This window comes from Cyprinus carpio, chromosome A25, assembly GCF_018340385.1.
Source record: "Cyprinus carpio isolate SPL01 chromosome A25, ASM1834038v1, whole genome shotgun sequence".
Lineage (NCBI taxonomy): Eukaryota > Metazoa > Chordata > Actinopteri > Cypriniformes > Cyprinidae > Cyprinus > Cyprinus carpio.
Window position 1 is genome coordinate 11,942,816 of NC_056596.1, and position 144,179 is coordinate 12,086,994.

Below are 144,179 nucleotides of genomic sequence, written 5' to 3' on the forward strand. Positions count from 1 at the left end.
AATGGAGATGTTTATCACAATGTTCACGTTGCTTTTTTTCCATAAAATGAAAGTAAATGGTGACCATGGGATGTCTCCAATTATTTAGTCCACTTACACTCTTACAATTGACCACAAGCTCACATTCATATGCTTCGACTTTTGAGTGCAATGCTCACATCTTAAAATCCAACCAACAACTGATGAATAGGACCGGCGCTACATTCTGTCCCCCACTTCTTCTTAAATAATTTTTCACTGAAAATCTTTTGTTCCATATGAGTCATACAAATTTGGAACCACTAAAAAATAAACGATGACAAAAAATTAGTTTCAGATGTACTACTTCTTCAAAAGATTCATTAATATATCCAGGTCTGAGAAAACAATACAGCAATTATTGACAGAAGCATTTGAGGTCACTGAAACAACAAAAATGACATCTATAGCTTCTACAGCTCAGCTCACAATGAGACCATATGAGGTGCATAACACTCAGTGCCCTATATCAGTGACTTATGGTCTAATTAGCATTTTCAGGCCTTGACAGGGATGGATTCTTGGGAAAGTACAAAAATATACGGCCCAGGTGAAAGTGTAGAACATGTCCCCTGAGCATAATGATGATATGCAGCCCACGATGGGAAAAAGATGTCAGCCCATCATTGGGTCACTTTCATTCAAAACACTCTTTGGAAACACAACTGGAAAATCTAGGCATGCTCATGTTCCCACTGGAAAAGCTAGCTCATGTTAGCTGCCTTCTAAGGTATCATCCTACTCACCTGCCAATACACAGTTGATTCCCATGGATTTTAGTTTAGCATGTTGCTAACCTTACAATGAGACACTCTAATAATTGCAAACAATACAATAAATATTCAACCTGCTTAAAAACTGTAATATTTTATTCATACTTTTTAGTATTAAATCAAATGTAAGTATATTTATGATTAATAATTTTCCAAATTCTGTCCGCCATCTTGGATTTTTCACTGAGCTAATCACAATGCATTTGATCGCCTTGTGGCATTGCATGAATCTGCAAAGAATTCATGCAATGCTTTGTCCGCCATATTGGTTTTTTATCTAAACATTTTTGCACATAGGATTTAATTTATATACTTTTTTGGGTATTAGGATTACTTGGTTTTAGTGTTTGGGTGTGTATGAAAAGAGTTCATGCAATGTTTTAGAGCAGAGCTACAGAAATAAACTTTATTGGGTGGTTAGGATCTTTAGTTTACGTGTTATCTAGAGCACACAAGTAGGATTGGGCAGCCATATGTCTGGTACTATTCTCTACGGCCACACAAACCTCAAAGAAGCTATCTGTCACTGAGTATTGTATCACACGGCTGGATGGAATGAAACCATTGCCTGTAGTAGACAAGTGGCAGGCTGTTTTGAGACAGTCATGGAGGTGATTTGGTGGGGGGGGGGGATTGTTGCTGATATTTCACTTTCTTTATACACACAATCACATCTCCAATATAAACATGCATATCGCAAAATAACAAAAACTTTGAATTGCAACCACCAAAGAAAGCATAATGAATTTATGAACAGACTGAGAAACCTTTTTTCCCTAAGAAGCATTTAAAGTCAATCGCAGTGAATGTTATTCAGTTGTAAAATTCATTGTGTGCACTTACGCTAATAGGACTGCGTGCACTCAAGAGTTTAATTTATGTTGTAAAGTGGAAGCTTGCTAACGTGTGTACTAACATTGTCTTTTCTACATAAACCACACAAAGTATGCAACATTTCCCCACAATATACCATTTCAGTTCACCCTGTAACCTTTAGCTCATTACGAATTACAGACTAAAGGCATGTCTGTAAAACTAAACAAACCTCAATTAATTACGGCGACCTCAAAAACTGTTAGGAACCTTTAGAAGACTAAAAGTGTTTTCCCTAGAGAGCATAAAACTAATCATTTTCGCAATAATATATTTATGAGAAAACACACACACCTTCAGGGCATGTTTTGTACTTCAAAAATCAAACACAATGTTCTAAACAATGTGACAGAAGTCAGTGAACTCACGGCATTATTACATACAAAATTAACAAATATTCTGTCCATCCAAGGCAGACATTTTCATTTCAGATTTGAGCTCATGAGAAACAGTATCAAGTACTTTTTCTTCTCCGAGGTGTAATCTTAATGTTTGAAAGTTCTAAAATGTAAAATTAACAATTTATTAAGAAACATGTCAGGTGTAACTTAATTTTTTCCTATTAAATTGAAAATATTAAAGTAAAGCATATTTTTTTTGTAACAATTAGAATTTAATTTTCCTGTCCTCCATATTACTTTCTATATGTTATTCTTTAGTAATATTCTGAAAGAAAAAAAAGCTTCTCAGTGATATCATCCTACAGAAAGTGACATAATTTTGGTGGGAAACCAACAGTAGAAACTTACAGTCCCCTGCACTAATATTGGTACCCTTGGTAAATATGAGCAAAGGTGGTTGTGAAAATTAATCTGCATTGTTTTTGAATTGTGAATTTTGTGAAATGTGAATTTTTGAATGAAAGATCAAAAAGATAAACAATGCAGATTTATTTTCACAGCCACCTTTGTTTATATTTACCAAAGGTGCCAATATTAGAGGAAGGCACTGTAAGTACAAGCAGTGGAATTGGTGAATTTGGTGATGTTTTGTGATGCAAAAGTCTTAGTATAACGAAACAGACTTCAGAAAGTAAAAAGAAGCTACCCCTTGATAAAGCGTTAAACAGGCACCTGTAAAAAGGAGCATCATTCAGATGAGACATTAAACTGGCCTCCTGGCATTCTGTTGTCATTAATTCCCCACCTTAAATATGAATTTAACCTCATTGTTTAGGCTGTTAGCGCATTCTGATGGCTGTATTGAGCTTATCAGGATGTGATACCCCTATATTAGAGCAGCTTCATTAAGACGCAGACTACGAATGCAGCTGTTGCGTGCAGTATGCAGAGTCTGGTTCCTCACTAAAGCTAAGCAGGCCAGAGCCTGGTCGGTAAACTGGTGGGAGACCATTTGTGAAAACGTAGCTTGCAGCTGCATGTAGTTTGTAATGAAGTGGGATTTAGACTGTTAAAAGGAGCATCCTTCAGATAAGGTATTAAACTGGCCTCCTGACATTCCACACCTCAGTTACAATTTTGACTTTATTTTCTTTTTGAAGCTGGTAGCACATTCTGATGGCTGGTAGGCCGTTGTGCACAACTAGCTTGCTACTGGCCCTGTATAGTGCTGGAGTTTTAGTCCTATACCAGCCGCCTTGTGGCCAGAATCCGTGCATCGTCTCTGTTTGCGCAGCGTCATTGGCGGAGGGGGTGACTTATTCCCTGACTTGTAGGGTGTGCCCCCACCCAAAGTCTTAAGCTTCGTTTTCGCTCAGCTGGTTTCAGAACACACTGTGTGGGGGTAGTCCGCAAGCGTTGACTGGTGGGCCGTCTCCGCACAAGTGGTTTGGCCATTCGAACCTGCCACCATTTTCAGATCGACTATTTCTTATTCCCTGACTTGTAGGGGTGGTATAGTTTTTTTGTTTGGTGTGTTCCACTTGTCGGCTCTCATCAGGCTCATGTCGGCGGCAGTTTGTCCGATTCAACATGATGAATTGGCGTCGGTGCTGTTGCGACCATCATCGAGAGTGAGAGCTCTGATTGGATATCCAGTTTAACGTACAAGTCAGTGCCCGAGAATTAAAGCGAAAGTGATGAAAACAAGCAAGTAAATGAAGGCGTTACAGACAGAACGCTGATTAAATATTACGAGATCTTTCCCAATCATTTTAATATGCAAATGTTTTCATAAAAACATGAGCAGCTTAAAATTATTAAAGTTATCAACGTTACTGATATTTAAAATGGTAAGCAAGCACTGCTTTGTTTACGTTTTGTACATCTGTGTTTATCTCATATATCTTTGTTTGGGTTTCTTCTTTTGAATGACGAATATATACTATATACTACTATTGATGGCTTCTGATATTCACAGTTAATTCCTCTCACGCATGTGCAGAACGCACGTGTTAGTTTGCCTTCTGCTGTAGTCTGTGCGATGTTTTCGAGCGTAGCTTTTTGGTCCAATGCTGTCGATGCAACATCGTCGGATTTTATCACTGCTAGTTCTTTGAAGTCAACTTGGTGTGTCCCGGCCTTTAGTATAACGAATCGGACTTCAAAATATAAAACGAAACATCCTTCTGATAAAGCAATAGACCGGCACCTGTAAAAAGGAGCGTTGTTCAGATTAGGTATTAAAACTATCAAACTGAATGTCAAACTGATACTGTCATGCATGCAATGTCAAACTTTAGATATTTATTTCCATCCTGTCAAATTCCACCCTATAATAGGTTTCATTCTGTAAATTATCTTGCCATAAATAATTAATAACCTTTAAAGGGGTCATTCCCTTGGTCTTTTGACATATAAGGGGTCATTGTACTATAAAAACATCCTGTAAGTTTCAGAACTCAAAACTTTCTCATTAGACTAAAAACAGCTTATATTGAACCCAATATGGAATGTGGAATGTACCACTTTATGACGTAATAGTGTGGCTAAACCCTGCCCCTGCCCAGTGATTTGTGGATGACGAGATGAAATAACGAGAGAGGCAAATGCAGGTCTAGAAAGAAACCAAATGATAAAGATGCTCCAAAAACAACAAGACACTGTGCAGTGCCATGGAAAAACACAGTCTTTGCATCGCCTTCCTTCTGATCCTAACATTAGGAAAGAATGGATAAGCTTAATTTTTAATGACGTTCCAGACCATGTCAGTAAGAACTTTGTCCTTTGTTCACTTCATTTTACCATGGATTGTTTACAAACAAGGCACAATTCAATGCAGGATTTTCAGAAAGATTGAAACTTAAAGACGATGCTGTGCTGAATATATTGGATCCGACAGTAATGTCGCACCACACAAGTGTCAGTAACTGTTTTTATAACATGGTTACTATTACTTTGTTATTACAGATCGTTTGATATGTACTGAGTATTTATAACTGAGTATTTATATACTGTCAACACAGGACAGAAATTAGCCTATTACTTCTAAATTATGTTTTTTGTTGTAAAAATCTTGATTACATTATAAGTGGAACTCAGAGAACAGTACAAAATAATAAAAAGGCAGTTTATGACCCCTTTAAGTGCGTGAGTATCACAACAGCATATTTCTTTATTTCTTAAATAACCCGTTTTTAAAATATACATTTTTAAATTACAACTATACAACTATTCAAAATTCACAGAGCTCAAGTGGTGCTGCTTTAATGAATGACCCACAGCTATTCCTGAATGAAGAATGGCTCTCAAGGTTAGAAAAAAAAAATGTATGCATCAGATTCTGCAGAGCTGCTCAAACTTCATGGTTCTCTTGTTTCTGTTTTTAAAATGTTTAGTTTTGCTAAACTGCAATAACAGAAATATCTGTAAACTTTGGTGAAATCTGACCCTGAAATCAGTAGATCTGACCCTAAGGAGACATGCTGATGCATTTAAAATTCAGCGCAGTCCACTAATGGAGTCAGCAAAGGTGATGTGATATAAAGAGATTTTGTTCAGAAACTTCGGAAAGATATTGAGAGTCATGTAACCACAACAGGAAAGGTTATTCTGAAATAAAGACAAATGCAAAATCTCAGTTTTGTTTTGATGGGAGCCTGTACAGCAAAGGTTGAGCAGTATTGCATGGAAAGATTAACAACAGAGCTCGCCCAGAGCCCACTCAGTGGCCTTGGCTCCGGAAGTATTTTTCCACGGATGTGCTGTTTTCGTTCAAATCAAAGCGTAAATACATGTAGAAAACATATCCTTGTTGCAGCTGACACAGAATAGCGTACACATTTTGCGTTCAGCGGATATTCTCCAGAATGGTGCGACGGTGATGCGGAGAGACACAGAGGAGACAAATTGTTGAATAAAGTCATTATTTTTGTTTTCCTCGCATTCAAAAAGTGTTCTCATCATTTCATAACATTACAGTTTAACCACTGATGGCAGATGGACTATTCTGACGATGTCTTTCATACTTTTCTGAACCTTGACAGTGTAATTTACTTGGCAGTCTATGGGACAGTCACAAGCCTCCCGGTTTTCATCCAAAATATCTTAAATTGTGTTCCGAAGACAAACTAAGCTTTTTTACGGGTTTGGAATGGCATGGGGATAAGTGATTGATGAAAAAAATTTCATTTTGGGGTGGAGTAAACCTTTAATATCAGAGCTCACATTAGGTCTGTTTTTAAAGGTTTATACTATATAGTAGTTTATAGTTCTCTTTCTTTACACTGTTCCTAGTACAATTTGCACAAAATTCATAAAAAAACCATCCCTTATATTATATACTTTGGCTTTTGTGATAGCAACTGTTAATAAATTTGACAATGTGATTTCTAGTCTTTTTAGAGATCATTAGTTCTGCTACAGTCCATTTTAAAGAGTGCCTTTTTAATAGAAAAAATATTAAAAATGTCTTTCTTTCTGAGCTTATGGCTGTTCAATCCAAATATTGATGATACATAACTATGTTTTGTTTGTTTGTTGTCTGCACTATTTCATAAAATGATGCCAGAACACTCTGTAAGTGGCAAATTGAAATAGCAAGTTGTCTATAATGTCTATACTTTCCGTAATTATGAACCTGAAAAAAGGCAGCACAGCAGCTTATTACTGCTGAATAAAGCACATTACTTCATCCTTATTGAGAGTATAGATCTGAATAAATTAAAAGGAAAGGTTGCTTAGGAAGAAAGGAAAAGTTGTACAAATGAGATATTCAGTTTATTCTGTGTCTAGGTCAATGCCAGGCAAATTGATCCCTTAGAAAGTCTGCAGATTTAAAAAAAAAAAAAAGGCTTTACCCACGCTTCACTCTCAGGCTTGAAAGAATACGATTCTGTTATCAATTTGCCTCCCTCATCGCATGTGAATCAATTAGGGATGGCACAGTAAAAAAAAAAAAAAAACAGACTTAATGACAACAGGTTACATTTCTGAGATGAGGGCAGGGCTTCTGCTTTTCTGCTGTTTTCATTTATTCTCTACCTCCTATGGCACATTCCCCAGGAAATTCAATGGATTCTCTGATGCACCTCTAAATTCTAAGACATAATACGAATTCTTACCTGTATATGATTATAACATGAAAAATGATTGACACTTTCTGTATTGCAGTCAATTTCAACTGGTGGGCGGTGATGAATGAATGAATGAATGAATGTAATTGTTGGATCAATAATTAATTAATTACTTAATTAATTAATTAATATATATATATATATAAAATGTGTAACAAATCTGTTCTTATAGGGTCATAGGCAGCAAAATCAAAATAATTAAATGCAGAAACTATTTTCTTTTAGATATGAAATTTCTTTTATGTTAATTTTATTTTAGTTACAAAGAAAAAGCAAGTAACATGCTGAATTAAATGTGAAATTTTGAAGTAGGAAAACTGAAATAGTACTTTCTTATACAATACGTGTTAGGTCTTACTCATTGTCATAATCATACTTTAGATTTAATACTGTCACATGGAATTGATGTTGAGGGCATTGAAATTCTGCAGCAGAGTGATGATATCTCATTATCTAGTCTCATGTATACTTCATTAGCTAAAGCTGTAAATTCAACTCCTTGTTACAAATATGGTACAGCCATCACTTCTACAACAAAAAAGACTTTGTAACAACAGAAGCTTTGTAAATAATCTTCCCAATTTGTCTCAAGTCATCAGCAATATCCAATAGCTAAGAAAATCTTGATGGTGTAACAGAAACTATTTGGTACAGTCTTTATAGCAGAAGATTTTGAATTTCTTTTCTATCAGTATATTGAGGAAGTGCTTTAAAGTGGTATGATTTGTAGTGGGCTTAATGTGAGATGGATTATAGTTGGCAGCCTGGAAAATGGAGCACATTTCATTTTGCATGGAGGGAAAGTACTTCTACATACAGAATAGCCTTAAAAATTGCTAGATTTGCTTACTTTTAATCTCTTTTAGAAAAAACAACAACACCAGGTATTTATTCAATACAGTGGCTAAATTAACAAAAAATAAAGCATCAGCAGGCACAGACATTTCCCAACATCACAGTAGTAATGACTATGAACTACTTCTTTTATGAACTTCTGTCATCAATTCGTAGCAGTGAATGAAGTAGTATCATATCATTCAAAAGTGCATCATCCTACATCACTGCAGAAGTATCGACCCAGTGTTTACAAAGTGAACATGCAAAGAAGGTCAAACTCCCTTCACAAAAAAATGGTAAAACATCGATGTAAGACGATTTTGAAGTCCCAATTAGCACTCTGTCGAATAGCAGCGGTGCGAGAGGAGAGCTGACGAGAGGACAATCCTGCCAGGATAGGTGGAGCCAGAATTGTTCATTTTTGTTTTTATGTTTTATGTCATAATGGAGGAGATGGTGATGTACCTCAGGCTTAGCCAAGACCGAGGCCAGGTAAGTTACACTAGTTTGCTACATCCTTTTTTTCAGATTACAACTTTAAATGCAGGTATTGGCTTAGTGCTTACCTGAATAATGAAATTATACATATGAAAAACTACAAAATACACACACACACACACCACTTCAAATGTCTTGACTATGGTGAGCCTTTGATATAGTTAGCAAAATTTAGTTAATATTCTGACAAAATTTTGATACTTTCATTTTCAAAATAATAAGAGGTGGACTGTAAAAGAAGTACATTCGTTGAGTATTCTCGAACAAATATGAAGTACTACGTTTTCTTTTTCTTTCTTTTTTTCTCACAGGACAGCAGCACTGCAAAAATATGGTCTTTTACAACATGATGCATTGTTGTAAATTAAACTACCCATGAGTATATTTAGTAGGCAACTTTAAATGTAATAACCTTGAACATATTCAAAAGTAAAATGCAACATACACAGTAGTGCAGCAGTAATATTAACGCAAAACCTTCCTGACTTATTCTTTTTTTTTTCTTTCAGAACAATGCTCTATACTTTTAATTTTACTCTCAATACCTTAAATATATTAGAGTATGCAAGATAATACTATTTACTTAAAGGGTAATTCACCCAAAAATGAAAATTCTGTAATCATTTACTCACCATCAAGTTATTCCAGGTTTGGAATTTTCATTTTTGGGTGAACTATCCCTTTAGCTAAGGTTATAAATATGACTAGTAGCTTTTCCCCAATATGGTATTAGTAGTTACTTAAAGTAGTTTACTAAAGTATCTCAATATTTCTTTTACTAATTACGTTGTCATAGCTCTAAACAAGTTCTCTTTTCCTTCTTTCCCTATATCAGACCAGACCCCTGTACTGCATGATAGAGCTGAATGTGCCAGTGCTGGACAGGTTTTTTAATGACTGTGACACAGCCCGGTTTTTGGCTGAGCAGGGAGGCCCTGACAGTGGTACATCATACAGAGTGGTCTCAGAGTGTTTGACATGTGCCTCGTTCCATTGTCCACCGCATTATTCTCCGAGTCACTAAGGAGTACTTTCTGTAATGTATAGCACAATTTGTTTTAATGTGTTAAACTATTTATTTACAGGACAAAAAATTAAACGTATAGAAGAATGTTTTGTGAAAAAACATTATAAGCTGCATTAAAAAAAAGCAATGTACATAATTACTTCTCTTTTATTTCAATTATTTATGTGAATATGCAAAACACAAAACAAAATGTACAGAAAGTACTCAGGCTCATTTACAAATAAATTAAACTTCAAAAATGAATTATGTATACAACTTATTAATTTCATTTTGAACTTACATCACAAAAATAAACTGCAGAAATTAGGTTGTTTCATTGACAGAGTGACATTAAAAGGGGTGGGGGGGTGTTGAGAAATTTACTGTACCCATTTTTTCCACTGTTTTCTCTTGTCCAATAGAGAATACTTCCACTCACTCCCTCACCTGTCCCAGGACACTTGCAATCATAAGGCAGAGCAAATAAACCATGCCTGTTAACAACATAAGAACAATGAATTTCATCAAAAAACTGTCTATTAACTTGCTTACTTTGTATTTTTTAAGTCTTTCCCCAGCAGGCTCATTTTCACATTGTAGTGAATAAAAGCTGTTAAATACTTAAAAAAACTGTTTGAATTCTTCATAAAACATTTTAGTTGCCATTTTTAGTGCTGTATTGATGTTCCTCCCACAGGTGTAAGTTGTCTATCACCATCTCTATTCACAGTACAAATATTGATCACTGTCAAGACAGTCAATTTTCTTCATTTTACTCTTGTACTCCAGCCAGTCGCACTGTGTTTGTCAAAGGGAAGGATGCCATCCACCAAGCTGTGCACTGTGGAAACAGCTGAAGTGACAGAAATATTTATCAGCCTGTTTATTTTGGTTATCAATGCTTTTTTGCCCCATATCTCATTAGTCTTAAATAGCAACTGAGAGGCAGTAATTAGTGGGGGAAAGCTCTAAGAAGAGATAATTGGGTTTAGTAGACATAGTTACAAGGAAGTAGTTTAGTTGCAGGAATCTTCTGTCTGTCAGAGAGCCAATTAACGCCATCCAACTGGATCCGAAACATCCTTTGTAGAAACTGCTGCAAAGTCAGTGCATAAATGAGTTGCATTCATGTTTGGAAATACATAGAGGGAGGCATAGTGGACGTGAAAGTTTATTTTGATGGAAGTGCAAGAAATTATGTGACAGTTAATGCTTTTTAAAATGCTGTGTGCAACACTTACTAGTCATGCTCCTCTTCTCCTAGGGTAAGGAAAGTTGGACTGTCTTGAACTGCTTACATAATAAATTGGGCTTTAAGGTTCAAGGAAGGCTTTACAGTATGGCAATAAATAACACATTTTGTATTGCCCTGGGAAAAAAAGGACATTTGCTATTTTTGGAACATAGTACACCTGCTCAGATTCAGCTCATAAATTACATCAACTTGCCAGCTTGGCAGTTTTATTTGCTAGACTCACCTGGAAATGTCTAGACTCACCTGAACAAAAAATACATGTATGACAAATATTCTTTATCCAATTACATAGTTTTACAAACTGTAGAATTAATTTAATAAAATAATATTCTAATTTTGTTATCATTTACAGACCTCATATCTTTCCAAACCCATATAACTAACTACTGCAGAACATAATTTTTTACAGAATGTCGATGTTGCTCTTTTACAATAAAAGCAGTGACCACTGTCTAGCTTAAATAATAAATAAATAACATATTGTGAAACACAATATAATAAAGTCTGCTGAAACAATATGTTATGGGAGAAAAAAAAGTTAGACATAAAAGACAATGCTGTTTTATGTTATTTACATTACATCAAGATGTGCCAAATTTGAATATGCACATATGCAAATGAGATTTTAGAGGCTTTTTGATGTCTCTAATGCCTAATGAAAATTAATTGATAAAATCGGTCATAAGAGAAAATTTAAACAATCAACACTGAATTTCATTACTGATTACTGACAGGGTGCAACAGAAAAATTAAGCACAATAATGTTGACTAAAATATTTTTATGAAATATTTGTTGTACGTTAAAGGGGTCATATGACGTTGCTAAAAAAGAACATTATTTTGTGTATTTGTTGTAATGAAATGTTTTTATGCGTTTTAAGGTTCAAAAAAACATTATTTTCCACATACTGTACATTATATTTTCTCCTCTATGCCCAGCCTTCTGAAATGTGTAGATTTTTATTCATTCTGAAGCGAGGTGTATACTGATTGGCCAGCTATCTAGTGTGTTGTGATTGGCCAAAAACCTAAAGCGTGTGACTGAAATGTTACACCCCTGACCATACTGTGATGCCATGTCCCAGTGCGACGAGACAAAAACAATAAAACCCATTACAAACGAAGCATTTGTTGCAGCCAGTGGGTACATAATTACTGATTATAATGACTTATACTCTTTTTACACGTTGCATCGTGCCGCGTAAACATGTCTGAATTTGTGATCGGAGAAACGACAACAAGCCTACTCTACACTGCTCAAAACTCACATTTGAATCATCAGTGGCAAATCCTTTAAATATAAAAACGTACTTACAGGCTGTGAGTCAGCATTATTTGTCAGAACATCGGTATTGTAGGCTACTCTCCCAGGAAACAGTCCTCGTCCTCTGTAAAATGCGTTGCACACATCTGAATATTTGGTTTGAACTGTTCTGGAACAGTGTTGTAAATAGAACTTAACCACTGATTTCTAGATGTGTCCTCCTTTGGAAGACCAAACAAAGTAGTTTTGTTTTCACAACGAAACACACAGCGTCTCTGTTTAAATGAGGCCTTTTAGGAGGGCGTGGATGAGTCTTAACTTTTATAAAGAATATCTCTTTGGGTTTAAGACCTTAGTCTTTGCATCTATAAGGGTCGTATCTATGCACAAACAGCTTGTAACACTCCACAGAGAAAGGAAAACATGGAATCGCATCATATGACCCCTTTAAATTTAACTTTTAAATAATTAATTTAATAATTGACAGATAATCAATATATTATTGATTATCAAAAATAATCATTAGTTACAGCCCTACACTCTTAAAATTAAAGGTTCTTTATTGCCATTGATAGTTCCATGAAGAATGTTTAACATCCATGGAATCTTTCCAATGTGCAAAAGATTCTTTATAGTAGAAAAATGGTTCTCAAACTGTTTAAAACGTTTTCACACTAAGAAAATAACTTTTCACTGAAAGGTTCTTTGGGAACCAAAGATGGTTCTTCTGTCGCATCGCTATGAAAACCCCCTTTTAGAACCGTAATTTTTAAAAGTGTACTGTGAATTACATCCAAACACCCAAGAACCCTCCACATTTCAAAAACATTCCTTTATTATAAATAAATTATTTGTATAAAAAATTTAATTGGCATGCTTCAACCATGGCATTTGCACACTCACAACCCGATGTTACAGACCAGAGTAGCCAATACAAGAGACAAACGCATTTTCCAATGCAGGTCTGACACTGTGGGACAAGAATGAAAAATTTTCACAACCACAAAATACTTACAATTAGAATAACACGTAACATGTTCGACTCCAATATTAGTTCTGTTTCTTTTAACTCAGTATTTTTTTCTCTTACCCTTTTGCCAGGGTCCCGTTTATTGGCTGCCCACGTAAATGCCAGCTTTTGTCTCCTTTTTCTGGATGGCTGCCTAGGCTTTCTTATAAAATATCCAGGAAAAAAAAGTCCAAGAGTCCATCCTCTTGTCCACAAACAACACTGATGTCTCATGCTTGGATTTCAGTCATTGGATCCTGTTTTGTCGGAGCCAGCCAGATCCATGCCAAACCATTTTCTGGATGTGCACTCATATGGCATGATTGGTGTAGCTGACGTAGGTTGTTTTTGTGGATGGTGCTGAAAAAGCAAATAGCCGGTTAAAAAAGACAGCTGTGTATCATAAACAAGAAAACACAATATCACTGCAAGAGATGAGATAATTGTGGTGTGCTGAGTTAATTCGGTTAGATTCTGAGTAACCATCAGAATGAAATTTTCACTTAATTTCATGGATTGAAAATTATTTTTCTCTTGCTTTCATTTATGAGTTTTAATTTTTTGTTGGGTTTGTTATAACATTCTTTTGTCATGTCTTTATCTTGTGGCTTTTTTGCAGAAAAGGTCTGGGATGTGACGTCATTCTCGAGAAGTCATTCTAAAAATATGATTTATGGCAATTAAATAAAATTAAAATGAACACTTATTTCAGACATTAACTCAATTTTTACTAAAAGAAAATATGCACCTGTAACTTCTGCCACGTTCACCCTCTTGTTGTCACAAATCCATATGAATTTCTTTTTTCAAAAGAATAATTTTTAAAGAATATCTCAGCCACTCTTGACAATATTTTTAAAAAGTGAATGAGAACTATGGCTGTCAGGCTTTAAAATGATTTTTTAAAAAGCACAATTTGTACAAATGGCCCATATGACTCAATCAAGTCTTCTGACAGCTTTGTGTGACAAAAACTTTATGGACAAATTGATCTTTTGAATCTTTTTCAATGCATTGTTTGAACCAGTTCATGAAACCACTCTGAATTATTCAGTTATTTCATTCTGAATCAGTTTTTTAATTCAACTCACTGATTTGGTCACAGCAGATAGCAGCTTACTAAAGAGGAAGATTAATTTCTGTTAATGTAAAAAGCTGTCATATTACTAGGACTTTACTAGTAATATGGACAACTTTAATGGTGCATTTTTTAAGCTTCAAATCTCTGGTTCCCATTCAATGAAACTGCATGAAATGAGAGCACATTATTCAAAATTTCTCCTTTGTGTTTCATACAAGAAAGAAAGTTCAGGGTTTTTGAACAATATCAGGTTGATTTTGGGTTGATTTTTGGTCATTTTTGGGTGAACTATTTGTCAGCCAATAATAATCTCTTATTCACCCAAAAATGAAAATCCTGTCATCGTTTACTTACCCTGAAGTTGTTCCAAACCAAACAGCTGATGGTAGACACTGATTTAGACAGTATTTATTTATTTATTTATTTATTTATTTGTCAACTGTTTGTTTACCCACATTCTTCAAAATATCTTCTTGTGTTCAGCAGAAGAAAGAAATTGAAACAGGTTTGGAATTTCTTCAGGGTGAATGAATGATAACAGAATTTTCATTTTTGTGGGCGAAATCCAGTGACCAACAGAAAGCTGTTCATAGTTCATAAGTTCATACATTGTGACACTATCAACAACAAACAATGGACATTTTTTTTTGCCTGCAAAATTTTGCTAATGTGACTTACACTTCATAAATTGGTAGCAGCATATATACTAGTAAATTAGAATGTCGTGGAAAAGTTCATTTATTTCAGTAATTCAACTCAAATTGTGAAACTTGTGTATTAAATAAATTCAGTGCACACAGACTGAAGTAGTTTCAGGTCTTTTGGTTCGTTTTAATTGTGATGATATTGGCTCACATTTAACAAAAACACACCAAATCACTATCTCAACAAATTAGAATACTTCATAAGACCGATTAAAAAAAAAAAAACCAAAAAAAAAAAAAAAAAAAATTTTAGTGAATTGTTGGCCTTCTGGAAAGTATGTTCATTTACTGTACTGTATATGTACTCAATACTTGGTAGGGGCTCCTTTTGCTTTAATTACTGCCTCAATTCGGCGTGGCATGGAGGTGATCAGTTTGTGGCACTGCTGAGGTGGTATGGAAGCCCAGGTTTCTTTGACAGTGGCCTTCAGCTCATCTGCATTTTTTGGTCTCTTGTTTCTCATTTTCCTCTTGACAATACCCCATAGATTCTCTATGGGGTTCAACAAAGCTTCCATCAAGAAAAAAATAGTTCAAGCAAGAGTACAGCGCCAACTGCTGTTACCCAGATGAGCCTGTGTTATTAGCTTTTACAGGTTGTTATCCAGGGATAATATACCTCGGAATGTCACGACTGACCAATCAGAATCAAGTATTCCACAGAGCCGTGTAATAAAATTTTATATGAGATGTGAACCAAGCCATAAATGTTCCATCTAGTGTTAGCGTCAGACAACACAGCAACATAGCTAATGAATTCTGAAACTCAAGTGAATGAATCCTTATCTGCTCCATTTCCTCACAATAAAAAGCTTCAGATGACAAGATAAATACCAAAGAGAGTAAGCAATTAAAACATTGTATTGTAGAACAATTAAAGTTATCAGTTCATTAGCACAAAGATCATGCACAGCTTAGCCACCATTAAAGGAATAGTTCACCCAAAAATGACATATCTGGTCAAAATGCTAAATATACATGTGGGTCAATGACATATAAGAAAAATAATAAAAATAAAATTGTGATGAGTGGGGTGGGGCCGAGAGCCGTGGGAACGGAGCGAGGCCGGTGGAGTGATTGGGAAATGAGCGACACCTGCTCCACTCACCGGTCTCGAGTCCCACGGAGGAGATTGGAAGGATATAAAAGAGGAGCGACGACAGTGAAGGACGAGAGAGGACCAGGCCTGGGTTTTATTTTGGGTTTGGTTTTTGTTTTTGTTTGTGCGCGGCAGTCGCCCGTGAGGGGCTGTGGCGCTGTTTTGTGTTTATTTTGTGATTAAAGTTTTATTTGAGTGTTTGCCGGTTCCTGCCTCCTTCTTCCCGTGATTATGGAGTTTTTATATTTTTACAAAAATCTACTTTAAAATTAAACTTGCATTAATGTTGGTTTTTAAAATTGTTTAAATGACTCTAAAATATAGTGCAACCATCTAAGTAATAACATATTTAGAGCTTGAATACTAGTGTGTACATATTTTCATGAATATTTCTTGTAAATAAAATATTTTAAAATTAAAAGTATATTTACAAATTTGTTGAATTATTCATTCAGAAATATAAAAGTTTTTAGGGAAGTGCACCATTAGTACATTAGTAAGTACATAAATATATGATTGATCTAATTAAAATTGCATTTATACTTTACATTGTAATTTTGTATTTTAAATTAAAAATATATAATTTATATAAATAAATGTATGTATGTATATCTGAGACAGTGGTTCTCAAATGATTTCTTAAAATAAACAAAGAAAACTAAAAAACTATTTGAATAACCAGGGTTCCCACAATCCTGGACAAGTCATGTAATTTTACTAAATCTTAAAACTCATGCCAAGCTATAAAAATATTTTACATGGTAGAAATTATGAGTGAAAACGACTACTTATTGATTTATTTATTAAGAAAAAAATCCTTATCCAGTCAACTATGAAAGATTAAAGTCATTCATTAAAGTGGAAACCTTGAAGAACATTCAGCTCATCTGGAATCCTGAAATTTAATTTCCATAAACTAGGAGTGTTAGATCTTTCAACATCTTGTGGACAATGAAGGCCCGGAGTCAAAGAAAACCACTCATAATAAAATATTAAGCAAACTACTAAAGCTTCTCTTCTATAAATAATTTTTTATTTTATTTTTTATGAGGTTTCCCCCCCCCATCATTATGACTTCTTTATGGGTTTTATAACCCTGAATTCTGACTTCATCTGCATCACATCGTTGACCCACATGCCACATTAACATTAACAGTGCATGATAGAGAAGACGTCTGTACTCACTACTATTGTCCACACTCTCACAGAGTTCGGTTTTCACCTCTCCATTGGGCCGTTCACTGGCCAACTGGCTGAGCTTGTTTGTCATGGTGGCAGCGGTGACGATGGCCTTGAAGCTGCGCTTGCATTTGGGCACGTTCTGTTCCGGGTGCAAGATAATGATGTAGACTTTGGGCATGTAGAGCATCCCCAGAGATACAGATGCACTCAGGCTCAGAGAGACGGTCAGTGTGGCCGTCTGAATGTACATCTGGAGAAGAGAAGAGGGTGATATCAGTGGTTAGAGTATGAGTAAAATACTGAACAAAACAGCGCTGCCCTATAGCAGAAAAAATGTTCTAATGTAACACACACATATTTTCTTTCTTATAAATGTCCCCGAGCTAGATCTTCCTTCAGTGTAAGTCTATGAGAACTTTGTTTTATTATCCACCAGATTAAAATAAGTTGTTAAATGGCACTGGCAAACCTGTTCTCAACAAGCCAGATAATTTATCATTCATGTTTGAAGCACTTGCACGAAAAGAGTTCTGCAACAAGTTTGGTTTAGGGATTTGTTCTATGCTAATGTAGCTAGGTACCTAGATAACAAGTGATGAATTATTGCTAATATTATTATGTTAGTAGATTATTAAGTTAGAATGTACCTCAAGATCAGGTCTGACTCCATTTTGGTGCACTCCAGTCAAATCTGATTTCAATAATGCTAATGTTTACAAATTCACAAAACTTGAACCTAGGATGCAACCACATGCCCCGAGCAAGACTATTTAAAATGTTGACTCATCCTTGCCCAGGTCTGAGAGTTTGATAAATGACAAATACTGCTTTCCTTACCTTGGGTGCGAGTGATCAGTGAGCTAACGAGCAGTAAATGATAACATATGCCTGCTGTGGGTGAAGCAGATGATAAAGCTCTTCATGTTTATATTAAGAGAAATGAGATGCTGAGAATAAATGAGTGCAGGATTTTAGGTCAGGGAAGGAGAATCTAGAGCACCACAGGAGGTGGTTACTACTGCTTATATGAGACTGAAATCAAATTAACTGTATTGCTTAGTACTGACATGGGCAAAGAGGTAAACACACCAGCAGAGGATTTCATGTACTGCCTCTCTGAGACAACAGAGTGCTGCCATCCTGTCAAGGAAATTTGACTGCACACAATGCTCACTGAATCTCCCTTTGAGTTGTAATTTAATTCAACTCTTTTGTGAAAGTCTCCATACTGCCAGACAGAAGGAGTGACACTCACTGAAAAATAAATCAAAGAACATACTGTAGCAGCTGCAGCAAAGGAATTAATGCATTTCAATTAAAGCAAGCAAAGTAGTTGTATATCCTTTAGCATTGCTTCTAAAGTGAAGTGACATGTGGCCAAGTATGGTGACCCATACTCAGAATTTGTGCTCTGCATTTAACCCATCCAAGTGCACACACACAGTAGTGAACACACACACAGCGCCAGAGGAGCAGGAAGGGTGGAAGTCATGGTACTGACGGTGCAAGAGAGCGCTGGTTATTCACTCCCCCCACCTACAATTCCTGCCAGTACTGAGAGTCGAACTCTCTAACCATTAGGTCTGAGTCTCTAACCATTAGGTCATGACTGCCCCCAGAATCTAGAATGATTATGTATTTTAGCTTGACCCTCTGCTGAAAAAAAAACAAACAAACTAGGCAAGTCTGATGGCTGGTTTTAAAGGGGTTTTGGCAACTTTTTTAGATTTTCAGATGGGGAGACTATCTTGACGACCAGCTAAATCTGCTGAACACCAGCCAGACCAGCTTGGCCAAGCTGTGTGATCATCCTGAACCAGCTAAGACCAGCAAAGTAACTTCGGTTTAAGATGGCCTTTTCAACAGTGTCATCCATGTAAAATATTGTCTGATTTAAGCTAAAGAAGCTGATTTTTTTGGGAACTAGCTGCCTGATGATGTTGTTTAAATGGCTGCTGAATGACTTGCTTTCAAAAAGACTTTGGTATTTTTTCATGTGATGTCAAATGTCATATAACTATGGAGCCCCCTAAGGGGACATTGTGATGGAAAGAATATGAGACTGGTGTAAAAATTATATTTTAATGCTTTTGACTTCACTTGCAAAAGTATTGCATTCCCCCAAGAAATGTTGTTTCATCGCAAAAGCATCATCTCTGCTCATATTATTTCCATCAAAAAAGGTTTGTGAGCAAAATGCAAAGTTTCTCAGAGGGACGCAAAGGTTTTGCAAGAGAACCCAAAGATACGGTGGAATGAAAACATGTTGTAAGAGAACCCAAAATTTTTTGGGGTAGCGCAAAGGTTTGTGAAGAGAACACAAAGGTTATCGGAGAAATGGAAAAGTTCTTAGAGGAGCAACATTTTCTGGAGAGAACACTCAAAAGCATTGAAATATAATTTTTCCTTCTATCTCATTATTTTCTCATTACTATGTCCCTTTAGGGGCTCCATATACTGTATATCACATCATACAGCGTGGCAGAAACAAACTGAGAAGATTCTAGAAGTTGAAAATGGTTTAGTTAAACATTTCCCTCTCTTTGCGTTTTCAATTAGCCATTAGCAAGCTAACAGCTTGGCCTACCATTTTAGCATAGTGCTAGCTGCTTAAAAAAGCACCAATGATTAGTCTACTCTTTCTTAAGCCCAAAGAATTCTTCAGCTTTGTAGTAAAGCTTAGCTACAGTCAGTCGCATAGCCTTATTATGAGCAAAACCCCCTCACACAGTGTCTTATCAATGTAGGCATCTGCTGTTGTTGCCATCTCCAGTAGTTTGTTGTTGTTGTTCCATCTCATCCATTTCATTTTTGACTAAGAATCAACAATTGCTTTGCAATACTTTCCATGTCAGTGCACCACAAGGAAGAAACACTTTATCAAAGCATTCCTCATTTTGTATGTTGGTGTTGATAAAAACACTTGCCAAATGAATAAATGTAAATTTATTTTAGCTACACTCATTACTAACAGGTGCAAAGCAATGCAGTCTCTAAAGAAAAACATTAAATCAGAGTGAATGCTGCTTAATTTTATATCTGCCGCAAAATTAGCACAAATACATCAAGAATATACTGCATATCCTTATAGTGTACTGTATTCTGAAAAGCACTTGTGTGTGTTTATATATTTTTATGTGCCTATTGTAATTCACAGCGTCAGTCAGTCGCACCAAAACAGCAGGAGTAAAAAAAGACAACACACTCTCAAAAACACATAGGAAGATGTAAACTCCATTTAACTAAAGATCTTTGGGGAGCTTAAGTGGTTTAAAAATCAATGCCACAGCATGTGAGCGGTGAACGAATAAACACAACCAACTATATATAAACTGGAACTCATTCAAAATGTCTGTAAAACTGCAAATGACTCATCTAACTCTAATTACCCCCGGCAGGCATCCTTTCCTCATCTTTTCATCTGTTCCCCTCTATTCAACTGCACCGCAATGCAAAGTGAGGGTACTGACAGAAAAACCAATTGGTATAGTTCCTTTACTCACTCCAGGACGTTTAACACAAGCAAACCCAATGCTAATATACGATCAGTTCCCATCCATAAGGAAATGCACAAGTATGCTGAAGAAATGGGACTGTTAATGCAGAAAATAAGCAGAAACGAGGAGACGCGCACAAGGTTCAAATTACACGCCATGCAGCTCTAAAGAAAGTTTTCTGAGTTTTAATGAGCACAGAGTGAGGAGATGTGAATAAGAAAGACATGCCTCAATAAAATACTCATATCTGTGTCCTCATATTGCGGTTGCTCATTGCAATAATCTTTTTTACATCAGTGAGGGCGTAAGAAATAAGCCTGGGAGAGATAAGGGAAACGGGAAATACGCTCTGCGGATTTCTTTCCATTTGGACTCTCTTGTCATGCAGAGGAATGAAAAACGGTCTGATTTAAAGGAAACAATTTCCCCTTTTACATAACTTTTAATTTAATACCACCCCGAGGGAAAGCCATTTACCACAACATTTTTTTTCATAGTGTTTGTTTCTCAAAATGAATGCTAGAGTGCTTTTATGTTAGATTCTGCAGTTCTGCTAATCCCTCGTGTATGCGACCTCGCTGAGTAAAAATAGCCTATCATAACTCACTTATGCTAATCTGACTGAGATATGCTATCTAGCAGATGATAATTAAACGCTGGAAAAGCTGAGAGAGAGATTTTGACATTTTGTACTATATAAAGGCTTAAAACTTGATATTTTGCTTATCTAAAACATTATGTAAAATCAGACTAAACAATGGTGGAACAATGACGTCACTTTGTAGGCAAAACCCCAGTTCCATCATCCCAGAGTCAATGGGTTTTTTGAATGGGAGTTTGATTAAATCCCCTAAAATATGATATGTGGTTAACACAAGCTCAAAATACTTTAATATTTTATTCTACGGCATAAAACACACCAGTTACACCCCACTCATGATTTTTTAAACTGTTACGCTTCTTGAAAATATGGTTGCTAACAAGTTGCTAAATGGGACTACAGGTGCTGTCTGAGACATTAAACGTCATCACGCTAAACAGTTGATCAATTTATAGTACTTTTCAATTATAGTATAATTAGTACAATTAATTGTATAATAACCAATTAATAGTTTCCTGCATTTTCTATTGTTGTTCGACAAGACTCTGGGTTCGTACGATAAGATAAATTTTACGATTATATTACGATTATTCCATATAAACACCACATTTACCAGCTTTTCATGGTCACGGTGAAAGTGAAACTTTAATAATGCATAGTGCTTAAAGCCATGTTAAAATGAAATGTTTATGCCCACATGAAGCGGTTAGAAAGCAGAAAGTTTGATGATTTTCTAGAAGCAAGGATAAAATAACATTTTGTGTAACCACCCTAACAAAATGGTAGCTGAAATGTGGTACTTTATTAATTAAAATAAATGTTACCATATCCAAAAACTTGCTCTCTCTGCTGTTATTTAATAGAATAAATGCACTAGAATTTTATTGAATACTACGTTTAATTAAAATATGTGCTTCCTGTGCTTTAGTTATGATCATTTCATTTATTCGCTGCTTACTATCTATTATTAATGATTCATTTCAGTTTTAGTTTTGCTCTAGTTTTGTATTCATTCCAGTTTTTATATGAAAAGATTCATGTAACGTGGATTGAAAATCATCCACAGAGTAAATCCTTTTAACTGGACATGTTTATAAAAATCTGTTTGAAAAATTTGTCGGAAGCGTGGTGGTGGTGAGGTTGAAGACAAGCTACCGTGGCGTAGTTCATTTATAGTCTAAGTTTAGCTTTTTAGTTCTGCCAGTGGTATTTAGGCTTCAAAATCCATAAAAGTTATATTATTTTGTGACGATTATCTTGATGGACAAAACATGTAAGTATCATGAACTATGGCTGAACATGATACGATTATCCAGAAGCCTATGGTAAAATCCTATTGACTTTTTGTCGAGGGAACCAGTGTGATGCTAACAGCCAATTGGCCTACAAAGTGATGTCATAGTACCACCACACTATTAAATGAGTATTATGACAAATGCCTTACATTTGATAGCCAGAAATATGCTGTATGCAAACAGAGACACAAAGGCTTGACAAATGCATTGAGTTACATAGCTGCGATGCTAACAAACCTGTGAAAAACGTGACTAGAAGAATGCTATAGCAACCCATGTGGCTAAGCTTGGTTTGCTGTTTGCAGTGTGCACTTGTATTATGAACTGCGTTTGGACACATTTCCAGAACACACATATATATTTGTGTTTTGACAATGTTGTCGTCTGTGTGTAAAACTTTTAAAAAACACAACAGAAAAAAAAATGTTGCCATTTTTAGTACATTGTTCTAAGAAAGTAACTTTTAAACTAAGCAGCTTTCAGTTGGTCAATGCAGAGAGAAATATTTAACAATTGCATTGTTCTTGCTGGATTTTGCCTGTGAAAATTCACCAAACAGCAGCAGTTGTGACCTCACCTTGATATTTAAGGATTAATTGATATTTTAATTATATTAACATGTAGTCTTTGCATATTCCTACTGTATATAATGGGCTGGTTCTTGCAGCCTATATCACGGGTGACCTTCCCAAAATGTGTGAGGTCGTGAAGTAGGACGAAGGCAAGCATTTGAAGTAGGATATATACAGCATTTGAAGAGGCAAGCATTTGAAGTAAACATATATACAGTATATATATATATATATATATATATTTACGATGCTTAATTATTGTGTTTGGGTCATCAAAAATGGTCTACGTTGAGCCCTGTTCACTTGCACTAGATGGAGAAAAATCTTGTAATGTCTCTCTCCAAAATATGAATTCCTCTTTGGCTGAAGAATGAAAGTCATACACATCTTTAATGGCTTGGGGGATGAGTAAATAATCTGGACAATTTCATTTTGGGTTAACTATTCCCTTATAGAAACCATCTAAATGTTAACAGTGTGAGGTGATTTGTGCATGCAATCCAGATGCATTGAGTCTTGGTCCTCATGTGGATAACCAAGGTTGAATACTGAAATATTGTACGCTCTCTAGTGTCAAGGATAAAAAAAAGCAAATACCTAAAGGTTTAGCACTTGCTGCATGCAAAACACATACTGAGGTGGATTTGAAAGCTAACCCCCTCTAGTCATTTTCAAGAGGTTGGCACAATGGATTACAGACCATTGAGTTGATTGGCAGGTATTTTGTCTGGAAGGGAAACTATCCAAGGGATAATCTTTTGTAAGAGCCTCATGCACGTCACATGCCGTGAACATTTTAAGTGGGAAAATGGCAGTTTGTTCCATGTCAGTGTGCTTAAAATCCCTTTTGCTAATTACTACATTAAATTGCTCCAAGAGCTAATTCTGTGTTCCATGAAAAACTGGATTCGATATCTTGTCAGGCTTTTGACAGGTGTGTTCCATTCAAAAATGTCTCTGCTCAGCAGTAGATTTAGAACATTGCAGCAATGGTGTCAAAAATACAGGTTATTAAAGGTCTATGGTTACTAAATGTTGTAAACACAAACACACAATCACAAAATGAAAGAATGCTAGGAAATGTCCTTTCGGCAGGAAAAATATGATCAAACAAAATATGTAAGGGATAACAAACAGTTGGCCGGTCATTATAACAAAATAAACCCGACAGCAGAGCCAGTCAAACCATTACGCTACACAGGCGACCGCTCAGGACACCATCTCTTGGGATTTATTCACTTTGATGAGAAAGTTGATGAGAAAGTTCAATAGTTGAGATGAGAAAGATTCTCGCTCAGTGCAGTTTTGAGTTTTGAACTGGGGCCGGTGTAAAACGCCTTTACCAAAAGTGTTTTTTCTAGAACTGCAATGGTAAACTGTAAATATATGGAACTATAAAGAATGTATATATACATAAGAATGTATATATATATGTATGTATGTATTTCATGCTGATATATATGCAAATTTTAAATTAAAAACACTTAATTAAAAATATATGTAGTGGGTTATATGTATGTATGTATGTATTTCAATTTTTATTTATGAAAATTTTATTTTAAAAATTTGTATGTATGTATGTATTTCATGCTGATATATATGCAAATTTTAAATTAAAAACATTTATTAATATAAAATCTGTCAAGACTATGGACTTGTCTGTGTGTGTTTTTGCCCCTGTGAACCAGTTTTTGTCTCCCATTGATTGTTGATTTGATCCCAGGTGTGTCTCCTTAGTTCCCTTGTTACCCTGAGTTTAAAAGCCCCAGTCTAATATGTTTATGTTTGTCAGGTCTACTCATAGTCTGCGTGTGTCTTCCAAGCTCCTTGTGTGGATTATGCTCTTCTGATTCCTGTATTAAAGACTGTTAATGTATCACAGCTGAGGGTGAACTGAGTATGGAGCGGTGTTTGTGCCAAAACTGGGAGGGGGATCTAATAGACTGGGAGTCTGAACTCGAGATTGAACTGCTCCCTCTCCTCTCTCCGTCGTCTCCGCTGGTCCTGTCCAGCCCTCCTTCGTCCTTGATTCCCTCGTCCAGCCCTGAGGTGGCTTCTGGTCCTCCAGTGCCTGTTCCTAGAAAGTGCCCTCCAGTGCCTGCTTCTCGAAAATGCCTGCCCTCCCACCCGCTTCAGCCTCCTCCACCGCTGTTGTCCAGCAGCCCCTCGCCCTCAGCCCACCATCATTGTGGTGCGAGCCCCACAGGACTGCCATCCTCCGGCGTCACCCTGGTTGGAGTCTCCTTCACCTCCACCTCCAGCCTCTGAGGCCTGGACTCTGCCTCGGCCAGTAGACCCAGCGGCTCCACCTTGGCTCCTAGCTCCCTTGCCTCCACTGTCAACCCATCAGCTCCACCGGGCTCCTTCCTCCCGCCAGCTCCACCATGGTCCTCAGTCGCTCCGCCGTGGATCTCCAGATCGCCGCCTCTCCTTCCTCCCGCCAGCTCCACCATGGTCCTCAGTCGCTCCGCCGTGGATCGGTCCGTCTCGGGTCCCTCATGGACTCCTCCGTCGGCTCCACTGTGGGTCGACATCATGGCTGTGGCCTGGGTCCAGCTGGACTCCTCCCGCTCCAAGCTCCTCCTGTCTCCTCCCTCCTTCGTCGCCCTCTGTCTGCTGGCCTCCTCCCGGATATCCATTCTCCACAGGAACCTCCTCCCAAGTGTCTCCTTAGTTCCCTCGTTATCCTGAGCTTAAAAGCCCCAGTCTATTGAGTTCATGTTTGTCGGGTCTACTTGTTGTCTACGTGTGTCTTCCAAGCTTCTTGTGTGAATTATTCTCCTGTGATTCCTGGATTTAAAGACTGTAAATGTTTCCCTCATGCTCCTTACTACAGCGTAATGTGACAATCATTATTTTGCAGATAATATTTTAATAATCGAATGTTTTTTTTTTTTAACCAGAACACAAATTTCATTTTCCATAATATAACACTTTCTCACACATTATAAAGGCCGATCATCATATTACATTACAGGGTGAGAAGTCATCATTTATCAACCTGAAGAGGATTTATTTTATGACAATGACCAGCTGACTCCACATTATCTCACTTAATACCTGGCTACTTTCCAAATAAATGAAGAAACAAACATAATATATTTATTTGTTATGTGAGGAAAAAAGAGGCTATGAAGTGATAGCAGACATGAAACGTGCTAAGTAGCAAAACCAAATGCTCAGTCAGTTAAACAGTTTAGTGGTCATCATTCAACAAAACTTGAACCAAAATCAGGTATTTCATATATATATATATATATATATATATATATATATATTTTATATATATCCATGCTAACAGAAAGCAGTTAGGTCCCCAAGTTGAACTCCATCTCCAGATATTATATCTTGAGAAAATCATGTTGTCGAGCTTCAAGATGATTTTTTAATAAGCATGGCTTTCAATCCTCAGTTTTTGCACAAATTGTCCTTCAACATAACACTTGGCATCAATATCTGACAGCAAACCTTTGTAGGCAGAAATCTCAACACGTCACAGATATTAGACATGCAGAAAAGACTGTGTTTTTAATCCTGGCTTCTTTTGCAGGCACTAATGAGCACTGGACAGAAATACGTCCTGGTGCAGAAAGAACAGAGGGTTCAGCCTACAGTCTGCAGACCACCACTGAAGTCATCAACATTATAAGACCCACACTGGCCCGGACCAACAGAGGCAGCATACTCTATTTATGGCCCATTAACAGCAGCAGAACTATTCCTCTGGGTCAACTTTGATCATCTCCATATATCTGATAATGAGCATCTCTTAGATGAGTGCTTGTTTTTGATGCAAAGACCTAAAAGTCTAACAAGCACTGTGTACTGATGGAGCAGCCAATGAGAAGATGATGTAGATGATCCTCATCTGTTCACTTCATCATGTTGCCACAACAATAAGAGAGAGGTATGCGATGATAGATAATGACAATAGCAATATATATTATTATAAAATGCTGTATCCAGATGTACCTGCACTGATTGAGGGATGATTCATATGAACTTTTAATATAACCTAATGACGCTACTGAACAGAAATGAATGTGATGTAACTGAAAACAATAAAATACTGCATTATCTAGCACTAAAGATGCATACATAATGTAATAATTTAACACATACATTATGTGAACCCAATTGATCACGATTAGGCCGGGAACATGAAAAAATATGACTTAAAAGGCCACATAGAGACTCATGAAATGTTTTTTTCATTTGTTCAATTCCATGAAAAAAAAAAAAACATATTCGATAGAGAGAATTGGACTTTCAAAACTCTACATACAAGGACAGTTTAATAATATAATATAATATAATATAATATAATATAATATAATATAATATAATATAAAGTCCAATAAAGTAAAATATCACTGCTTCTCAGCTTGTTACTCAAAAGCTGAACTAATGTCACACTACTGAAAAATGTAGTAAAGTTCATGGCATTGCTATGTTAATAAGTTGCTTTTTTTTTTAAAGAAATTAATACTTTTATTCAGTAAGGATGCATTAATGTTCCAAAAGATTTATATTTAATATTGAAGACATTTGTTTGCATTTTCTATTCATCAAAAAATACCGATTTTATATATTTTTAATATTAAGTGGCATATCTGTTATTATTTAACATTTATAATATCAAGACATATTTTTTGAGTTAATATTTCAGAAGGATCATGTGACACTGAAGACTGGAGTAACATCGCTTTTGAACATTTGTGACTTACCCGCTCTGCAGATTGTGCGGTCCCAAAGAAGATGGGAATGAAGGCCAGCCAGATGATGCAGGTGGTGTACATGGTAAATCCAATGGGCTTGGCCTCATTGAAGGTCTCCGGCACTCCCCTGGTCTTGATTGCGTAAACAGTGCACGTGACCATCAAAAGGATGCTATAGCCCAGTGAGCAGATGAGTGACAGGTCCGAGATGTCACACTTGAGCACCCCGCGTGCGTTTTCAGGGTCCTGCGTACGCTGCTCGCCGTAATCCACAATGGTGTGCGGCGGGTCAGCCACGAACCACACAAACACACCCATTAACTGAACTGAGATGAGGCTGAAGGTAATGACTAGCTGGGAGGCGGGGCTAATGAACCGAGGTGCCGCGACTGACCTCTTGCCCTGCTCAAAGATCCGATGGATGCGGTTGGTCTTGGTGAGTAAGGCAGCATAGCTGAAACACATGCCCAAACCCAGAAAGATCCTGCGGAAGGAGCAAACGGCCAATCCAGGTGCCGCTATCATGGGAAACGTGGTGACGTAGCATAGGAAAATTCCTGTTAGCAGCACGTAACTCATTTCCCTGCCAGAGGCCCGTACGATTGGTGTGTCGTTGTGACGCACGAAAGTCACCACCACAAAGGTCGTGGCAAGAATTCCCAGGATGGCGATGAAGATAGGTGCTACAGCCCAAGGCGAGTGCCACTCCAGCTTTATGATGGGGATTGGCTGGCAGCCTGTGCGGTTTTGATCTGGTCGTTGCTCATATGGGCAAAGCTGGCATGTGAACTCGCTGGCCTGGTAATGGTAGCCCTCGCAGCGCTCGCAGTGCCAGCAGCACAGCACCCCCTTCACAACCTTCTTCCGCTCGCCAGTCTGACAGGGCAGGCTGCATACAGACGCCGGCACAGATGAGTCCCCACTCGCCCACTGCATGGCTTTCATCTGATGACAAACAACGTCAGAATTATTTTGGTAAATGTCAAAAAGTATTTGTTATTTGTAGATTCTGTTTAATTAATTTGTTTGTTAAATTTATTAAAAAAAAAAAACTAAAAAAAAAAACTAATTTAACAAAGGAACATATTATGAAGGTAACATTAATTGTTATTAAAAAGATAAAGATGTTGTAAAATGTTTTGTCAGTAGTGGTGGTGATGTGTTTGACAAATAAAATAAATATTTGTATAATATAATATATTATATAATATAAACTACTGTTCAAAAGCTTGTGGTTGTTATGATTTTTTTTTTTTTTTTTAGAATATTTTCTTATGCTCAAAAATACAGTAAAACAGTAATATTGTGAAATCATATCACATTTTCAAATAATTGTTTTCTATTTGAATATGTTTTCAAATGCAATTTATTCCTGTGAGGCAAAGCTGAAATTTCAGTCTTCAGTGTCACATGATCCTTCAGAAATCATTCTAATATGCTGATTTGATGCTCGAGAAACATTTCTTATTCCTTCATTGATTCATTGATTAGACAGTTCAAAAGAACAACATATAACAATATAATATATATATATATATATATATATATATATATATATATATATATAATATATATATATATATATATATATATACTGTATATGAATGATATATATGTATATCAGTTTTTAACATTGTTAATGTCACTTGTGATCAATTTACTGCATTTGTGCTCAATAATAAAAGTATTATTTCTTTTGATTAAAAAAAATCATACTGACCCCAAACTTTTAAACAGTAGTATAAAAGCTGGAATACACTACATGACTTTTAAAATCTGAATAGATTTGTAAACAATCACATAGGAAAAACTGAGGATCACACACTACTACTTTAAAATCATTTAAAATGTGCACCTTGTTGCTAGGAGATGCGTTACAAATGTAAACAATATGTGTTCAAAAATCGGTTTAAAATATCAAACATGTTTGATATCCTCCTACTAATTACATTCATAGTCTTAAGAGTCTGTGACCATCATACACTACCCGATTTTCTCAATGTAAAAAATCTGCAGACTGACTTCGGCAACTAGCTTTAACTTCTCAAGATTATAAATCAGGGCAAATCTGAGCAACAATCTGAGAAAAAAATGTCTAGTGTATTCCAGCCTTAAATCATCAATGCCAGCATATATAAAATTAATTTCAAGTCTAATTAAAATTAATTCCGATTACAGGTGTTAATTCAACACCACTAACTGTACAATGTAACTGCCATAATCATTATGACAGTCATCTACACAATAATCATCATTATCAAAGCAAGTAACTTTTACAGGCAGCCTCTAACATTTAAGTACACTTGAAAAGAAATGTAGATGAACTCCTTACATTTAAATGCAGCTGATCCGTCCAGTGGCCGATGATTCTGTACTCAGTCGACCTGTTTGTTATCTGATACTGATAGATGTCGTAGCGTCCAGGGGCATCTCCATTTTCATTAAACACAACAAGGGTCTTGGCACTTCCTGTCCAAAAGATGAAATTATGATAATACATTATGATTGTCCTATCATGTGCAAACCTGAATCAGACACTCTAGGCTACATAATCTCCCATGGCCATAAACACATCAGACAATGATTAAGACATAAAAACATTAGTGTTTCTGCATAAAAAAAACCAGTCAAACAACAAGATGAATAATTTACAATCAGTGATAAGCTAAAAATTAAATCAGGGTCATATTCTGAACAAAACAATTTAGTGAATTGCTAACAAAGCATGGGAGGATCTTCTTCATTTGTTATCTGTTATTATACAAAATCATTCCATCATTATAGAGCCCTGGTGAGTTTTCTCAGGCCTACAAGAGTCATCTCAGATGAGCAATTTCAGCGGCATACAGAACAGATCGTGAGGAGGGAGAGTTTGTATCAAATGAGGGTCTCTCGAGATGGGGAATCATGCATTATTAAAACACCTGCATACAGTCAGCTGTAGACTGGGCCTAGAGGATTCCACAGGAAATTCTACTTGCTGCTACGACACCTCGAGCAACAAAATAATCAGATTAGTCATTTAGATTCTCATGCTCTGCACACACAATATATTTTAAGATGCATCTGCGTGTCAGGCAGCGATTCAAAGTGAGTCAATTATTTGACAAGTTTAGAGCAAAAGTGAAGTGAAATGGTATGAAAAAACTGTACATTTTTATTCCAAAAAAAGAGGAAAAAAACTGAATAAACATTTCTTTATCTAATAACAAACTAATATAATCAGATAACAAACACACAACAACAAAGCAAAAAACAAAAGAAAAACACTACACAAAACACCAAAGAAAAACAACACACACACACACACACACACACACACACACACACACACACACACACACACACACACACACACACAAAAGAAAAACAGCAAAAAAAAAAAGTTAAACACACCACCACCACCACCGCAAAAAAACACAACAAAATGAAAAACTAAAACAAAAACACAATACAACAAAACACAAAACAAATGCCACAAAAAACAAAAGCAAAATACAGTAAAATAAAAAACACAATGAAACAAAACAAAATACAACAAAACACATCAACATAAAAAAGAAAACACAATAAAACAAACAAAAACTAAATACAATACAACACAATACACAATAAAACACAAAAAACACCAAACACAAAAAAATCTAAACACGATACAAGAAAACAACACAAATACACACCACATCAAAGCAAAACAGAAGCAAAACAACACAATAAAACAAAACAAGACACAATTTAAGGTAAAAAAAATAATAATAATAATATAAAGCAAGAGTATATGAATTCAGGACAGAGAGATGAATTCATATTTTCTTAATTCAACGTTTAAGAGTTATTAAAAAAAGATGATGACTAACACTAAATGTGTTAATAACAGTTTTAAGGAGACATAGACAAAAGACGGATCACACACTGGCTACGTTTAAATGAAAAAAAGTAATCAGTTTGTAATAGGGATGTTTTATATGTAAGAATGTAATGCGTTTGTAATTGCACCTTAAACAGTCCGACTGAGCTTGATCGGAATGAAATTTCGATTGGATTGAAGGGGGTGGTTTATTCCTCTTCTATTACAGTACGATTGAGAGTGCGTGTAAACACTTGATCAGACTGAACCATGAAACTGAAAGGACTGCGCATGTGCAATGATGCAGAAATAACGTAATGACGTAAGACACGCGGAACAAGAGGCTCTTCCTTTTGAATAAAGTGTTGTATAAATGCATGTCCTGTCATTATAAAACTCTCCATTCACTCAGCAACTGTGAAGTGGAGCAGGACAACCTTGTTTTGGATACTCATCCACAGGCAACCTTAAATGGATAAATATTAATTCTGCTGTTAAAAACAAATAAAGAAACCGTGTAGGAGAGTGAGTTATTAGTGAGAGTTATTATGTGTAAACACAGTGAGAAACTCTATATTTATGCAGTGTGCACGTCAAAAAAACAAAAAAAAAACAATTCCAATTTGAAGCTTGTGACATATAAACATGCGCATCAATCCGATCACTTTATTTATTGTCAAGTAAACACTACAATCAGTCCGATTGAACCAAAAATTGTGCATGTAAACATAGCGACTGTCCCTCAAATAAATTATCTGTGCATTGCTTTTGTTGTAAATTATGTATCCAGAACAAAGTTGGCATAAGCCTCTTCATCTTCATGTAGGACACTGACCATTCTCCAATCAACGACTTGATTGCAGCCTCTCGCTTGTGCAATCCAAACGCCTTGTACAAAGACTGTGACAATACACAAGGAATGATTAAAGGGTGGATGAGATGTTTTGATTAAGCCAAGTCTTGGTTTAATCACAGGTTAGACCTCATTCTCAAGACTTGAAATTAGACAGTGCTAATTCAAAGTGGCCTGTGGAAAGCAGAACATGGAGAGACAACGAGTCGTCCTACTGTAATTTATGTGCGTCTGTAGGCACAAGTTTCGACTTGATCTCGGCATTACTTTTCACAGTACATGCATTGCAAATATAATCCGCAGTGGAGTGAATCACTCCTGGACACTGCCTGAAGATGTATCTCATTATAACACACCGTGGATAATATTCAGCATCAACAATGAATCAGCTCAAGTGTGCTGTATTTAAAAAGAACAAAGGCGAACAAAATGAGTTCATATGAGCATTCGGCACAGAAGATCAAAACTGTGAATCATGATGGAATATGTGATGAATCGACAACTCCATAAACCCCTGGAGTCCCAGGCTCGATTATTAGGGCCAGACACACAATTCCCATTTGTTAGATGTGGGCTACTTTTGAACCGTTTCGTCTTAATTAATCTCCTGTGAGGGAAACGCCTTCAACAACCTCGTGGACTCAGGGGAGATTCATACTAATAGCTATTTGATGAAGCTCATGTTCAAGTGGTGTGTTTGCCAGCTCTCTTACGGGAAGTGCTAACCTAATCAACAGAAGTTGAATGCTCGAGACGCTCACGCCATTGAAACACAGCCCGAGTAAATGGTAAATAAGACAGTTTTTGCTCTAAGGAGGACATTCAGTCATGTGGAGAGCATGAAAGATCATCTCTGTGGGGTGCATCTCCAATAACGTCCACCAGGCATGGACTGCAGCCAACTGCGTCACCACATTTGTAAAAACAGTTGCCACTAGCATTGCTTTTTTGCCAAAAGTGAAGACATCTGAACACTATGCTGGTTCACTGAATTAAAGTGTTTTCTCCGTCTTCCGAGAGGTCTATGCTAATGTGATTTGAACTACCTGAGGCTGGGGGTAGGGGGTGGTGGGGGAGACTTTGAGGAGACTTAGATCTTTCAGACCCAAGTGAAAAAATAGTATATGGGATAACATGAGGTTCAGTAAATAATTACAGAATAAGTATTTCTGGGTGAACTACTTCTTTACCAAATGACGCAAGAGGTTGCTATTAACACAGTGTAGCCTATAACATTGGAAAAAATTACATTGAATTAAACATTAAAATACAATCCTCACTTAATAAATACATATGGAATACATAATACAGGAATACATATGATACACATAATATAATATGTTACTATATTAACGTGCTGTATATACTTGACAAAATACTATTTCATCATGTGACAGTCAAGTAATTTGAGCCTACGTTAAAGCAAACTAAACATTCTCTTACTTTATCCATGCTCTACTTCCACATTTGACAGCTTTTTACTCCATTGGTTCATTCAGGAGATAAACTTTTTAGAGACTCCATCCGTGAGTTCTCCATCTCTTCTTTACCCATCTCCTTTTCACCATGTCACGTCACTTACTTGGGATTGGGAAGCTTCGGTCCCTCTGATTCCTTTCTCTCGGAGTTGTTGCGAGATCAAATGATTTCTTCTTTATACGACTTGTATGTAGCGCTAGTTTATGTACTACTCGAACAACATGCTATGTTTTGTTTGTTCGTTACAGTTGTCTAATTTGTAACTAACTGTATTTTGTTTGTAAAAATCTGTCTACTCAACTTATATATTTCTTCCAGTACTTACAGCGGTGATGTAAACATACACAAGTACAATGTAAAAAGAGAGCTGCTGGTGCAGCAGAAGAGTACAATTGAACCAAGAAATTGAACCAAGCGCAGAAACCAATTTCGAGACCACTGCCCTTATAGTGCCCTGATACAGTAGAATCACATCTATCCTCGTATAACTCAATCCCTTGACATCAGATCTAGTTTCATACAGCCGCTGCTTATAATGCAAGACAAACGATGAGGCAAAAATACAAGCGTAGGAATTCACAAGTCTTAAACTCTATATCCAATACAACCTCCCATGCAGGTTAAGCATTACAGCTCCACACACAGCATAAAAACATGCCTGCTCAGTGTTTTTGGATACAGGAATCAGGCCAATGATTATATTCTTGATCTTATGCCAGACTTTGACAGCAGAGCACCTTCATGTCAGACAAATGAAGGAAGTCCATGCCTTGTCAAAATGTTAATTCTTCAATTAATTCAGCTGTCTGATGTGAAGTGGTGATGCCATTTCCCTAGACTGAGATAAAGCATCACATATTAAAGAAAAAATGTTGATACCTACAATCCACTGTTTATTGAACTCATCTCTCTGTATTGATTTTTCCGCTCTTTATAAAGACAATTAGCTGCCGACAAGCTCACAGCAGACGCACACAACGTCCTTTCCCTGTCCTCCATTTATTCAACCATTATACAGCTACTAAATAATCTGTTTTCACTTAGCTGCTGAGAAACTAAGAGGAAATCGATAGTAGAGTTGAAAACACAAATAAAATCTTTCCAGGTCAGCTCTATAATCAATCGCTCGCTATTAAGACACTCTGACTAGCTTGAGAGAGTTCTTATTCTTCCTAAATGTTGAATGTTATCGTAATATACATTTGTTAATTATATAACTTAAAAACAGCATGCATTCACAGCATGTCTGTAATGTTGCAGGACTTGAATTTCCTTCAGTATGGAAATAATTTAAAATAAAATAAATATGTAAAGCAATGTAAATATGGATACAATTAAAGTAGAAAATAAAATAAAAAGACATGGACAAATGTTAAAGGTGAGACTTGAGTTCCCTTTAGTATGTAAAAAAAAAAAAAAATTAAATTAAATTAAATTAAATTAGACATGAACAAATAGGGAATATATATTATAGAATATATAAGAGATTTGAGATTTAAAAAAACAGCAATAATAAACTAATTAAAATAAACTAATTAAAATAAGATAATAAACAAATATGGTATATATTACAAAGGTGTGGCCTGAGTTCTGTTCTCTATGAATAAACACACACACACACACAATACACAATACACACAAAAAAAAAAACACATTGACAAATAAAGAATTCATTAAAAAGACAGGACTTGAGTTTCCTTCAGTATGCATAAAATAACATGAAATAAAATACAAGAAAAGTTATTAGAAAATAATAAACATGGTAAAGCAGACGATGGAAAATGCACTGAAAGTAAAATACTAATAATAAAAAATAAAAGTTAACAATGGAAAACAAAATTATACAAGGAAAAGTCAAATAAAATATGAAATAAAACCAAAAAATAAAAAAATAAAATAAAGAAAAAATTAAATATTGAGAATAAAACAAAATAAATATAAAATAAAGGTTAGCAGAAAAAAAAACATTAACATGAAAAATAATATGAAAATAAAACAAAAAATAAAAAGTTATTAGAAAATAAAAAATAATATGAGAAATAAAATGAGAAATAAAAACAAGTTTACAACAGAAATCAAAAGTTAACAATGAAAAAAAAAAACAGAAAATAATATAAAATGAAAAAATAAAATACAAATAAGTCACTGAAAATAAAACAAAATAAAATATATGAGATAAAATGAAATACAAAAAAAAAAAAAGAACAGGGACAACAGCAACAAGAAAAAATTTAATAAATGACTATATTAATTTATATTATAAAGGGAACTTTTTTAATATATATTGAATTTTATTTCAGATCACTGGCAAATATATATATATATATATATATATATATATATATATATATTACTGTAACCTATATATTATATATATATATATATATATATATATATATTTTTTTTTTTTTTTAAGAACAAATCTAAAAACATTAAGGATTATACCTGCATATATGTTGGCCACTACACCACAATCGTGCAAGACACACAACATACATACAGCCAAACACATACAAGACATTTGGTGCGATCATGACAGACATGTTCATTTTGTAGCTCTGCTCAACACACATATCTAAAAATAAGCATATAAATGAAACCACTGAAGTGCATCTGATTGCAGTTGACTTGACAATTGCCCGCTGGCCACAGTAGCTGTCATAGCTCTGGGATAACGGTTGTGGGGTTGATGCTTGACTCGCCAGATCTGCTGCTTTTATCATTGACTTGATTAGAAATCGTCCTCTTGCTGTCGCCGGGGAAAAAAAAACATCCCTTACTGCCTTGATCAAGCATTCCATACAAGAAAACACAGAATAGAAACGTCAAATGTGCATCAAATGATCCTTAACACACATGATGGTTCATACATGCACAAATACACACACTCATGCATGCGAGACGAACACATACAGCGCTTTGAATGTTAATGAATGCAAAACACAAAAACAGCATTTGAAATGCGTTTTGTCAAACAAATTAAACATTTCGCATTACATTACATTTGACTCACGAATCTGTCTGAACGTAAACATCAACAGTTTAGCATCACATGACTGATCCCAGCCAATAGTATGCACTTGCAGTTACGTCCATCCTAACACAATTGTTTGTGAAGATGCGTAAAACCCTTCAAGCCACGGTTTTACATTCATTACGCTGAGGACCAAACTAGCATGTTTCACACTAAAAGTCATGAAATCCTTTCTGCATTTTTCTTTTTTAATCTTCTTCAGTCACAGTCTTCAGTGTTTTAATGAGGTCTGCCAATGTAATATGTTATTGTTGTTATTTTAATAATGCATTAAAGATAAAATTATTTCTCAAAATTTTGATATGAGATTAATTTTATGTATTAATCAGCATGTGATGTAATTATATCAAGTTATTTGCAGGGCTATTATTGAAAAAAAAAAGAAAAAAAAGAAAACATACTTGAAATAAAACAAATATTAACAGAGATAAAAAAAAAAGTAAAAATTATGTTTCAGCTATAATAATTAATGTTATTTTTTTTCTTGTATACTAAAACAACTAAAATGAACACACACACAAAAAAAATTATTAAACAAAAACTGTTAAAAATAACAGAATATTAATACTAAATAAATATTCTACCCAAATTATGAAAACTTAAAAAAATATATAATAATATATAAGAAATAATATAATAAAATATATTAAAATAGATAATAAAAAACAAATTCAACAATATTAATGAAACCTAAAACAGTGTTATAGTATCTTGATACTAAAATAACAGACTGATATACATGTGTGTGTGTGTGCGTGTGTGCGTGTGTGTGTTAATACTAAATATCAACTTGAATACTAAAACAACTAAAATGAACACACACACAGCTGAAATACTAAATAACTAAAACTAAAACTGAAAACTGAACAACTAAAGCATAAATTTTTTTTTAATAAAATACAATTCAAAATATTAACAAACTATAACAGTATACTATAACAGTATATATATATGGATATATAGAATGATATAAAATAATGATAGATATTATCTGTATAATAATACTGGTAATTTGATTGATGTAATTTAATTAATTGGTTCTATTTTAATCCTTTCTGGTGTTATTAGCAGGAGAATCTCCAGCTAGCAGAGTATAAAAGAGATCCGGTTTGTTGAAATTCCATCTAAACAGTTTGTCAAATGTCTGGGAGTCTTATTTCAAAGACTTCACAGCGTCATAAAATGTACAAATGAATTCAGTACCAAAAGCAAATGTAAAACTGGTCAAACCAGGCTGTTCTTTTATTCATTTTTAGGCACTGAAATGTACATGAAGCAGAATGGAGTAGTATCCATAAATGTTTGACCAAATGACTCAAAAGAAGAAAAAACATCTATAGTGGGAATCATTAAAATCCTGCAGTGAACTGAACTGAGGAAAATTATATTTTTCTTGCCTGCAATGAGTCATTCAAATCCAAAGACTTTTCACAATCCAATCAAATAACAATGGATAAAATCAAGACCCACACCAACAATGCTGCCTCAAGTATGCTTTTTCACATAGAAATGTGTCATATTGCAGACGTAAAATGGATTGTGAATGCTGGTACATGCTGTTTAACTTCACAATATGTGTTATTCACATTTCATTCACATATTAGATTATAACACTGGTGCAAATGCTTTGAAAAGTTAAAGCAAGGAGCAAGACTGTATGAGAAAGCAGAGGAAGTGGGCATGTCACCATCAGCAATACTGCATAAATACCTCTGATCTACATAAAAGAAAAAGGCTAAAAAAATAGAAGGGGTGGATGTGGGGGACGTGGTTATGAAGAAGATCACTCAAAAAATGATCTAGCAAGAAAGGGGAGACCTGTACTGAAGAACTGTTGTTGCACTGCATGAAGCAACAAAATATAGCAGCATAAAACATCCTAAAAAGAGAGGTGTGTGAGTGTGTGTGGATGAGCTGAGGTGAGGAGTTCATGTAAGGGAGACAGGAAGTATCAGAATGCAGAACTGAAGAAGAGGAGAGCGGAGAGACCGTAGGGAAGTGAATCGCACAGAACTAAATGAAGATTCTGTGAACAATTCATTTAGTCATTTCGAGAGAAAAGAATGAACACTGTATGGAAACCAGTTCCTAGAAGCCTGATTTCAAATTATCAGAACAGAAATCATTAAATGTATTTTTAGATTATATATTTAAATTGATCATGTCTAGTAACTTTGCTGTGTTTGATATTTCTCTTAAGTACACATTGTATTCAATTTTTTGTGTCTGTGAATGTCTGTGAATTTACATACTGTACATACCATGAAAAAATATAAATAGATTTTTATCACACACAAAACAATAACATGCTTGAAAATCACAACCGATTGAAAGCAAGACTTGCATCATGTTTATATTATAAAATTCAGTAATTCTTTATTAGTTCTATTTTTTCGGTAGATGAAGACATTCCAGAACCGTTGGAAACACACACCATGAAAATAATTAAATTACAGTATTTTTTTAATGGAACCAGTTGATTCCTAATCCTAAAAATAAATTATTAAGAACTTATTACAATTAAATAAAAGTGATGAACAAAGGTGGCTTTTAAAAAGTTAATAAATCACAGTTATCACGGTTGAAGTTTCAGAATTTTTAATTTCTTTGTTTTTTATTTTATTATGATTTACCTTAACATTTTTAAGTAGCAAAAATAAAAGGTTATTTAAAGAAAATTAATATAAAATAAATAAAAAAATAATACTTAAGAACTATTTAATTTATGTATATGCAATAAGGGCTATGTGATTTCAAAGTTTAACATTTCTGATAAATTATTATCTGATAAATTAGTTTTTTTTATTATTTTATACATTTTATATTATTTATTATTTTTCTTTTATCTTTCAAATTTACTTAAACATTTTTTAAATCAAATCAAAAATAATAATTGGAATGATTAAGAGATTGTACAAACACAAACTTGTACAAACTTGCTTGTTCACACAACAGGAGCAAAGTACAAACATTACTGATTATGAACAAAAGTGGCTTTTAAAAAAATATGCAAATCAATTAAAATATCGGGGTTGAGGTTCAAGTGTGCTTTTCAGCAGTCCAATTAAACCGAGCAGCAGAATAATGTGTTAGAATAGCGGATGTTTCTCACCATTAAAGCTGACATTTCTGATGTATCCCAGCAGCTCTTTGCCATCTATGTTGCTCATGCGGGGACAAAGGCCTGGATATCCCGAACAGAGGTCCCGATGCATGCGGTGCAGCGCGTAGGCCATGGCGTACACCGCATCCATCACAAACTGCACCTTTCCCTCTTGCTCGTAAGTGGAGTCCCTGCCGACCTTCTCCAAGCCTGCAAAAAAGACAAAGACGACATGAGTCCAGTGCAAAACTTTTAAGCTCTCAAATCTGGCCCATACGAGTTTAGAGATCCTGTTTTTCATTTGTTTCCCTAAACATGACCAAGTTTGGAGCAAGATCTTGGCTGACTCTGGGATGAGGCATTCATTTATATGCAAGTTTAATTTATTGGCAAAGCTTTTCAAAGGATTCCCAATGCAATTTCTTCTTTCCAAAACATGCCAAACTAATTCACACAATGCCTCAATGCCTGATGATGAATTCATGCCGTGTTCTGCGATAATTAGTTTATTAGCGCCGGATGGAGTGACCTTTCCACTGAGGTTAGCAAAGAGAAAATGACAAAAACAAACTACAACAACATGAGTGCGAATCCAAAGCAAAGACTTTCGTATAACTTTCCTACAAACCCTGAGTTCGAATACTTTTTACTTAGCTTTAACTCAGTGTTTTCAGTATCACCCACATGCATAATCTGAAAGCCGACCCTGCCGTGACTCTCTATAATATCTAAAGTTAATTTTGGAGTGTTGATACCTCCGTTTACCCACTTATGTTAAATCCTGCGTAAAGCAACAAAGGAGAGCTTTAAAAAAGTAGCAGTAGCAGAGAGCAAGTTAACAAGTCCAAGCGGAGCACTGCTCAATCATTGAACTTGTCGGGCTGGAATTTATTTAGACTCATTTACAGAGAATAAAATACAACGCATCTCTGTGGTGGACTGAATTTACAACTCAACTGAATGGGAAGCTTTTATCTCACCAGAGGGAGCAGTTTCTCATCTTGTTCAAGCAAAGACTGGATTATGAACTTGAAATAAGGCTCTAGACTGCACAAATGAAGCCGACTTTGGCTTCCAAACATGGCTATGAGATCCCAGGGGATTTAAGGCGTTACTGTGCTTGAAAGATCCTGCTTTATAAAACTTTTAGAACAAGATTAAAATAAATAAATAAATAAATAAATAGATGATTAAAATAAAAACAATTTACTAAATCATGTTAACAACCATAGAACTAATCACATTAACAATCACCACACAATTGCAAGTGTGACACTGCTTTTATACAACAGTCCAATAAACAAAAAGTGTAGTTGCAAGTGTCCGAGAAACACACAGCAGTGATGTTCCTAAATTAATCAGTTTTTTTGAACAATTCGGTTGGGCGGATGATTCAGTGACTTGTGTTTGTTCCTCAATAAATCTCTGTTTTTAAATTAATTCAATGATACACTCATAACAACAGTTGTTTGTTAAGTAAATGATTCAGTGATTCACTCATAGAGGCTTGTTTTGTTTCAGAATGAATCAATGTTTTTGAATGAATTGGTTGAAAGAATGAGTTAATGACTCACTCATAATCAGGCACGGACTGGCCATCGGGAAAACCGGGAGAATTCCCGGTGGCCTGGCAACAGATTTGGCCTGCTGCCCTGTTTTTATATATACTGTATATATATATATATATATATATATATATATATATATATATATATATATATATATATATATATATATACAGTATATAATTATATATATATTAATAATTGCCTGTCGAATGTACTAAAACAAATATTTCCGGATTCGCCATTGAATAATAAAAAAAAAAAAATACAATAAATCATGAAATAGTAGTTGTGACTGGCAATGCTATGCTTCTGCTCTCGTGCAAACTTCATTCTCCGCCAAACAGTTTCGCTCATAGTAATAAATGCAAGAGACTTGAGAATAGATGGGAAGCACCCAGGTGGAGCAGTGAGGCAAAACTACTGACCTGTTCAGGATTTCAAGTGCAGATCAGTTTCATCTGTAAATAGACTATTGTAGTTTCATCTTTGTTTACTTAGTTAAGTATTAAACTGTTAGCACCTGTTAGCAGTAGCAATGCATTACTCATCACTCATAACACTGTATGCTAAAGGACATCATTATTATCTGTTGTAATGTTACAGTAGTAATTTAGCAGACAAATATTCACATCGTTTTATAATAGATTTAGAGGGAGCTAGGGCAGACAACACCACAACCATTACAAAAATTAGCAATGGGTAATTTTCGTAAGGTAAAAATATGACTCATTATAATGCAATAACATGTTCGGTATTAGGATTTTACTATAAAGAAAATATGATGCAATTGTTATCGTAATAATTTTGACATTTATCAGAAGACATTAAGAGACTGAAAAGGAAAATGGAAGTGAAGGTGCAGTTCAGGAAAGAACTTTTATTTATTTTGCATGACTCCAGTCTACCTATGTTGATCATTGGCCAGTGTCATGTGAAAACAATGCACCTGTGTTGATCATTGGCCAGTGTCATGTGAAAATATTGAACCTATCAGCAGTCTGGTGTCATGGTATAAAATGGGGAAGTTTTTATCACTTGGGATGCGTTGTCACCCGTAACGCCCCTTTACGGAAGTTGCCATTTATGAATGGGAGAGTATCTGGAGTGCCGTCTCTGCGTTGTGCTGCTGTGCATAGGCTGCCCCTGGCTTTGAGCTCATCAACGCACAACCCAATGCATATCATGGTCACCGACCGTGCATAGTACTGCGTTGTGAACATCTTCCGGTTGAGTGACATGATCAAAGGTTTCACCTCTATATTATGGGATGAGGTGTGCGTCTGTTGACGTAACGCATTGCTGCCTTGCCTGGGCTTATTCCGGTCATCGTTTTATTGGAGTGAACTTTGTGTGTGTTTTATAATTGCAGCCCTGGACATTTAGTCGTGGAAGTGTTAGAGGAAGTGTAAGAGCTGCAGCCCTGGACAATTACTCGCCGAAGAGTTGGAGCTGTTTGTTTCATTCTTTTGATTTGTTTTTTTTTTTGTTTGTTTTGCATGTATTGTATGTAATATAATTTTTTTTAAGGTTTAAATCTATATTGAGTTACAAGGTGAGACTGATTTGAATATTGTCTTTGTGTATTCTTTTTTTCATGCTTGTGAACTGTTGACTTTTTCTTTCTTTATTTGGGGCTGGTTAGTACCAGCTAATCATTAGTGTTTATTGTTTGTCCTTTTTCTTTTTTCCTTGTAAACAGCGTGAGGGGGAAAGTGTATAGAGGAGGGGTTTAGCTGCTGTTTAAAGGTGTTCAAGTTGAGTGCCATGCTTCTTTGAGTTGACCTCACCAGAGTGGGTGTGTGTGGGTATTAAGTGTGGTGTGTGAATTGAAGATCACAGCAGGCCATCTCCCCAGAGGCGTGTCTACGTGGTGGCCGGGGGTGGCACCGACCCCCTCTGAAATTTGCAGAGGCGTGTCTACGTGGTGGCCGGGGGTGGCACCGACCCCCTCTGAAATTTGGTATACTTGTTTTTTAGTAAATTTCTAACTGCATCTGGAAGTGGCGGATCCTGGCATGTGTAGCTGCCTAGGGCTGCTTTCTTCTCCTCTTTATAATTAATTTTAGGTGGTTTCTATAGCATGATATTTGACATATCGAGAGCGCATAATGTTACGTGTTCCATGTACTTCGCGAGCACGAATCTCCACTCACAAGTGGATTTCCTTCACTCACACAAAACTGGATGTGTGCTTTTAAATTATACATTGTTCTTTTATGAATTGGCTCTGCTTTTGCTCAGAGATTACGTGTATGCTCAAACGTTCTTGCATCACCGAAGACTAGAAGTGCTTTTTTTTCTAATTCAGATGAGTAGGCTTATCTCATTAAATGGAAGCAAGCTGATTATGAGTCAGCCTTCTTTAGTTATTTATTTTATTAATAGCGTACTTATTTTAGTTAGGTGCTTAACTTATAAATATGCATTTATTCAATTGTTTTATTAAGTGCATTTGTATTTTGTTGTTTTTGTATATAGTTTTGCAATAAAAGCGTATTAACCAGGTTCCAGAAATAATCACTGAGGTGCTTCTAAAATTAGTGAGGGTGCTCTAGTCTTAATGCCCATTTTCACAATTTTCTCCCGTCTATTGCTTTGGTCATTGTGTCAATCACTGCTACTTCGAGAGTGAATCCCACATAAATATGCAGATGTCATTAACTTTTGCAACGTGTGTGTGGCTGAAAAAACAAAGTTCTACATTTTAAATGGATCATAGACTAGAAAAGATTGCAAAGAGTGCTCATTACCACTAAAAATGCTGTCACTCTTTGTTTAGTGAGTGTATACACGATGTATCTTAACATGCCGCAAACCATTCTTTTTTGTGAATATTGCGCCCTCGATGTTAATGTATTGAATTTTTAAATTTTTTGTATTTGAATAAAGCTTTGTTGTATTTCTTATTTCTTTATATTGAATTTTTGAATTTTTATATTGAAGTAACGAGCCTGTTAGCCCCCTGTTCTGGGGCTGGTAGTTCCCGGTATATACCGGGTGGCGTAGTCGAAAGTTAGTATAATTGTTAGTGCTTCATACAGTTCCCTCCAGTACCTGACGCCTCTCGCTACATATATAAAAATAGGGTTATCATTGTTTCAGAATTTGTTGTGGGAGTATGGGATGGCCTGGATGAGTGTGAAATTTCCCGGCCTGAAATTTTGTCCCAGTGCACTCCTGCTCATAATGACACTCATTTGTCGTCATCTACGGGTGTAACAGTGTAACCTAAAGAAAGAGTCAGTGAAAAATCCTCACCACCTCACCAATTCACAGTTTGACACATACAATATGATATAGACTAATATAATATCAGTGTTGGGGAGTAACTAGTTACATGTAACAGCGTTACGTAATTTAATTACAAAATAAATTTAACTAATCAGTTACAGTTACTGAGAAAAATTTGTAATTAAAGTTACTTATGAAAATGGTAATTACAAAGGGGGTTACTTCTAAATATTTTCTGTAAAAAGCTAGGATATGCTGAATAATATTAATTTGATGCTTCCCTTGTTTTGATGTGCACAATGCCTCCTGCCATTTAAAGACTGTTTAGTAAAGCAGTTCTATTCTGATGCTTTAGATTCTCTTGTTTTACTTTGCAGCACAGCACGTCTGCCAGTTATATCAATCCACATTGCGGACGAAAGCTTTAGGCTAAAACCTGAGTTGTCACCATGGCATATGATAAATATGGATTCCAGTGCCGGAAATTTAAAAATCAAAAATCAGAATGATCTCAAAGCAAAAAGAAGTGCTAAAGTCTGAAAAGTAATAAAATGTAATCAGTTACATTACAAGTACTTTAATGAAGTAACTGAAATAGTTACAGTAGCCTACTTATTACATTCTGAATGGGTAACTTGTTATCTTAAACCTATTACATATCTAAAGTTACCTTCCTAATACTGTATAATACAATATAAAATTATATAATATACAAAGAAAATCACAGAAATAAATTCTGAAACATTTTACAAACATCTCTGCAACTACAGTACGCACAACATCCTAGTTGTGGGAGTTTTGCACAGGTAAGCAACACTATAAAAATCCACAGTGAAACTGAATTTAAATATTGATTTTTTTTAAACCCATACAATTTTAAAAGTGGGCTCTTGGAAGTCAGAATGGCAAATCTTGATGCATACAGTTAAGCCAAGCCATTCTGTGCATAAAACACAGTCCAAACACACATTAGTCTCATAATCAGTCCCAGATCTGAAGGCTGAGTAAGTCTGGAGGCTTGAGAGGGAAGGATCTTTTGTCTAAATGAGTGATGAGTGGCAATGCAGAGGACACAGAGCCCAATCATTAAAACCAGCATCTTAATTAAACTTCATTTACAGGCCCTAATTCAATTTGCCCAGGATGAGACCAATACATATTGCCTTATTGAGCTCTGCCGTGGTTAGATGGGAAAATTAGATAAATGTCAAATTAATTACTGAGATTTTTTTTATCATCAAGAGATTAATAATAATAAAAAAAAAAACAACAACATCAGAGGCCATTTTGGCTTCTGATAGCTTTGAATACATTTCCATTAATAGAGTGACATTATAGCTGCAGTTGTTCGTCATATTTTAAAGCTTCAGAACAGTGATGAAATGTCAGAAATTGACTGACATCTGCTGGGCTAATTTTGTGACTGTGAAATATCCCACAATGCAATGCATTTACACTGACCGTACAATTAAATAACTTATGACTTATAAGTAATGACAAACTTATTTCAAAAACTATTTTGTCAGTTAGAATATTTTTTACACATAATTGGATTGAAAATACAAAATTAGTATTTTAAGGACACATTAAATGGACAAAAGGTGACACTAAAGACATGTATAATGCTACAAAATATTATTTCATACAAATGCTGTTCTTTTGAAAACTTTCTATTCATCAAAAAATCATGAAGAAATATATCACTGTTTATACAATAATATTACATTTCAACATTAATAATAATAAGAAATGTTTCTTTAGCACCAAATTTAATTACTAATTTATATTTGAATTTTTTTCTTAAGCATCATGTGACAATGAAGACTTATCATGCAGAAGTGATAGGAAGGAGGAAGAAAATGTCATTATGGACAACACAGCTTCAGTACAACTGACAAAGACATTATGAGGACGTAACTCCTTACTGCACAGGGGCCATAGCATGACAGAAATCGCCTAATTTACAATCCAATTGACTTTTAGGGTTTTGGGAAATCCTGTCAGTGTCAATCTGTTGAACATTTCACAGTAATGAGGAAGTGGAACTAGAGCTTCTCGTAGCTGGAGCACTTTCATTTATTAGGTCCTCGGTTTCCTTATTAAAAATGACAATTTGAAGTGAATATCAACAAAAGGGCATGTGTTATATGAGCTGCTGTTTATGTTGTTGTCTCAATGGCAGAATAACTGCAGATTCTACTGCACTGGAGTCAGATGCATGATTCCTTTTCCCACACATGTACCTTTTTTCTTCTCCAATTAAAAAGCAATGTAAATCAGGCCACGCACTTGCATAGGATGGTAATATTGCCCCGCTTTTTGACAGGATAGAAAAGGTATGAGGGCAGATGGAAAAGTAGCATGCTAAATCTTAGAGTTTTAATGAAATCTAAGCTTGAAGACATTTATTGAAGACAGCTGTGATGGCTACCTGACTAGACTAAATCATCAGACCTCGCTCTATACAAATGGCACTTATAATTTGCAGCAGCTATGTTTTAATTATCATGCATTCATTTGAAGGTTGGGTAGCTGACTTCCCAAGCTGCAATATTGCTTTCAATTGCATCTGGAAACCCTTTGGCAATTTTCATGAACTAGCTAGTGACAGAAGTTCTGCACAGGCACAAGAAAAATTGTGATCATCTTAAACATTAATCATTACAATGAGAGCCTTTCGTGAAATGATTGTGCTGCATAATGGGAACTTTATGTATTTACCTGTCATTTTGCGACTTCTTACCCACAGTTCCTTAATTGCAGACACAGCCACCCTCTGGATTAACCACATTAGATTGTGCCTTGCTCAAGGGCATGATGGGATATGGAAGTCTTGATTCAAACCTAAATCTTTGGTATTACCTCCAACTCAATTATTTAAACTTAAACTGCTACACAACTTTTAAATAAATCACTTTTCACTGCTTCTCAGATGTTTCTTCTAAGAAAAATACCTGCATCTCCTCTGTATACAAGTTTGAAATCATGAAATATGATTTCAAGCATTTCTCTTCAGATTTATTCAAGATTTATTACCTGAGCTATACTACACAATACTACACTCTTGTCTCATTTGTCTCTTTCTCAGATAAAGGTGATACTATAATTAAACTGAGAACCCAATATGATCTCAAACATTTCTCATGTAATTCTTCCAAGGCCAAATAATCTGAGCTATGCTGTACGTGTTAATTTGTCTCAGTTGTATCTATTCTCTATTCTCCTTGGGAATTTTGGGAGAAACATCTGAGACGAAGGTGATACTCTAATGGTTAAATTATTTAAACCATTACATTTCTTCGACACAGCTTTTAAATATATTGTAAATTAGATGTCTCACTTGTTTCTTCTAGTTCACCTCATATGGCAACTTTATAATCTCACCTAGTGTCCTCTAGAGTGCTCAACAACATCTCAGGCTGTGCTCAGATTTGACAAGATACCAAAGTCTGCAATGAAAAGTCATGAACTCAGCCATTTCTTTTTTAATTCTTCCGAGGCTGAATGATTTGAGCTATGCTGACCACATGAATTTTATTTTAAAAAGTTTATGTTATTTATACTAAGGAATTTTAGGAAAAAAAATTGAGACAAAGTTAACACTCAAATGAAATTATGTTTCATTTGAGTGTTAACTTTGTCTCAAATGTTTCTCCTTAAATCTGAGAACTCCCTACTCACCATCAAACCATCAGGATACTGCTACACAACTTTCAAATAAATCACAAATGGGATGCTTCATTTGTTTCTCCCAGAACAGTGATTCTCAAATCCAGTCCTGGCGGCCCTCCACTCATGTCTCTCGTATTTAACACACCTGATTCAGATAAGCAGCTTGTTAGAATAACATTTCATGCATGAACTGTGTTCCAATTGACCGGGTCCCTACACAGTGTTCACTGCTCCCTACTCCCTGACCAAGAGAAATCTGTTGAAGTTTATTTCACTTCAGAACACTTTTTCAGGGATTTGCACCACGCCACTGCCTGAAGCGTCTTCACACACAGACGAAACTTATTAGAGATTTGTGAAGTGTGACATAATATAAAAAAATATATTTAAATTCACATCTTGCACACTTTAATGCCCATTAAATGGAACATATATGCTCCCTTCGGAGCATGGAATCATGATCTGGAATCATGACAGAATATCCTGTGATGTCCACTTCGCAGGGCACTAACGGTCGAATACAACAAATATCTGGAGTGAAGGGAGATACATATAAAAATGTGCAGAGCCGTGGGGCGCGAGGACTGGAATTGAGAACCGCTGTCCTAGGAAACAGTGGAGAGTAAGTGGAAACTTCTACTCAAGATGTTCTTCTCAGATGTGTCTCCTCAGAGCAAAGATATCTCAGCAACGTCTCTAACTGCTCTTGGATTTGCCCAGCCACCAAAAGTCAGTATCAATATGAGTTCAAACATTTCTCATCAAATTCTTCCAAAACCAAATTATCTGAATTATATCTACATTCATTGTACAGCCCGTATTTTATTTTTCGTAATGAATTTTATGAGAAATATCTGAGGATCAGTTATGTCTCCTGAGCTATAAAAGAGCAACCTCTAAACAATATAGGCTTTGTCACATACTGTATTTGATATACAGTATACATTTTAATCTTTATTACAAGTCTACATTAATCTACATACAGTCTTAAACCCGGCTTCCTTATGTAAAACAGATTATAATTTATTATATTTTTAATTTAGCTACAAAGATGACACAAATGACTAGGGTTTTCTATGTTTTTTTTTTTTCGTACTCATACTGTTTCTTGTCTGTCAAAATAATGAAAGCCTTCATGCATTACAGAAGTACATGGGGCCTGGATTAGCATAAACGCTTTATAAGGTAATGTGCTCTCAAGAGCGGTTCAAAAAGATTCAGTTCATATATGGATGCCTTCCACAGGTAACATCGTTCAGAATCAAAAGTACTTGATTTGACAGCACACTTCAACAATACGGTTCACATTCCTCTCATCGTGCCATGAGCGAAAAAGAACAGAATGAAGAGTTAGCCATTTAATTCTGCCATGACTCACAGAAGACATTTGGCAAAAAGCATGCAATTTTTATACTTCCAAGAAAACACGGACAAAGGTGTACTTTTTGAAATGTCTTCAAGTGCCCTCCACTTAACAGGCATCTTTGGCTTGCTTTCATTCTTCCTGCGGACACCCATTTCGCGCTTGCATAAAAGGGCTTGGAGCTATTAGAGTTGAGGCAAGTGATGAGCACCATAAGTGGAGCTCAGACCCAACACAGACGCTTTGCGTTTAGATGCCTTTTCATAGTGAAAGGCTGTGATGCAGGTGCACGAGAGGGCTGAGAAAAATGTGCTATTATGCAGGCTGCCTACACCAGATGCTCTCATGTGTATCCCAAACATTTCAGGGAATTTACTTGAGAGCGGTTTTCTCTCAGCGTGAGACAAGAGAATGTTAATGGGTCATTCCTTTTAAGCAATAAATTCTCATGACCCCACTTACGTCTTCTATCTATCATCCATTTATCCATCTATCTATCTATCTATCTATCTATCTATCTATCTATCTATCTATCTATCTATCTATCTATCTATCTATCTACTGTATCTATCATCCGTCAATTTTAACTTGGGTCTCCACATGGCTTCGTTTTCCGAAAGTCTCTGTGTCCACTGATGGCAAGAGCACACAGGTAATTCAAAATCATTATCGAAAGTGTTCTCTCCAATGAACTGTCTGACAATGATCACGGTGTCCTCTTATCCTCGCTCAAGTGGAAGTTTGCACTAAACACTAATTATCACACAGTGGTTCTTAACTCAGCGGAGCGTTCGCCACGCACGAACACACACACACACAAAAAAGCTCGCGAATGAACCTAAATGACAGTGCGAGCAAATTACATGGTTTTCCGAACAGGAGAACAATGTTAGTATCAAGGACACCCACCTCATGCTCAGCCATTAGAGACGTACAAACTTCAGATGCAGTCTTTTTCGCCCGTGGAGGTCTTACATTAGCATTCGGCCCAAAAGTTTGTGACTTTGATTGACCTCTGAATCAATTTCCTGAACTTTCCTTAGCGCAGGGCTCCCACTTCATCCGAAAAGGAACATACTGTGAATGTTTTGTTGACACTCCTGTATAATCACTCCTACCGCAGCGGATAAGTTAGTCGTAAAAAGTGGCCCGTTTCATGGCAGGGGTTTCGGTGAGGGGATGTGAGTGCTATTAACTTTGAGATCTGGTCCTGCATATGTAAGTGTGTGCCTACTCAGGGCCCTGTGAGGATCCATTCAGCTGATCGCCTCTTGCTACTTGTACCACTGCTGTGTTATTAGCATCAGAGCACTTGAAAAAGAAAGCATGTGGGTGTAGCTGCTCCTACAATACAAACTCTTTGCACCTACATGCCCTCTGGAGTCTCACCTGCCATTTACAATAAAGCAACAGCTGCACCAAGTCTGCAGAGAGAGCAGCGATCTAATAAAGAGCATTTGTGAAGTTCATAAAACTTTATTGAACTTTGGATGTGAGCGCTAGCAAAATTCCAATCTGGTTTAGGATCCATTAAGGGAAAACAAATGAAAACTGACCAAACAACTTTCAGAATAGGGCTGCAACAAATAATTATTTTGATAATCGATTCATCTATTTATTATTACAACAATTAATCGACTATTTCATTTAATCAGTGGGCTTTGTTCTATTATTCTGCTTTTACAATTACTTAAAATACTGAGTTACACATATTCTAACTAATAAATAAAACAAGGTAATCATAAATGTCAAACAATTATATTACTATAGTACAATTACAATTATTTTTTACAATACAATTAAATATATTTGGCACACAAAATGAGATGACAGAGACAATTTCTCATTCAACCTTTAAATAACTGTATGAAGAAGTAACTTGCTGACTGAATGATGTATCATTGTGCCTAGCATCTCCGTTTGGAAGTCATATATTGAACAAAATAAAGTGCTAAGACATTTTATTTTTGATAAATTATTTTATTCTTAACATTAGCTCTCTTAAAACACCTTATAGTGTAATAGTAATCAAAACAGTCCTAAATTGGATCAAGCTTTAATCTATGCAAACTGACACTGATTATTGTTTAATAATGTTAAGCTGTGTGCTTTAAATCAATCTGTTGTATAAAGCGCTATATAAATAAACATGATGTGACTGGAGTGCTGATTGCAGAGCTGGTGCAAACTTATCCACATTGCTATGATTGAATGCTTTCTTAACTGCTGTTTTCTCACTTCTGTTATGTTTGTTGAGCGTTTATTTTATTATTGAGAGGAAAGCACGCAGCACATATTTACATATTCATTTAAACTCTGATTTCAGCAGTGTCAGGTTGGCTGCGGAGTCTGTGTCTTCTCTTGAATTTCATTCCGGGAGAGCTGAATTACAGTCTTGCGCTACAGCACCAAACTATGATTGGTCATACGAGATCAAACGACTATTCGACAACAAAAATTTTTGTCACCATTTTTTATTGTCGAGGCTGTCCATAATGTTGACTAATCATTTCAGCCCTATTTCAGAATGAATTAATCGAGAATGGAGGATTGAGTCTTTCACTTAAAAGATTTGTTCAAAAGTTTTTGTTTCATAAACAAATAATGATTTTTCCATGACCATAATACCACCACCGTCAGTTGAAACTGAAGTGTCCGTGGTGATGTCAGCAGAGAATAAAAGTTGTTAAACAGCACAATAACAATAAGAACATTTGTTAAAGCTATAGCTTACCCAAAAATGACAATTCTGTCATCATTTACATTAATGACTTAAGTGTTATCAATAACAATTAATTTATAATTGATAACATTAATGATTTCTTAATCATTTAGTATTTTTTGACCATACAATGAAAGTCAACGGTGTCCAAAACAACACTGAGACATTTTTCAAAAAATCTTCCTTTGGGTTTATGACATTATGGTGAGTAAATAATGCAGAATTTTTAACAATCCCTTTAAGAAACTAAATAGGGTCGATTTCGATTTCATGTTGATTTCAGTTAAAAAAAAATCACAGGATGTTCCTTTAAAAAGGCCAATCCCATACAGTTGGTCTGACAAAGGAATTCTAACTAGAAACATCCACACACACAATTTATAGCACACACATCACGTAAGAAGTGAATGTAACAGAATACAAAATCAAAATCCATTAGCTTCCCTGCCAGGTCTGATGCAACATGTAGGACACATTAGATGTATCCCACAACCACAGACATCAATACATGGAGACACGCCTGCCTTACATACACACTGCAACATGTGAAAGCAAACCGTGTGATATCAGCACTTTCACAGGGTTAATTTTATATTCATGGAGCTCTCTTTGCTCTTCACACACACAGGTGAACACTGACCACACGTGTTGCAGAGTCAGCTGTTTGATAAATCCACAGACGAGCTCTGAATAAAGCTGCCTCACTGGTTCCACCAAACCTCAATCTCTGGCTGATCATAAAATCAATTCAGACTGCCGCTGCCTGCCTCAATCCCACAGATAAGTCTTACACACACAGGCCGCTTTCAAACTCAATTCCTTACTAGTCAAAATACTGAGGCAAGCTGAGTCCAGAGATTTTGCTCATTCGCTGTCCTCCAGCAAACCCCATCGCCGCACATTTTGTAAATCCAGTTTCATTTGACTGACATCTTTCTGTGGGATTTAGTCCAAAGTACTTGTTATATGAACAGAATAAAGAAAGATCACTCACTTGACTTTTTCTGTCTGGAGGATGCTGTAGTCAGCAAAATGTACTTCTCAGGACAACGAAATGTTGGATGTGTAATGCTAATTGTAGAGTCCGAGTCAACTGGAACGGGATTAAGTGCACAGTATGTGACTATAAATGTGCTCTGAAATCAGGAAAAGTAGATTTTCTCAAAAAAATTGTATACAGTATTTGCCCATTCAAGAGTCACTGCTATAATGCTAGACTGTTGGTAGTTGCCGGGGCATTATTATGTGGTTGCTATGGTATTCATAATGTTTTATGGTGTGCTGCTATGCGGTTGCTAGGGTATTGTGAGTGTTGTTAGCATGTTGCTATGCATTTACTGGGGTGTTGTATTATTTTATTGCTATGTGGTTGCAAGGGTGTTGGGGATCATTTTTTACTTGCTGCCATGTGGTCACAAGGTGTTTCGGAGTGGTTTGAAAAATGTTGTTATGCAGCTGCTAAAGTGTTACGAGTGGATTTAAGTATGTTGCTATGCATTTACCTAGGTTTGCATGTTGTCATGTGGTCACAAGGTGTTTTACTAGGTTGTTCTGAGTGTTTTTATTAGTTTGGTACATGTGGTTGCTAGTTGTGGGTAATTTTTTAGTATGTTGCTACGCGGTTGTTAAGGCATTTGGTTTTGTTGTTATGTAGCTCTTAAGGTGTTCTAAGTGGATTTTAGTTGGTTTCTATGCTGTTTCTAGGGTGTTGTGTGGTTTTTTTTTAGTATGTTGCAATACAGAATACTAGGGTATTCTGTGTGTTTTTTAGTTTGTTGCTACCATTTACTAGGGTGTTGTGGGTAATTTTTAACTTGTTGACATATGGTTGCTAAGGTGTTCGGAGTGGTTTGAAAAATGTAGGGTGTTGGGTTTTTTTTCAGCATGTTGCTATGTAGAGATATAGGTGTTTTATTTATTTATTTATTTATTTATATGTTGTTGCTAGGGTGTAGTGTGTAATTATTTTTAATGTGTTGCTATGCAGTTGCTAAGGGGTTTGGAGTGAGTTCAAATATGTTACTAAGCAGCTGCTAAGCTACATTCTTATGTTTTTGATGTTATTAGGTTGTTGTGGTTAGTTTTTTTTTTATTGTGTTGATTTGCTGTTGTTTTGTGAATAATTTTTTAGTTGTTTTGAAAAATGTTGCTATGTAGCTGGTTTAATATGTTGCTATCCAGTTACTAGAGTATCAGGGTGTTTTCAGCATGTTGCTATGCAGTTACTAGTGTTTTTTTTTTTTTTTTTTTAGTTTGTTGCTATGCTGTTGCTAGGGTGTTTGGAGTGCTTTGTAAAATGTTGCTATGCAGCTGCTAGGGTGTTCTGAGCAGATTTTAGTAAATTGCTATCCGACTGCTACAGTGTTGGGGGTGTTTTTACTAGGCTGCAATGCAGTTACTAGGGTGTTTTGAGTGATTTTGTGCTAGGGGGTTGCTAAGGTGTCAGGGTGGTTTTCCAAAATGTTATTTGGAGTGGTTTGTAGCATGTTGCTATGTGGCTGCTAAGGTATTTTGAGTTGATTTTAGTTTGCTGCTAACCAGTTGAGTTGATTTCTTCTCCCAGTACAGTTTATTTTCTTTCTGAACTCAGTGAATGGAGAGTTTATGAAGTCTAAATCAGGATATAACTTAAGGGGATGCCATGACAGAGATCCCCTAAAGTGAACTAATGCATTCTCAAGGCAGGAAAGGATCACTGCTCTACTAAATATAACACCATACAGTGTTATATGGCGTTGAGTGCTCAGATTCACAATTGCTTGAGGAGTTGCTAGATGGCTGCTAGGGTGTTCTCGGCTGTTGCTTACTAGCCAAGGTCAAGAGCCTCAAACACCATTTCGGTGTAATTGCTAGAGTGTTCTGGGTGGTTTCTAGCGTGTTCTGTGTTGTTGCTTACTAGCCAAATTCAAGGGCCGAAAACAGCATTTCTATGTTGTTAATTTACCAGTAAAGGCTATGTGTGAAAGTGGCTACATGTATGAGTTACATGCTGATAGATAAAATAAAGTTCCATCCTACATGAATTCTCACTGAATGTTTTGTTCCTCTCCCAAATATGCCACTTAATGTTGTTTTGCAGCATTTGAATACTTAGAAACTGATGTAAAGGTGTATGTGTGTCCTTATGTATGTGTCTTCGGGCATCTTCATTGCTTCTATTCAAATATACATTTCCTCAGCTCCAGCACTGTGTGGCCCCTGACAGCTGGGATCTCTCTGTGTCCATTTTTGTTATGTGACAAAAAAGCATATTTTTGTCATGGCTTAATAGCTCTCCCTCTTCATACTTCTTTAAGGAATAGATGAAGGTAATCAGCATTTCTGCCAGTGCGCTGTTGACAGAGGCATCCATCTGCTGTGAAGCGTAGTCTGAGCATCTCCTTACAGATCATTCAGAAAGAGAGAGCGAGAGAGCAAGAGAGACAGCCATGTGCCGCATCCGTAGCTATGTAATTATTCTCATTATGTCAAATCACCATGCCAGAACAATAACTGTGCTTTCATAAAAGGACTCCAAATCTCCATCTGCTCTATGTAGGTGTACACAAGAGGTACATACAGGAGAGAATCAGAATTAAGTGAGAAGAGGAGACAAGAGCAGAACTGCCATCATGGTGAACCTGCTTAAATGAAGATAAACTGAAGATTTTTTTTTTTTTTTTTTTTTTTTTACGTTATCCTTTACTACTTTAAACGAATATTCCAGGCCTAATACAACTTAAGATCAATCGACAACACTTAACGTCTGCAAATTATTTCAACTTGAGAAAACATGTAGAATACTATTACTGGCACTTACAAATGAAGTGAATGGGGCCAATCAGGGATAGTTAACCCAAAGATGAAAATTCTGTCACCATTCACTCACCATTCATAATGACATCTTTTTTCATTTTTAGGTGAAATATCCCTTTAAAGACTATTTCAGTAGTGTAGGAACAAGATGTAAACCATATGCATGTCAATATTATTTTAATGGAAAGATGATAGAGCACATCACAAAAACAAGTGAATGCTTTCATGTTGACTTATGTTGAAGTACAAGTGCTAGGAAACCAAGCTAAAGATTGTTTTTGCAAGTGAACTGTAACATATCACAGCAGCCATAAATGTAGAGCTGATTAAATAAAGGCTAAGCTTCTGCTTAAACAACCCAACTAGCCTTCAAGTAAATCAATCAGAGCTTGAAAGGACTGTCAGATTGTAAAGACGGAAAGATTTTGACCTTCTATGTGTGTGTGCTAATGTTAGTGTGCGCACGTGTGGATGTCTGTATTAGTCTTCTGTTTATTTAAGGATTTATCAGTTCCTGTCTAAACAGAATCTCTTGTGCCTGATGTCCCCATTGATCTTTTCAACCACAATAAACACTGAATCCTCAAAGAGGTCCAATCCGATGTCAGCGTGATGGACTGCTTTGCCTCCCAGGCAGAGCAGAACTCTTTCAGTAACAGTGTAATTTCTAAACTAGGTAGAGAGACAGTAATGCAAAACCTTCTCATACCAGTGCATTTCTTGGGGCTGCCGGGACGCTTGCCATGCATCCCTAACTTGCATCCGAAATTCTCCTCCCAGAACTCTGCAAACCAAACGTTCCGTCGGTTGTTGGACAAGGAGCGGCTTTTGAAGTATCTGTCAAAGGCTGAAAATAAGTATGAAAGCATTGGAATTGGATTGGAATTGCAAGAGAAACATTCAATTAGAATGTATATTCTAGAGGAACCTTCACCTTCTATGGATGCTCTTTTTGGAAGGATGGTAATAGCACCTTCTGCCACGCTTTCCTGCTGAACGACAGGAGATATCTTAGAGCCCCAGCTGTCCGATCCCACCCACAAGAAGTGACCTGTCTGGTTGTTGCGCTTTGCAGCATCCAAGACACGTCTGAAAGATGAGCAAACAAAACAGGCATCCACATGTGAGGATAAAACCCAGGAACCTAAATATGTTCTTCAAGCAGACCTGATTTGTTCTGAATTTCTGAGGTCAACAGTGTTCTGTTAGAACACTTAGAATTGGAAATTGGTCTGAAGTTATCAGTGTAATAGGCAAGCATCCAAAGGACATCCCGTAATAGGCTTAGAAGGGCAGCGGCTCTCGGGAATGTGGGAACGTGATATGTTCCTGTGCTAAAGGTACAAGAAATTCCATGCCAAAAATTACTGAAAAGTGTATTATGTTAAAATGTGTTCTGCAGGCCTTAGGCAGCACATTATAGAAAAATAGCTGACTTCACCTGTTCTTGAGGTTTTCACCTAAGAGCAATACTTACAGCTCGACTGCATCATCTTCACAGTTTAACTCTGTGAAAGTCCCAGTTAAATACTATCTGTGGTTTGTCCAAAATTGGTAGCTTTTCAGTAGATGCAACTTAAAGAAAAAAATTTAACTTCTTATGGGTTTTAGTGCATTTCCAATATATTTCTTTAACTTCTAGACCACCTAAATGCAAGTATACTTCTAAAAGTTTCCACATATTTTAAATATTCTCTCCCAAGTAAGGACCACATCCACTACTGTTTGGGGTTGACAAGATTTAAAAAAAATATATATGTTTGTAAGAAGTGTCTGATGCTAACCAAGGCTGCATTTATTTGATCAAAAATACAGCAAAACTGTAATATTATTAAATAAGTAGTAAGACATATTAAATAAGGTAGTATATATTATGTTGCAATTGCAGTACAACCAACTAAAAGCCCTACCACTTGGCAAATAGCAAATAAAGGTTAATGTAGCTGTGAGGTAACTAAAGACTATTGTCTGTTTAAAAAAAAGGAAGCAATATGAAAATAAATATCACCTCAAAAACTTGAGTAAGAACATTCTTCTTATTTTTAAATAATCCATATAGATACTAAAAAAGGAGCAAACCAAAAATGAACATTGCTTATAAAACCTGTTCTATTTCCAGCATATTATCAGGACAGATTATCGTTAATATTTATTAAATAAATCAGTGAATAGGAGGAAGGAAAGACATCTATTAATAAAGAGACCTGATGTCATCTTCATTCGCAAACATGACAACGGCACGAGCGTTGGGTGTCTCCAGTAGCCGTAGGATGATCTTGTCGAATTCTCCCGGCCTGGGCTCTCTGGGGATCTTCAGAGATTGAGCAATACACACACCGCCTGAGAGAGAGAAGACCAGGAAGTGACAGGAAAGAGAGAAAATGAGAATAAGAGGAGAAAAAATGAACGACAGAGAGAGTGAGGAAAGGAAAAGAGGAAAGTAAACGTAAAGAAAGAATGGAGTGGCATGAAAAGGAAATTAATTGGATAAAATAAATAAAGGGAAGGAATGAAAGGAAAGGTAAAGTTAAGAAGGAGAATGCAAAAAAAAAGACATTTGATAAGAGGAAATAAAATGGAAGGATGAATGGGATGAGAAAGGATGAAAGGGAAAGAAAATGAAAAGGAAGTGGAAAGGAGATGAAAGGAATAGTAAAAAAGAAAGAAATTGGATGAGAGGAAATTATGTAAAGAGGAATAAAAGGAAAGGAAAAGGAAATGAAAAGGAAGGGAAAGAAAAGGATAATAGAAATTAGATAGGAAAAGAAATTACAGGAATTGGTGGGATGAAAGAAAAGGTGACAAAAGAGACAAAAGAAAGATGAATAGGGATAGGAAAAAGAAGATAATGGGATATTGCAAATGAAGTCGAGTATGAAAGCAGAAGAGAGCAAGAGAGAGAAACAGAAAGGGAAAGAGAAAGAGAAAGACAGGACATGAGAAGGACAGAAAGCATGGAAGTAAAGATGAAAACACTGGGGCGGCAAAGAAAACTTATTCCATTATAAGACAGACAGGGACGCACATAGATTAGATACAGAGGGACCAAAAACAACAAACAGATTCAGTGTTTTTTTCTCAGCGAAGTGAGGAAAGCGTGTTTAGATTCAAATGATATCTGATAGTATCACCTTGCCCAAGGTGCCTGCGGGAACACGGGGTGATGTCAAACACGTCCCGGCTTATTTACTCGGTCTAATGCAATTTAGAAAGCGCATGACTCTGCACTTGAAAACCTACGGCCATAGTGTCATATCCACTGAAACATACAAAATAGCAATTCAGTTTACGCATTCAGAGATGTGGCAAGAAAACTGTGACAAGCCATGTCGTCAAGATCTGATCAGGTCCTCAATACATCTCAGACAGTCAAACAATCACACTAATGGAAGACTATTGCTTGCTGTCTCACACTCCGAAACAAACTATCTGCTCTCAAGGTCAATTTATTTTCTCACCAGCAACATTGTGTTGCCAGGGAAATTGCAGTAAGGAGCATTTGATATGGAGTCAGGTCACTGCACCGCATAAAGTGTGGCTATAATAACCCTCTATCTTGTCTCTAAACCCTCCATTACACCATTAGCACTTCACGGGTTGAGTTAAACACTCTAGTATCCCTCCAAATAGGCGCTCTTGGCACTAAAGTCCATTTAATGAACAGCTGTGGTGGCCCCATCCCGAGAGCAGCTCAAGAAGCCATCATGAAGCCCAATTCACCCAAAGACACCCAGTGATTATGCCGAATGGGTGTCCTTTCAAGGATAAGCGCATCACCATGCTTTCCCTAATGGTGGTTGTTTTCCTTTCTTATCAATTCAGTCATCATCATGTAATTGAGAAGCTGTGCAGCCATAATGTATACTGGCAGGGCATCTTCATGGGGCACACTTCAAGATGTCATGTCTTACTTAAGAATGAGACTTATTAGGGGAAACAAGATATAACCTCACAATCTCACTGAGATTTTTCCCTTGGAAAATAACTTCCATCCACTTTCCAAACCTTAACCTAAGTAGGGTCGAGGGGATGCTGGATCTCAACATCTCGAGCTGTACACTCTCAGAAAAAAAGGAATTTTTTAAAAGGTACTTATATGTATCTTCAAGGTATTAATCTGCACCCATTAGGAGTACATTTTAAAGGTTACTGCCCCAGTGACAGTTTTTGTACCTTTTTTTCTGAGAGCATATGGCCCAAGATGTTGGGATAGGCTCCATCATTCCTGCAACCCTATGTAGGACAAAGTTTTGAAAATGGATGGATGTTATTTTTGCAGAGTGTAGGCAGGCAAAAACCCTGGACAGATGGTCCATTATTTACCTATGCTGCATGTGTTTGGATTGTGGGGGAAACCGGAACACCCAGAGGAAACCTACATCAAGATATGGAGAACATGGAAAGGCCAAACAGAAATGCCACCTGGTTTAGCTGTGGGAGAAACCGGTGCATCCAGGGGGAGAACATGGAAAGGTCACTAGAAAGGCCAACTGGCTTAGAACCAGGGACCTTTTGATTTTAAGGCAACAATGATACCCACTGAACCACTAGCAAAATTGCTGCCATACAGCCCATTTGTATTTCAAATTCTGAATACAATATCCTGAAAACACAGGTCACGGGGGTTTGCCAGAACACTATAGGTCAGTAGGCCCCAAATATGATGGTCCCCTTCCCAAAATATAAAGGCAATGACATAGAAGACCTATTTATACTGTGTGGAAAAAAAGCAGTAGAATTTTATAAAGACAACAATGCCAATTTTACCATTATTATTTAGATGTGATCAAGTGTACCCAAAAGCCTATAATTCCTAAACAAAACCTCAGAACTTTACAAAATTAGGTAAGAAGAAATTATATACAGAAGCATACATTTTTTTGATATTGGGTGATGGGTGGCGCTATAAGAGTTATAAACATTATATTTCTATGGTTAGTTACCTGAATTTTCAAAAAACATTCTTCCTTGATTTAGGTGGTTACTGGAATTGCTAATTAATACATATTATTTTTTACACTGTATTGCACTGTAATGTTTTAAAAACGCTTGAACCCAGATAATTGCTTCATGCAGATTTATTATCATTATTATTATTAACAAAAATTTGCCATTTGTATTTGATAGATCCTTAAATCCCCCTCGAGTCACTCTTAATAATGGACTGAGAATGACTTATCAAAATGGTTTCTTAAAACACTCTAATTGGTCAGCAAACAGATTGCTCCGCCCCAATTTCCCACTATTGGTTGAGTTAATAACGCTACGTTGGCCCTGTCTGCAGACTCAAACAAATGGAACAATGTTTAAAAAAAGCCACACCACAACTACAAAAATATTACTGGAACTACATTAAGAAAAAAAATTTTTCCCCAGAAGATGAGGGATAAAAACACTGACAGCCAATCAGATAATAATCATATAATGTACATTATTGTTTCTCCTCTATGCCCCGCCTTTCTGAAACGTGTCAATTTTTAAAAAAACTCATTGTTCTGAAAGAACGAGGTGTGCTCTGATTGGCCAGCTATCCAGGGCATTGTGATTGGCCGAATACCTCAAGCGTGTGACAGAAATGTTACACCCCTTAACATACTACTATGCCGTCTCCCAGACCAACAGCACGAGACTCAGTCTAGCTGCTCTGCTTGTGCATATCCCATCATCAGGTCACTTTAAGCAGTTCAGTCAATGTACTGTTAGCAGTAACTGAATAACTCAGGATATTGGTTTATTGTGCATCAGAGGGAGTGTAAGACATGTTTATAAACCGAATAACTTAAGTAATTTGTGGATTAGCGTGAACTGAGTGAAGTGACATACAGCCAAGTATGGTGACCCATACTCAGAATTCGTGTTCTGCATTTAACCCATCCAAAGTGCCCAACTTTATAGAAACAGCCATTGTACCACAGACTCATTGCAGGCTACTGGTTCAGGAAATAGTCCCCATCCTCCATAAAAGGCGCTGCAAACATCTGAATATTTGGGTTGGACTGTTCTGGAACAGTGTTGTAAATACAACTTAACCACTGATTTCTAGTTGTGTCCTCTTTTGAAAGGCCAAACAAAGTAGTTTCGCTTTCACAATGAAACACAGAGACTCCACAACATGGCAGCGGCGGCAACAGAGAGAATAAAAGTAACACCTTCTTTCTTTGCGTGAACATTTGGGGGGCGTTATGCAAATCTTCCCACATGGTGACATAGACCTGTGTGAATGAGCCCTTTGGGGTGGGGGGTTGACTCTTAACTTTGTGGGGGAATATTTATTTGGTTTTTTTTATTTAGTCTTTGTTGCTTTACAGATCTTCTTTATGCACCAAGAGCTTGTAACACTCCAAAGAGAAAGGAAAAATTGCAATTGCCTCCATCTTCTCCAACAACTTCTGAATCATCTCTTCAGCATTCCTTCTTCTACAAGTTCCAGACTTTCCTGATCTTCTGTTCAGACTTCAGAACCTTCACCTTCAACGTTCCTCCATTTGTGTGTTCCAGACCAAGGATCTTCTCGGTGCTCAGGAGTTGATCGTTCACCAGTGCTTTGTGTTTAAGACTGTGAAACGGATCCAACTCCTTTCTTCCTACTGCAGCGTGGTCCAGGTCAACAAGTGGAAGACATTGTTGCTCAGACTCAGGCTCAGCACATGACCAGGCGGAACGTAAATATCACTCTTTCCAAACCTCTTTCCAGAGACCATTGACATTAGTGTGTATTGTCAGTATATGATTATCTAATTTGCATTAGATGTTATATAGCTGATGTTAGTTAATAACAAATAATCTATCAGTTTATTTGTTGAATTCAGAATAAGGTGTACCTTACTACCTCAAAAGGAATTGCAGTTTATCTTTCCATAAGATAACGTTTAACATTATTAGTTGTTAGTTACTTTTATCTATCTGTTTGTTAATAAAACACCTTTATTACACTTATGTCTTCCTTGTGTTAATAATGCACTAAGAGGCTCTACAAGTTAACGAGATCTCTAAAATCCTTCAGATTGTTCAGACTACACTGTCCTCCAATTTATGTAATTGTTATCTATTTAATAATCTTCTATGATTGCTCTTTATTGTCAAGGCAAAATTCCTTGACTGGTTCCCCATAAAACAGTGTGACCAAAACTACATATTAATATTGATATTTAAAGCCCAAAGCCATTACATTGATGGTGCTAGTTAGATCTAAAAACCACTGCATTTAGTAGTGCCCCGTACAAGGCTATCTTACATTGAAATCACATTTTTTTGTGCAAGTGATGAGTCAACTAAGTATAGTTCATCTGAGGTTAATAAACAAACACTGCATTATTGTCGCCATGTCGTTCACCTCTGAATCTGCTACACTCCAGGCTTCCTGCCACTCAGAAAATTTTCAGACAGGCCATTACACCAGAATCAGAGCACTCTGAATAGGTCGGTGGCAAGGAAGCTCATTTAAAGCTCCCGGTGTTAAGTCTGCCTGAGGCATTAAGAGATTGCAGTTGCATTAGTCACATCACTGTATGCGGCAGAGGTACCACAATCGCAATCTCAAACAATTTATCAGCACCTGCAGCATCTTGTCTATTGTCAGCAGGCATGTCACTTGCTTGATGAAATAATCAGACAACAACACAATTCATATCTCATATCAGTCAATAGTGGAGTAGCTAATAAAATAGGGTTTAAGATGTCAGTATTTCTTTAAGTCTGTGTTTTAGTTCAAAATAAGAGCTGTGCAGTAACTAAATGACTGAATTTGTTTCATGGATCATAGTAATTAAAAAGGAAAATGGTTGTGCTTCATTTAATGGCAGGGGCTGAGAAGCATTCTGGATGATTAATATTACAATTTTTGATCATTTTCCCATCAAGCTTAAAAGGCAACATAAATGAGCAGACTGTGCCAGCTGTGAGCTCAGTGCTGACTGTGAATTCAGCAGCTGCAGTGTGCATAAACTACAAAAAGTGTATCAATTCAGTGGAAAGACAGAAATGCATGTCATGCTGAAGATGGAGGCAAAATTGTGTCAACGTACAAAAACATGGCTAAAGCTCAAGTTTCTGTGTTCCACAGACAAAAGCAGTTATCCAGTTAAACTTTGGCCTGCAGTAGTTTTTGTACGATTTCATATGATTTTTTTGAATGTTTGAATTTGGTGTTTTAAATTTCTGAAGAATCTCAATCTTTAAATCTAAAGTTAAAAATCATGTCAAGGGTTTGGGCTTGATTTATTTGTTTTTTGCCTGTGAGGTTTGGTCAAAATTACGCTTAATTCATTTTTCTAGCTCCATATTCTCTCAGAGTTCATTTTGTTTAGTTGGTGCACAATTAAATATCCAATATCAAACAACTGAACTATCATTATTGTTATTAGAAATCTGAAATATAACTAGTATGGTACCAATATATTGTGCATCCCTACAGAAAATACTGTATTTTTTCTGTTTTACATAATAAAACCCCTTAAAACAAATTTTAATTAAGTTCTGCTTTCAGACTGACAAATCTGCTAAAGATGAAACTTTTTAATGGGCAAAAGTTTCCCTTCATATCACAAATAACGCAGCTAAAAGACATCAGGCAGCCTTTAAAATATTAATACAATCAATGCCAAGTACATTTTGAAAATAAATCCCACAGACATCACAGCCAATTTTTCTCTTCCACTGTTTTCTGTTCATTTAATACAGCCTTTCAATATTTTGGCAGAAATAAGCCTTGTTCTGCTATCACACGGCAGAACAATCTCACCTTTTTCCTCAGACACGAGTGCAGCCAGCGTCGCACAAAAAGTGCGCTGAGCGTGGGAGCGAGGGCTTTTGTGTTTCACACGCAAACTGTGGCAGCCATTAGTGGTGCTGCTTGTTTAAGCTGACACAAATGCATACCACACTGTATGCGATGAAATGTTTCAAACCGGAATAAAAGCTTCTGTAGGAAGAGATACACTCACATCTGTACAAAACACTGTATGTTATACCAAATGACTACAGTCGAGATAATTAGCAAAGAAAAAAAGTTCTGTGCTAATGTGTGTAAAAGTCAGTTAAAAAGGTTTTTGGCTTTGTCATTGTGCTCTGTTCCTAAATCTTGTGAGCCGCCTCTGTAAGTACCATAAACACACTGTCTCAATAGGTAGGCAATTCGTAAAATATTAATTATTGCGAAGCTGACAAACAACATTTTACATTATTTATTAAAGGAAAATAAATATTTTAAAAGACTTTAAAACGTGTTAAGATCTTAGAAATGAATGTCTTGGTATTCATGTTTGTTTCATGTGTTTTTGAATAACTTATTTTATCTTATTATATTTTCAATACAACTACGTTCAATTACGTTTAAATTGAATCTCTAAAAATGTCCTGTAGTATAAGCACATTCTTGAATACGTTATATATATATATATATATATATATATATATATTATATATATATATACAATTTAATAATTCATAACTATTACGATTTTGGGGTTATTTTGTGCAAAATGTTTTGGTCAAGATTAAGTTTCCGTTTTTTCACAGGTAAAAACTTTCAAATATTTGAATTTGGTATTCTGAAATTCTTTCTATCTGAAAACTTGAATCTGTATATTTAAAACATTAAATAACTAAATAAATAAATAAACCTTTTTAAAATACAAATATAAAAAAAACACCCCAAAAAATGTCAAATGTCTGGAACTCAGAGAAAAAAAAAATTGTAAACTGTTTTATTTTATTTTAACCCCACAAATATCAATAACTTTTTTGGGTCATACCACATGACATTTGACAACCTTGTATCATTCTCTTCTTTATGGTATTAGGATATTAGGACAGTTGTACCACTTTCACACTTGATCAAAAAATTTAAAAAATGAAATAAAATTTAAGAATTATATGTGGAAATGAACATTAAAGGGGCCATTAACTGTTTTATTTTTTATTATTATTATTTTGTGCTGCTCTCTGAGGTCCACTGATAATGTTACAAAGATTTTTACATAAAAAAACATCCTAATTTCGAAGTAATAGACTACAGTATTTTCTGTCCTGTTTTGACTCCCCTCATCAGAACGCTCTGTTTGAACAGGAATGGCAGATTGTAGACTGGGAAGTTAACGCCCAGTGCTATGATTGGCTAACAGTTTGGCTAACGATCTGTAATAGCAAAGCAAGAATGACCATGTAATAAAAACAGCTACTCACACTTGTGTGGTGCAACCAGGGGCGTCATGCACTTATTATTTTTGAGGAGGTACAAGGGAAAGTGGGGGGCAGGGGGATACCATGAAATATCTTGATTCTCAAATATGTGTAGTAAATGCATTTTGAACCTTTATAGATCATGTTAATTGATCTATACCGGGAGATGGGCAAAGTAGATTAATGTTAGTGTAATCTTTTAACTACAGGTGTCATGCCATAAAATATTTTTAATGTGACTGACTTTGTATCGTGAATTAAATAAAAACATTGTAAGTTTCTAATTATAACACTTTCATTGTACAGAAAGACAGCAAAGAACATTTACATTATCAAAGAACATTATCATTGACTTCAATCTAACCAGAGTTACAACACTCTCAAAAACTTGCATTATAATCAATGAAGCTGAAGATTCCTCTTTATTATAAATAACAGCCACCATCTACACCAGCTCATTTTTAAATACTAAAATGGAGCAGTAATTACAGTAAAACTCCATTTCAAACTTTTCCAGAAAGGAAGCTGCAAAGTTAATCGCTGTATAACTTGCAGTGTTGCCTGGGGGAGGCTGCTTCCGTCCTTTGAAGAGAAACTGTGGTGGGTTTGTACTGTAGACAAAGACACATCTCTGCCCGCTCATGTCTAAGATCAACCTTTCCACAGTTAATTGCCGTAGAAAGACACGGTTGGATCGGAGGAGAGGGACTTCCGTGCTATAAATGAATCTCTGCCACATCACACTGCATTATGAAGAGGATGCTGACAGTATTCATTTGTAACAAGTCTGAAAATGCCACAACAATATGGGATGCTGACAGCATTCATTTGTAACAAGCCTGAAAATGCCACAACAATCAGTTCAAAGAAATCTGAAATAACTCTTCGAGGATCTCTGCATCTTACCACTCTGTCTCAATTTGTCTTACAATATTACATTGGTGGACGTGAACTGCTGGTCTATCTGGTTTGAAACAGTAACTTCTGTTGTTGTACATGTTTTAATTTTTTCAACAAAGAGAATGAGAATGTCAATTCATGTGCCGCTTGAACTCTATTTGCAAAAAGATTCAATTATCCTTTATTATGGACCTGTCTGTGTAAACTCTATTTAATCAAGATATAATCAGGATTATGGACCTGTCTGTGTGTTTTGCTCCCTGTGACCCAGTTTTGTCTCCCATTGATTGTATTAATTAGATTTGTGTTGTGTTTAGCTGTTTATTGAGTCATTCCATACACCTGTTTCCCAAATTATCCTGCCTTTAAAAGCCCTAGTCTGTTCAGTTCTTGTTTGTTGGGTCTACTTGTTACATTGATGTGTCTCCTGTATGGATAGTCCCTGTGTTCCATGGATTAAAGCCTGTTTTGTGTACTTGTGCCTCCTGCGTGCTTCCTTAGTAGCATAGTGTGACACATTTGTTTAAGATTGCATACCTCACCTAAAATTCATTTGTCCAGTACCACCTTACTATGTTTTAGTCTTTTGTATATGGTATTTCTTGTTTGTTTTCTATTGTCTTGTTAATTTATTGTGCAATGTCCTTGAGTGTTGAAAGGCGTGTCTAAATAAAATTTATTAACAAACTTTTTAATTTAACTCCAAAGTAAAATAGTAACATGTTTTAAGTAACTGTCACTATGTACATAATGTAAAGTGTTAGTTAATATTAAAAATCCATAAAACTTACGATGAATTGTTCTTCAGGAACAGTATTTCTGTAATTTGACTAACAACTGACTGAGATTAAATAACAGTCACTACTTGTATACTAAATAATAAAAAGTTGATTTATCAGTATTCACATACAGTAGTACATAACATCAAATTGTCATTCAAAGTGTTAAATTAACTACCACCAATAGCATATTAAATAGTAAAATGTTAAATTAACTATCACCAATAATATATTAAATGGTAAAATGCTGGTCAGTATCAATTTTTGACACTTTATGATGAATTGTCCATCATAAGTAGTATTTCTGTAATTTTAGCAAGTGAATGCTTGACACTTTAAATAATAATAAAAAAATAATTTAAATTTAACTATTACTATTAACATATTAAATAATAACATTTTGGTCAATATCAAAATTCATAACATTTTATGATGAACTGTTCTTCAATTGTAATTTTAGTAACTGTAATTTCAGAGATTTAGTATCTCTACTTACATACTAAACTATTAATTAATATTCATATGCACATTATTTTGAATTGCTATTCAAAGTGAATATTTTATACTTCAAAATGTAAAATAACTGCCTCACCCAGCATACTGCATAGTAAAATGTGGATTAGTATATTATATTTAATATTTATAGCACATTACAGTAATGCATATATTCAACACAGATAATAATTCATTAATGGTTGTGTCATTCTGCTATTACTGAACATGCATCCTCGAGCAAACAAGTATGACTGAATCATAAGCTTTCAGATGCCAAACATTAAGATTGAGGATCAGAATAGCCTTATCTGTGTCTGGTGTTCTCCTTTCAGAGCCATGCATGGCTTTCTTTACATTAGGGAAAAACAAGAGGACACAATTTGTTCCCATTACATGTCCCGAAGGACAAGACTGGGTGCGGAGACAATTTTCACCCAGGATGGGGTGTTTGCATAGCATTAGAATGACAGAAAATGCTTTCATGTGGTTAATACACAGCGATCTGCTCTTGACTGGTGTTAATGTCTTATTTTGAAGGCTTTGAGAGTTCGAATATGTAACTAGTGCATTTAATATAATCCATGGTTACAATTCAAACAGATGACACGGACACTTTTTTAAATATCCTACATTACCAACCCAGCGGTTTAAATAGATGCAATAAATATTGATGTTTTAAAGGCGTGTTCGCTCTCGCCTACTGCTCGCACATTTGCATTCAAATTAGATTACCTAACTTCAACAAAAAAATGGTGAAATTTTTAGCTGTAGATAGTGATTTGAAAGAAGCTCTGCTGCTGAACCTATTGCTAGAGTGTTTATATGACAGTACAGAAACAGAAACATATTGAAAAAGAATCAGTTTCTACAAGGTCAGGAGTGGCTGCCTTTAGCCGAATTGAAAATATTTCTCTATACACTGAAAAGATGAATCAAAGTCCATTATAATTGCGTTGGGTTGATGAGCTAAAAATGAAAAGGTTACGTTCTCTATGTAAATACACAGTGGCAAATCTTTTATGCCACAATAAAAAATGTCATTCCTACCAAGGCAAGGACAAGTCACCTATAATCAAGACAATTTTTATTTCAAAGGAACTAACGAAAACAGTGAAAAAAATATACCACGTTTTGAGGGATGTCAATCAATCCAGTTTTTTATTATACTAATTACACGATGTGCTGATTAATAAATCAATCACAATTACTTTATGGATACAAAATATTTTATGTATACTGATAAAATCCCCCCAAATACTTGATTTAGAAATATTTGACTTGTCTTTCAAAAAGATAACCAATAAACATTATTTTCTAATTGTAATTATGCTTATATTTTTTGTGTGTCTACTATGATATCGTACCTTCATTGAACAATCTATAAAGATTAAAAAGAGATTTTTAGCCTTAAAGGTTGATGCATTTAAAGGTTGATGCATTTAATACACATTCAAAAAATAATTTTGTAAGATGTCCAACCGATTGAACTAAAGCAGAGACCATAGGGCCATAAATGTAGCATTGCATTTGCACATTAGCTACATTAATGCAACCTGTACACAGGGTTAGGAGGGTTACTTTTAAAATGTATTCCATTACAGTTACAAATTACTTCATTAAAAAAGTATTCAGTAATGTAATCCAAGTACCACAATATAAAAGTAGTGTAATCTGATTACTTTTGGATTACTTCAAGCTACATAGCTAAATAAGTCAAGAAAGCAATATCAAAGTACTTTTATTTAACTATGACGTTAAAATTAAGACTACTATAGTAAAAACTATTTGAAACTATTAAAAATTGTGTCTTGTTTCACCATCTAGATATTACAGGCCACATATTTATATAAAAGGCTATGCAGACATCTAGTGGCTATACAGTTTAGTATTACAGTTTTATTTACTTTTTTTAATTTATTTTCTTATGCTGTACAACTATGTTATTTCCTTTATCCTCTTTGAAAACAAAATAACTGTGAAATTTCCAGACATAAAAATGGTTTTCACAGCAGTAAGCATCGTAATTAATTTACTGAAGCAGCCTCTCAGTCATCCCGCGTTTGTAATTGTAGACAGGTGTTATTTGAGCGTGCACCAGCAGACGGCTCACATGAGTTAACGTGTGTCTATAGAACCAGGAACTATGCAGCACTAAATATATAGCATTATGTCAAAATACTCATTTGTTTAATTTTAAATTAAACAAATCCTGATAGTATTCCAACTTTTTACAAAATGTAACTGTACTCTTAATACTTTGTTTTTTGATGTAATGGATTACAGTTACTAGATTTTTTTTATCCCGATTATGTAATGCTGTGATTACGTAACCTGCCTGGTACTTCAATGCAACCTGTTTGAGGTTTGTGTTTGGTGTAGAGGTTTTGTGTGGTGTAGAAAAGCATGTTTGTGTGTGTGGAGAATTTTTGATTATGTGAAATATTTATTATACAGTTAAGGCCCTATGATTTCTACAATGTGGAAAATGCAGACAGAATCATGGAATCCAGACATTAAAAATTTTATTTAATAATGCAGAATGTCACAGAATTTTGGATGAACAAATAAAAAGTATGTCAAATCGCAATATAGACTAGTGTTTCTGAATATTAAAGCACAAAAATATTGCTATTGAAATATGAAGTCTACATGCTCTGCATGTCTCAGAGTGACACCGCAGTTTCTTCTACTACACTCTTAGAAATAAAGGTTCCAAAAAGTGGGTTTTCACAGCAATGCCATTGAAGAACCATTTTTTGTTCCTCAAAAACCTTTCTGTGAACAGTTCTTAAAAGAACCATTTTTTCTACAATAGTGTGGAGAACATTTTAATAAAATAAAGAAATGTTTTCCACTATAAAGAACCTTTTGTGAATCGCATAGTTTAGCAAAAGGTGAGTTTCTGTTCTTTCAAACACTCAACTGATGTAATAGAGTGAGTTTAGAGCAATGACATTGTAGTAATCTCATAAATTGTCATGTTTTGTCGCTATGCTAAGCTAACATACTACCTAACCCTAGAAAGCCCCTGTTTCCACCAGTGATTTTGTTTTATATGACTAATTTTGAGAAGTGTGAATGGAAAGTGGTTAGTAAAAGTGTTTTTATGCTTCTTTATGATGATATTCAACTTAATTGGACATTGAAATGCTAAGCCTCTCATGCGAGTCTAGTCTCGTCAGTTAAATCTTTTCTTTTGCTCAAACAATCTGTAATTTGTTGGTTAAAAAGCAAAATCTTATGAACACATTTCTATCAACAGAAAGGCTTTTGATACACTGCAGAATAAGCCAAAGTGTAAGTTGAGGACCATATAGAAGGAGTAATTGGTCTAATTCTCATATTCAGGCAAGACTTGCCACAGCAAGATATTATTGCTCTTTTGTTTGTTTTGATTGCTTCTATTCTCCTCTGTTGCTCTGGATAAAAGCATCTGCTAAATGACTAAATGTAAAATGTAATATAAATCTATGCATAGATTTGCATGATATAACATTGTTGTTATTTTTACCTATTCTTCACTGCATAATATAATATTGTGGTTAAATGTTTTAGATCATTGTTTTAATATCACATATTGTGTCTGTGCATTTGCAGGGTGACCTAACTCTTATTACAAGCCGATACAGTGACACTTGATGTGTGGGGAGGAAGACAGACTGATGGTTTTCATGTTAGATGCAGTTTTGGTTATATCAATACTACCTAGCTCTGTCAGGTTAAAACCTCATCTTGGTCTGTTTGCTAAGTCGTTTTTTCTATATTTTATACCTCCTGGTAATGGAGATCGACTTGTATTACAGAACAGCAGACAGTTGAAGTAGCATTCAGTCATACTTTAGCTTTTATATTTTCAATAGACCAAATATTACTATTCACCAAAGGAATTGTTGAATAAAGTCGTTATTTTTGTTTTCTTCGCTTACAAAAAGTCGATCACTTCATATAACCCAGATTGAACGTCTGATGGCAGATGGAGTATTCTGACAATGGCTTTCATACCTTTTATGGACCTTGACTGTTATTTATATGGCAGTCTATGGGACAGTCACAGGCCTCCCGGTTTTCATCCAAAATATTAAATGAATAAATTGCGTTCCGAAGATGAACGGAGCTTTTACGGGTTTGGAACGACATGGAGGTAAGTGATTGATAACAAAATTTTCATTTTTGGTTGAAATATCCCTTTAAGCAAATGTACTATAAAATAGTAAGATTTACTTAATATTTACTTAATAGTTTGATAAATGCAAGGCATTATTATAAAATAATAAACTTTACTTAATTTAAATAAAAATTCTAAATTAATTATAATTACGTAATATTTACTTAATTAGAGTGCAATGAGGTTTAATTTCTTCATGAATGTTAATTTCAGTAGTAAGTAGATTTGATTTATTTGATTTGTTTATTTATATACTGATTTCACTGAGCCCTACACGATGGCACTTTTGTTTGGTTCCCATTTGGTTTCGTTTCAATAAAAGTCTCCTCGAGGGATCTTGCTGTCTCTTCACTCCCTGCCGTGACATAAAAGATAGTATTTTTGAAACTTAAACCCCTTATAGATGCTTTGAACAGTAAAACTTAAACACTCTGGTGGGTTTCAGGCACCTTAAGTGGCGCTTCTGCATTTGTCTTTATCGGTTGAGCTCATAAAGTGTTTTTGAAGTGTAATTGTCTTTGTGTGACAGGTTGTAATCCTCAGATGGCGCTCTGCTTTTGGGGCAAAGGAAATAGTCCGTGAAGCACATTGCGTTTTCCCTCATGCCACAGCACTGCGGCTGTCAGCCATTAACGAAACCACACAAAGACTTGTCACCTTGATTAAAACTGTCATCTAAGAACAGAAATGCATACTGGAGCCTTATATGCCACTGGAGAGGGGGTTTGTGGAGTTGAATGGAGGCACATTTCATACAGGCAAGGAACATTAGCTCTAGATGCCAGTCACCTGAGGCTGCATTTTGTGTGTCGCCTGACAGAGATGCTTCTCTTGTTTGTCGGCTCTCAACCTGATGATGAAATTTGTGCATGTCTTTCAAGTTCTCTAATTATACATTCAGGTAATACATAAATATGAAGGATTGATCATTAACATGGGTGTAAACATGAAACAATGTTTCCTTCAGAGGCCTATTCAAATCTGAATTGAACAATCAATCATTATATATTGCTTCGTATAATTTTAGGGGGTTCAGAGCTATTTTCCATGTTGCTGTGCAGTTGCTTTTTGCTTAGGGTTTCATGGGTGGTTGCTAACCAGTCTTGTTATTGTTAAATAAACCTAAAACTATTAGAAACAGTTTTTGGAAATTGATTAAAAAAATTAAGATATAAAAATTATGAAAAACTTAAACTTAAAAGAGACACAAACTAATAAAACTGACAAAAGCATGAACAACAAACAAATAAAAGCTATTAAAGCTACTAAAATATATTAATATATAAATAATAGTACATAAATAATATTAAAGTAACTGTTGCTAACTTTTGGGTTAATTACAAATAAAAGTGTCCATGATTTAAAAAAAAAAAAAAAAGGAAAAATCATTTTAAAAATCTAGTAAATCACACATTAAGTTGTTAAAAATATACTCTTTGTATTCATGTTTATTGTGGTTTTATAATATTTTTATACTATTTTCAAGATAAGATTAATTTTAATACTTTTTTTAAAATGCATGTGTATGAACACATTTTATCATTATTTATTATTTATTATTTAAAAAAAAAGCATAAGGTAAACAATTTTTAATTCATAAATTTTAATTCATTTTTAGTTGTTGAGGATTTGATATTTAAATTTTAAGTATTGTTTTATTAATATTTTTTTAATAATGTTTTTATATTTTTTTTTGATTTAGATGTTAATTGTATGTTATGTGTACTCACATCATTTTATGTATAGAATGTTTAGCAAATAAAACTAAATAAAATAAATAGTTTATATAAATAATATAAAATGCATTTAATATAATGCATTAAATAAATAAATTAAAAATATATAAATATTATATAAACATAAGAAATAATATAATTTGCATCTAAATATTGTATGTACAGTATAACAAATAATATATATATTTTTTGCATGTATATAAATAGTATTTAAATGCTTTTTTTACAGAAATATCATGAATAGTTAATTCATAAATATCATTAAATTTTTAGGGAGTCACCCAACAATGAAATATTACATTATTGTAACCTTATTTCCTAAATAAAAAAAAACACGCTCATCATACAAGATGTGTATTCATACCATTGTATGTATGAATGTTAAAATTAATTAATTAAAAAGACAGGACAGAAAAAGACAGTATTTAGTGCAGTACAAGTTTTACAATACATTGTACCGACTTAAAATAAGGTCATCCATTGTGCAAAAACCCCTTTGCCAGAATCAGTTGAGGCTGCACAATTGAACAAACAACAAATATTGATAAAGTAGCATGCCGCTATTAAACTTATATCCAGCATGTCATTATGCTGTGCTGTTCTCAGTGTTTGTTTTATTGTAACTCATTTTTCAATCTTGCTTTAGTTCAACTAAAAACTGGAAGCAGCGACCATTTACCACATGGAAACGATTCCCACCTATCACTGCAAACAAACCCTGACTGTTAAAACAGCTCAATAAGATGATCATCAGTCATACCTGCAATTATTCGCAAGGGAGTGATATATAACACAGAAAGACCACTATCAAATATAGATTAAGAACGGAAAAATTGTTGATGACAAATGGTACTTGCACTTGTACTAGCATTTCAAGGACAAAAATGTATCAGTCGTACAGTATTTCAGCTGTGATATAATTTTTCAATGTGTTTAGTGACAAATAAAGGACAATCCTAAAACACACACACACAAGCACACACCACACACCACACACACAACACACAATATATGAAATTTTTGTTTATGTAACAGATATGCATAATGAAATTTTGAATGAAGCAAAATGCAACCAATATATAATATATATATATATATATATATATAATATATATATATATATTAATTTTTTTTTTTTTTTTAAATATTTAATTTTAATTAAATAACACTAGATTATAAGAATGGTAAAATTTAGCTTAAAATGTAAGCAATAAAATGACTTTTGGGATGAATAAAAACAGCAAAGCCAAAGTCAAATCACCCAGAGTCAGCACCTGACCTCACTGATGCTCTCGTGTCTGAATGAGGGCAAATACTCACAGCCATGTTCCAACATCAAGTGGAAAATCGAGCCAGAAGAGTGTGAGCTCTAATAGCAGAAAACAGAGGACCAATTTCCTATTCCTTCAACTCAATTAGCAGAATTTGGAAATAGCAATGGCAAAATCATGGGCTTGGATACAGATAAAATGTGATAAAAGCATCTGCCAAGTGTATAAATGTAATTCCCATGGCTCTGAAATTAAATGTTCAACAAGCTTATAAGGGTGTAGTGTTTGGGTATCCACATATTGTTTTCCATTTATTTCCATTAGTCTGGTTTTAACCAAAACCAAAACACAACACAACAACACAGCTAAATTAAATATATTAGGGGTGTAACGGTAGTCTGTCATAGGCAATCAATCCAGTAGGGGGTGCACGCAGTAATGCAATGCTAAACGTCACAACAAGAAACAGCAGAAGAAAAGACGATCTACACACCAACCTAAAACAAGAACGGCAAGTTTAGATGGTGTGCAATGGGTCAAAGTACCATCTGCTTGTTATAAAGTTTGGGAAAGTTTCGGGTTCTAGAGATGTAATCCCAAAATGTAATTTGTGTGGAATTTTTATGAAGTCTGTAAAGAGGAGAAAATACTGTACCAGGCAGTACAGTACATATCATTACATATTATTTCCACAATCTAATTTTCCCTTCAGATTTTGCTTAGAATAAATGCTAAGGCTTGAGCGGAACAGAAGTGTGTCAGGCATATTTTCATATCAGACAGATTCACTTAATTCACAATTGAACCTTTGTACACCAGTCCAGGTAACAGAAAGTTATTTGTGCCAACTACTCAGCTTGGGAATGTATTGAATACTCTTATACCTCCTCAAGCCCCTAAATATTTCATAGGACATCTGGAAATGCTTATTCAGTGTAGTTAATTATGAAAGAACAGGTTTATTTGCATGTTTAGATCAGAGTAATCGCATGATAGGTGCTGCTTGTCAGGTTGGCGACATTGTACTTTTCCATGTGCGAAAGAGCCCAGGGGGACACACAACCATTTACCCCTCATGAAAATTCTAATGATAAATCTCATCATTGAGTCATTGATCTCATTTTAGATGCATGAGAGACGACAGGAATGCTGTATTCATGCAAGGTCTAAGCAAAGGCCTTTATTACAGTGAGACAAGCTGAATATAGTGCAAGATTTCATGGCAGTGAGAGATGAAGCTGTAAGCTGTGTGGCACTTGTTTGTTTCCAGAGCCGAGTGATAATGTATCTAGTGTTGGATATTGTGGAAACGGTATTAAATATTACATAGTTACATCCAGCACTATCTCATATGCTTGTGTACACAGTCAAACTGACAGAAAACCACCAGTAGAAGGAGAGAGAGGAAGACAGGCTGTCAGATTTCCACTGCAGGATGTATATTACCATTCACTTCCTTTCTAAAGTAATATTGAAACTTTTCCTCTCAATAATTAACGTCAGGCACAAAGGAAAATAGAAGTTTTGGAAATTCTAAATGACTTTTTGACAGGAAGAAAGCGTGAGAATACATATCTGCCCTTCAGTGGAAATGAATAAAAGTGATATTCATTCTTTGAAATGTTATGATATCAGGTCACTAGAGAAGGGAATTGTAAGTTATTTAACAGATCTGATTGCTCTTAATGATTCCAGTCCTTAATGGTTTCAATACCGATTCTTTTAGTACTTCTGAGGAAGAAATATTTGATAAATCCATTGGCAAATGAAGAGATGAGATAATTCAAATGACTGATTTTCTTCTGTAGAAGACAAAAGATGATATTTCAAAGAATGTTGGTAACCAAATACTTTTGGTGACATTGACTTCCATTGTATGGATGAAAAAAAAATCAAGTTAACACAACTGGTTGCATTATGTTGTTTTAATTTACTTAAAAGAACAAGCTCAAAAGAGTCATTTGTTTAGGAATCAGCTTAACTGCAGTGGACACACTGTATAGTTTTGATTCAAGAACCAGCTCATATGAATGATTCATTCAGGAACGATAATTGTTTTTTTATTTGCTAAAAAGAATGAACTCATAAGATTTTGCGTGTTCCATATAAATAAAAACAGAATAAGAAACACTTTGTTGGGATGAACAAAAGTTCAAATAACTGTTTTCTATCATAGTATATTTTAAAATGTAATGTATTCCTTCGATACAAAGCTAAATTTTCAGCATCATTACTCCAGTCTTCAGTGTCACATGATCCTTCAGAAACCATTCTGACATGCTGATTTTGCTGCTCAAAAAACCTTTCTTATTATCAATGCTGAAACCAAATGTGCTGCCTAATATTTCTGTGGAAACTGCATTTTTTTCTGAATTTCTGATAAACAGAAATTTCAAAAGAACAGCATTTATTTGAAATAAAAATGTTTGTAAGATAAACAGGGGTGCACATAAGTTTTTCAGCTTGGTTCTCATATGAGAACCTGGAGATTTGGTTTGGTCCTCACACGGCGGCATATGGTATGACCCATCAAATATAACAATAAAAAATTAATTAATAATAGTGATAATATTATTGCAATTTATTTTTTTTATTTATTTTTTAAACTAAATAATAAAGTGTGATAATACTATTTTATTTTAAAATGAAAAGGGAGTATTAAATATAAATAGAATTATTTTATAGTAAACTTAAAAAATTAAATGCTAATATTTATTATTATTATTATTTTAATTTGAACCTTAATTATTATTTTTAGTTTGAATTATTTTCATTTTTCATTTTCAAACTTAAAATCAGCAAGCTTCTATTTTGGCAGGTTGTCAGGAAATAAGTAAATGTGCTTCAGGGTTTAGCGCTGCTGATTGTAGAGCGTCAGTGAATGAAATATCACAGTTTTGCATTGTGCTTTGAAAACATTAGCGGGTAGCCTAGATTTACATTTACATTTAGTCATTTAGCTAAAAGATCATAAAGATTTATGCTTTTTTAGTTTGAATAGAAATCTTATACAGTACAGTTCTAAAATGGTAATTGTATTGTGCATTAACAGCTGTCAACCATGTCGGTACGCAAACGCACGCTCTGAACTAATTTAAACAGCGCATTTCTTATTTTGGTTGTGCATGTGGACCTGCGGATCACTTATGTGCACTCCTGATTATAAATGTCTTTACTGTCACTTTGGATCAATTTAAAGCATCCTTACTGGACAAAAGTATTAATTTCTTATAAATAAAAGAATCTTACAGGCCCCAAACTTTTGAATGGTACTATACCTTACCTTGATATGCATCGTTAAGATCTTATATGATGGATTGGGTTGCCATGCCATTGAGTTTCTTCACTCTGTCACCAAGATCCCTTACTCAAAGACACTTCGCTGTCAGGAAACCACCTTTGACTCGACTTGGTTAATTTAACTCACTAGCCTTTCAATCAGTTTTTTTTCACTCAGCATCTCCTCTTTTCTTATGCCCAGAGCCAGACATAAACACAAACAAACCGGGATAAAACAAAATGGAAATCCTCCCAGATTCCATGAACACAATTAGGACTGGACGGCCAATGGGTCTCAAGTGGGATGCTTTCAGCATTAGGTTAATGTCTGTATTAAGCCCTGTACTGAATCTGGGGGATGTTATTTTACTTAAAGGTGTCCTGCTGTTACACTCCGATACTTGAAGGACTGCAGATTGCCAAATGTCATGAGAGCCGCTCTGAGTTCAGCAGGACACCAATCTGGAAAGATCCAAGGCTGAACGTGAAGATGAGAGATGTCAGAGAAATCTCAAATCTTCTTAAGTGAAGTTTAACAGCTCCGAGAGATGATTTGACGCTTATTGCTCCTCCAAAATGAAAAAGATTTCATGTTTGAGGGAAATTGGAATGACGCTCTTATACACAATTTAATCACAAGGAAGTAAATAATTAATAACAGGGAACATAAATGAAATTAATAAGCATTCCTCGCCTTCAAAGCTCAGCGTTCAAAAACCCCTTTGAATTCGCTGACTTTAATTGAACAACAGATGCATTTTGAAGTCTCCCTTATTAAAGACACACAAATCAAACTGTGAAAATTAGCTGCTCATGTTCGAGTTCATCTTTAAGAGAACGCTGACAACCTTTCATGACTCTGGTAATGGAGATAATAAAGCCCAGTTAAACAAACCTTGTAAATTAAAAGCTGCCCACTGAAGCCAAAAGAAATGAACAGGCTAATGCAAATTTATCTTCTATGTAAGTAGCCAGCTAGGTAAACTGCAGACACACACGACTGAGCAAACAGGATGTTAAAGGATTTTTAAAATTATTATTTTGTTACTAGTTTAAAGGATGTTCCTGATCACTTAGGTAAACTGCAGACACACACGACTGAGCAAATATATATATATATATATTACGTATATATATATATATATATATATATATATATATATATATATATATATTATAATCATTACAATATTATCTACAATTATCTAGATATACCATATATATTTACGTATATCATTATATATATAACACCACACACACCCACACCACACACACACACACACACACACACACACACAACACACACACAGTTAATGTCCTTAAAATTTTTCCAGCATTTATTTGATCAAAAAAACAGGGAAAAATATATATTGTGAAATAAACAGCCTGAAATCAGCCATTAAACTATAGTATTCTACCAATTATCACCAGTTAATGTCCTTAAAAATTTTCCAGTAACAGCCAATAAACAATTCTGTGGTCTTAGTGTATTTTTTTGTTCAATATAACATAGTGAAAGCAGACCAGCAGGGGATTGGAGGGATGTATGGCAATCAAATTCAGATTCAGACTCCAGCAAATGTGATGTGTGTGGATGTATGGCAATCAAATTCAATATAAATGGAAACCAAAACAGATTCAGCCCTGATGTGGTCTGTTATGAGTTTCACCCCACCGCAGTTGCCACAACGCCGTTTTATTTTTATCGTCGTGACATCCTTGCATGCTACATTAAAGACATCATCAAACCAAAAGTAACATTGCAAATCCTTTGTGAATCAAATATCTTCTAAATAAAAAAAAAGAATTGGTTACAGAAAGGGGGAGAATATTGAGAGGGTGTCTTGGGTGAAGATGTATTTGCCTGTTAATATGCCCCAGATTTGCCATCGCTTGTCGCATTCCTTTTGAACTGCATCCAAGCAAGCATGCGAATGCGATCAATTAGGGCAGAGCCATACTTTAGATCATGTGTCTGTAGACATATTTATTCCACTGGCTGGCAAACAACACTTACAAACATAAAATATTCAACACAATCAGCACACATTCCTACTATGTCATGGTATCACAATGTGAGAAAAAAGAGGTCTATTTAAATTTCTTCTAATTCCAGGACTAGTGTTGCATGTGGTATTTCAACCTAAAAACCCTCATCTTATTCACTTACCACCTTCAACTCAGTTCTAAATGCACTCAAATAAAGCTGTGCCATATTAAAGGAAAAATTTTGGAAGCAACCACACATCATTTTTATGTGAGTAACCTAATTTTTTTGGGTTAATTTTATTTTTTTTTTTTTATTTTTTATAAAAGTCAAGCAGGTGCTATTAACATTGCATTATTACCACATTTATAAAGTATCATTAAAATTTCATTTAAGCTGTGTGTATTTGCTGAAAATTTCATTTAAGCCGATTCTGATTTATAGATTGTAGGTGATAATTCAACTAACGTGCCCCAATAGTGGTTCTATTCTAAGAAAAATGTATGTGTGAATAATGAGGTTCAGGGGAATAAATAAACAATCTCTTAAAAACGGAATACTATATTATAGTAAATAATATATAATGTCGTTTGTGTGTGTGTGGTGTTTGGTGTAGACAATGTGTGGTAGTGCGTGTAGTGGTGCGATGTCAATCAATAAAACAATTTTTTACAATTTTTTTTTGGGCTGTAAGTTATCGCAGATTAATCACGACGACATTAAAATGTTCTAGGTCAAAAAAACATGGTAATTTTCCAGGGGATTGTAATTGTATGTATCTCAATTTTTTGTCGAAAGGTGCGCATAGGGTTAAATGTTTTTTATATTATATTATATATATGTATGAAAGTATTATATTATATTATATTATATTATATTTATATTATAATATTAATATTATATTAATATATGAATTTATATTATATTAAATTCATATTATATTATATTATATTATTATTTTTTTGAAACTTTTCTATTATGATTCTTAATAAAGACCTTATCGAGCTGCCTCACTTCAATCATTTATTTAGGTTATGTTACAGTTTTAGTTTAGTTAGATTTAGTTCTGTGTGCGTTTAGTTGGATTAGTTTTATTATGCTGGCACACTTAACACTCCAAGAACTCAAACCACCGATTCACATTCAACTTACGTCAAAAGTTTTATCCATGGATGTTTAAAACTTTAAATAGACCTGTGTGCGTGTTAAAAAGAACTTTAATAAACAATATAATGTTTAATATTAAATTTCACATAAACTTCACATAAACCCATTATTAAAAAGAACTTTAATATAGATATATATAATATTATATATAATATATATATATATACTAATAATATATATTATTATACAGTATATATCGAATATAAGATATATATAATATATATAATTATATATAATCATATGTATATAAATCCTATAGTTTAATCAATCAATCATCAATATATTACACCCACCCCCCCCCAAAAAACACCCCCCAAAACAAATGTTGTTAGAAATAATCCAAACATAGCAATGCACTACTTCCGTTATTCTTCTTCATGCGGTAAAAGAAGAATAGCTACAGTAGGTTTAGTTTAATACTATAATGAGCATTACACATATTAAGCAGATTAACTCATATATACATATATTACACACACATATTAAGCAGATAATCATATTGTATCCACACTGTTAACCGATTGTATTGTTCAGAACACTGTACATATATAGTGATTTATTTTTAATAGTCCTTCAGATAAGTCTATTATATCACATTGACTTCCTCTTTTCACCCTCATTACAGAGCGAGTTCAGCACACTCACTTAAGAGGTCATTACTACATACATTGCATACATACAAATGAATATCTGATCTCTTTTCAGAGCACTGAAGTCTTAAACTAACCCGGAACAGAGAAATGTCACTGTATTTCAGCCATATCAGCACTTTCCACCCTCATTAGAGGCAAATGCAAAATTTAACATGCTTTAAAGAACAGGTTCAGGAAAGGCAAAGGTGTTGTTTCAAGGAAAAACATTGAACCCCTGTTCTTTCTGCTGATGTAAATTGTACGAGTATGGTTGGTGAGTGGAACAACCCTCATTTTTATTGGATTTTCTCTCAAAATCAATAGAAAGAAAGTAGCATTCATCTGACATGCTCTGTGTCTCTGGACAATCCACAATCCAAGCTTAATGAGATCAAACAGGCCAAACATCTGTCTTAAACTGGCTGTACACTAGCATAACACAGCAATGCTGCTTATAATGACAAACGGAACAAGAAATGTTTACAGAAGTACAATGTGATTTAGTCGACCACAATGTGCATGGCATCCCTGAATGAATCAGGATGCGTTCCTGGATTCAAGTCTTTTATTGTCCCTGGAACAACATTCCTACATAAAAAGAAAATAAATCAATCAATCAATTAAAGATGCATGATATATCAGTACCTTACTGGCTGCTATGAGATATTTTTGGTTGATATAAATCTGTTCATGCTCATTTTCTTTTATATTACTTTTGCTATCATCTAACACTAACTTAAATTTAATATATAAAAACACTAATAATTTACTAACACTGTTCAAATGTAATCTTTAGCACATTTTAGTTTTTTTGTACATCAAAGTTAACCTAAATGAAAATGATAGATTTTTTTAATATCACTAAATGAATGAATGCATGATCTTCGGTCTATGAATTATCTAATCCTATGAATGAATGAATCTATCTATCTATCTATCTATCTATCTATCTATCTATCTATCTATCTATCTATCTATCTATCTATCTATCTATCTAATCATATTTATCCAAGTTAACAACAATAGCCTTATAATAATAGCTACTGAATATTCAGCTTACCATAACAGGAATGAATTATATTTAATCTAATAAATGCAGCTTTGGTGAACCAAAGATACTTAAAAAAAAAAAAAAAAAAAAAAAAAAACTCACACCTTTGATCAGAGTGTATATATTTATGTATAAAATAAATCTATACTGTCTATAAAGCCTTTCTTTTTGGAAAATCTGACTCCATCAAACTGTACAGCATTGGCAGAAGCTGAAGCATTGCTGAAAAAGCACAGCAGGATGCAGGTTTAGAGGGAACAGCATGCAGAAGAGGATTAAATTGCAACGGTCCCCAATTAAACCTCTTGACTCTGATAGAAGAAGAGACGAACGTTTATAGTGGGCTATTCCCCACAAACCTTTACAATATCTACTGTGCAAAAGATTTTAAGAGTATGCAAAATGTCCTGAGTCTTTTGCAAAATATTGAGAGAATTTAATGCTGTTCATAACCATTGGAACATTTTAAAGCACTTTATTGCAGCAAGGTCAGCGTTTTGACATTTATGATAAGCTTTCATAAGTTGAATAAATAAAATACTTTTTCCTACCTCAACTACATGAAGAAACAACTCACATAGTCCATGTTTAGGACTGAAAACTGCTTTTACTAACAGGTGTGACTCTCTCCATCAGTGTTATTCATATACCAGCTACCATATTTGATTTCAATCGTTACTTTATGAATAAATAATTAATGTCAAGCACCTTCTCTGTTCTTGTGATAGCTGTGAATACCACCTGTAAATATCATTTATTTACAATTTACAAAAAAAAAAAAAAAGATTTCACAGGAATGTGCCTGAAAGTGATACACGGACCTCGTTTTTACCTAAATGATTTACAATTTATTTTAATAACTATTAAAAATATATAAGATGTGCATTGTAGTTGACACCTAAATGAACACATTACAGTTGTTTTTATGACTGTAAGTCTTTCTCCTCAAATGCTGTTGAGCTTCAAATTTGCATTTGAGCCCATTCGGTTGTGATAATTTACATATGATTTACAGATTATTTTAATAAATATCAAAAATGTAAAAGGTGTGTATTATAGTTGACACCTAGATGAACAATTACAGTTGTTTTTATGACTGTAAGTCATTCTCCTCAAATGTTATTGACGTTAGAAAAGTGTATACCAATATCGCATGTAACTTTAGAGACGAACTTTATGCCTGTTTTTTTTTTTTTTTTTTTTTTTTTTCTTTTCTCTGCGCCGGATGCTGATGTCTTTTAACCGGGCATAGATGTCCATCCATCAATTATGAACATTAAGCCGCAAACATGAGGTGCGAGCAGTCACGAGTGCGGATGGAGGAATGGCGCATGTTTTTTTTGTTGTTGTTGTTGTTTTTTAGCAACCGGGATGGTGCCCCCCTGGGAGTTGGTGCCCTACGCAGACTGGATTGTATGTGTGTGTGTAGCGCGGGAGCGCCGGTGGTGCTTTTGTTTTATTTGTTTGTTGGTGGGATATTTGTTTTTTTTGTCGATTTTCGCAGGACATCAAAAGATTTATTTAACAATGTAAAATTATTAATTATTAATGAGAAGGGAATCAGAGAATGTTATACATATAAAATACATCATAAACTACTAGAAGTTATTAAATTTGTAATTATATTATATTATTTTTGTAACAGTTTTAAAATAATTTATTTATATTATCTATAATTATACATTAAATTCATTTGCTATTTTTAATTAATTTAGCATTTTACTTTATCAAAAACTGAAAATGACATTATTTTGTTCTATCTCTTTGAAAATGAATTGAATGTGATTACAAATATTTCTACCATTAATTGTGATTTAATATTGTAATGACCTATTAAAACTTATTTTTCTTTAAATAATGTATATAAAATTACAAACATATATATTTGTGTTTATGTATTGTATATTAATTAGTGTTATTTTAGTATCATTGAGATATTATTGTAGTTTTTATTAATAGTTTGAATTAGTTTTATTTTTATATTTTTACATTTTAATTTAAATGTTTGTCAAAGTTTTAGTAATTTTGTTGTATTTTTCATCATTTTTATTTTATTTATTTATTTTTTTTTTAATCTATATTAGTCTACACAGTTTTTATTTCAGGTTATTTTTTGGCATTTTAGAATGAATTAAAATAAATGAAAATATAAAATGTTTCCTTAGTTTTTAAATATTTTATTTTATTTCAGTTTATGTGTATTTTATTTTTATAAAATAATGCTTTTAGTTATAATAACATCATAAAAATAAATGAAAATAAAAAATGTTTATCATATATATTATATATATATATATATATATAATATATTATATATAATATATATATAATATAGTATATATATATACATATATATATATATATATATATATATATATATGTACACACACATTAATAGTACTCCAATAGAACTAAGTTGTCATTTATCTGTTTTAATCCAGTAGTGGCTCATGTCACCTTGGCCTCCTAAATCCAACAAAGGTCAGCAAAGCCTACAAACTGGACTAAATACAGGTTTGTTTCAGCACAAATGCTTAGCAGTTGGAGCCTCAACAGTATAGAGCACATGCTCATGAACCTGTTGGCTCTACATGAACCGATCCCTTTCCTCCTCTTCTCCCTCTGTCCTATAAATAGAAAGGCTAAAAATCCCATATTTTCAACAAATGCTTGTGAGTCCTCTCAGTGCTGTCGCCAGTGTAGCACTGGATCTGATAGACATGGGAGCAGGAGTACCAGCGCTGCTCGCTCTTATCAGGTCTAGTTCATCCATCACGCAAGTGTGGGAGGCGACAATTTCTGAGCGAGTCAATTTCAGCCCGGCTCCGCACGCATTATCAAACTATGAGAAACATCTTGCTTTTTCATCACACCAGGCACATTGTCAATGAATCTGCTGAGAAATTAATGGGAGATTTTTCTTCCCCTCTTCTATGTTCTCTTTTTCCCATTTTCTCCGTTATCTGTCTCCCACTCTCTGAAGTTGAATTAACAAATGGAAATCGAAGATGAAAGGAAATCAGAAGCAAATGGGAACACTTCAAGACAGGACGATTTTAATGAAAATATTTGGGAAGATGAGTGGGGTCCAAAAAAAAGATGTTTGTGGGGATGATTTGGGTCAGGAAGATTTTATTTTTTATATTTGGGATTTTGGTTTGGGTCCAATACAGTGGTTCTCAAGTGTTTTTTATTCAGGACCCAAATGGCGACCCATCATAGTACCAACATTTTTAACTGAAATTGTTGCATTTTACAATTTGCGTTTAGCCTATCCCTATCCGAACAGACTGAGAACTTTTCTTTTTTTTAAGGTTTTTAAAGAGCCTAGAACTGAGGACTTCAGTTTTCTGGATTTCTGAGGACTTTCAGTATCTGTCACGTGGGTACATTTTGTGCTTTTCTAAGAAATTATTGCTGATTGCCATCAAAATGCAAAATAAGTACATCACCCATGAGCAAAATACACTGTCATTTAAAAATATGACTGAATGGCATATGTAAGATTAAGTCCATAAAGTGCAGGAAAACTGTTATATTATTTCATTTTTAACGATAATGTTCTATATTTAAATACATTTGATATAATATACATTGCAATATTTTTTTTTTTTAAATAAAATCTATATTTAGCAATTTACATTTTATTTTATCATTCTGATTTTTAGCATGATTACTTTCAGAGCATGCTGCATGTAAGATTAGTATGACTTTATAATAATAATAATGATAATATTTTTAATAATATTTGTTAAAATAAATTAATAAATTAATAAAACAATATTGACAGCCCTGACCAAATAACTTATATATATATTAAGTAATAGTAATTTGGTCAGGACTGTCAATATTTTATTATTATTATTATTATAATATATAATATATATACACTGTATGTATATATATATATATATATATATATATATATTATATATATATATATCATAATATATATACACTGTATATATCTATAAGAAATCCTTCCTCTGGCTGAGAGAGAGATGAAGTCTCTAATATTTTCCCCATTTACTCTGTCATCGGACAACCTTTGTGTGATTAATATTAAATACCTTTCTGGCCATCTATGATTTAGATTCAGGGGTTTGCACAAGTATTCATGCTTCCCCTCGGGGAAAGAAAAAAAGATGCTGCTTCCCTGGCATAGAAAATGTCTGTGTGTAATTTCAGCAGCTGCCTGTCTCCCTTAACAGGGTCTTTTGAAATTCACCATGTATAGGATGTATGATAAGCTTCTTATAACAAGAAATTTTTAGGGCAGAAATCTGACACGTGTCTGCGAGAGGAAACGAAAGTGAGCTGCTGGCTACAACGTTCTAGGTGCTTTGAACTCGTTTTATGCAACACGGTCCCTGGACCATACAGCATCACATCACAGAGCCTTTTGTGAGGCTGCCTCGAGGTAGTTACTTTAAAATGGGAATTAAGGGTGCGGGTTCACATTAAAACTTGTCGGGAGAGTAATTCTCACTTGCTGATGAGTTGTAATCTGAAGCAAAATTACACATCTGGACTGAGGGCAACTGGCCAAATGCTCCATTTACCTCTTGATATGGGCTTATTAGTGTCTGGGAGATGAGATCACGTTGATATGACTCACACAGATCAGATTGGAGAATCTCTCTGCCGCATTGTAGCACTCTGTCTGATCAATTACATTTGAGATGCATGGAAACTAGCTGTTTACACCCACTGCTGCACCTACTCTAGATACATTTTCAAGACAGTTTGAAGTACACTGGCTGTCAAACGTTTGGAACAATTAAGTTTTTTTAATGTTAAAAGAAGTCTCTTATGCTCACCAGGGATGCAATTATTTGATCAAATAAATAAATAATAAATAAATAAACATAAGATTGTGTTAAGTATAATTACAATTTAAAATAACTTTTCTATCTTTAAATTTATTTTTAATTGTCAGAAGCCTTTTCTTTTGTGTTGTATGATCCTTCAGAAATTATAATATGCTGCATTTGGTGCTCAATTAATAATAATTATGAATACTATTAATAATGGTTCTAAACAGAAACATTTATTTGTAACATTATAAATGTATTTACTGTCACTTTTAAACACTTCAATGTGTACTTGCTGAATTAAAAAAAAAAAAAAATATAATATATATATATATATATATATATATATATATATATATATATATATGTGTGTGTGTGCTTTGTGTGTGTGTGTGTGTGTGTGTGTGTGTGTGTGGGTATATATATATGTATATATATATTGCTATTTCAGTAAGGCTAATAAGCAACCACCTAGCAGCCAGAATGCCGTCAACCAGAATAGTGCATGATAACTTTGTATTCACACAGTTATTTTTCTTGGTAAATATGAGAGGAATTCTTATACTGTAGTCCCTTGTGAAAAACCAACCCCATTAACATATTTTAAAAAATTGCAGCAAACTCGAAAGCTAAAATATTCAAAACACTGCATGGCATATCTAATTATAGCAGCACTGGATGGCGTAAGTATTCTGAATGCTCATCACAACAATCCTGTCAAATCACAACTCTGATTGTCTGCACTCTCGACATGATAAAAAGCCTCCAAGAGCTCATTCTTCCACTGCTTTCCAATTCATCTCCAGGGCTATAAAACCAATTTAGAAATTTATGATTGGGTTTATTGCTGAAATTAAAGTCTTAATTAAAAGTCAGGAGATTGTCAATAATGAAAGATCCTTCAATGCAACAAACAACTCATTTGACAAGCATATTGAGCTTTAGCTTAGAAACACCAACACAGATTAAAGTAATTGTTTCAGTGTTGAACACACAGGCCTTGCCCATCAGGATAATGTCTTTCAGATTCAGAGACTCTGCAATGGGTTTAGAAGCTCTTCGAACACAGTAATATCAGTATAACAGTCAGTATAATGAGTTTTTATATAAGAGTTAGTCGCGTCTACTTTATTATTTTTTTTTCAGTTGTTTCCATTTTATTGATATAGCAAAAGTAGAAACTTTAAAATGTAAATTATTTAAATAGAACATAAAATGAAAATGATATGATATGATATGATATGATAATATGATGATATGATGTTATGATATTATATGATTTTATGATTTGATATATTTTTATCTTTTTTTATTAAATATTCCACAATGTACCAAAAATAAATAAAATAAAATAAAATAAAATAAAATAAAATAAAATAAAATAAAATAAAATAAAATAAAAATCCAAATCAATTTCTCCCACAAAAGCATCAAGGCCCAATGTAATATATCTTCTGATAATAAAATGACTAAAATAAATAATAATAATAAAAAAAAAAAAAATAAAAAAAAATAAAATGACTAAAATAAATAATAATAATAAAAAAAAAAAAAATAAAAAAAAAAAATATATATAATAAAAATATAATATGAAACCTTAGAAACCCTTTCTTGCTCAATTCAGGCAAATAGAAATCCTAGGTTTTAGATGATCAATATAAAGTGTCAAGATTTCTGCACCTTTGCTCTACTTGCACAAGTTCTGTAAAAAGGTTAAAAAGTTTTCCTCATGATTGCCGCTCTGGAGTGAGACTGTCGGCCCCAAAGGGGGCCCTTTTGCAAACTATAAATAACATCCAATATTGCAAATGGACAAGCGCGATCCCTCCCAGCTCATTTGATGTGGGAGATGAATGTTTTTTTTTTTGTGAGGCATGTGCTGTAGCAGCACCGAGAGGCTCCGGAACCTATGAATGGCTTATTAAAAGATCCCTCGGTGCCACTGCACTGTACTGAGAGCCTCGCGGGCTCAATCAACCTCTGCCGAGGCCATTACCATGCTGCAGGTATCAGAAGTGTATCATTTACCTCAGCTTGTTCTGTATTTATACAAAGCTCATCTACATAGATTCCTGCAGGCAAAGGGAAGGTTTCATCAGGTTTCATAGTGGCATCTCTGCTGCCTTTTCTGAAACACAGTTTAAGCTACAGAGTTCAGGCCCTCACACTCTCATATGTTAAAAGAAGTGAAAGAACGTGGGGAAATCCAGGACAGGAAGGGAACGGACTGAGAAATATGAGAATGGCAAAGGAATTTAAATAAGGATGCATGGATATTACAATTCAGGCTAGTATCAAAATAAAGTTGATCATTTTTGTGTTAAAGCAAATAATTAATCAATACCTAATATTCAAATTCTATAGTACTTTATAAATAAAAAAATACAATAAAACACTGAAACTCAATCATTTTAATTACTACAAGTGAATTTAAGCATCACCCATATAAGATTACATTTTAAAAGAAAAACTAGATATTAGATATTAAAATTAGGTATTCAAATATTACAATTACTTTGGTACAATATAATACCCATATTGTACTCATATTGTATTATTCAATGTAATATTTTGTATACGCACACATTTCTATTTCATTGAAAACTCAAATATTGACCAAAAACTACTAAAACAATTAAACAAAAACAAATAATAATAATAACAATAATTTAATCTTCAATGAAAAAAACTACAATATTTTATCTCAATAAATAAATAAATAATAATAACTTTAAATTGCTACAAGTTTTATGCATTGCAAAATTATAATACTAATATTCGTTTTAATAGTCGCAAAATGTATATTCGATATTTTATCTCAATTTTTTTTTGGTATTAACTTTAATTTGTGTTAAATTTTAAATAGTGATTAACTTCAAGTTGGCACACTAAAAATTTATTGTAATGTAGAAATACAATTTTATTTCAAAACCTGGCATATTGACCATTGTGTTTTTTTAGTGATTAACTTTAAGTTAACGTAATGTGTTTTTTTTGATGTTAAGTAAATTATTTTTTAAAATTTTGGATCTTTACTTAATATAAAATAAAATATAAATTAATATTAATAAATTATTTCTTTAATTTTTTGTTTTTTACTGACCTCTTCCCTTTATCTTCACTATTTTTTTTTTCCTGGAGCTTCCTGCTAATTTCTTGTATCTAAGCATCCAAGCATGCTCGACAGAGATGACAACAGAGCATATATAAAACTCGAATTATGTTCACCATAACTAAAAACAATGAGCAGCTGGCATTAATTACCCCAAACCCAAGACCCTCACGGAGTCATTAAGAGTCTGATGCAAAACCATAAATGCCCTGAAGACCCACAGTAACAAGCACCGCACACTCAGCCTCATCTAAAGCCTGCAATCTTCTATAGGGAAAAACACAAGACTGCAGGGCTGCAAATCTGGTTACTTTATCTCACTCAGACAATGTGTGTGTGTGGGGGGGATTGTGCAGAGGAACGGTAGGAGTGTGGAATTCAATTTCTTCCTCACAGGAGTCACCTGCAGCTAGTCTATATCACAGTTCAATCCCAATCCCAATGAGACAGGAATATATCATCAGATTGTGACCATGGCAAAGATTTATGAATGCTTGATAGATACTGTCAGTGGAGGCTTTGCATATTCATATTGGCCTGTCTGAAGGAATTTTTTCAACAAAATTAGTACAATATAAATACAACAACCTAAACTATAAAGATTTTGAGCTTGACCTGATACGTGTCTTAAACTATAAAACTATATACAGAAAACAGATATGCACAGATATTGTGTGTGATTGTGCATGTTTACATATATACCCAGACAACTGTTCAAATACTTGGTGTTGATAAGATTTTAACATTTTTCCAAAGATGATTCTCACCAAGTCTGCATTTATTTGATTAAAAAATACATTAAAAATGGTAATATTGCAAAATATTATTAAAATTTAAAATAAATGTTTTCTATTTGAATGTATTTTAAAATGTAATTGATTCTTGTGATGCAAAGCTGAATTCTCAGCATCATTACTCCAGTCTACAGTGTCACATAATCCTTCAGAAATCATTGTACTATGCTAATTTGTTATACTCTGGAAACATTTCTTATTCTCATCAATGTTGAAAGCAGTTGTTCTGCTTAATATTTTTGTGGAACCCATGATATATTTTGTTTTTCAGGATTTTTGATTAATGTAAAGTTCAAAAGAACCGCATTTATTTGAAATGGAAATGTTTTGTAACATTGTAAATGTCTTTACAGTCACTTTTGATCATTTTAAAGGGTTAGTTCACCCAAAAATGAAAATTAGGGCATAAATTACTCACACTCAAGTCATCCTAAGTGTATATGACTTTCTTCTTTCAGACGAATACAGTTGGAGTTATATTAAAAACTGTCTTTGATCTTTTAGAGCTGTTTAATGGCACTCGGGGTATTGCAGTGCTTCAGTCCAAAAGAAGTTAAATAAAAAGCACCCATCCAAAAAAAAAAGTGTGCAAACCCGACCTCATACGTCATCCTCCTGGAGCTGCTTCCGTGTACAACTGTTGGTGCAAGCTACATTAAAGTGATTATTACATTTTGAATATGGTCTTTTTCTTACAAAAACGCATCGATTCGCTACAGGAGGCCTTTGTTCACCCCCCGGAGCCGTGTGAGACACTTTTTATTAAGGATGGACGTTTTTTTTCACTTCTTTTGGACTGATGCAACACCCGCCGAGTGCCATTAAACAGCTTGAAAGATTAAAGACAATTTTTAATATAACTCCAACTGTATTCGTATAAAAAAGAAGGAAGTCATATACACCTAGGATGACTTGAGGGTGAGTAATTTAAGGGCTAATTTTCATTTTTGGGAGAACTAACCATTTAATGCATCCTTGCTGAATAAAAATATTAATTTCTTTAAAAAAAAAAATCTAACTTCTTACTAACCCCAAACATTTGAATGGTTTTGTATACATAAACGCAAACATTGTGTAATATATAAGTAAAAATGATAGTAAAATAAAGCATTGCGTTAACAAGATTAAACAAATTCATATGAATTCACATAAAATATTTAGAAATTGCCATGAGATTGTGTTGAACAGAACATACATATATTAAAATAAATCAATCAATAACCGAGTCAATCACATATCTGCATTGTATCACAGCATGTATAGTAAGTACACAAACTCAGCAATACCAGTATCCACTGTGAATATTACCTAATTCTCAGTACATATCACAGCATGCTTGCCTTGCATTAAGGCACACATCAACATGAATATGAACATAAACACAAAAACATGAAGCATAATTGAAGAAAAAGCCTCTTTCACTCATACAACGACAACATGCAAACATAACCAGATTTCTCTAACAAAGAGGGAAAATGAGCTAACAGCCTTTGGTGTTTTAAGTGCTTGGCCAAGTTGTGTTTTGAATGAATCTGAAACTAGATAGTTATTTTGCAATACATTTTGTAATATTGTATGTCTTGAATGCATCTTTGAAGACATTTATACTTATTTCATTTCATGACTGGATTGTAGTTGGAAAAAAAAAAGAAAGAAAAAAATACAAAAGTGACCAAACTATAAATACCTTGTTTAAATAGTAGCTAGAGAAAATGTAGAGGTTCGTTGCCTCATAGTCAGAATGTGTGTTTTGAAATCTACAGTGTCCATATAGCACAAGTGGAGTCTCTGTTTTAAGAATGAACAGTTGATTTCCCTCAACTGTAAGCCAATGAAGTCAAGAAGTGTGAAACCCACCACAGTCCCTTATCTCACAGCAAAACCTGCATTTGTTTTTACAATTTACCTCAGCCGTGACATTTTGACCCCATTCTTAGACCTCTCCTCGGCCCTAAAGTCTGCCAGAACTAACACCACTGAAGTGGAACAGCCGCTCAGGGGACCTGCTTTAAGAGTGTGCGCTGACAAATGCCCGTTTAGCAGGTTTTCATCTATTTCTCAAATGTGAATCGTAGAATCCAGACAGACCTATGAGCAGTCTCTGGAAATATGGTAATGGAAGGTTTGTGTTTGTCTCTGATTTCTAGGCATCACAGATAAGAAATCACACAATGCTCAAATCTGCAAATCGCAGAACTCTCCCGCTTCATAAATGTGGCATTTGGGATATTTTAAGTGGCCTCTCAGATGTAGATGAAATGAACTGCATGAAATTATGCAATGCTGAGGTCATTGACTATTAATTAAAAGGTTAATATGCAATGACCTCAGCATGCTACTTTACCTCAGATCCACAGTGTTTCCTACAAGGCTGCGAGTTTACAGCAAGACGAATGACAAAAAACACATGTATTGACACATAATCTCATTATTTCAGTCCCGGAGTTTACTGATCAATACCAATAAATCATTCAAAAGAACATAACTTGAAACTGTTTTACTTTAGGCTCCCCAGATAAGGATTGCAATTTTGAGATCTTAAATTTGTTACACTGAAGTGTGCAATCTGTTGGTAAGTCAATACTATTGATTCGAATGAATTCAACAGACAAGGTCAGAACGTTTGACTGTTAAAATGTTCCAGAGCTTGATGCATTTCTAATTTCTTTCTTAAAATCTAGAGCCAGTGACAATATAAAAGTGTAGCCGTTTCATCTATACTGATACCTTTAAATGGATGCTGCTTTCAGAATTGAAAATCAAGGTTGGAGCTGCGGCTTAGCAGTTAGTTCTCTGGTGCTCATCTTGGAAATAAAGGTTTGAATCTGGCCTGAACTGTACTACATTTTGTGTGATTCTCCACAATAATCTCCAGTCTGCTTTTTTTATTATTATTATTTTATTTTTTTGCTGTCAACAGTAAGTCCAAAAAGAACAAATGAACTGTTAGATAAGAAATGAGAGCATGAGATGAAGGTTTGTGATCATAATTCAAGCTAGGCAACTTTTTATTCCTGCAAAGACACAGATTTGAGACTTTGCCTCATCTTTTGAAGCCTGCATATCTCTGGCACTTCTTTCTGGCAGTGCATTTCCACAGTAATGGAATAAACTGTCAAGAAAAAACAGCAGATTTCAGATTTGGAGGAACATCCAAGCAAAATGGTTTACGAACCAATAGCCTGAAATCTGAGCGCTGCTGGACAATCTCAATTGGCACTTCACTACCCACTGTGGATGGAATGAAAAGCAGAAATTAAAAATCTGTCATCATTTACTCACCCTCATGTTGTTCCAAACCCATATGACTTTATTTCTTCTGTGCAACACAGAAGAAGTTCTGAAGACAAAACGGACCATAAAAGCAGCATAAAAGTAGTCAAATACAACCCAGCTTCCAATGATTATCTTGTTAACAGCTGTGATTGGATCACTGAGTCAGTGAGCCAAACTGAGTCATTTGGAGAACTGAATCAGATGGATTAGTGAATGAATCATTTAGACAGGTTTTGTGATCTGGATCAGCTGAAAAGTTCTGACTAGGGATTCAAGAGATTAGACTTTTGACCATATCCGATATTTTTCTAATTATTTTGGCCGATAGCTTATAACCGATGCCGATAACGATATATGTTTCCTTTTGATTTTAAACACCACTAAGTCTCTCCTGTGCAGAAATTATAGATAAATTATTTTCAATTTTGGTTAGTTTTAGCAGTTTTGTATTTGTTAGTATTTGTTAGATTTATTAAAGTTTTTTTTTGTTGTTTTTTAATTGGAGTATTTTGAAAGCTTTGAAAATAACTATTTAACATTAATAGCGATTTAACATTAATAGATGGCTCTAAAGCAAAAGAGCTGTAAAAAATTCTAAAAATCTTTTAGAGCTCCTTGTATTTAGGTTTTCATAATCCATTTGGGAAAAAAAATATTATATATTAATGAATAAATCTGTATATATTAAATTATTTATTTAAGTGTCATGTATGTGTTTTTTTATTAACGTAAGCTATAGCTTCTGACATTTAAATCAAAACAGAATTGTGATTTTAGGGCATTGATTATTGCTTTATTTATTCAAGTATCTTAAATGTGCTGTATGCTATTTTTTGACTGTACTAATGCATAAAAAATCATAATACATTTGCAGATATTCTGGAAACATGCTAAGTTCACATACTTGTTTTTCCAAAAAACAAGGCTAAAGCCAGTTAGTCTGAAAATGTGCGTTCAGTGTCTGTTTTTGTTTTGGTTGGTGTGATGCCCACTTAGTTTAGCCTATAATATTTCGACAGCCTGAGTTGCCAGTATGCAGAAAACACAGCATACTGCAGTCATGGAAGCCAGCAATCGAACTGGGTCAAAAATCGCAGATTCTACCAGACCTCACAAGCCTCTGCATCCGTCTAAAAAGCACTATGACCACAGGCATATTAAAACGCGGATAAATCAACTCATCAGTTTACAGTGCAAGGTTTGTCGTCTTCTATTGTCAGTTGCGCTCGTTCCTGTTGCGTGTCCTCAATCTGACAACCCGTGTGGGCATCGAGTCTGAGGAGGAGTGGGTGGGAGAAACAATATTTTAAATTAAGACCACAGTACCCATTTCGACCACTATCTATCATTACATACTGTGTACTTTACTTTCATTTTATTACAAGTAGGCCTACTGTATAGCCCCCCCTAAAAAAATGAAAGTCCTCACCAAACGGGCATTAGGACCCGGGGGAGGCTGCTGCTGCTGCACACGCTGGTAATTGTTGACTCTGTGACACAGCGGATGTGTCATTCTGTACGTACATTCTCAAATTAGATGTGGCGATCCAAAACAGTGAATCTAATCACCATTCAGGCAAAAGTTCGCTTCGAGAATGACCAGACTGCTGACGTGATCTTATTGCTAGCACACACTGAGCACATGAGTTATACGTCTTATCAGCAAGGAATATCAGCATTTTTTTTTAAATCAGCTGATGCCAATGTTTACATTTTAAGCCTTTATCGGCCAATTCTGATGATGTTCCGATAATATTGTGCGTCCCCAGATCTGACTCAAAAGAATTACTCATTCACAAATTTTCAGTGAATAATTAAGTTAAAGTTTTGGTTAATTTCTCAAACAAAGCTATGGGTTTCAGAAGACTTGTAACAAAATGAAAGTGAGCAAATGACAACAGAATTGTAAATTTCAGAAGACTGTTGTAAGAGAAAATGCACATCAAAAGTCCCTTTAAGAGAACTTCATTTTGTTGGCACATCAATCTGTTTAATGGGAGAGCAATTGGATGTGAAAAAGAATGAAGTTGAAGAGATTAACCTAAACTAATGAGATCACCAGACTCCAAAAATCCTTAATTCAACGACATCCTCCCTAAACGCCTGTTAGTAATTTTCACAGAGAATGAAAGGTTCAACTGAGGTGGTTCTGGGTTGGGCTGAATTTCATCTCACTGTATGTAAATTCCTTCTTAATCCATGATGGCTTATCCGAGGCAATGAGGTCAGTGACTTTGCATCCCGTGTGAAGATTTCCACCATAAAAGCTGACACACAGCGAGAATCGACATTTTATCTTGGGTTCCTACTGTTGTTACAGGCTCATTAAGCATCTTTAACACAAGGGAAAAGAGATCTACTCAGAATCTGTTAGGGGGATTTTGAATAATAGACTCCTGCCTCTGTTACCTGTGGTGATATGGCAGGTGTGGATTGCTGATTATAAAACGGGCATTTCACAATAGCAAGCTCAGCAAAGAGGAGAGAGACATCCAGCTATTTACTTTTGATCATCTTGGGACAGCCTAGTGAGCATAATGGGAACAGTAGCACATTGCTTCAGGCACAGTATCACAGTGGGAGAGACAGGATATGAAGGAGAGAATGGGAGAGACAGGATATGAAGGAGACCGGAACCTGGAGTGTGTTTCTGTTTGAAATGCTACTTTTTTACAGTTAAGACTGTCTCTTACTGAATTCTTCCGTTCATATGAGGTCAGCTGGGTTCTACAGTGTTGGCTTATCGAGCTCCAAACTCTGAGCTCATGTGTAGTTTTTTTATGTTAAAAAACTTTATCTTCTCCTATTTCATCTTAAATACGCTGGGACAACTAAAAAAGTCATTTAAAGGTTTGTTGTCCCCCTCAAAAAAATTTAAAAAAAAAATGTAAAAAATCTTTGACGTTGTGATGATTTCAAAACATTGCTCTGTTTGTTTGAACTTCCTCACCTGCCTGACATAGCAACAGTAGTTCAACCAGTGGTGTGAGTCTGGGGAGGTGCTACTTGTTGCTCTAACCAATGGCAGATGGAGGGAATTTTAATTAAAATTTTCATTTGATGCGGCAAGTGGCATAGAAATTATAAACTCTACCTCAAAAAGGGACAGTTCAGCCAAAAAAAATTTGCTCACAACCTTGTAGTCCTAAACTCGTAATACTTAATATTTGTGTAACACAAAATAATCTATAAAAAAAGTATCAATGTATGTTTCCCATAAAATAAAAGTCAAGAGGGTCCAATTTAATTTTTTTTTTAATCTGTGTGTGTTTATACATGTGTTTTAGTTTCAGTTTTAATTTTAATTTTTTTTTTTTTTTATTTTGTTCTTAAATTTATTTATTCTTTTTTATATATTTTTATTTAGCTTTTATAATTTTTGTAATTTTCGCACTTAAACGTAAAAATCTTTCAAAATAACTTGAAATTGAAGTTTTTCATATATTTCAGCTTTATTTCAACTAACAAACATTATTTGCAATCATTTTTAACACTGGTCCAATGTTGTTCAAAACATTCTTCAAAATGTCTTCACTCATACAGGTTTTAAATGACATGAGGGTGAGTAAATTATGACAGATTTTCTTTTTTGGGTAAACGATACCTTTAAAGTTCAAGACCTGTTACAACACTACTATCAACCAGTCGCTGCCCTCAGATTTTAGGGTTGATGATTGCTTGATAGGAATGTCCGAGAAATTCTGATTTCTGTCAAATCCACTTGAAATTCATAAATAGGACAGAAAGACAGCAATTCTGACACAGGGAGAACAGAAAGACAAAAGCATCTATCTAAAGGATGACTATTTGGATTTAACATTTATGTGTTTTGGATGAAATATGTGTGGGTTTTCCCAAAAGGAAATCTTAAAGTCAAACAGCACAACACTGATCTACTATTTTCTAATAAACATGCACTAAACTTGTCTGTCTGTATACAGTACAACACATGAACAGCAGGAGAAAGTCACACACACACAGTCTCAGTTTCTCCAATCATGTAACAAGATCATTCAGACTGATGAGACATCTCAGAGAGACAAATTGTACCATTTTAAATAACTCATAACGGCAAACCAAACATGAATGGGCGAGTGGTTGTTCCCAAAGGAAAAAGAGTGTTTGTTTTCCCTTTCTGTAAAACTGCTATTTTATCTGGAGCAGCAAATTGTATATTGCCGTCATTTTTCATGATTATTGTTGCTCATGCACCATTTACATAGAGATTGCATTGCCGTGCTATTGAGAACAGCCTTCTAAACACTAAGGTAATGATGTAGTGGGGATTCAAATGATGGAGAGGGTCACTTTGCCACACTGCAAGGCACCACTGCATGCCAGTAGCATCTGGTTACTGCTTGTTTATTCAAAAGTATAATTAACTGCCAGTTATTACTGTTCGAAACAGTTTAGTTTTTTAACTCGTGAAAACGGGCACATTTCAAATGCAAGAAAGTGTAGATTGCGTCAAAGGCTGATTTGCATAGAATACATTATGAATTTTCCATTATGACGTTGAGTTGACTTTTATGTTTGGCCTTTTGAGGAGGAAAACCCACAAGCATTTTTAAGAAGTACAAATGTTATTTTCTGTAATTGGCTGCTATGAAGGATAAAGTAGTGTCAAACTGTGTCTGCTCAATTCTTCATTAGTTATCACTGCCGTATTTGATGTTATTTTTCAACATTCAGTAGTTAAACAGTGGATTTACAATAAGGCTAGTTAGGAGTTTGGAGAAGTTTAGTAGTTTTATTGTTCTTTTGAAATTTCGAAATTAACAACAAGTTGCTACACTTTCTGAACAATGTGTTCTGATACAAATGTAAATACTATTGGTTTATATTTGGACAAGTACAATTCTTATAGTACAAAGTTTTAAAGTCTTGTCGGATCTCTAAATATGATTGTCCTCTTGCAATGAATCTAATTCTTAAATGTAAATGCAGTTATATTATTTTCATGTATAAAGACAAATGAAAGTATTTAGTATTATATGCATTTAAATTCACTTTTTTTATTTAAATTTTAGTTTAAGTAATTTTGCAAGTAAGTTTAGTAATTTTGTTCTGCTTGTGACATTTTTCATCTGTATGTTATTTTATTTATATCAAATAATTTTTTTATATATATATATTTCTATTTAGCTGTAATTTATTTTTATTTTAGTTACTAAATTTTAGAATTCCAAAAAAGAACAACTAGAAATCGCTGGCAACTAACTGAAATAAAATGTTTACGCTTTTAATCTAATATTTCTATTTTATTTGAGATAATGAAAGTCTAGTTTATGACTAGACTTTGTAAAGCAGGATGAAACACCAATCATTTAAAATTCTGTATATTTTAACATTTATTTGTTTATTTATTTTTACATTTTTACAATTTTATTGCGGGTATGTGAGTACATTATTTTTTATTGTTTTATTTATTTATTATGTTTATGAATTTGTCCTCATAATTTTATATATCCCTCTTTCTCATACATTTACAAACCCTATGCAGAATCTGTAAATAAAATATTTTTTAAAAAATCATACAAATGGTTTATTACCATCGGAGAAAACCATTGTACAGTACCATGGCCCACCACAGTACTTTTAAGAAAAATGCATGATCTTTTTAAAATCATAATAAAGCACCTAAATTACATTCAGACATCTGAGCACGGGTGCACACACACATACACAGGGGGATAAACACACTTGATGAGTCTGGAGGGACAATATTAATCGCTCACATTTGTCTCCTCCTTTAATTGTATTCCCATAATTACAACATAATTAACATGGGATGTCCATGTCTACATGAGCAAGACACACTGCAATAATAAATCTATCATGCAGCACAAGGGGACCATAATGTAGTTGGTTATGATGCTCTTCTGGGATGCTGCGGCGAGTCCATTACTGGACCTGTGCCTGTAATTATGTCTCTATATCAAGGCCCATTCTTTCCCTTTCTTTATTGATAAGCTTCTCTGTAATTGTGGTTCCCATTGGACGTGTGCTTATGGTAATGCTCTACATTACTGCAGGCTCGTGTAGGAGGGAAAATGGGAATGTTAGACATTACTGTGCGACTTACTGTATGTGATGCAAAATGAAGAGAATTATGGGTTAACAGCAATAAGCAGAGAAATCCAAAGTGGTGTGAATGTGAATACAGATTTTTAGTTCTGGATTGGCAAGTTCTTTGAGGTCACAATTGAACACTCTGTATCTTTTTCTACCTCCTGACCTTCCTGCATCCTTGACTATTCATTTCTGTGCAAAATCGCTGAATACTGGACAACAAAACATAAGCTCTGCTCGATTTTGATGGCTCAGATTTGACAGAATGGAAGATGGGGGTTGAAGTTTTCAGACGTGTCCTTACAATATAGCAGTTTTTTTTTTTTTTTTTTTTTTTTTTTTTTTTTTTTTTTTTCGTTTTTTTTTCATGTTACTTGACATTTCCTCTGTTGAGATGGTGATTTCCCTTCCATATCTGTCAAGGCATGTAATTCTCTGTGATGCTTTGTGTATAGCATTGCTGGTCAGCAAACTCAGAAAAAGCATAAATCAGAATGATGCGATTTGTAATTTTTAAGATCCTTTTTTTTTTATGAATTAAAGCAGACATATCACAAAAAAAAAAAGAAAAAAAAAACTTGCTTATTTGCAACAGAACATTTTAATGTACTATGAAGCCATCATTACTATTCTTAATGCAACTCCCTACACCATCCAACCATGGCCAGGTTTCCCGATAACGACTGTTCTTAGAGCTTAAGAGCGATTTCTAAGAGTCATTTTGCGATCGTTGGTTATTGTTTCACATGCGTTTCCCAAAAATGCACTTAGCACAATTGCACGTAGCCGTGCTTTAAGTACTACTTAGAAGTCGCTATCCGTTTGTTTGTTGATTGATTGTATGTTTAGTTTGGTTTGTTTGTGTAGTACACGTTTGGTTATTAAAATATTAACTTAATGCTGTGTTCCAGACAACTCGGATAATATAATATAATATAATATAATATAATATAATATAATCGAATATATATATAATATAATATATTTATATAATATAATATAATACATAACTATAATATATAATATAATATATTGCATTAGGTTGCTGGTTTTCGTTACGTATGGCATTATACGTATAATATTATAGTATAATAAAAAAATAGTATAATATACGTATAATATTATACTTTTCATAATAATAATAATAATAATAATAATAAATATTAAATAGGTTATAATATTATAATAATATTAAATAGGTTGCTGGTTTTCATGCAAGTCAGCAAGTCATTGACAGATTATCCACCTCATCAACCGCCCTCCCCCTCAGTCTTTGAACTACATTATTTATTTTATTCATTTATCTTTTTTCAGTCATTTAATTTAGATGTGTATTTCTATTTTTTCTCCCCTTTTTTTTTTTTTTTTTTTTTTATATTTTTTTTTAAAAAAAAAAACAAAAAAAAAGTAGTAATATGTTGTACAAAGTAGTATCAAATCCTTATATTATAATCACACTGCACTTGAATAAATTAATCTGCCAATTGTCCTGCAGGTGACCACATAAATCGGCACTTAGGACTTTATGCTTCCAGAGCCCTTGTAGATCTACGATGATTATCACGTGCTACTTAAGTTACGATGCTTTTGGGAAAAAAAAACGTAATATTAAGATCAGTCGTACGATCGTTTTTACCAACTTCTTAGCCTTACGAAGCTTTTGGGAAACGGAGCCCAGATCATTTACTTTAACAATACAAAAACAGTTTATTTATAAAACATCAAAACATTGACATCACATATACATATTAATAGAAATTTGTTTAGCAACTTGGCTATCCCTAAATAACAGCATGATTTATGCTGCAACAGAGGTAATTTATGAATAGAAATCTTAAAGGTACAGTAGCACATACAGCCTCTTTAAAGTAGTAGTTTAATTTTAGTTACTGGAATACATTTCTTTATAAATTATAAGGTGAGTAAATAATAATAGAATTTATTTTTTTTGTTTGTGTTTGTTATTTTTTTTTTTTTCTACATTTTCGTATCATTAAACTTATATTTTATGCCACAAGAAAACCTGTCTTACATTATGAGGGGACTCCAGGGGAAAACAAAACATTAAACAAAATGAAACAAAACATGAAAAAAAAATCTAAACATGAAACACCACAAAACACAAAACAAAATGAAATGAAATAAAACAAAATGCACTGAACAAAAAAAATTAAAAATGAATATAAATTAATTACTAATAATAAAATAGAACAAACTAAATAAAAAACAAAACATTTAATCAAGTGAAACAAAACATGAAACATGAAAAAGCATTAATCAAATTAAAACAAAACACTTAACAAAAAATTAAACAAAGCAGGAAACAATAAACAAACAAACAAAAATTTTTTAAAGGGGTCATCCGATGCTACATGCACTTTTACAAGTTGTTTGAACTGAAATGTGTGTTGGCAGTGTGTGTACGCAACAACCCTATAATGATAAAAATCCACCCAGTGTTTTTAAATCTACTAAAATCATTACCCCTTTCTCAAACTGAGCCGACCTCAGATGCCTGTCTGAGTGACGTCACACAAACAGGCCCATCCCATGATAGATTGATTGACAGTAATGTCTCAGCACAGACTGGACTGGTGTCTTACCTTAGACCTGAGTTGTCATCAGTCCACCATTCTTTCACCACCGGAGCATATGTAGACAAGAATGACTCCTAAGCGATTGAGGTGTTCTGTTGTTGGATGTAATAATGAACATAGCAGTCATCATTTACTCGCAACATCTGAGCCGCTGAAGACGCAGTGGATTACTGAATGTGCCCCCAGATCTACATAAATGCATTTATGTTTGCTTGAATCATTTGTGATCCAGCTTCACCAACAAAAGAAGTGAGTATAAGTTTTTTTAATGAATCTTTGCAAATCGCCTTTCCTAATAATGTGCTAATTAGCAAGTTTCACGAAAAATGCGGCTTACTAAGTAAACAGTCTCTCAGGGGAGCAGCATCGCGAAGAGGAGGGGCGGGGTCAGCAGAGCCTCATTACAACATTTAAAGGAAAGTGCTACAAAACAGCGTGCTCTGAAAAGAGCTGTTTTTGACAGGGTAAAAAAGTTGTTTTTTACACTACCACTGAGAAATTTTAACCAAAACTATGTTTACAAGACTTTTCATTAAGGACCCTAAAGAATAATACATCAACTTGTGGAAAATGAAACGTAAAACCCTTTAAAAACTTGTGGAAAGATGACCCCTTTAAAAACACTAAATAAAACAAAATAAAATGGAATAAAATAAAATGCTGTAAAAGTGTGGAATATATCCCTTGAACACAAAGCTATGTCACACCTCTGTATAGAAATTCAATTCAGTCAGTCAATCAGTTACGATCAGTGAAGCAAGAAGATAATCTGGAGCCCTTTTACAGAAACACACTTCAAAATGCTCTCTGAAAGCTTACCGGTTTCTCGTGAGATTTGAACAAAAGCCTCTACACCGCTCTCCCCATAGTTCCCCTCAGATGCCAGTGTGGAGACATAGTTCCAGCCCATGGCGGTCACGATGTCCAGCATGGCCTGGGCCTGGTAGGAATCGGGTGGCACAACCCGGGAAAAGAAGTCGTACCGAGTGTTATCGTGCTCAGTTTTGGTGATTTTGGGGCTTTGGTGGTTTGAGGTGTTTGTTGGATGTGTTAAAGGACAAGATGTTAATAAGGTGTTATTTTTGGAAAATCATTCTAATCCAGAGCCAAAAATATAAACTTTTAAAGGAATAGTTCACCCAAAAATGAAAATTTGTTAACAATTTTTTTACCCACAGGTCATCTAAAATGTAGATGAGTTTGTTTCTTCATCAGAACAGATTCGGAGAAATTTAGCATTAAATCACTTGTTCACCAATGGATCCTCTGCAGTGAATGGGTGCCGTCAGAATGAGAGTCCAAACAGCTGATAAAAACATAATCCACAAGTAATCCACATGACTCCAGTCCATCAATTAACATCTTGTGAAATGAAAAGCTGTGTGCTTGTAATAAACTATTTGGTAAACAAAACTGATGGACTGATGGATAATTGTGATGTTTTATCAGATGTTGGAACTCTCATTCTGATGGCACCCATTCACTGCACAGGATCCACTGCTGAGCAAGTGATGTTAAGCTAAATTTCTCCAAATCTGCTTTGATGAAGAAAATCTACATTTTTGATGGCCTGATGGTGAGTAAATTTGCAGCAAATGTTCATTTCTGGGTGAACTACTTCTTTAAAAGCCAGAGAAAAAAAACAAAAACAAAAAAGTTTCGGCCCCAAAAGAAGCAAATATTGACTCTTTCACAAAAGTTAATCATCAAATTCTGCCTGAAGCAAAACGGAAAATGCAGAACCAATTAAAGCAAGCAAAGGTGGAGCAATACATCTGAAACCTCCAAAAGGCTTTAGCCCAAAGCTATTGATGTAAACGACTACCAACCCGTGAGGTGACGCTAAAAGTGAAACAAGACCAGGTAACAAAGACAAATAAGTATGTGTTATGGTATAAAGAATCGAGGTGAAGCCTGCCAGCAGGCAAGCTGGGTAATGGCTTCTGGTGGCGATTGATGGTGTGATTGATTTCTCCTCAACCAAAAGGCCAGGCTGTCAGCCGGAGCCCCAGAGGCTGCGCTCATCAGCATTCAACGCAACAACGGTGCAGGAGAGAACCGACCTGCAATACAAATGCCACTCACTGGCGATTCAGGTACCGGCGCTTTTTCACCCGCAACCCCGGATCGCAGGCTTGTAAATACAAATGTCACGGAGGTGTTGACACCGGTGAACATGTCTGTGAAACAGATGCGTGTATATTATTTCTGGGGAGTGTTATATCGAACGTGCAGCACGAACGAGCCAATACTAGACTTCACACCTTAAAAATAAACCTTTTGCCTCAGGTGTTAAACGACAATATGGTGTGATATTCCTTACTACTGTAAGTTAAAGGACCCTTTCAGGTTAAATGCAATTTAAAGAGATGAAAATTATGTCACCATTTACTTGACCTCATGTCATTTCATGATTTTCTTCCTTCTACAACATGCAAAATATGATGTTTTGGAGAGTGTTTCAACTGATTTGCCCATATAATGGGGTCCAAAACATTAGTCCCCATTGACTTTGTATGGAAAACATTTTTTTTTTTGTGACTCACTTGTAGACAGCAAACATTGTAAAAAAAAAATTTAAAAACCTGACATTTGTGACTTGTTTGTAGAAAGCATTGTTTGTAAAAAATTTATTTAAATGACTGATGAATTAATTGTTTGTTTATATATATTATTTTTTTTTTATATGTACAAAATTCCAATAAGGCGTTTGCACTGATTTAATTAATATTTAATTTTGCTGAGCTGATATTTGAATCAATGACTAAACGAGAGATGGCAATTTATGATGTTAGCTTGTAAATTCAATGATATCTTTAAAAATAGAGCTGGGTAATAAAAATCATGTCATTATCAGGTTTTCACTTGATTTCTCCTAATAAATATGTCTTTGTAGATTTTATTTGAAATGCTTAGTTTTTATGATCAACTCTATGACGTTTTTATTTTGGAGAACCGCAAAAATAAAATGCAAAACGCAATTTTCATTTGATGGCGAGATGAACAAATACTGGTCCTTGAAAGCCTTGGGTAGCAATTTAACACTCATAATGCATGGATAATTAGTAAACCGAAGTTGTAAACCATGGTTGAACCAGAACTTTGTCACAAATATTGTCAAACATCCAAAAGTGTGATTTTGTTCACTTTTACGACAATGAGGGTGACTACTGTGCTTGTCAGAAACAGCAAATTCCTATGTGCTTTTTAAAAATTATGTTGCACAACAATTTATGTAAATCTTCAACCTGAAATTCCATCTAGTCTCATGCGGTGCAGATACAGTGATTTGCAGACCATATCATTGTGGCGATGTGCGAAACAGTGCTATTGGTATGGTGTTTTGTGTCAACAGTGAACGGCAAAATGGTTGGTAGAACACTTACCTGAAGGTACTTGTAGACAGCAAACATTGTAAAAAAATTTTTTAAAAACCTGACACATGAAATAATAGTTTATATATATATATGCTGTTTACAGTGTTTCGGTGCTCAATTGTGAGGTTTATCATTTTATAATTTATTTTGTTTTTGTGAAAACTTGTATCTCAACTGCAAATCAATTGCTATTTAGTGGTCTACAACATGAAAGTAAACCATTATAACATTGAAAAATGTAGAAACATTGGAAACAACTATGGGGTACCATTGTGCAGGGCCCTATTCCTCTATAATTCCTGGGGCCCCCAAATCACTAAATCTGCCCCTGTGCACAGAGTAACTTTTAAAATGAGGCAGACTCTTTGAAACAGTTTAAATCCTACCCTGAAGGTTCACTCTGAAACATTTCATTCAGCAGATCAAGTGAATGACAGAAATTTTAAGGAGCTCAAGAAAGACAGAGTCTCTCAGTCTCCTCAAATGACTTCTTCAGACTTAAGCCAACAATGTTTTGAATTTTGGTGCACGGCAAAGGTTAGACTCTGAAATGATGCCTGTAGAACTTAATTTCATGCTCATGTTTCTAGCTTAATAAAATATTATAGACCCTCAATATAGATGCACAGGAGACTAAAACCTAAGACTTTTGAAAGCGGCCATAAGGGAAATCAAATGCGATACTTTCCATAAAATAATATAATACCGCTGATGGGGAGAAACAAATTAACCTTCATTACCACTGCAATAATATTTCCGTACACAATGCAATTCATAGATGCATAATAGTGTGCAATTTCCATTGTAAATTATATGGAGTTAAGAACCCGTAACTCTTTGGATTAGTTTTGCTTCAGAAAAGTTGCATGAACTGTGGAATTCTAATTTACCAGAAATAAAATGAAATGAAATAATTATTCATTCATAATTATATAATTAATATTACATTTGTACATATATAATAAATTATTGTATAATAATGATTGAAAATATTTATATATATATATATGTGTGTGTGTGTGTGTGTGTGTGTGTGTGTGTGTGTGTGTGTGTAATAATATTGTATAATTACTGAATGTAATCTAACAGTAATTTCCTTAAATAACATAAAATAAAATTATTTTATTATGATTAATCAATTGATTTAATTAATAGTCTTTTTTTAAAAATATTATAAATTATCATATAATTATTCAATTTAATCTAACAGCTATTTTTTCTACAGATTAGAGAGCGAGCAAGAGAGAGAGAGAGAGAGAGACAGAGAGAGAGAGAATAATTAGCTTTTAGATTACATTTAATAATTATAAAATCATTTATATAGGTACAAAACTTTGGCAGGATATAACAGTAATTTCTTAAAATACAAAATAAATTAATTAAAAACAATTAAAATTAACTACTAACTTCATAATAATAATAATAATAATAATCCAACAGCTAATTATTTTATATATGTTTCTCTGTGTGTGTGTGTGTGTGTGTGTGTGTGTGTGTGTGTGTGTGTGTGTGTGTGCAAGCATACTTGTGTATATATAAATATATATAAATACATAAACATACATACACACACACACACAAACACACATACACTACATTATATTATAATACTACGGAGCCCTGCATATGATATGCAAGAAAAAATAAATAAATCATGCACACGATTTACTAATTCGTTCCCTCGATGTACTAAAATGTGCACACGATTACTATTTCGTTCCCTCGATTTTCTAAATCATGCACACAATTTAGTAATTCATTTTCTTGCAAAGATGATTTAAAGCAATTGCTAAATATTGATGATTGCAAATATAATATATATTTTAGTTTTAGTAATTTTATTGTATGCTTTTGACTTTTTTTATTATTATTATTTAGCTTAATTATTTCCGTTCATTTCCTTAGATTTACATGATTTATTTCACTCAGCTGGCAAATAGTATATTGTAATTTTAAGTTTAATAATTGTAATTTTATTTGTTTTTTATTCCAACTTTATTATTACATTTAGTAATCTAATATTCATATTTTATTATATTTTACTAACTCTAGCTTCACTACTACTAATGAGTTATGAGTAGCTTGTAGTGGGGGAAGCTATAAAAACTCACAAATATCTACACAAGTTCATGGCTCTTTGAATTATGTGCGATATACGTACCAACAAAATTGAATGATGTACAATTTTAAAGCCTCATGCCTGAATATTAAAGTGTTTTGTTTACCTGTCATTATCTTTTTAATCTCTATGAAACAAAGCATAAAGTCATCTGTGTTTGCCTCCATAATGGAGCTGTCAAATCGAGAAAAGCCCTCACCGCTGATAGATTACATTCAGACAATACTAATTAACCTCTCTGAAGACCTTTATTTAAAACACTCGCCAAAAGAGAAGTGGACACAAATTGCTGCGGAGTGAGAGATGTGTGCACTTATTCATTCACTCCTGCATTTTTCCCTCCTTGGCCTTTTTCGACACTGACAAAAGTGCACACATACCATAATTATGTATTCGCCATCCTCACGTTTCATGAAATGGTGCAGAGCCACAAGGTGTTGACAAAGTAGCTCAGCTCAAAGAGAAGAGAATTAGCATTAGCATGAGTTCCCGCAGAAAGTTCCAGTTACTTGTAGAAATCTTCACATTTTGTTCTATAACATAAATGATACACGCTCATACTCAAATGTGCATTTTGAAACCATTGTGTGTTTTGAAACAAGCATCTTGTTAGCATACTTGCTGTTGTGCTATTAACCTGTTGGAGGTATTACTGCTTCATTTTTAACAGGATTTAATTCAGTTACATCAGATTTGGCTGCTAAGCTGTATGTAAATAATATGCATCAGGTTCATGGTCTTAATGCCATGCAGCAAAGGGAGCTGCGGAGCAGGATTTGTCTACCGAGGTGATATTTATTTAGCAATCCTGATGTCTCTCAGGTTGGCTTCATGCACGGCTACTGCTGTTTGATCTGGGGGACCTAGAGGAAGTTGTGCAAATGTCAGAGTTATTTGTTTGACAGACAGGTGTCATTATCTTCTACCTCTGGTCTGGCCACAGGAAGACGACATCATGATGAGTGAACTGACATATGTGAGAACTATGTATGTTGGTTGACCTAATTTGTCACAATGTGACATTAACAAAAGCATTAATAACAGGTCATATCCACTGTGTAGCAGTTTGCGCATATAGGTATATAGGGTAAGTACATTTTGCTGTACATTTCAGACATATTATAACTTGAACATACTAAGTTTTTAGCTATATAAATTCAATTATATGAGCAAAGTGAGCAAATCCAACTACTATTTTAATCCTGTTTGTTTTATTTGAACAAAAAGCATACATGAGGCTACAGATTAGACATTTCTTTTAACTTAAAATGATGAATAGAGATTCAGCTGAGTAAGCAGGAACACCATGAAGAAGGAAATCAAACAAAATACCATAATTTAATATTAAACAGCATATAGGCCACTTAAAAGACATGTAAAAAAAAAAAAAAAAATTATGACCCCATTAATTTGCAACAACTTCAGTATGCCACATTCCTTGCCTGATGTTACTCATTAAACATTCATGAGCAAATTCAGATGGCCACTCCCACTCTGCCATAATGCAGAGATCAGTTTCAGTTTCTCTGTTTGACTTCAATTAATTGATATAACTTTGTTAAAAACAGAGATAAATTTCATTAAAACTCATTTTCAAATATAGGCCAATAAAAACATTTAATTTTAACATGATAATGTAATATTAGAAAAACATCACATTTTTGTGGAGGACAGACCACAATAAAAGTTTCACTATTAGGTGATGTTCTATATTTCAAGCATATGAACGCAATGACATTCCACTTTCTTTAGCTCCTTAATACTGAGTTTAAAACTGATATGATGACACCTTATCTGAAGGCCACTGCAAAGAAGACCAAGCAGTGGATTTAGATAAGCCTCGACCGAGCGAAGCCACAGATATCGCACAGGCGAGGTAGATCATTCTCACACACATTGTCATTTGATCGCCTTTCATTCTAAAATTACACTCCCACTGTGACTGAATCCACAAGAAACCCCCAACTATTTCTGTCGATTCTCAGGAGTTTGCGATGCAATTCTCACTCTGGCTCGGGCAGCAAGCTTGTGCGGCGCTCAAACACGCAGCATGTGAGAACTGCCATTTGTGTGCCATTTTCAACCTCACACCTCTGCCTGAAAGAGCAGCGCTCTCCAGAGATCGCTGTCTTAGCTGAAGTGTGGAATCATGCTTTTGCTAGTGCCTGTGTCTCGCACCTTGCATGCATGGACGAACATTGAATAACTTGAGGCATCGTTGACGTATTGCTGCCACCTTTAAATCAGTTACACTGAGACTAGCGAGACTGAAAGTGACAGAACGGTGGTGTCTGGAGATGGGACAAATATATCCGCTAATGTTCAGCTCAAAGAGATATCGCGCCCCTTCAAGCTGATAAACACTGTTTGCTTAGGCAGAACGCATCTGAAGTAAGTAGAAGTGAAAGCCTGCTTTGGGCAGGAGAAGAAGAAACAAAGAGATGGCAGAGAACTGAAGGTTCAGTCGGAGTGCAAGCGTGTTTGCGCCACCGTTGATAATGTTTATAACACCAGAGTCGTGGTACATTTTGTTCACACTCCGTTTAGCTCAGAGATTCGATATCTTCTCGATCTGAGGATCTCGTTTCTTTAGCAAGACAGGTGTATGGCTTTTCAAATCTTTGGCAACTAGTGCTTTATAGCAGACAAAAGGCAAAATATCTGCTGTTCTTCTGTGGAACACAAAAGAAAATAGTTTTAAATAAATCTCTGTGCTTTTTATGTCCATATTCACAAAAGTGAAGGATCTTAAGTGACATCAAATGGTTCCAAGATCAGACTTTAACTTCCATTGAATCTTTTTGTTCCACAAAAGGTTCTCTACAGTAAGAATGTTGTTTTGGACCCCACTGACTTTCATCAAATGGCAAAAAAACAGTTTGAATAGATTTTTGTTTACAATCCCTTAATAATAATTTAAATTAAGAATTAATTTAAAAAAAAAAGAAAAAAGGGGTAATTGAAACTTCTTATCTCCCAATTTTTTAATTTATTTTTATTTTTTATTTTTGCAAATGAGTTATTTTTAACTCTTTCCCTGTCAGCATTTTATTCTAGCTTAAAGCATTCTTTTTTTATTATTAACACTTGAATATAAGTAGGTTTCATAAAAATGTATAGTTTTGAGCAAAAAGGTGAGAAAATCAAATTTTTATCAAAAATTACATCTGGATAATATTCAGTACGTTTATCAAGGCATAAATCCAGCAAATCGCTTCTATCAACACCTCCAAAGCTTGCACAGACATATACCACTTCCTGGATCATCATTTTACTCTGTAACATTATGCAGTTTTTATTTAAATGCTGTCTGTTGCTGATGATTTTTAATATGCATCTGTTTACATGAGAGATTGCTCGTTTTTCTGTCCTGTTCACGTGTGTTTTTGTTCGGGAGGTTTTGTACTCGTGCAGAAGATTGTAGATTGCCCCCAAATGTGAAAACACGAAAAGCCGTAAAAAAAAACTTGTCTTTAGCGGGGAAGCGTTGTCTTCTAAAAGACGAGATAACTCGTCAATGGCAGGGAAAGAGTTAATATAAACTTAATTCTAAGAAAAATGTTTTTTTTTTTTTTTTTTTTGGTTATATATCACAAAAGAGATATAAACTCTGAATTGCGAAATATAAACTTCGTAAAAAAAAGTCAGAATTTTGAGATAAAAAGTAACAATTACCTTTTATTTCTAATTCTGTGGCAGAAACAAAAACAACTGAATTGGAAGATGTAAATAGATGGGAAAATAGAGTTGCAATATATAAACTCAGAATTGTGAAATATAAATGCACAATTCAGAGAAAAAGTCAGAAATGTGGGATGTTATCTCAAAATTTAGAGAAAAGAAATTGTGAATTGTAAGATATTAACTCTGAATTCAGAGAAAAATGTCAGAATTGAGAGTTTATATCTGCAATTCTGACATTTTATCTTTACCCCTTATTAACACACAACTGAAATAATCCACAAAGCACAAGACACACGATTAGAATCAGCCATTTCATATCGTATAGATCCAGACCAAACAGGTTATCAAGGGACGACACTCATTCAATAACACATGCTGTGTATTTAATATTATGGATATCTGCAAAAAAGAACATCACTAGATGTAGAAAATGCCCTTGAAAATGTCAATGTATTACAGTTAATGAATAAAATACACTGTACATTCACCCTAGGGCAGGGGTCTGCAACCTACGGCAAATCATTTATTATTAGTCCACTTTTAATGAGATGTTTTATGATAGAAATGTTAAATGACTGACAGCTATATCCATTGATGCAAACTACTCGATTTTTTTTCTGAAATATTGCCATTTTGAGAGAGAGAGAGTGAGAGAGAGAGATGTGTAAATTGTCTGCATCTGTCTCTTTGAACAAATAATCAAGCTAAGTTTAGTTACTTAAAAAACAGTGTTTTTACCCCCCTCGTTGCTAAGAAATATAATGTAGTGATTCAGTGTTGATTAAGAAAAGTCGCGTGGCAGTGCTGACAACAAGTTTATGAATGTTACTTTTTGCACAGCTCGATCTCAGATCTCTGTATGCGAGTGAAGCAGCGCATTAATATAGAAAGGTGATTAAACTGAATGGTCTTAATGCATTGGCCTTGTCACACACACACACACACATACATACAGTGGTGTTCAGTACTGTCACACTGTATATCTGTAAGAAACTTTTGAAAAGTTTAAAAACAATCTATGAAAATTGCATGAAAATCAAATAGGCCTATTGTTTTTATCGTATCATGGGTTGGCACAGTGGTTAACCAGAAAAATTAAAAATGCCACATCATGCCAAAAAGGTTGCCGACCCCTGCCCTAGGGCATCAGTTATTAAAAAACGAAATTCAAATGCAAGACAAAATGACAATACAGGAAACCCAGCCAACAACATCCACCACAAAATCAATCACAAAGTCTGCCTCTGTGCTGAAAATGTTCTCTTTTTCTTGCAGAATCCCAATACATCATCCACAAGGTTTGTAATCACATTACCATTTTCTCTCAGTTATCGGACTACTACAAATTGGAATTAATAAGAATTAAGATATGATTTCTCTACATCAGCAGCATTACCACATATCTTTAAAAGCACATCTATTTTAATTTGACCAACTAATATGATCCAATTTTGCACTCCTTAAACCAATATAAGATGTTTTACATTTTAAGATCATTTGTGTCTCCCTTAATAAATGCATTTACTTACAATCCCCAATCAATTATGTAGTAATTGTCCATCAGTGAGCTCATACACATAATCTATTTACATGAATAAGCACATTATCTCTCTCGACATCTCCCAATTAATAATAAAACTGTTGTTAAATGTTTTGGTATATATATTGAATATTTAGTTTCTCTTGTGAAAAAAGAAGTACACTTTATTCTTTTAAAAAGATTACTTGTTACGGAAATAACAGACTTAAATTGTGAATTGAATGTGATGTTTGCAGGCACTTATCTGCATGTCAAATGAAAAGATATTAGTTTAAATTTATATTAAATGCAATTAACTGAATTTAAGAGTGCTTTTCTGATCTACTTAAGTAGGATTTAAGTGCACCTTTATAAGCACTTTAATTTCATAATTCTTTTGCTTTTGAAATATGGTTAACTGAAATATACTTTGTCATTTCTATTGAAACGTCTATGTCATGTATTTAAATATTTATAATTACATGTTTGTAATGAAGAAGCTGCAGTTCAACAATTAAAATATATTAAATGTTATTCAGAATAACACTACAGTTAAAATGATAAACAAATACTTTACATCTGCTTTAGTATGTTAGTAAACACATAAGTGTACTTTAAATCATGACAAAATATTATTATAACAATGATTTAAAATGTACTTTAAAGTAAAAAGTGTTTTAAAAGTGTGCTTAAGTATGCTAAGAAACAGTCATAAAATTGGTATTTTATTTCATTAATAAAATGATTTTCACTATATTTTCTGCTAGAACATTTATTTTTTTTTACTACATAATTCTAGCTAAGATTTGAAGTACACTACAAGTGCATATTCAAAGTGCACTTCTTTTTATCAAATGGTATTATTAATAATGCTATTGGTACTGCACTAAACATCATTGTAATGATCTGCTTAGATTTACAGTAATTTAGAAAATGAACAATTTTATTGATTTATTGTTTTAGAATTTGAGACCTGAAAGCATCTTTTTCTAAAAAAGTTTTGATTAACAAATATCCATTTGTAATATAAAAGTGATCAAGTGGGTTTTTTTTTTTTGGCTTTGTATCATTCTGCATTACGGTAGTTAAACACATTGTGATGCAGTGCATGAAGTTTTTATCTTTATTATTTGGTAAATTAAATCTCTGTGTCCGTTATCAACACACTGCCACAAGAAGAGATGTTAATTCACCTGAAATGTGATTTCGACATCAAACGGCACCGCTGCAGATAACCTCATCCCCAAAAAATGATGATACAATGCTTTAATTATTGAAGATAGCGACATTCATACTAATTCTGATACCCCAAATGAGTGAATTTGTTTAAGTGGATTATAATGAGCCAAAGGCCTGGATGACAAGCACATCTCACTCAGATTCTGTCAGCATGAAAAAGCAAACAGGATTTGTGCTCTCAAAGGCAATGCTGTCGATTTAGCGATAAGTCACCCTCGGGGCACACACAGAAATTTGGAGTGGAGCAGCAATAGACTATTTTTCGGGTTGACTGAAATAGTAAATTCACAATTAGCATCGGGTAAAGGATGCAGATACACAGGATGTAACATCCTGAGGGTTCTGGGTTAGCAGAGAGTTAATGGGAGTGATGGCAAGATTGTTTGCAGCCAGGTTGGCTACAGGCTGTGAACAGCATTATAATTTGCCATTTCAGTCATTTGAATTGTTTTCTTCTCATTTGGAAAACTAAAACAGTTGGGTGAGCCTGAATCATTACACAAGATTTGTTTAGTGTTTAAAGGGATATATTGAAAGGTACACCCTAAATGTTTATTTTTAATAAGTTGTCATTTCCTTACCCACGTCACTGCAAATGCATATTACTTTTTGTTCCCCTACAAAGAACAAAAATGCATTTCTGAAGATAATTCTAGCCACAATTTCCCATACAATGAAAGTGAATAGGGACTAGAGCTTAAATACATTTTTCAGTAGCGTATGTTCACATATCTGTTTTGAAAAAGTTTGTTTTTGTGTCAGATAACTACTGCTCTGATTGCAAAAATAAATGATTAAATCTGGTCATTTATTTATTATATCCTACAGTTCAAAGGATTATGGTTGGTAAGAGGAAAAAAAAGAAATAAATCCTTTTATTCAGCAAAGACATTAATTTGATCATAAGCGACAGTAAAGACAATTATGTTACAAAAGATTTCTATAATGAAATAAACATTGTTTTGAACTTTTTATTCATCAAAATAGCATGAAAAAAGGTATCACAGTTTCCACAAAAACATGAAGCAGCAAAACTGTTAATAATATAATTTAATATAACATATTTCTTGATCAGTAAATCAGCATATTAGAATGTTTTTCTGAAAGATCATGTGAAATAAATAAAATATATTAAAATATATTTTACTGTATTTATGATCAAATAAATGCATGCTTAGTGAGCATGAGAGACTCCAAAACTCATTAATAAATCTTTACGATTTGAATGGTAGTATATATTTAAAAATATACTGCATATTCAAAATTAATGTGGAATGTTCCAAAAACTGCCCACCAGCCTTAAAGGGATAGTTCACCCAAAAATGAAAAATCTGTCATCATTTACATCACTGACTGGTGAAGGTGAGCAAATGATGACAAAAAGTTCATTTTTTTGGTTGCTCTACTAGCACCAAATGAGAGATCAGGTTTTTTTTTTTCACGTATAATAAAACTTTGCTGTAGTACCACCACATGCTACCTGTGATGAGTCACTGATTTGGTTCAGGTGTTAATTGCATCTATAGTAATGACCACGTATTCTGACTCCAACCTACAGATTTACATTACATAAGTGCTGCTGAAAAGCTATAATCCCTACAGCGGTGCCAGTATAATTCCTACAATCAAAGAACAACAAAAGATGACAAAAAACACTTAAATTAATTAATATTTGATTATAGACAATGCCGTCCTCATGTCTACAGCAATTTCTTGTGTGGTTCCAGCAGTCGCTAGATGGATTAGTTCTGGCCACCACTTTTTCAGCTTTAAAAAATGCTTTTTTGTCACCTAAGAGGCCCATTGAGCTTGATCTAATACCCGGGCTGGCCATGGGAACCTAATGGAGGAGAACTTCTTGTCCTCTTCTAATTTTTTTCCATGCTACTCAATGGTGCACTAAGCTACCAAATGTAATCAGTCAGAAATTTTATCTGGCAGCACACTCTAAAAAAGTTATTGTCCCTCTCCTGCCTTCCCTCACAGTCTAAGGGGCCGTTTACACGGCAATGTTTTAAGCCAAAAACGGGAAACTTTTTATGCATTTTACATGACAATGGCGCTTTGAGGACTGAAAATGCATATTTTTAAAAAAATCAAGTTTTTGAAAACGCCACCTTTATTGTTTCAGTGTGAACACCCAATACGGGAATCTTTGAAAACAGTGATGTCATGCGCGTGCGTAGTACGTGTTACGTATGTAGACATGCACAGCACATGTCGAGTGCAAGTGTTTGCAAACGCTTCTTCAGAAAAGTGTGGATTTACAACCAACAGCGGAGACGCATCATATACAACATAGAATCGTTACTTCCCTACAGGTACTGTTTACTAGCAAGGTGACAGCGCCAACTACTGGCCTGGCAAACATAATACAGCGTTTTTGGCTGTTTTCTCAGATATGTGTAAAAGCAATTTGTTTTGAAAATGTTGACGTGTATACATATAACTTTTTTTAATAAAACGGGAAAACTTCTGTTTTTGACTACTTGTAAATGTAACCTAACTATCCAAAGACAAGCTACCTGCACATCACACAGCAAACGAACCCGCAAGCTGTAGATCCACAGAGACTACAAACTTGAGGTAGCCACGCTAAAAAAAAAAAACTGAGCACTAGAGGTGGACAGTATGACTAAAAAGCGGTGATGATTCAGAATATAGCTATTTTCTGCTGAAAATTCAATTAAAAATATTGTTTATATATTAAAAATAAAATTCATTTTCATTTAAGAAATGAAATGATTAAATAAATAAACAACAATTAAATAAAAATTACATGTAAATAAGAAAATGTTAATTAGTTATAAAATTAAAACCAATTTAAAATAAAAAATAAATGTTAACCAAAAAATAAGCCAGTGAATTAAATGGTCATAACATCTTAAAACACAATTTACTAAAATTCAATGTATAATAACTTTAAATATTAAAATAAATAAAGTAAACAACATTTAAAGTAATTTAAAATTTAAAATATATATTTTAAAGATTATATGAATAAAAACCATATACCTGTATAATTCAAAAAAGAAGTAATGTATATTTTTAAACAAGCCAGTGAATTAAAGGGTCATACCACCTGAAAACACAACTAATTATTATGTAATGTAAAATTAAAAAAATTAAAAAAATTAGAAAGTATTTATTTATAAAATATTGTACATTTTTAACTCACTCTTTTTAGAGTGATCACAAAACCTGAAAACACAGCATCCAATACAAAATAAAATACAACACAAAATATAAAATAAAATACTTATTCATACATTATCCATTAAAACTTAAAATTTACAAAAAGATATATTAAAATAATGATTCTTTTTTAAGCTAGTGAATTAAAGGGTCTAAAAAACACAATATATTATAATTTAATAATAATAATTAATAATGAACAAATGAAATATTAAAAACAAAAATTACAAAAATATTTGTTTAAAATTTTACACATTATGTAAAGCAATACTGCATAAGAAATATTATATGTTATTGAAGATAAATAAAAGAAAATACTTTACAAAATAATCTTAAATAAATAAAATCTAATAAATAAAAAATAATAATAATGCCTATTTTTAGATAAGCCAGTGAATTAAATGTTCATGAAAACTAAAATTCACAGTATTCGTGATGTTAACACCTGTCTCAAAACAGTAAAAACACCACAATAATAAAACATATTTTTTTTTTGTGTTTTAAATTTTTTGTTTATTTTTTTTAAAATAGTAGTAAAAGAAAAAATACGTACACAAGTCATGCAGACATCTCTACCGCACTGTAACTGTATTGCATCTCTACTGGTTGTCACATTTGTACCATTGCACATTACACAGTACGTACAGCACCATACTAAGCACTGCATAAATGATAAAGGACATGGAATGAGAGAGATGGGAAAAAAACAGATACGATGACCCTCTTATGTGAATCCCTGACTCAGGTTCGAAAGCCTTATGAATCTCTTTCTTGGAGGAAATGGGATGAAGTCACATCCTCCAGTCTCAGACAGATGTAAGCGCTCTATGTGATTAGTGATTCCATGTAGAAGCACATCCTGCTTCTTTTTGATCAGGCACCTTTGGAAATGTGCAGAGAAAACAGCTGATGGTGAGTCTGAGAAATGCAGAATCAAGCCTGGGATAGAAATGAACCGGCCGCATTACTGCCAGCCAAGCGACTGTGCAACTCGAGCTCAGTCAGACAGCTACCTGTGGTATTTAGCTGGCATTTACAAATGTAGCCTCTGGTTGCAGTAAATAAATAAATAAATAAAATAAAAGCAAAAGCAGGAAATACGTGGCAATTAAAGAAAGCCGCCTCCATCTCAAATAGCCCGGCTTATGTAAGATGTGCAGGGTAGAAGACGGACTCATCCATCACAAACCTGTAAATTACCAACTTGTTTTATGACTGTGCTTGAAATGAGCAATGCATGAGAAGAAAGAAATATGATCTGGGTACATTCCATCAAAAATCACTTTCATGTCAGATGGATTTTCAGTGTGCAGCAGGCGTCAATAACCAAGGCATTTTATTTATTTATTTACTTACCTACTTGGCACAAAAATAATGATAAACTTTCAATTATACATTATATATTTTTCTGTAATTATGGTGGAATGATATTTGGCATAAAAAATCTAAAAAAAGGTCAACATTTTGGGAGTTTTTTTTTCTCTTTTGCAACAAATGGTCAATAAAATATTAATTATCAAGCTCAGAAAGAGCTGTTTTCCATAAATGTATATAATATAATTTTCTATTAATATGAAGTTTGAGTTGTTGCATTTTAAATTGCATTTTGAATTTGTTCAGCTGTTTAATTTTCTATAAATATGTTTGAATTGTTTAAAAATAAAATTGTATTTATTTTTATTTATTATTAAATAGATTTTATTTCATTGTGTTTCTGTGTATTTTATTTTAGTTTTTTTAGAGTAAGGACTTTTGTGGTTTTTGTAGTATTGGTATTTTTGGTGTTATAAAATTTTCACATTACAGATATTTTCTCTAAATACCATTCAGTTGTGTCAAAATTAACTAGACAGAATAAATACAATTTAAAAATGACTAAAGCTGCAAAGAAATGGAAACAGGGTTCAAATTTAGCTAAAATTAAGCAATTATTTAAGTTGAGGCTGGCTAGCTTGGGACTAAATGTTGTTTGATAGTTACTGATCATTAAAAAAAAACAATACTGCATTTGTTAAGTGAATTTAATTGCTGGATACAATTGAGAAGTCAAGACCTCTACCATGAAACAGACCAAATTCACCAAAAACGGACAAAATCAGGCATTTAAACTAGCTAATTTACCTGCTATTTTAATGTTATGTTAGACAATGGTTTACCTCACATATCTAATACTGTAGTTCTGACGACAACAAAAACATGCCTCTAATGCATCAAAAAAAGGGAATGGAAAACCAATTTGTGCCCCATCCACAGAAAGTGGCAAACGAAAACTATATTAGCTGTCCCAACACTATCCACTGCTTCCCTATTTCTTATAGCTAAAACCAGCCCATCTGTCATGGGCAAGAGGAAGCCTGTCAATCATCCCCCATGAGCAGTTGGCCGTAGATGAATCACCTCCGGGCTTTGGGAGCATCCGTCACCCATGCAAATGCAACACACACACACACACACACACACACACACACACACACACACACACACACACACACACACACACACACACACACATAACACACACCTCACACACACAGACACACACACACACACACACACACACACACACACAAACACTCAGAGAGACTCCAGCTATAAAATCCTGGGAGGGAAATAAGATTTTATCTGGGGCCAATCAGAAGCTCGGTTGTCAAAGGATGTGAACGTTGCTCTGAACACTTCACCGTAATGAGAACAGATGAAACTGCCAGAGCCAATCATGCGTTTTCAAATGTGAGTGAAATCGCACTCGCGCCTCGAGGGATACACTGAGATGTCACACAACATACCTTCATGAAGTATATATATATATATCTTATATTATCTGTATTGAAATGTTGCATACCCTGCTAAATAATGCAATTAAACCTTATTATTCATTATTTTTATATATTAATCATATTTATAAGTGTCACACAATTAAATGTTGTCTGCAGTATAGTGCATATAATGAATCACTAAAATGTAAAAATGAATGCATTAACTTTATTTTATTAAAGTTAATACCAACTTACATTTTTCCAACTTTAATTTTAAGTAATTTTTAAAAATTGCAAATGAATACACACACACACACACATGCAGATGCATGGAATATAATATATTTGCATATATATATACTCAATAGGGGCTGTCCTATATATATACCTACCAAAACACACATTCCACACACACACATACACACACATATATACATACATTACTGGCTACTCATCGTTACTGATATATATATAAAATATATATATAACAGGTCACAAAAAAATAAAAAAATAAAGGCTATATATATATATATATATAACGGTTCTCCCCGTGTGTTGTATATAATCAGACACTTTTCTATGGGCCCAGCTGGGAGAGTCGCATGAATGTCTGGATGTCCAAAAGAAGAAGTACTGTTTGTTGTAGATGTGCCTCATTATCTTTGGCCATGGCTGGTGCTGGTGTAACAGAGCCCCCTGGTGTGGTAATTGCTGGACTCCAGCCGTAACTTTCCGAGCCATATGCTCCCACGCTTCGCTGCAGCTGCCACAACTACCTAGTGTCCAGCTGAGACTATCAAACCGTGGTTTAAGACAACAGTGTTTTCAGCCCACCTTCAGACAGCAGAGAAGTGCTGGAAGCTTAAAAGTAGATGCTAAGTCTACTTACTTCAATGGCTTTGCTTTCCATATGCAATCATACATGATGTACAGTTTATTAAAGGATGTGCTTGTCCAGCGTGCCAGAAAAGTTGTCCATGTTTTCTGGGGGCAGTATTTTGGAGCTGTCCTCAGAAATGTCATTGATTGCACTGTGCGTTCAAAACAGCACCCAAAGAACAATACCCCATAAACACTGTGAATCGAAGCCTACAAGTTACTGCAAATTTTGTGGTGTTTGTTTTGACCAACAGAGGGCGCTGCACAGTCTAACAGCTTGAATTCGTGTTATTGTTCATCTTCCTTTGGTAATTGCTTACGGTAGTTTTGCTGGTGTACAAATAGTATGTCAATTATGTCAAATTTATTCATTTGTTCAACTTTAGCATTAATATATTAGTTATGCACACTTCCAACAATATTGTATGCCAAAAACAGTACGTCAAAATAGTAGTGTTCATAGTGTTCATAATATTCAAAAAACAGTCTTTCACTCTACTCTCATGCATACTCCCCATATCCATATACTATATAGAACTTTTGTAATAGCCGCAAAGTAAATTTCAAATCAAGTATGCGATTTTGCATACAACTTCAGTTTATTTAGTTCTGCGTTAGATTTAACATAATAGTTTTATATCCTATATTATATTTACAATTTTCTTGGTTTCATTATTCAGTTTAGCGTAATCATTTGCAAACAGTTTATATATGCCAAAATTGACAGTTCATTCTTTAGTTTATCAATAGCATACTGGTTTATATTAACCAATGTACAAGTCTTTTACACATAGTTTAGCTTTAGCATTAGCACATTAGCATATGCCAGCTATTTAAAATTTGCAGTATGTACAATTCTCAAGTTTTTTTTATAACTTGCTTTTAGTACAGGCATTCATGCTTTGTTTTAGATGCATGCTAACTTCGGTAGATATTCAGTTATAGGATGGAAGGGTGTTCTTTATAGATCATAAGTGTGCAAAGATGACTAAATATAATTAATGGGGCTTTTATACTGGGCATGTTACACCCCATGACAGCTTTCACATTACCATTTTTCGTGCAAACCGTGCCCTGTTTGGAAATAAACTGCCAGTGTGAAGCCCTCTTAGAGTAGTGTGATATAGCATAGTTTATCACAGTACTAAATGTACCATGATCAAAGTACACAATCCCAGAAGAGTACTCTTTTTTAAAATTCATAGCAACAATACTTTAAATTTCTGTGATATACTGACCATTAAACTATAAATGAACCTTATTTGCAAGCCACTGCCAAATGATGCATTTGCACGTCTTTCACACACATGCAGTAACACAATGACACCTCAAAGCTTGTAAGGCTTAATGTCACTGATTAGCATTATTTTTATGGATTTAAGACACATGCACAAAAAAACTCATCATTCTTATTTATCGTATGGGGTATGGGGTGTATAATGTATTAAGGAATTGGTGTAGTTTAAGTGAAGTGTAGGGTAGGCTTCTGAGGAGCGTTTTTGAAGCTCAAAGAGGGCAGAGGCGGCTGTCGCCATCTTGGGAGCACATCACCGTGCATCACTCCCGGATAATCGAAAATGGGCAAAGAGGCGGGAGCTGGTTGCTGAAGCCACGCCCACCTAGCTTGATGGCAGCATCAGCAGCGGCAATCCACCTGTCACTCAAGTGGCCACGCCCTTAATTATGCAGAACTTTAAGGCTTAATATAATTCAAACGGATGAGTTATAGTTGACAGTTGTCATGAAGGGCAAAATTAGCTATACAGACCAAAATCATTTCTTGAACCAGGCTGTAAACATGTTTTTTTTCTGCTGTAAATTGGGCATTTTAACATGGGGAGTCTATAGGATTGACTCCCTTTTGCAGCCAGCCTCTAGCGGCCAGTCGATGAATCGCAGTTTTAGTCACTTCCTTGTTAGCTTCACGAGAGAGAGGGAGGTTGCCGCTTGGTCTGGGGGCCATAGGAGCTCATTCAGCACAGCCATCAAAAATACTTTGTAACACTTCACTTGTCTGAAGAGAACAGAGAAGGAGACAACCTGAAGGATGTATGACTCAATGTAAGGTAGGCCACTCTGTCAAAGTTACTGTTCCACTCCGTCAAACAAATAATTTCTTGCTCAGCAAACTCCTAGCCCTCAGCATCGGCGGTTATTTTGTCTGACGTGGTTGTTGCTATTACGGTGCTCTGACAACGGAGCTAGTGGTGGAAAGTGTGTCACCAGCACATGGAAGAAACTATGGTTTCAACAAGCTGATAAAAATCACTGATATTTACTGAGCTTCCATCAGAAATGACAAATTTAGAGAGCTGTACTTGCCCAATAAAATGCAAGAATATCAGGGATATTCTCAGTGAATTCAAAAAACTTTGCAAAGGTCTATTTCTTTGTAAAAGGCAGCAGCAGTAATGAGATAAGGAAGAGGTTTGGATAAGTGTTTCCTACCCACAGTGCACTGGAGCGTGTGAATGTAAAAGTATTGCCCACATGGCCGTGAGCAAGACAAGAAAATCCGACATTATATTCCCAGGTACATTGTTCTGTTTCAGAAACCACCCATCAATTTTTAAAAAGAGAAGCCAAAATACTTCCTGTGGTCAACAGCAGGTCAGCCAAGGTGCCCCCACTCAGGGTTTCCCTGCTACAGGCACAACGCCAGAGATCCACTTCTACCTCATTCAGCCTCTGAGCTGAAATTTACCTAACTGCACTGTCATGATTTAACTGCTATTGAATTTGATGTCTTATTTACTACAAATGCTGTCTTATAAAATATCTATATTTTGCATTACATTTAGTTTAACATGATCATTTTTAATCTATCTGTTATAATTAGATTAATTATGCTGTTTTTGCTACTGTACCTTTATAAATTCATATAAGGTTGTTGTCAAGTTGTTGAGTGAATTATTGCGGTGTTCACACCATATCATAATTGAACATTAACAATTTAATTTGGTGTATAAAGGGGTTTATAAAATGTGCACTGTAATTTTTTGCTTATTTTGCACTGATATGCAGTCATCGTATACTGACACCTAGTGGTGTGGATGTAGCCTCACGCAAAAACAAACATATTCAGATATCGATGCCATTGTAGAAATTCAATATTCGTCTTCAGTCATCATTTATTGCATGAGTCAAGCATTTAATAACATGGCAGTTACACATCTGTACACATCTGGTCATGTGATTACAAAATGGCCACCTCCATAAGGTGACCTGCTCCATTTAAAATGAGTACTGAATTACTGAAGTATTTATTAATAACTGTGCTTTCACAAATCCAAAGTTGATCTGAGGTGTCAGAGCATGGTGATATATTTATGATGGGGAAAAAAAGGAACACAAAATAGCCGCCCCATGAGGTGACCTGCTCCATGTAAAATAAAACCGCTTTAATTAGTCAAATCGGTTTGTATGAGCATTTATTCATTTAGCAAGAATTTTCTTACTATATTACACTGAATTAAAAAAAGGTAGGTCACATAGAATTTCTCAACCAGAGAGTTACATATACCTCCTTCATTCATTATAAAAAGTGGCCCATTAAATCATGCATACGAACATGTTTCATCAATGGCAGTGTGAGCTTTACGGGAAGTCTTGCCTAAGGCTTTCTAAATCAGGCAGTTTGAAGATCCAATTAATTATCACTTTGCAATAACAGCTCCTCTTCACACGCTGCAAAAAATGTGTGGCAGCATATTACACCTCTGCATCACACCAGTTATTTTTAACTTCAAAAAGCTCTGCTGTGGAAAGCAATTGAACTTTAATCAAAACCTTATCAGCATGAGAAAGCAAAAAGTGTGTTAAAGGTGTAAGTGAAGTACTTATTAATAACTGTGTCTTAACAAATGCAAAGTTGCACTGGGGTGTCAGAGCACGGTTATACATTTAAGCAGAGGTGGAAAGAGTAACAAAAATCTTTTTTGCTCAGACAAGCAAACAAATGAAAAATTGTGTTACAAGTAAAGTACCAGTCTAAAAAATCTTCAAGTAAAAGTAAAGAAGTAGCTTATTTTAAAATTTACTCAGTAAAAATACTTAGTTACATTAACAGTGGTGAGAGGAGGGCAAGAAAGGGCCAAAGTCCTGCACAGTTTCAGATATACACCTAATAAAAACACACACCTGGTACAGTTAATCTAATCATTTAGGCTTATTTTGAAAACGATATGTGTATGGAGCAGGGTTAGAAGGCTAAACTCTGGCAGGGCTACGGCCCCTCCAGGAACAAGTTGACCCCCCTGGGATAATTAATCTAAACATAGTTGTTGGTAAACTAAAGGAATTTATGATGAATCAAGAAATTTGAGCGTTAAACAGGCAAATCAGTTTATCAGTGACTAGACTTTTCAATGCAGAGGATAATGGCAGAAGCTTTCATCCGGAAGTGGCATTTGATGTATTTACACATTTTAGTGGACAGAGCCTTTATCTGCTGGGTTACAAATGTAAATAATGTTTTGATATATACAAGACATAAACTGTTGAATACTCATTGGAACTTATAAGAAATTAATTATTAAAAAAACAATCAAAAGAATACAACACATAAAAAAAAGTAAAAAAAGTAAAGTAAAACTAACTAAATATATAAGAGCTTAATATTAAAAAGTAAATTCATATATATCATGTTGATTTTTGGAGGAACAGACGGCATTCAGATGATGATTTACCTATATGAAATGATATCATGTGTAAATTTTCTGCCCCTATATCTTCAATTTTGTGATCATTCTAAATGCATTTTACAAGACTGAATCACACAGTGAAAGAACGCACTATACTTTAAGTCTCCTAGACTTTATGTAATGTGTTTCAATTGTAGTTTTGGCCATGAACATTAAAAGTGCTACAGCTTTCCACAGCAGAGCTTTTTAAAGTTAAATTTCAGTATATTCATGTAGAACGCACTATACCTTCAGGAATATACATGTGTAGTTTTTCAGCATGAGAATGGACACGTGTACTGTAGTATGTATAAGCAATCAGCTCAAGGTGGTTGGTTTAGGGCTTTTTTTTTTTTTTTTGGCATCTCCATCTCCAAAATACAGTTTTGTGAGAATCACGGTTCAATCTTTTGGTTTACTTTGCTGGATATAGTAAACAAGGGTGTGATTAACCAAAAAGGGTGTGATGAATCCAATAAACAATGTTAATCTATTGAAAGCCCTAGTTAAAATCTGCAACAAAAAAAATAAAAAAAAATAAATAATAATAATAATTGTAGTCATTTCAAGCACTGCACTGTCACTGCAATGAAGTTTGGTTTACACATAAAAAGTGATTTCTAGTCACACTAAAATCATGTTAACACATAGTTAACATCCTGTAGCTACATACTGAAATGTTTTATTTTATCAATATTTTATTGATATTAATGTTATTTTAACGTTCATGAATTTGTGCCATTCACTTACACTGTAAGTGCTTTTTTTAAAGTGGAAAAATGTAAAGACGTAAAAAGTGGATTTTTTTTTTTATGACAATCAACATTTTGCCAAAAATGCTGTCAATTAACTTGTACTGAACCCAGAAAATATTTAATTAACCATTTAAAAAATTGTATTGCAATATAAAGTAATGGAATATAAGTAGCATAAAGTCATCACAACACTTTGTGGTTGGATATTCAGTCACATCAGGCCTCTTTCACTTGTTAACTGCTTCTGGTTCCCTCTGAAAGTCTTTCCTCTGTCCCTTCTTACACCCCCAGCTAGTGATTAACTGTAGCGGTCAGCCTGGGTGAACTCAACAGAACTGCTTAAAACTTAATGATAAGGAATGGGGCTCTGAGTTTTCTTTCCCTGAAGACCTGAATCCCACCTCATAAGCCGAGCCGAATATATATATATATATATATATATATATATATATATATATATATATATATATATATATATATATCAGTTTCATGGAGCTGCAAGCAGTGACCTGCATCCGTGCTGTAAACAATAACTAAAACTCTGTATTAGAGATTAATTAAACTTGTCTTGGCTGTCACATTTTTAATAACGTGTTTGCCAGGATAGTCCCAAGAGATTCGTGGCCATGTGACCTTAGGACGCTAACAGAGAATAATGTTGTAAGACTGGCCGACGGGCAAGAAACCATTACCCTGTGCGATCACAAGTCACTTGGCTGGCGACTTTGCTTTTCCAGGCCATTTCTCTTTTAGCAGACCTTACACTGTAAAATGGGACAGATCGGTCCGAATTCTCAGGCTTACTTAAAGACATAAAACTACAGTTTTAGGAATCTGTGGAAAACCTTGTATTAAGAAGCCTGCCTTGAGATATAGGTTACATAAAAGGCTTTTCATTAAAGCCATGTTCAGTCACATTTGAATTTAGATGTCTCACATGTCAGGTTTCACTACTGTGAGAAGCCTGTGACACTCTGAAGAGACTGAAAAAAGTGTCTTTTTGCTACTCGTTAAAGGAGCAGCTAGCTTAGCTACAAACTGCTTTAAAGAACAATCAGCTATGCTAAGATTCAGAGAAAGCAGCTAGTTACACTACATTCTACATTGAAAAAGCTAACTTGTTACATATAAACTATGTAACTATGTAAACTATGTACTTTATGTTTATGTTTACATTTAAGTCCTGTTCAGTAACATCTGAATTTAGAGGTCGTCCAGTTTTAAAAATCTCTTTTCCTACTATAAGAAGCCTGTGACTCTTTAAAAAGACTGAATTTTATTTTTTGTAAGTGTTAAAAAAGTAGTTAGCTAAGCTAAGCTGAAAGCGCTCCTTCAAAGAAAGCTGATAGTTACACTATTATGCTACATGGAAAAAGCTAACTTGCTACATATAAGCTACATATTTATGTTTGTATGCATGATATATTATAAATGCTATCATTTGTTCAAATGTCTGTTTATTTAGAACCAAAATATCCAAAGATATAAACATTTTATTGCCGTTTGCTGAGTGAGTCTTTTCAAAGAACTCATTCAAAACAATCATTCCCTCCTGAATCGTACATCGCTAACAGCAGTGTACATGTCAAACAAATATTGTCAAGCAAACGTAATTTTGTAGCTTGACACAGCACTAACCAGCTACAAGTAAATTCGATTTGCTACCAAGATTCATGATTTTAAAAAATAGTGACTCTTACCTTGCTACTATTGCTGTGCCACTTTTAGCAACAATAATGTCTATCACGGCTTATAACGTTGGACAAGGTTTCTTGCACAAAAGAATCATAATTTAGTTTTACACACCACTTTGCTTTTTTCCACACACTGCTACTATTGAAGATGCAAAAAATATAGACTTACATTAAAAAGGGACTGAAGCTTTAATTAGAGATCAGCAGGTCAGTAAGCAACCAACCTTAGCAACGCCCTGGTAACACTAACATCATGGCATTGACTTTTACACTGAAAAAGTTGAGAGTAACAGACTACTCATTTGAGAGAATTTGATAGTGGCATTGTATTTTTTTGTGAGAAGGTTTGGAGTAGTGGGATAGTATTTTGAGAGAAGAAATGAAGGCGTGACTTTTACACTGAAAAAGTTGAGAGTAACAGACTACTCATTTGAGAGAAGAAATGAAGGCGTGAGATAGAATTTTGGAAGTGGCAGGCTGCATGCTGAGTGTGATATGTCTTGGGGGCAAGTCGGGATCAAACACCTCAGAATTCAATGTCAAGAACTAAAGGAGACCTCACCACACACATATACACAACGTTCAAGCAGCCACAAGCATACCAGTTCTGTATAGTACAAACGAGACATACAGGGACCTATAAAGTAACTGGGCCCTTCTGGATATGTACAGGAATGCCTGGATAACAAATGACCCTCACAAAATTAAGATGTGTAGTCATGCGTTGGTCTGCAGCCCTAAGACAGATGCTGACCTATTACCTCATTAGACTTATTAAGCAGATCTATTCAGCTGACACTAAGCAGACTGCAAGGACAACTTCCCATTTGCATAAATGAAAAATAAATAAATAAATAAACAACTGCCCTATCCCTCATAGTGTCACGATTTTGCTAAAGCAGACAAAATTCTGACTCCGTTTTAAAGGGACAATGACAAATGGTTAAAAGCATTAAATGTCAATTGATAATGAAGTTGCTTAAGTACACTCAGCTTAGCATGTGGCAAAACATCTCTAATGGCTTTTGAAAAATATGAGTGATAAAACCGCTCTGTTGCAAAACCTAGTGAGCTGATTTGCTGTCTACAACCTACACAGATAAATGACTACTAAGACTGGATCCTATCTGCAATGGAACCCCATAAATAACTGATTTGGAACACTAACTAGACCGAATTTTACCAGGGCCCTTGGTACCAAAAGTATTTTCCCATTCATTTTAAGATTTTAAGAGTCTTTTTTATTAATTATAAGTCATGAATCAAACCACCCAGCCAAGGGATTCACAACATTACGAACTTGTATCTGAAGCAAAAAATAAATAAATAATACATAAATAAAAATCTTGCTCTTTAATCTGACAAAAAGACAAAGGGGCACAAGGGTGTGTGATTGTTTACTTAGTGAATTTGCCAGTGTACAATTTCATGATGTAATGTCTCTTTGACTGTCGGGTATAAGTCTGCAGAGCTCGCCTCAGTGTGAGTTTGGCAGAAGAGTGCATCAAGGGCGCATAGCAGCCACAAAGGGGTCACTCGCGAGCACCCTTTAGAAAGTTAAAATGATGAACGGGACACCCTACAGTCTCGTGGACTTAACAGACACATGCACGCGGCAGCCATTGTTAGTCTGCAAGACCGCAAGTGCACATGAAAAGTGCCATTTGGGACAGGGCCTTAGTTAGTGCAAGAATTACAATCCCATAAATTAAAAATGATGGAGAAATATAAACCTACTCCGTTAAAGTTGTTGATTACATCTGTAGTCAACTGTATTGTTAGTTATACATATTTTATATATAAAATACTCTTTTGGCATGATTTGCTGGCTGTGACTCTCTGACTGGTGGAATTTTGAGCACAGCATCATGGGTAATGTAGTTGTTAGCACAAATTATAAACATGATAATTAAACAACTTATAAACATGATAATTTGAAATAAGCTGAATTAATTCAAACAGATTGAAAAAATCGTTTTAACAAAAGCATATACCATTGATTAACAACCTCAGAACTCACAACAGATATGTCTTTAAAGGTTTGTAAGCTATTGTTAAAAATCAGTTTTTACTTCTGGAACTGGAAGAGTTGCTATGCTAACAGCGCAAGACTCCAACAAGCATGAAATGTGGATACAAATATTGTGTAAAATAGTCAGCTATTTAACTGAAATACTTTTATTGATATTTTTCAGTACTGAATAAAACAGATCTAAATATATATTAATACACTTTTTTTACCACTACGTTTCACCCAGTGCATTCTGGGATTACTGCCTTTTCTGAATTATGGGGTTAATGCATTTTACTGATTGATTACGGTGTACTTGCATTAGGCTGTTTATGTACTAGTTTTGTCATTGTGTTCTAGTTTGTGGTTTTCTTGATGTTAGTTTATTTGCATTTTCATGTTTAATACATAAACACTGGTATCATATTAGTTCCTCTTTGTGCATATTACTTGAATATGAAGTATGCAGGATTGTTCATTTCCTCTTAAGTAAAGGAGAATGTCTGTCGTGATCACTGTTCGCCTGAGCTGCAAGGACCAAAAGCATCAGGAGTGATGAGAAGCATAAAACAGACTATGTTTAAAATTGAATTTTAGACCTCATTTGTGCTCGCCTAATCCCTCATTCACACACTATTCTCCATAAGCAAACACTTCAGATAATTCACCTCCCATCAGCATGTATTACGGACTGAGAGACAGTAAGATCTCTCCAAATCAAAGCAGACATGGCAGGAGAGGAGAGATTATTGCTCTATATTACAGAATGGAGGATCCGCTGTAGTACTGCTGTATTGTTTGGGGAGTAACTTAACTTCATTTCAGTATATTTTATATCAAGCCATCTATATCTTCTGATGGAAGTGGATAGGGAAAAAATACTGTACCCTATTCTGTCACCCAAAGGTTGCTCTGTCATATCTCAGGAGAATTAATGGAGCTTGCAGGCAATGCATTTTTTCTTTTTTTTCTCATAAGTTTCTTTTAAAACTTCTTAGAAGAAATAAAAATAAACACAAACCAGATTAATGTGGAAAGCAGCCATGTCACCCTGCAGGCCAAGACTGGTTGCCCACTGAAGCTAAGCAGGGTTTAGCCTGGTCAGTACCATCTAGTGAATATATAGTTATAATTCTGAAAATATAATTTTAAATCGGAATATATTTTAAAAAATCATGCGAATCTGAATATTCTCTACATCTAAATGTAATTATATCTTTATTATCAGGCATGCCAACAAACAGAAGTTCTTTTTTTTTTTCTTTTTTTTTTGAAAACAGAATAGGCCTCAAATTCACAAAACACGAGCAGAAAGATTTTTTTGTGTAATTCGTTCATAAAGCGTTCTGACGTAAACTTTCAAATTCATGAAAATGTTCGTATTTTGCCCTCTTTTAGAATTTTTCCTTTATTTATTTATTTATATTACCCAGCCGCAAATAGAGGACGGGTGAGACAAATAGCGGCCGACAATCCCTACTTGTACAACGTCTGCCTACAACAATGGAGAAGTCAATATTACTGGTTAGCCTACTGCTTTTTAATATTTAATCATTTTTAAAAATGAGATACTAGTAGGCTAATACGTTGCCGCCGTGGATATTCAAAATCATAGCAACTAAAGCGTGTCAGCTGGAAAAAATGCTGTGCCACCAATGCGTTTTCAAGCACCACCAGCTGGTCGTTTTAAGAAGAGTGTCTGACATTTTTTCACCTGGCTGAAATTTCTTTGGTAGACACACATAATTGAATATTAACTGTTAGGCATATAGCCTACTAGTCTTTTTTGCATTTATGCAATAGGTACTGGAGCCAAACCTGAGAAAGTAGACCAGAATATTCCACTGCGTTCCTGGACACGCAATTTGTGTAGCTGTAATTTATAAGCAGGGTTTATGTTAATTGTGAATGAGCGTGCACGAGCGCCCTATTTACGAATTTATTGCAATTCATTAACATACACATGTTTAAATATCAAATCGGATGTTTACGAAGCGTTTGTGAATGCGTGCACGAGCGCCCTATTTGAAGCGTTTGTGAATCTGGAGGAGAATTATTTACTCATATATTTACGCAAGTTTCATGAATGAGGCCCAATGCCTGTATATCCTGTATACAAGTATCAGTCCAGATACTGAACTATATTAACTACTGTAAGTGCATATATCACTTATCTAAAATAAAAGTAGTATTTTCCCTCTACTTGAAAAAAGGCTGGTGGTGCTAAAAGATCCTCAGTCAGTGACAGTGTTAATAGCTAGCTGAAACATAATCTGTTTGCAAGTACTGGTTTTATTGAGACAGTTGCAGCAGCATGTGATAGACAGTAATAATTACAATAATTAATATAGTACAATATCTCCATTGATACTTAAGCTGTTTAGGCATACTGTTTTTAATTAATTTTTTTTTTTTTTTATTGACATGCCTAATAATAAAGATATATATTGTTATTTAAGTTGTTTAGTGTTATTTATCACGCCGTGACAATATATGCATAATTTTTATCCAAATTTGTTTTCTTTCTTTTTTATGACTATAATATTTTGATTTTTTTTTAATGATGCTGAAATTTCACATTTAATAGAGTGTAAGACTCTGTTAACCAACAAGTATTGGTTTCTGACATTTCTGACATTTCTTACTAATTACAAAGTTATGAATAATTCAATAAGATTTGCCATCCAAGCAAAAACCAAATGATCCATCAGAGAAGCTAACCTAAGGTATAACCTTACCTATACATTTTTAGTGTTTTTCTGAACTAACCAGCACCTCTATTGAAAACTTTTGCAAAAAAAAAAAAAATAAGTAGGAACACTGGATCTGCCTGCAGTGTCTTATCTGAAAATGCCAGTACTTGCATGAATGTGCATGGGAGCTCAATCGACTGCATCCACTTGTGGGATCCTTTTCATACATATGGATGCTCAACCACAGGCTTTTGCGAGTGGAGTGATCGATTGGAACGTGTGAGTGTGAGTGGAAGAGGGGTCAGGGGTAATGATTCACATGCCCCTGTCACTAAGGGTGAGTTTTATTCAACTGTTGTTATATATTTTGAGTGTGCTTGACCGATTAGAGGCGAGAGCTCTCATTATTGGGGGCCTCTGGGGACAAATGATGAGAGAGATCACTGTGGGACTATAATTAATTTGGCATCCTTATCTATACATTAAACTGAAGGAGTTTGACACATTACAAAAGTACTTAACACTATCAGATTTATACGGTAATGCTTTGAAAAGGCATTAAAGATTACTTTAGACAATAGATGAGAGATACGCATTGGGTTTCTTAATTACAGCAGATTTGGAGAAAATTGGAATTACATCGCTTGCTCACCAGTGGATCCTCTGCATTGAATGGGTGCCGTCAGAGTGGGAGTTTGGAATTATGTTGATTGCTTAAGAGTGGATCCTCTGACTCCAGTCAGTCAATATCATATTGTGAAATTAAAAGTTGGCCACCTTGTTTGTAAGAAGCAAAATCATTCAGGTGTTTGAACTTTAAATCATCACGTCCGGCCAGACTATAATACGATGTCCATAATCCATATGGACAGAAGACTCTTATTTTAGTGGAAGCTGAAATTGTCTTGAATGATGAATTTGTTTATTACAAACACACAGCTTTTTTCTTCTTAAGACATTAATTGTTGCACTGGAGTCGTGTGGATTACTTGTGGATTATTGTGATGTTTTAACAATGCTGTTTGTACTCTAATTCTGACGGCACCCATTCACTGCAGAGGATCCATTGGTTGTTTGTTGTTTTAATGCTAAATTTCTCCAAATCTGTTCAGATGAAGAAACAAATTTATCTATATCTTTTATGGTGTAGAAACAAACTGGTATATATCAGAACTATTACATTCATATATATATATATATATATATATATATTATATATATACAGGGTAATTATTATATATCTAGTACATTTAATCCACACTTATAATTATAAATTTATATATTTATACTATATATATTTAATATATTATATAATATATGTATCACACATATTAATTATATATATACATATAAATATTTACATATAAAACATAACATATTAATATATATATATATATATATACACAGTAACCCTGTAAACAAAACTTTTATGGAATATAATAACCAGGAATAAGTGATAAATTCATGACTAAACAGGCTATTTAAACATACCAGTTCATACCTATCCTGTCAATGGCTAAAATGAAAGCTGAAACACAGACAGAATGTATCCATTTAAAATCCATCACAGTTCTTGAGAGCAGAATGTCCCAGCAGACAAATTCTCAATCCTGGCTCTTATTTTCATTTCATTTCATGCTGTTCTAAAAAATGTGGCCCCATCAAAATGACCAATTCCTATAAAACACTAAATGATCAATAATTACTAAATCACAAGTGCACTTGTTAAATAATAAGACAGCATTAATAAAGCAGCAGCACCTCCTGAACAGACAATATTGCAAAAATAATGACTGTATTAAAACAGGTTTCCCTAAACACTTCACTGCAGTGCTCGAGACTGTGAATTAAATAGTTGAAAGTGTGATAAAATAAACTAATAAAAATCTGATTTTAAATAACTTAAAATCTAATGTAATTGTAATGTTGAATTGGTTATAACTGTATGATTAATTATCTAAAAATGACCACCTTCAACTGTAAAGCACTGGATTCATCAGGGTACTTCACATAATATTTAGAACTACAGAGAAGATTAGATTACATATATACACAAATGAAACATTGAAATGGTTCTTGTTAAAATCACTGAGGCAAAAATAACTTTTGGGATTACTTTGGGACAATAAGGCATGATTCACAGGGTGATTCATTCTTAATAACGTGTTCTGTAATGAACGGTTTAGTTGTTTAAACATCATGTTGATGTCTTTTCAATACTGACCTGAAATAACAAGGTCTGGCGGCGGGAACAATATTGGTTTGGTTGAGCTGAGAGATTTAGAAGTCAATTCCCACAAATGATTAAGCGAATGATTTAATATGGATATGATAACAAAAGCTAGATATGCTTTGAACAAATCTACATATTCATATTATCAAAGAGGCTTGACATTTAGTGCATACTAGGCTTGATAATATGCAAGTAAACAATCTAAAAAAAAAGACCAATTAGCTGAAGCCTTTGCTGCTCTTATTGCTGTTTCCTAAATATTTAGTGTTCCTCAGTTTGTAGCATTACATTATGTGGCACTAATTCACATGCCGTTTATTCACTTATGTATCATTCACGAAACTACAGGCACATATACTGAAAATAGATGAAAGTTTCATTTAAAGGTGTGAAAAAGTATGCAATGTACTGTTTTATAGAGAGAACTATAAGTAAGTCATTTACAGGTTCAATAAAGAAAGTACAAATTTATTAATTTTGTAATTAAATGACACTGATGCTGTGAAATTAACTTTAAAAAATTTATTAAAATTAAAAAAGAGAAAAAAATACTAATAGTCATATTGGCTATAGAAGCCTGTTTCTGCCAAAGTGACATAAAAACACAATTCTGACTTTTTTATTTGTAAATTCAGAATTGCAAGATATAACTGCACAATTACAAGACGATTATAAAATATAAACTCAGAACTGCAAGATTGCAATTACTTTTTTATTTATTTTTTTTATTATTATTATTTATTCTGTTGTGGAAACAAAAAAAACTGAATTGCAAGCTCAGAATTGACAGAACAAAAGTCAGAATTGTGAGATATTAATTGCGGGATGTAATCTTGAAAGTTTGAATTGTGAGATAAAGTTGCAATTACCTTTCATAATTATCTGTTCATACGGATTGAAAAAAGATCTTTCAGGTTTGTTCTGAACTCTCAGTTTTAAAGGATGCAGCAGACTATGAAATCTGGCATACTTTACTACTGTACAGTAAAAATGCCAAAATAGGCTCATCTACATTGTAAGCCTGGATTTATGGCAATTTACAATGCTTGTCTCCATCATTTGATGAATAACTGATGCTGTAATCATCTAAATCTAAATTAAATTGTGCTTACCACCTGGTCTCTGCATTATAACATTAATTGCGCCAAATAGCAATGAGTTTTGAATACAATGCAATCTATAATGATCCTGATAAGATGGAAGTTGTTGGGCTGAAATACCGCAGCATTTAGTGAACCTCAGGGTTCTTCCTGTCCTACCCTTAAATTCACAAGAACTTGATGCAACCAGTGTGAAAACTCTATGGGATAATTTCCTACATGTTTGCAATAGTTTGCAAATCCCAAATATTCTATGATATTACTTTCAAAGTGGCTTTTTTCTAGCTTATTTCTCTGCGGAGGTTCATAACTGCTGTTGATTAGCCCAATTACTGTGGTGTAATCAGCAATTTGATGATGTGGATGTTTCCAGCACACTGCAGAATCTTACACAAGTGCAGTTTGGGGCTGAGAGCAGAGCGAAACAAAGGCCTAAAACACCCTTAGTCTGCAGTTTCGCAAATCTACAAGCTGGAGATAGAACTAGATAGACCCTATTGCAAGAATCAAGAATACAAAACAGGCATATAAATAGCATCTAAATGTGTTTTTTCACTCATCCAGGTGCAAAAGTTTGTATCATTCATTGATGTTTATGTAGCACTTTGAGCCAATTTAATGATTCCAGTTCTGATTCCTCTTAATTAAACAGTTCCTTAACAACTTTATTAATGATTCTTTTGAGGAAGAAATATTTAGAAAAAAAGAAATGCAATTCCATTGCCAAATGATAAAATAATGAATACATTTAAAGGAAAAAAAACTTGCAAAAGGCAGCATAAATACAATTCAGTAATTGAATATTTTCGATTCAATAAAAAGCAGCATCTCAAAAGTAATCTATACTTACTGAACTGTATTTTTGTGATTTACCAAAAATAAATAGATTGTAGAGTCCATTGTAGATTAATTGGACTGCACTGATTGCACTGTATGATTTTGATGCACCTAAAAGAACCGACTCATACAAATCATTGTTTTGGGAAACATACTAAAATGTATCTTTTGCACTGTATATTCATCTGTAATGTTATAGTAAATTCTGAGTGTTTTTATAGTACTGTACATTCAGTTGCAATGCTACAGTGAATTCTCAATATTTCGTTTTTTCATACAATGTTTTGCGCCGTAGTTTCAGTTGTGATGTTACAGTGAATTCTGAGCATTTTCATACAATATGCAATATTGCACCTGGTTCCAAACACGATTTTTTAGTTACTAATCATACTATGTAACTTGCTGATTTCAGCACAAGAACACACACATCCCCAAACATTTCACAACATCAGCATACATGGAAAAGTAAAAATCAGTTACTGGTAAAACATCTACTCTAATATAATAAAATGTTTCTTATTTATGTGTTGATTGCCAAAAAATCCTAATTGGAATACATGGCTACTGTTGAATGGGCCATCAATGGAATAACAACCTTGACCCTGAATATTACTACTGTATCTTATAAAAAAATAAATAAATCTCATCCGCTGCTGCCGTTGCTCATATACAGTGTGACAATCCAAATGCTGCATATTCAAGAAACATGAAGCCCTCTTTTTAAGCTTCATGCACTATAACCTCATTTCCTGTCTTGTGCTAAAACATATGCCCTCAGGTGGACTGACCTCACTCATATCTCTTCACTGAGTCAATACAGGGTTACAGTCACACCAGTGCACCGATCACATTTCATCTCAGTATAAGAGAGTTGGCGTAGGAGGCTGGCATGAAAACACAGATGTTTTTTTCACAGCCTCAGCTACAGGAAAGAATGAATATCATCCCTCCTCCGTTTCTCTGACTGTGCTAAGGCTGTGTATTGATTAAGACTGCAATGCGACGCTTCACCTAATCTAATGCCAAAGTGGGGACCTGGACGTTGCAATCATACCCTGAATGCCAAACATATTTACACACATGCACATCCACATTCATACTTCATTCATGGTTCATTCTACAAACTGATCACTCTGTTTTTAGCAGACAGGCAAGCAACATGTCTTTACAGGTTTTTAATTTTATTTATTTTTTTAGACAAATCAAATTTACCTCTGACTGAAATGGTACTTTTCAGCTCATTTATTTTGTGAAAATTAAAAGCAGTTCTTTTATTTCATTATTCATTCATATCATTCAAGTATGAAGCAATTCTTCAAAGTAAATTATTAGTGAAATCATTTCTTAAATCGCAAAACACATTTGCACACATGCACATCTGCATGCATTCATCATTGATTCTACAAACTGATCACTTTGCTTTTAAAACAACATTTACAGGTTTTTATTTCTTGAGACAACACATAAATGTGTTTCCTAAATAAAATTGTACTTTCAGCTAATTTATTCTGAGAGAAAGCAGTTATTTCACTGCATTATTTATTTATTCATGAAGCAATTCCTTTAGGGCACCTTATTAGTAAAATCATTATTTCTTAAACTGGAAAAAATACACATTCACACACATGCATATTTGCATCCACACATTCATTCATTCAATAGCATGTATCTACAGGTTTTAATTTTCAGTTCAAAATCTAATTAATTTTGAACTGAAATCGCACTTTTCAGCCAATTTATTCTGTGAGAAAGTATTTGCTTTATTGTATTATTTATTTATTCATACAGATCATTCATGTATGAAGCTATCGCTTCAAGGCACCCTATTGGTAAAATAATTATTTCTTGAGTTGAGAAATGCACATTTACACACATATATCTGCATTCAGTGTTTATTTTACAAACTGGTCACTTCATTTATTCATATGCATTTCTTGGCGAATTGTACTTTGAGCTTATGTAGTCTTATTAATTTTTTTGCATTATTTATTTATTCAGATCATTCATGTGTGAAGCAACAGCACTTTTAACAAAAATAGATTTAATCTATGCAATTGCAAAAAAGACAAGACACTTCAAAAGTGGGTAGCTTTTGAATGATTAAATCTCAGTGCTGGTAAACAAAGCAAGCAAACAAGTATACCCCCCCCCCAACCCACCCAACATCACCTCTGTCTGTTCTACAGTGATCTCAGGTGCGTAGCGGTCACATTGTTTCAAGTCTTACATCGGTATTACATGCTAGATGGATGAGACGGGCATTACCTCTGCCCCGACACGGTCTGCAACTGGTGACCAATAAAGTCATTATCTGAACCGGACTGTGATGTCTCCTTTATTCTTCCCCTTCATGAAATATGCATGAACATATTTTACACTTCTGAGTGGATGAGCTGCTAAAATATACATGCAGTCAGTGTGACTGTCTGAATTATTCTTAACTTCCCATTTACCTGACTGTGATAAACTGCTTCATTGTTTAAGTGTAGGGAATACAGAATCCATCTTAACATCAACTACTTTTTTTCATTTTGTGATGACTTCATGTGATATCAAGCACTGCAGAAGGCCTATTATGTAATTTGTGTGGCGGTTTTACGTTTCTTGCACCAAACAGTCGCAATTTAGTTTTACATGACCACATTAGCAAAAAAAAATTGGCAAAATTATGGGCAAAAAAAGTCCATTGTATGTTTTCAGTAGTGTAGCGATATATAAACCACAGTTCACACAGAAGTCACTTTCAAACTGCTCAATTGACCAACTTGACACAAACCTGAAGAGAAACTGTGTAGATTCTTATTTAAATCACTTTATTTTGACTGCGAAAATTCATCAAACAGCAGAAAATGTGACCACATCTTCAGAAATAAACTAGTTGTTTGTGGTACTGTACCTTTAAGACTATGCAAATGACATTCGTCATGATTGGCTAAACTCTTTGCTTGTAAAACAAATCACAAATTCAACTAACTTATAAACAGCAGATCAAACAACATTTAAGAAACCAAAAATATAGCCAGATTGTGCTAATTAGACGCTAGCAAACAAGTCACGCTTACTACAGGATATTAGCATTGCAACATAAGGCTACATCAGAAAACATTAGCAATAGCATTATCACTTCATTATAAACATTCATCGACACTTCACAAATATAGTAAAAACCATTAGCGTTTTGTTTAAAATGTGTGTAAGACTGTTAGCTAACTATGCTAGCAGCAGCAATGAACCTCATCTCATTACTTTCCCGACAGAATTTCTTTAAAAACTCAATGTGTAATCTACATGCTACAGGCTACATCTACTTCACTTTCTCTTACTAAACTAATTGCTAACCTTGAGCTACATTCAATTCAAGGCAGAAACAAACTTGATGATGTCTCCAATCACATCCTGTTTTAAGACACATATCAAATGATTAAATGTAGAATCAAATTTTGTTTTATGTCAAATATCATATTTTTTTTATATGCATATCAATTGTAGGTTGTATGAGGGGAAAGGATGCTACGACGAAATGTCTGAGTAATCCAATTACATATTTTCTACGCTGTCAGGGACGATCTAAAATTTCAAAAAACAGCAAAAGGAATCAAGCATCTACTGCCTCAGCTTAAATTGATCTGTGAACGCTTGTGATTGTACAAAGAAACATATGAAAAATAAAATCCACAAGCAATATCTGATTTAAATGACTGATGCTCAAGCTAAAGAACAATGCAGTAGCCAGTCAACAGGCTCAATACAGAAGCTTCCACTGATGATTACATCACAAAGTAGATAAAACTTTTTTTGCATCTCACAATCTTTCCCTTTCCAACCATTTCTGTAGTTCTATTCTCATAATCTCGGCTGCAGATGAAGTAATGGTGTGTCTGATCTCTTTTGCAGTTGAAAAGGTGAATGCTTTCTTCAGATAAACATGACTCCCATTATTTGATCCAATTACAAGCCAGCTATATTTAGTATCCGTAACAGATACTCAATTATTAATGAGATATGAAACATAAGATAACCCAGCGGCAGTATTTTTGAGACTCAAAAGGAGAAAATCAGCATAAACACCGATAGGAGCAAATTAATCAGTTTAGGACATTATTGAAAAATAAACAGATCCAGTGATTCAACACTATTGGAGATGCTTCTGAAAAGCCACATTTCTATTCATTTATAATCATCAGTGGTTCCTGTTTGGTGCTCAAGAGACCCAAATGATTATTGATTAGCCCTCAAAACAGATTCAATTACAGGCTACTATATCCACTAAAAGTCAGCACAGCAACCAAAAAGTGTGTGCAAGTGATTTCCTTCTGAGATAGCATTTGAATCACTCCATGAGATTCAAGAAGCTATCATTTCCTTATTTCATGTTTATAGCAGTGGGACATGGACAGCAGGGCGAAAACGATGATAAATGCAAATTATAAAATGTAACTAGCCATATAATCATACATACATCAAAGTATGCTTATAAACCATTAAAAAATGTGAAGACTCTATGCCTACATCCTACGCCATCCTTTTTTTTGTTTGTTTCTGGTGATAGTGCTTAGTACTGATAATTTTCTTATTTTGTTATGGGATTTTAGGTTTTAAATATCGATATTCTAAGTACACAAGCGCATCACTTTGCTTAAGAAGGCCTTTATTAACCCCCCAGAGCCATGTGGAGCAC

General features: G+C 34.4%; 1 protein-coding gene across 1 annotated transcript; it reads right to left on the reverse strand.

Moving 5' to 3' along the window:
* Positions 1-13,149: 13,149 nt before the first annotated feature.
* LOC109100632 (metabotropic glutamate receptor 8-like) lies at positions 13,150-105,730 on the reverse strand. Its single transcript, XM_042715545.1, has 9 exons — positions 105,548-105,730; positions 58,627-58,762; positions 57,357-57,511; positions 57,132-57,269; positions 40,081-40,281; positions 30,088-30,224; positions 27,765-28,700; positions 17,076-17,322; positions 13,150-13,366 (listed from the first exon to the last, which is right to left on the reverse strand). The coding sequence occupies exons 1-9, from the start codon at positions 105,657-105,659 to the stop codon at positions 13,317-13,319; spliced, it is 2,112 nt and encodes a 703-aa protein (XP_042571479.1). The 5' UTR covers positions 105,660-105,730; the 3' UTR covers positions 13,150-13,316.
* Between the last annotated feature and the right edge of the window lie 38,449 nt (positions 105,731-144,179).

Coding starts and splice junctions, on each gene's coding strand:
- LOC109100632 (XM_042715545.1), bottom strand. CDS start 105,659: ATGCTGGACATCGTGACCGCCATGGGCTGGAACTATGTCTCCACACTG. Junction 30,225..40,080: donor CAGAAATGTCAGCTTTAATG/GTGAGAAACATC, acceptor TCTTTTGGACAG/GAAGTGCCAAGACCCTTGTT. Junction 28,701..30,087: donor CGGATCAGCTGCATTTAAAT/GTAAGGAGTTCA, acceptor GTTTGTCATCAG/ATGAAAGCCATGCAGTGGGC.